Below are 144,179 nucleotides of genomic sequence, written 5' to 3' on the forward strand. Positions count from 1 at the left end.
CGCCGTATGATTAGGTCACGTATTGACCTCTGACCTCTGACAAACTTCATACAGAATTGAAGATATTTTCTCTCTGTATGTTTATATAATAGAGAGATACCACAAATGTATATATTTTTGGTTATGAATGATACAGGTGAAAACATTTTAAACTTTAGACACCTCTACCTGACACAGTTAATGAGTTATAGGAATTCATTTGAATAAATTTTGGCCGAGAAGTTGACTACATTTCGACATTTTTTTTCTATATGTACCATGATTAAATTCGTTATGTGTGAGAGAGGCAGGGTAACACATATAGTGAAGGTCCCTGCTCTTACAAGTATATCAACCACCCATTGCTGACATTTTTATTATTTGATCCGCCTACGAATTTCAATTAGGATTCCCGTCTCTTTTATGTCCTTGAAGACCGTCTATGTAAGAGACTGCATATATTAAATATGACATTATAGGGCCCCTACCTGTGTGTGTTACCTGAGTTATATACCTGTGTTACCTGTGTGACGTGTGTAAATCTATACCCCGACTCCCAGGTGTTTAAAGTGTCTGTACAAATATGATAAAAGATCTCCGGGTAAATTTACAGTTAGTCTTAACGAGTCTACAATATTAGAAAATGAGGATTGATTAGTATAACTGGTCGCGGGGGGGGGGGGGGTGTTATTTATCTGACAATAATTCAACGTAGAAGTCTGAAATCATACACGATAATGATTCCAGAAATGTAAAGCTTGCTTCTATTTTTTTTATTATTATTATTATCTTTTAATTAAAATCAGAAGAAATTTTTTTTAAACAAAATATAAATTATATAGGTCATTTCCGAATTCAACTGGTGAAATCAAACAGATCTAAAACAGTCCACAGCTAGATCCAAATTATATATTTGTTTCCAACAAAAATTGGATAGTGTGTTCCATTTAGACCAGGTGCTGTATAAGGGGAGGCGAGGATAGGAGGCTTGTCAATGTAAAACGTTCCTCCTTTTATCTATCACTTTTATAAAACTTACTTCAAAAGAATTATCTGAAATGTTAAGTACCGTTTTTATTCATATCAATTTTTAATTGATTTTAAAATTTAAAATGTGGAACTTTTGAAATTGTGTCCCATTTAAAGAAACGACCACAGGTAATATTACACTCAATTAAATTCCCCTCAGACACGAGAATTCTGTTCGAGGCTGTTTACAGCGCATCGTGCATTTTATCTGATAACAAGAAATCGATTTGGAATATTCATTCATAACAATTATCTGGGGACTCAAAGGGGTCCGTGTACAGGCTAGATTAAAAAATATTATATTTCCTCATTTATTTTATCTTTATTCCAAAATGAGATATCATATTTTCCGGTTTCCTATTTTTTATTCATAAATAAGAAAAAATATAAAAATATATTTTATGTTTTTTAGAAATTGGCTTTTAAATATTACCTGTAAGACATTGGGACTTTTTGTAGATTTACCTGTGACAAACCCCTACACTAGATATGATAATCTTGTCTCGATTTCAATTCATAGGCGCCTATTTCAAATTTAATTCAACTATTGCGTAATAAAAAACATGTTCCTTCATCACTTCCTTAAGTCTTAACCCCATTCAAACTTTTAAAAAATCTGCATTCAACGAAATATTAAAACGTATATATTATCTATCTCGTCTAGATTTGGCACCCTTTTAAGAATACGATATATATATACACCTACAGGTGTAAATTACCTACCTAGAGTATATACATACACTCACCTGTAGAGGATCCTAGCTAGACAAACTTCCCAATTAAGGCTTCAGGTATCAACATTTCACGGTGGATGGCATTAAAAAAAACCTCTTACGTCAAACAGGTGCTTTTTAATTCCATATTGCACAAAAATATAATGGTAAATTCTCCATGTGTAGATGTATCTCAAGCACCTATTGCAAAGTTAGAATTACACAGAGAGAAATAGGTGTAGATCGAAACAGGGGCATCATCAAATTGAGTTAAAATGTCTAACTGATTTTGTAAATTTAAAAATACTTATAAATTAAAAACTTTTTTCTCTCAATTTAAAAACTCGGTAAATGTCATTGCTCGGCCTTAGATATTAGTGATCGGAGGTCTATTTTTAGACACGTCAATCAAACCTAAGGTAGAAATAAAATATTGAGGTAATTTTTGAAACGGCGATAAGGCATTTAAAACGGGGGAAATCAGGGAGGAAAGAAACGAAGTTAAATGATCATGATAAATTTGCTGTTACACTACATATACATGTATAGTACTGATTTAGATAAGATAGACAGAATGAATGAATCAAGATCACGGCTGATTTGTATACATGTATATAGGCAAGGTAATTGGGACCTTTTTTATTCTCTTGCACAGATGAAAAATAATGTAACTTATCTTTTTCGACATTTTTTATTTATTCTAAATGAGTTAATTCTTATTACTTATTTTTTTTGAGTTTGTATTAGTTAAGTTTATATTGCAATAATTGCCAAAAAGTGAAATGTAATAAACTATAAAACTAAAAAGAATTCTATTAATAAATAAAGAAAGCAACTTTGTAATTAAGCATAGGCGTCAGAACCGCGGGGGGGGGGGGGGGTTAGGGGGGACTTTTTTGCAAAGATAGACATTCTCTATGAATTGAAAATTGGGGTTTACCTTTTTTGTTGGTTTAGCCCCCCTCCCCCACTGTCATTTGCCCCCCCCCCCTTTCAATTTGCTTCCGACGCCTATGATAAGTGAATAATTTTTTAAGCGTTTAAAATGTTATATTGGTGTTGCTGATTTATTTATGACACTTTATTTATAATATCAAGTGATTTTTTTTACTTCATGATGATTTATAAAACTTTCGTTAAACTCCCTCACAAAACAGCACCCGGTTTCAAGACCATACTGTGAGAATAGTCAAAATTTCAAATCACTATGATTCTTTAAATTATATTCATAGTCTAACAATTATACAAATTTGCAAAATGTTCACGTACTTTATTAGAATTAAAGATATTCAAAATCAAAATAATTTTACTGAAGTCTGTTTTCATGTTATGGTCTTCAGGCTTTAACACGTGTTGCTTATATTGACAAAACGGTATAAAGTGGGAGGTCAAAGTTCACTTGACCAATCCGTTTCTCCCACTTCAAGTACTCGAGAACTTTTCAGATGAATTTGTGACTTTTTTGTAGAAGCTGATAAATCTAAATGGAGCGATTAAAGTTGTTTGCATTAAAGGAAAATAAAACCTTTTAAGATGCATGGCCAAATAAGAATAACATTTGCTGAAAGGGAAACACGATTACGGTGCTATTTAGTTTTTAGTTCAAAATATCTTACGTTTTTTCCGGGTTTTGACGATTTTGAAGTTTTACCTGCCAGGAAAAAAGTAAATTATCAAAAACGTAGAAAAAAAACTGGAAAAGTAAGGTAGTTTGCATACAAAACTATAATAACGAAAAAGTACGGACTTTTTTTTTTGTTAATTTGCATGTTTTTTTTACTAAAGAAGATACTAATGGAGAAAAAAAAAACAAAGCATATTTGTGTATAAAACAAGTAAAGCTAATTGTTATACCTTTACAAATTAGTTCCTATACAAATCTATACGAAAAAAAAGCCCAACATTTTTAATGTTTTGCTGAGCGGGCATAAAAAAATCGATGTTGGACCGCTGAGTGAGATGTTGGACCGCTCGGAGAGATGTTGGACCGCTTACGTCACAGAATGGGCGGAGCTTAATCTTATTTTCATTCGTTGGTGTTAAACAGTGACAGATCTGATGTTGCAACACGGAATGCAGCACATAATACATGTATTTCAAAAAAATTAAAATAAAATGAAAGGTATAACAAAACATTTATTGACAGAGTTCTCGGGCAAAATGCGAAAAAAAATTAAGTTATTGTGAGTTTATTTTATTTCATTAAAACTGTTTGCTTGCGCTCACGTTTTTTCCTTTATAAAGGTACATAGTAACTAAATAGATTTTGAAATATTAGTTTGAAATGATCCTACGAATATATATATATATTTTTAAAATTTTTATTATTAAGATTTATTTTTTATTATGAACCCATTGCAAAGTTGAAAGGAACGAATGACAACTCTAGATGGGATATAGCGTTATGGTTTTATATATTAATTGAACATAACCCTACAGATCCCATGTAAAAAAAAGTTCAATTTAATGCGCAATTGATTTTGCTCATTTTTGGGGAGAATTTCTCCATTTTTAAGCATTGGTCAATCAAGTACCCTTCACTCCCTAATTCCAGGCACATTATTTAACTAATTTTTGTATTTATCCATCTTCCAACCCTTTATAGTCGTCTCTACAAGTGATAAATTCGCTTGATTAAAATTATTTGTAGAATTGCTGAAAATGCACTTCAAGCGAGTTTATTGCTTGTAAAGCCGACTATAAATGGTTGCGAGGTGGATAAAATATATACATATTGGCTACAGAATGTGTCTAGAATTAGGGAGTGAAAGGTAGACGATTCAAACTATCATTCAAAATACTGCATGGGAAAAGATCTCTTAAAGACCTACAACACACTGGGGGAGATTACTCTTGCGATTTCAATCGAACATTTTATGTAACGTCAAATTTAACGTCAAAAATACGAGTAAAGCGTCAAAATGACGAGTAAAACTATCCCAGTGTATAAAAATCATAAAAGAAAAATGGGATAGGGCCTATGGGGCTTAGCTGTGATTATGATTAGCATACTAAATCCATAAGTATTTTTTTTTAATTAACCCGATCAAACGCCGTAAAAAACAAGACATAAAATACCATCTCTTAATGTTTATTTCATTTCATATACAATAAATTGTATTCTTGATCAAAGCGCAGCAATTTTTTTTATTCTGAAAATTTTATTTTACATTGCCGAAATTCTCATTATGTAGAATTGGCTATATAAGTCTTTATTATAATTTGTGCATTTACGATATGAATATTTTTTTCTTCTTTAAATGTACAAGACCCTTACTGATCAAAGAGGGACAACTCTGAAAATGTAGAATATGTTTTCTCCCTTTATTCACGGTTTTCCGCATACACTTTCACAGAATCAGATACATTTACAGCAAGACCTGATAAATCCGAGAATTGAATACTGTAGACTTTATACACACAATGTAAGTTTAGAATTGAAAAGAATTGTTTACATTTACTGAAATAATCTGAATTTATGAATATTTTATTGCAGCATTGCAAATCGTCAAGACTTTCTGTCTCTGTCAACAATGTCGGTTCGCATTTCCTCGAGACGAATCAAGACAAAACGTAGCCTATAAGATTTTTAAAAACATCAATGTGCCATTTGATATAAATTGAAATACATGAAGAATTTAATGTTTGATATTTTGAAGTTAAAGTGGACGAATACGGAATTTTCATTTTACCTTTAGAAGCAACGACATTGAAAAAATGCGTACAATATCGTGAGGGGTGCGCCAGTGTTTTATGTACGACTTACTTAATAACTACGAGAAACTCTTTTTTTATAAGATCATTTTTGCATATTATTGTTTTATGTTTTTGGAGCCAAAGCTTGTTGTATAAACTCTCATCCTGTTTAACAGTTTTCCTTTATTATTGGCGTGGTGGCAGCGACAGGATTACACTCGAACCAAACATTCAAGGTAAAGGAATTCCCGGCAAACAACGCATAACAGGGACAGTTTCCACGATAGCTGTTTATAGTTTATGAGTTTACACTAACGGTCAAACACATTATGGCCGGTGTAAAGATGAATAATGACCCCCATCGAATAATGACCGGGGGGTCATTTTTCAACGACAAAAAATGACCCCCACCCGTAGAAAAAAATCATTTTTTGTAGAAAAAGGGTCCTAGGGGGTCATTATTATATATGTTAGTCCTATAAAATAATGACCCCCATAGAAAAATGACCCCCTTTTAAGTGATACAAAATAAACACTCTTCGATATCTCTTTTACAGCGAAACTAATTTTTACACTTTCTGTAACCAGCAAAATACAAAAAGTCGTATGAAATAATTAAGATATTCACGTAGTCTTTCAATGCTAAAATTGTGTTTGAAAAGAGATTCTTTAATTGTCAAGTAAATAAAATTTCTTTTTAATATTCCTCCTTATTATGTTTGCTTAAAGAATGATATTCCACTTGTTTTTAGAAATGAAACCATGCAAAAATCAGGTTTAAATACTCTTTAATAGGAAAAATTAAATTTTCCATCATTTCAACTTTTAGTTTGATTAAGTTTGGCAAATCCTATTTGACAATGAAAGAGGAGGAAATTCCCCCCCCCCCAAAAAAAAAATATAAATAAAATTCTATACCTTTCAATAATTCTGAGAGAGGCTCTAGATAAAATATTGAAATGATATTGAGCCTTCACACAAGTACTATCATATCATAATTTACTTCACCATGATTAAAGCATGCTTTAAATGTTGGTGGATATATACTTGAAAGTATTGTGGCAAAGTAACAATTAAAAATTAGTAGAATAGTAGATTATTTTTAGTTTATTTTTGATTCCTTCTAATAGAAAAATAAAGGTAGGGTGTTTTTTTTTGGTTTTGTTCAATATCGACTTCCTCCTAAATAAGAAAGGGGGTGGGGTAAGTATAAGACCTAAAAATATGCTCTGTAAAGCTATGGGCTAGTGTAAAATACACAGTCATTCTAATGCAAAAACTATACATGTAGACATAAACTTTTGATTTAGCACACAGTATCCATTACATTTCTTTTAACGTAGAACATACTTCGTATGACATCATAACTGGTAAATGTGTTAAACCTGTGCTCACCGATTAAGACGTCATAATTAATTCAATGCCACTTTTTCCCGTACTTGACAGCTTCAATAAAAATGGTAGAAAATACTGCATTTTGAAATTCAATACCATGCCAACATAATCTTAATTCAATTCATATATTTTTTTGGTTTATAATGCTTAATGGCAATATATTTCTGGAATAAGAGACAATATGTAGGCACCTTTTATTTACTAGATCTAGACCTTAAGTTGACAAATCCAAGACTATCTAGTGTAATGAAATTACAATGTACAAACAACTTTCGTAATAATTTAAATGGTATGTAACCATTTTGAAGGAATGCATAAATCGTAAGAAATCTTTAGTTGCCAGCTATATAGTGTTATATCTTGATGAAATGTGTCTAAGTCAAAGATGTACGTGTTGTAGATCGTTTGATCGTGTGTACATTTTTGTGATATCTATAATGAAATGATGTGCATTCCTTTTAACAATTATTTGTTATCTATTCATATTCTTAGTGTTTGATTACATTTTTTCTATTAAATATGATCTTTTTAAAGTAAAAGTACAATTTCTGATAAATATTTAATCTGAAAGTAACCCCAAAAAGTCATTTAATTATTGAACCCCGTGTAAGTGCAAAGAGGTCAAGAATATGAGTATCGGTATATAGCCTATCTTTCATTAGTTAGAGGGGAAAGGTATAGATTTTAATCATTTTTTGTAATCATTTGTCAATGTACTTCATTATATTGAAGATTTAAAACATTGTGACAAAGACTTCTAAAAAATATACTGAAAGGAAAAAGAAACGCAGGGTAAACGTTTGCGGTGAATTAAATTTGTTTTTCTTAAATTATGTTTTAGTTTTCCTATCTAACTTTTAAAATCATTTTTTCAAAAAGATATAACCAAATTCCCATTTGATTTTGTCTGATAATTCTTGAGTTATTGAAGCTCAAATGGCGATACCCCCCAAAAGTGAAAATCGAAAACTCTCATTATCTTCAATGTCTCTCCCGTGCATCTGTCACAGCCTTATGTCTCCTTTGCATTAAATTTCCTCAGAGTGTATATCTTTCAAACCCTAGCTATGTTTGGCATGGGAAACCACGCAAAAAATATGTCATTCGGCGCGCGCATGCGCCAGTGAGAGGAATACAACAGTAAGTTGACTGGCTCAAAAAACCAAATTGCGGAATTGTTTTCTTTCAAATTTCGTATGAATGTAATGATTATAATCGTCTTCTGTATAAATTGCTGTTTTTGTGGTAGTAAGTTTGCGATTTAAGAGATGGCAGGACGAATAACCCGCTCGTAACATGGCTCTGTTTCGGGTTAACGTCATCGTCACGGTTGGTTAAAATCCATTCCAGACGCTCTCTGACAACGGGTAACAAGTTTTATGGGGGAAAATTTACAAGAAACTGCTTAGTAAACCGTTGTTGTCTTTTTCATTAATGAGGCAATTCGAAAACAAGACCCCATTGAACTTCCGTAAACTGTGCCAAGATCGCGAAAAATTCATAATGTCTCTTAATATTGAAAAACGATGTGCATACCTTATATGCATTAAATAATGCAACAAGATTTGATGACAAACTCGTCGTTATCAAATTGCACGTGTTTTGGGCTTTTTAGCATTTTCCCTACGTGACGTCATAAATTTCACGGTTGAGTAATTCTGAATACTGATTTTGGTGCACAGTGACTAAATTTATCTTCTGACCAATTTTCGTAGTTTTCGGTCATGTTGTCAAAATTCTTTCGAACATTATGCTACCCTGCGTTTCTTTTTCCTTTCAGTATATTTACAAATATAGGGTGAATAATTGACTAAAAATAATAGAGTTCATTTGACTTTTTTTTTTAAATGGTGCACCTATCTTTTATGTTAATTGAATAAAAAAAATTATTCTTGATAAAATATCGTTTAATATTATTCAGTTAGAAAAGTTCAAAACTGACGATGTTTGAAGAAGTATTTTTGTGATTATTTATATTCCCTTTATGAAAAGTACCCCTAAAAATATTTGAAAATGTGAAATCGCAGTATGTAAATACCATACCAAGTTTCACAGCCTGTTCTAGATTAAAAAAAAAACAAGGAAACATGTCATGATATCTTAACTGATTGATAAGCAAGTACTAATTTATCATTTTGAAAAGTTTGAAATTCTTGTGACATAATCTTTTCCGACATAGGTTCTACCTTAATTCTTGTTTTACTCCACCCTTTTACTCAGTTCTGAGTATATTTTCAGAGAATTTAATATGAAAATCAGAACCAACATTTTCATTGTTGTAACGTCTTCTCTATAATGTATATTAATATGAAAAGTTAATTGAAGACCATTTCTTTTTATGTCCCCGTAATTGAAGATTCGGGGGTATATAGTTGTATCGTGTTCGTCTGTATGTCCGTCTGTCTATCTGGCGGTTTGTTTGTCCGCAAAAACCTTAACCTTTACCATAACGTTTTATTTATTGGAGCTATGACTTTCATATTTAATATGTATATTCCTTGTGACAAGACCTTACTTTGGGTACCACCAAATTTGACCTTTTGACCTTTACCTTGGAGTTTGTCCAATTTTACACAAAAATGCAAAAAAAAAATGTCTTTGGCCACAACTTTTAAACGGTAGATACTAGTACTCTCATACTTCAAATATGAAGTTTTTTGGCATTACCTTTCATTGGATACTAAAAACCTTGACCTTTTTACCTTGACCTTGGAGTTTTCCTTACTTATGATTTTTTTTACCTTGACCATAACTTTTGAACGGTAAGGACTAGGGTACACATACTTCACATATGTAATCCTTGTTACATTAAACATTTTCTTAAGAAATCATCAACTTTGACTTTTGAGTTTGACCTACCTTTCAAAAACGTATCCTCAGCCATTACTTTCGAACAAGTGGTGCTAGGGCTTTCCTATTTTGCAGTTGTATTTCTTGTGAGAAGACCCTACTTTGGGTAACAATATATTTAAATTGTATTTAAGAAAAGTTTAATCTTCGCTATGTTGCCATAGAGGGGCATAGCTGTTTCAAAAACAAATCTTTTTATATATGAGGATTTGCAGATAAGAGAGTGATACTTCAAAGCGTAACAGACGGAAGGACGGACATCCCGATCACTATATACCGGCCCGCTTTTCAAGCGGAGGATATAATAATATATAATACTGCTGATTTTTTCTGTCAGTTCGATGATTTCCACCATCAAAAAACAATGTTTACCTAACCCTTAGGGCTTGATATATCTTTTACTCCTTTAGATTCTGAATCATTGCATTTACCTTAAAATAGAGCTATAATTGTATAACGGTATGAGATCAACATATCATCAGTTTATTCCCAATCAGCTCAGGTGAGCATTTTGGCCAATATGCCTCTTTATCCAATTTTTTTTGCCCCCTAAAAATTTTAGCTTTAATCTACAGGGGGTCATTTTTCTACGGGGGTCATTTTTTTCACGTGGGTTCTGCAAATTTTTAGGGAAGTGACACTTTTTCTACGAGCAAAAGGGTCATTTTTCTACGTCGAATAATGACCGGGGGTCTTTTTTCGCTGTCGAAAAATGACCCCCGGTCATTATTTGATGGGGGTCATTATTTGTCTTTACACCGGCAATCGCGCTCCAAAACAATGGTCCTTGATCAAAAATGAAACTATTACAACATTTGAGGGGTGGAAGCAAAACCTACAGTATACACTCTCTCTCGATCCCAAATTTGCAATTTTCTTTGTGGACGGGGCAACATGGGCTAAGAAAACCCCAGCAAATCCTAGACGTGGCCTTGCCAACGACGGACAAAACGTTCCCGAAGAAGCAGGGCGGACAGCTGCACAAAGGTAGCCCACTTGGAACTCATGCTTGGACAAATTGCTAATTATTGCCCAATTATCTCAAGGAACACAATTGTCAAAAATTCTACATCTGTAAAGTCGATATGGCAAGCTATTCGAACACATTTTGGATTCCAATCTACAGGCGCACATTTTTTAGACTTTGACAACATTCGCCTGGAACCAGGGGAACGACCTGAGGACCTGTTCCAGAAGTTAACCAGTTTCATTGAAGACAATCTACTTCAACGTCAAGTCCTTCCTACTATACCGGCATTAAGCACAGTACCCAGTTCCGTGCCAGCCACTGAGACTTCACTACACGACACAGTTTTACACTCAGGTACTGTCAAAGTCAATCCTGACAATATCCTCACCCTTGAGGCTCTACAATTATTTTGCAAAGCCCTCCAGGAACATGATTCTCTGTTCGATCCCAAATTCAGTGGATACAATGGGAAATGCAAAGCAGCAAAGTTTGACGTGAAAATTAACATGGGTCCAACGCAACCCCCACAGAGGAAGGGCCGCCTCCCCCAGTATTCTAAGGAGAAGTTACAAATTCTGCAAGACAAGTGTAATGAACTAGAAGCCCTTGGAGTCTTGAGAAAACCAGAGGAGTTAAACATTACTGTAGAATACATTAACCCCTCTTTCTTTGTTTCTAAACCTAATGGAGGACACAGGCTAGTGACCGCCTTCGAGGATGTTGGACGCTACTCGAAACCTCAACCATCCTTAATGCCAGATATTGACTCCACTTTGTGCACCATAAGTTAGTGGAAATATCTAATAGTAACAGACCTAACTAGCGCCTTTTATCAGATCCCAGTAGCTAAAGAGTCGATGCGCTACTGTGGCATTGTCACCCCATATGAAGGCGTGCGTATTTATACCAGATGTGCTATGGGGATGCCAGGATCAGAGACTGCTCTAGAAGAGCTAATGTGCAGAATCCTAGGTGATCATCTACAAGCAAGATATGTGTCAAAATTAGCTGACGACCTGTATTGTGGCGGAAACACCCCTGAAGAACTTCTACAACACTGGGTCAACATAATGACAGCTCTTGATGCCTGCGGTCTGAAGTTATCAGCAACCAAGACAATAATCTGCCAACGTTCCACTACAATATTAGGATGGATCTGGACACAAGGCCGCCTCTCAGCAAGCCCTCATAAGGTCTTTGTTTTGGCTACATGCAAACTGCCAGATTCTGTCCATAGTCTCCGCTCATTTATTGGGGCCTACAAGATGTTATCCCGTGTCTTACCTGGTTGTGCACATGCCATCTCCCCACTGGAGAATGCTATCAGTGGTCTTCATTCAAAAGACAAAGTAAAGTGGTCTGAGGAGTCGATAGAACACTTCCGCACAGCCCAGACAAAACTTAAAGATTCCAAAGAAATCTACCTTCCAACCAGAGATGACCATTTATGGATCATTACAGATGGCTCTGTAAGCAAGCACGGAATTGGAGCAACACTATACTTGATGCGCAAAAATAAAATTCACCTAGCTGAATTCTTCAGTGCAAAGTTACGGAAGCACCACGTGACATGGCTTCCTTGCGAAATCGAAGCTCTGTGCATATCTGCGGCCATAAAACATTTCAGCCCTTACATCATCCAGTCAGCCCACAAAACATGCGTCCTTACAGACAGCAAACCATGTGTACAGGCTATACAAAAGCTTTGCCGCGGCAAGTTCTCTTCAAGCCCTCGAGTGACATCCTCCCTCTCTACAGTTAGCCGTTACCAGGTCGACCTTCAACACCTCGCAGGTTCCGCAAATATTCCATCTGACTTCGCCAGCAGAAATGCAGCAGAATGGGAAAATCCATCATGCCAAATATGCAATTTCATTATACAAATGGAGGACTCGGTTGTGCGTGTAGCTAAAGCCAAAGACCAAGGTACCGATAAAATGGAAACCTTGCCCTTACCTTTTACAACAAGGTCAGCATGGATCAATATTCAAGCAGTGTGCCTGGACCTAAGACGAACCAGACCCTCCAAAAAACTCACAAATATCCGAGACGTCAAGCGATATTTGAACATAGCTACCATTGCAAGAGATGGATTACTTGTGGCACGCAGGTCTGATCCTCCACAGCCACCAACTGAGCTCATCATAGTCCCACGCAGTGTCCTTGATGGCCTTGTAACTGCCCTTCACATTCGTTTGGATCATCCTACAAAACACCAAATGTTGTTGGTCATAAAGTGCAACTTCTATGCATTGGACTTGTCTCAATCAGTAGACCGTGTATGTGACTCTTGCCATACCTGCGCTTCACTCAAAAAATTGTGAAAATTAGCGACATCAATCAACCAAACTTGTAAGAGATTTATTAGGACCCGACACTCCAAACCACACTTTAAGTAGATATGTTTTTTGCATAGAGCTGATTAATATCTGATTTGAATTATGCAAGTAGTTGTAGAGTGTTTCGGCTATTAAGAAGCCTCATCAGGGGTCACGGACATAAATCATGGTGTTTGTTTTAGGTGAGACCGGATTATCTCGTCACCTATATTATTGTGTTTGCTGTAAGCAATGATTGGTTGAGAATTAAATAAAGTTTTGCATTCTGGATTTCTAAGAATGGTGTTCCAATATTTTAGAATTCGTTTTTTCAGTCCTTTGACGCAAGGGTTAAATTTAGTAACCAGTACTGTAGGGTTACGTAATGACTGTTCTTTAGTCTTTTTGGTAATGAGGTTTGATCGGTTTGTGTTGACCGTTTCCTTGATAATAGGATCAATTTCCGAAGTAGAGTAGCCTCGCTTTGATAAGTGCGTCTTGAAGTCATTAAGTGTTGCATGTAATATTTCAGGGTCAGTGGTGTTTCTTGCATGTCTAATGCATTCTCCTTTAATGAATCCTTTAAACACAGCTGGGCTATGAGCGCTCTGTCTGTGTAGATACTGAAAGTTATTTGTTGGTTTGATAAAGGACTTGATATCAAGTTTGTTAAAATTTTGAAATTCCTGTCCTTTATAAACTGTAGTATCAAGGAAGTTGACAGCAGATGGAGAAATTTCAAATGTAAATCTTAGATGCTTGTGACAGTGATTGCCGATATTAAAGAATTCTTCTATCTCTGGTTGCGTTCCATTGAATATTATGAAACCGTCATCACGGTATCTGCCGTGGAAGACAATTTTGCTGGCATGACGAAATTGTGCCGTTATATGCTTTGTGATTTGATACATTCTGATGTCGCAGATCTCTGGACTGGGGACTGCCCCCATACTTGCTCCTATTATTTGTTTGTAATATTTTCCATCGAATTCAAAGTAATTGTTTTCCAAGACGCATTTCAGTAAGAAGTTTAGATCCTCAGGGTCCGGATATGGAATGTCTAATTGCGTTTTGTTGGCCTGTGCGTAAGCCTCATTTACTGACGAGAGAAGTTCGTTGAATTCCATGTTTGTGTACATGCTCGTCACATCATAAGTAATTAATAATGCGTTTGTTGGCAATGTGAGGCCTTCGATTTTGGTGATAAAGTCCGTAGTGTCTTTGATATAAGTTGATTGTTTTTGTACAATGGGTACAAGAAAGTAATCGCAATATTGTCCTATTTTCCTCGTTGGCGTATTGCATTGCGAGATAATTGGTCTACCAGGTGGTAATTTCCTAATGCTGCACTGACCGTTTATTAAAGCATTGTAAATGTTTGCTGGTATTTTGTGGGTTTTCGGTAAAAGGTACAAATGCCCACATTTGAGTGAAGGTTTTTTGTCATTAAGAAATTTGTAAGTTTCTTTGTCCAATGACCCATTTGAATGCATTGCGGCAAGTTTATTTTGAATGTTTTCATGCAGTTTGAGCATGTTGGGTTCAGATACTTGCATATAGTGTTTAGATTGCAGTTGGCTTTGTGCTTCTAAGATATACTGGTCTTTGTTCATGATGACAATTGTGTTGCTTTTATCTGCTTTTTTAATAACAATGTTGTTGTTATTTTTAAGAGATAAAATAGCTTCTCTTTCAGCATTTGAGATGTTTGATCTCTTTTTTGCAATTTCCAAAGAGGAAAGTTCCAATTTTGTTTTATCTATATATTCCTCGAGTTCGCTGCATGTAAATGGCGGTTTGTAGCCAGATTTTGTGTTAAAGGGGTGAATGGCATTGTCGTCTCCGGTATCAAAGTGGAATTTGCATCTGAGTTTCCTTGCAAATTCTTCAAAATCTTTGAGCAGCAGGCTTTAAGCATTGTCTCTTTTAGGCGTTGGAATAAATTTTAAGCCTTTGCTTAGAACTGAGAGTTCATGTTGGGATAAGTTGTATCTTGATAGATTTAGAACAAACTTTCCCCCTGTGGCCGTAGTTTCCTTGCAGTGAGCTTTAACTCCCCGTAAATAATTACGAGTGCGTTTAGCATTTTTGCATTGTTTACTCCGTCTATTTATTCGTCGAGCCATTCAAATAGAGGAGCAGTAGGTGGTAAATATATTGTATATAGCGAGGCGCTATAGATCAACAATGAGTATTTCGATGAGATAATGAATCTGTCTAATTATCAATAAATGTTGATAGATTAGAGGATAAGAAGAGTATGTGGCTATAAGACACCGATAGTCAGATTCCGATGATTCGTTATGGTCACGTGCAAGGGGCGGTGTTTGTTTAAGAGCTGGTTCAATGGGTTGCTAATGCACACCAATTTTATAGTAATTAAATCCTGTGGATCTTAAGCCGTCTGATATACATAGTGTCATAAAATGAGGCTAAAATAAAGATCCGTCTTAGTATCATATGATGATAATAAGAGGATTAATATTTCACATGACTGTCCAAATCCTGAATGAATTCTTCCTGGTTTAAGCTGATCTGGTCCTTCAATATATCCTAGTATTCACAATCTGATATTCTCGTGGTTTTCTTGCATTGGTACAAGGTAATTGAATGAAGGGCACTATTGTATGTGTATACTTGAGCAAGCCGAAGTATTTGATTATAAGAGAAGCGTAAAAGACGATCTTTGAAGTAGCAGTTCAATCCTTTACAAACATGTGCTGATTTGGTAAAGGAAGTGCTGGTAATAAAATGTCTTAGAAGACAATAGAAGCAAAGAATGTGGCCGGATTGTTGGATGACCAAATAAACCACACAAGTCGATCGCTGTCCAAGGGAGGGCGATGCACGGGATCATGCCGGTGGGACATTGTCCCTAGTCAAAGTGTGAAAATTAGCGACATCAATCAACCAAACTTGTAAGAGATTTATTAGGACCCGACACTCCAAACCACACTTTAAGTAGATATGTTTTTTGCATAGAGCTGATTAATATCTGATTTGAATTATGCAAGTAGTTGTAGAGTGTTTCGGCTATTAAGAAGCCTCATCAGGGGTCACGGACATAAATCATGGTGTTTGTTTTAGGTGAGACCGGATTATCTCGTCACCTATATTATTGTGTTTGCTGTAAGCAATGATTGGTTGAGAATTAAATAAAGTTTTGCATTCTGGATTTCTAAGAATGGTGTTCCAATATTTTAGAATTCGTTTTTTCAGTCCTTTAACGCAAGGGTTAAATTTAGTAACCAGTACTGTAGGGTTGGGTCCTAATAAATCTCTTACAAGTTTGGTTGATTGATGTCGCTAATTTTCACCCAAATAGCTAAATTGAACAGTCATCAGAACCTCCCCCTGATGTCATTGGGATTAAATTTGCTGCCTGCTGACGTCATAAAGCAAAACCACCAACTAATCCTGGTCTTTAGAGAAACAGTAACCGCCTATACAGCCGCACGTCTAGTTGCCGATGAAAAGGCCCATACCTTGAAGGAGGCACTGCTCCTTCTATGCATGGATCTCCACCCACTCGATGGGCCAAGAACCATTATCCGTGTCGACCCTGCTCAGGGTTTTGTGGCCTTGCGTGAGGATGACCTCTTAGACCACTATCGCATCAACCTTGAGATCGGCCGAGTTAAAAACCCTAATAAGAACCCAGTAGCAGAAAAAGCTGTTGCAGAACTTGAGCACGAAATACTTCAGCAAGAGCCTGGAGGAGGCCCAGTTTCACAGCTCAGCCTTTCCGCTGCCGTAGCAAGACTCAATTCCCGTATCCGTAGTGAGGGCCTGTCAGCACGAGAAATGTATACCCAGCGCAATCAGTTCACACATGAACAACTTCCCATGGTCGACCGGGAGATTATCGCCCAGAAACAAGCTCAACGGGACTCGAACCACATCAGCAGTGCATGGTCCAAATCAAACTCAAAAGGGCCACGCCCTCTTTTCATCTCATCTGTCGGTGATCTAGTGTATTTGTATTTGGACAGAGACAAGACCAAAGCCCGTCCCAGATATATTGTAGTCTCGGTGATGAGTGGTGCTTTGTGAAAAAATTTTCCGGTCAACAATTACGATCTAATTCCTACAAGATAAAAGCAAGTGAGTGTTACCGTGTTCCGACAGAAGTAAACTCTAAGCCCCAACGACAACACATCCCTGACGACGAAGACCTGGAAGATATCCCTGAACTTGACACCACTGAGAAACTTCTCCCACCAAAACCTACAGGAACCGTCCCTTAACATAAAGTGTCCACCTATGATCCACCTCCGATCCCAGAAGTGCTATATACACCCCCACAGACAACTGTAGATCCACGCGAGGAAGTGAGGGATTCAGATACAGAAGATGACGTCCAAGGTTCCTCAAATCGCCCTCAGAGAGCAAGAAACCCTCCGTCTTCCTTAAAGGACTATGTTGTATCCCTGTAAACAGTTTTCTAAATTAGTAAGAACAATTTTTTTTAAGCATTTCTTAAAGTTTGACTTTTATTTGTACAATTTTTTCTCAACTAGTCTACATCTGCCACAGAGAGTGTGCATATAATTGATTTGCGTAACTTAAACAAAAAAGAGACAAAAATGAGAGAAGAGGTTGCGCCAGTGTTTTATGTACGACTTACTAAATAACTACTACTAAAGAACTCTTTTGTTTTAGGAGATCATTTTTGCATATTATTGTTTTATGTTTTTGGAGCCACTTGTTGTATAAATTCTCATCCTGTTTAACAGTTTTCCTTTATTATTGGCGGTGTATGTACATGTATGCAAAGGTCACATACTGTCTCGTTTGAAGTAATGACATGAAAGAAACTAGAATTATTCCATTTATATCACAGGAGAGTTGAACATACACCTTTTTTGATAAATAAAATTAAAGAAATAAAATTAAAATCTAATATTCAACATAACGTATAAGGCCAAGGTTTCATGTTATATGGAATGCGTAACGCATGTATATACATATATGGGCTAAACACTAAAATCCTTCTATAATTTTTTCCTGATACATATAAAACCAGAAGTCAATATTCATATAGATATTCTGCATTCATGAATTTAAAAACTAATGCATACCTCCAGATTCAAATGAAAAAATACTAGTGTATTTGTACTGTAAACGACATTTCGTGAAATGCTAATGGTCTGCGAGGTAAAAAAAAAGGAAGGGGTGGGGGTGGTAGGGGTATTCTAAAATTGCCTAAAAATCTACATTTTAATATGCTTTACATATGAGAACTTTTAAATATGTAAGTTAATATTTTTTTAAAGCAAAAGCAATATTCCAATATGATTTTTTAAAAAACGTGTATTTGTAGATTCATAGAAATGTGATCGACCCACGTCTGAAAGGCGCGCGGGAACGTGATTTATTGAAAAGGGGGGGGGGGTAATTTTCCCCTATTTCATCAAAACTGGTCGTACAAAAATCAAACAAAAATTATGAAGGTTATATTTACTACCAGCTACCTAAAGAAAGTTTTTTTTTCCAAAATTTAACGACAGGTTTTTTCACAAAAAAAATTTGAATTTGAAAAATACACAATTTTCAAGGCTTAGATAATTCACAGTTTTTCACTTTAAGATCTTTAAAAATTATTTTGATGATATGTATTTAAAAAAGATGGCTATGTTTTTTGTGTTAAATGGTTAAAGGAATAAGTCAATGAAATTCCTTAGTTACATCTAACCTGGCTTTTTTGAAAATAAAGGTTTAAGTAGTTCATTGATTTAAATTTTTCTCTCCTTGTAAACGACTAAAGGGGGGTTACTTTTGGAATTTCCTGTCAAAAAAATTACTCGAACGATTTTGTCCAAAATGTGCATACATGCAGTAGATATAGTCATGTACTAAATATACAAAAAATAACGAAAATTAAACGACAGGATTTTTTTGGTTTGGTGTGTTGTACATCCTTAAGAGAAGCCTAATCTAAGATGTATTGTACTGCAAGACATAAATATAAAATACATGGTTTCAGTCTTGAAATATAATCGATATTTTGGCGAGGGTAAGAAAACGTGATAGAGGGCGAGGCTTGCCGAGCCATCTTACGTTTTCGACCCGAGCCCAAATATCGATTACCTGGGTATATTTCAAGACAGTTATCATGTATTTTGTTTATCCTGCAACAGAATTTTACAATTGAGCGTCAGAACAAGCTAATGCCGACAGATTTAGGCACATCTCTGCAGTTGAAACCATGACGCCATGGCGTAAACATTGCAATATACATGACGTCACAATGCTTTTAGAACGTCGGAATACATGCAGGAGGCTTTATTAGGGCAGTGACCGGATAAAGCTTTCGTTTATTAGGTTACCTTTATTTGGTCAATACAAGGGGTAGTTGCAGGATAAACATAAAATATACTTAATAATTTCTTTTGTAAATATCGTAATCTTCATTACAGTGAAACCTGTCTTATTGGACATGCACAGGAAGAACAACTACAAAGTATGTGTTGACATGAACATGGTGTTTTATTAGTGTACAGCTCATGGACATAAGTAAAAATGAGTAAGGATATTAAATGGCGGAAATCACAGTAAAGAGTGTTGTATGTGTCGGTTCAAACAGGTTCCACTGTAATAGGTTTAACAATAAAGTAATCTTCATCCTAATTCTCCGTCCAGACTTCTTCATTTATGAATGTTTGTAAATAAGAACGAAATTTTTCTAATTTCAAATTTATTACAACACATATAATGTACATCTTTAAGTAAATACATTCAGTAGAAAAAAAATACCATTATTTATATCTTTACCTAAAATATATTTGTTTACATGTCTGTTAATTGATGTTAAATATTAAAAAAAAAGAACTAAGCGATAAAAAATAATTCAAAATCGTCTCTTGAGGGTTTCCATAATCCATGGATGATCTTTCTTCTGTTAAAAAAAAATAATTAATACTTCACAGATACATGTATGATAATTTTTTGTTCAATTAAGAAAAACTTTTATAATTGAAATTTTCACAGTAATACTAAAACGTGAAAAAGGTTATTAAGATTAAATGATGTTTACCTAGTGACGTCTGATCATCATTGAAGTCGCCTTCACTGATGTCCCATTCGTTACTGTTGGATACCATGGGTAGGACCAGGACCCCGGGGACCATGGACCGTTAAGGAAGGCTCGGTAACACCAGTTAAACCAAAAGCCTCCTCTGTAGCCAGACCAAGTAGCACAGTTACCACCAGTCCACCTGTCATTGTCTCTGTCTGGGGTGGTGAAGTACCTCCCAGACAGATCGTAGATAGAGTTATCTGTATGTAACATACTGTCACCTGTAGAAATACAGATGTTTTAAAATTATAAGAACTTGTATCCAATCTCTTTGTATAAATTATACAATAAAATATGTTCATAACAGAAGTACAGAGAATATATCACAGGGATAATGGAATCATATAAGATATTATCTCCAATCTAATCTTCAATGATAATACTGGGGTACATTTAATTAACACAGGCGGCTTTGTGTGCAGAAAAGAGCGATACTATTTATTAAAAAATACAATACCAAAAATGTATTCTATTATTCATTTAGTATCCTATTAATGCAACGATAACATTTGATTTGTTACACTTCTCAGCTATGTTAAGGGCCTATATGGAAAATGTGACCTTTGCACCGTTTTAATGTGTATTACTTCTTTTAAAAAATTGTAACAAATCAACTGAATACTTGTAGAAAATGTAATATAGGTATCAATAATGGATAGGACTGGACCGTAGTTATTACCAGTTATATCGCATGTATCAGCTGTTTGTCACGTGACTTGTATCAAAATAGAATAGTTAAGCTGAATGTAGAAAATGGGGATAGTGCAAGGGCATACACTTGTTTTTCAAGAAAAAAATTAATACATATTAAAAGAAGTTTATATCCTCTACCTAAAAAGTGCTGGGAGCTAGTCAATGCTGTTTGCGAAGTACTTAAAATTTTGCCGAAAATGCTTATAATAGCTAAAAACGTCTACTTCTCTTAAATTCTGTTATAAATAAAATTACTATTATGCAGACCAGGATCAGCTCCCAGCACTTTTCAAAATATACACTATATAAGCAATTAATATTCCAAATTTCAGCTCAAACAAAATAGTCTATGCCCTTGCACTTTTGATGTAAATCTTGCTAATCGTTTTAGCTATATTCTCTACATTCCTTATCCCAGTGTAGCTTCAATGCTACTAGATAAATTCATATTCTATACATATTGTATTTAATAAATTATTTTCTTTTAGTTTTAATGATTAAATTAAAAAATTAGCAATAATATCTAATTTATTTAAGCATTCTTGTAATTATTAAACCAGTGAATCTAGTCCTCTTGATCACCCGTGCTGCGTCATGTCAAGGCTGATGACGTCATATTTGACAAAATGCTTTCTTCTAGTACTCGACTGTATTGCTATTTAGTATTGCAATTTTACAAGATTTTATAAATAAACGATTAAATAAATACATTCTAGTTGTTAATTACGCATGATCATTTTGTTAATTAAATTTTGGGGCTTGTTAAATTTCAATGACGTCACAATTCAACTTTCAATACGATGTACAAGGAATGTGAACTCTGACCTTCCTTAACATAGCTGAGTTTAAAGATTGATTTAAAAAATGACTCTGTCAAAAAGAATCTTGTAGATATTGTGCCTTAATATGAAATATTAATAAAATGCAATATTCAGCAAAATAACAAAGTAAGAATTGGTGTTCGAAAAATGTTTGAAAATATTTGATTTTCATTTCACTTCAAATAATTTACTGAACCGTGATGCAACAGACACTCAATGTTTACATAAGAAACATGACGTTAACCTTTCATCGCAAGCACTTGATTGCGCGATAATTATTTCTATGACGAATCATTTAAAAGATTATAACTTTTCTTATTTTCTGAAATTTCAGCATATATATTAAATGGAAAGGAATCGTTATTAAAACGAAGATTGAATGTTTTTGATTGATTTTTGTTTTACGTCCAGTCGGCAATATTTCAGTCATAATTTCGGCGAATAAATATTCTTACAATGTTAAAGATAGCTACTGGATATGCTAGTTACAAATACTTCCAATTGTACAGCATAATCTCGTTTGTTTTTAGAATATATAACTTAAAATTTCAACAACTTAACAATGTCAAATTAAATTAAATGTCATCGGAAATTGTGAATGTACCTACAAATGACATCATGAAATATTGAAAATCAATTATTAACACGGAATCAGAAAATTTCTACAGAGTATTGCAACAAAATTATGTAGCATTGACTTTTTATGCAACAATTTAATCATCTTTCCTTGAAAAGAAGTATATGATGATATTCATGATTTCTATGCAGTTTTAAGAAATTAACTTGAATACAGTTACCTAAAGTCCCCGTGGCAGGTCCTGCAAGAAAGAGTTGATATTTTCCTGTTTCTTTGGAGACAGAGAATCGGTCGTACACTTCATAAAACGTTGTACCATTCTGGAGAGTGATAGACACATGGAGGGATGAAGTGTTTTCTTTTGTTAACTGATGGATGATGTCATTTCCTGTATCAAGATATTGAATCAAATAATTATTCTAATGCTACAATCACATTAACAGAAGAATTATGTGAGTAAAGTTTCCAAAAAAAAGTTTTTAAGTAAATTATTGAAACTGAAAAGAAATATATCAAATAAAACATACATTTTAAATATTTAAAACAAAATAGAGTCAGTTAAAACACTTTCTTTATTTCTTTATCACTACCTTTTTTATTCTTAGTGTTACTGATCTTTAAATCATTTCTTATTGACATAAACTAATTCAGCTTTATGAAAGTTCTTGCTTTTTTTAAGGAAATATATGAATTAAGTCACAGTTTATATATCCCTTTTAAATATATAAAATACACATCTTAGTTATCTTAATATCTTAGTTGTTTCAACAAGTGTTGAACTACAAAATTTTATTTAGGAATTCAACAACTCCCAGTCAACTCAACTGATATTATAATTGAGCTGTTCTTGCCTATCTACCTTAGACATGAGGAGGAATGTAACCTTTAATTCATTTTATATATATTTGTCTAGAATTCATACAATTCCTGACGCACCTTCCCTGGATGTTTTTTGTGGACTGTTTACCATAACTAGACAATAATCTTATAATATGTTTACAATTTTTCCACACCGCAATTGTAAAATTGGTTTAATCTTTTTGTAATGTTCATTAATGGAAAGTTAATATTAAATATTAAATAATATTAAAATAGTGTGTGTCCAAATTCGAAACGAGATCAAAAGAACACTATTTACCTATCCAGATTTCTGTTTCTGGTGAACCAAACCCATTTTTATATTCTGTCCAGTTCCTGTCAAAGGTCACGGATCCATCCATCCGTTTTTGAATTGCCTTGAAAAATTAACATAACAGTTAAATTGTTTTTAAAACTGAGATAAATCTGCATAAAAACTTGAAAAGTGAAGACATTTCATTTATCTTACCTCTCCCCTTAGTAAGAAATTCAAGTTCAAATTAATTTACAAAATATCCGTCCCCTGATAACTATAGATTCAATTAAATTTGCATATTTTTTATTTAGTCCTCCCGAATAGCAAATCGAATCACAATCAAATTACAGTTGTTTTCTATATACATACTCTCTCTCTCTCTCTCTCTCTCTCTCTCTCTCTCTCTCTCTCTCTCTCTCTCTCTCTCTCTCTCTCTCTCTCTCTCTCTGTACAACAAATCAAATCAGAATTGAATTAAAGGTTGATACTGAATTCCCAGATTAATAGATCGAATCTCAAACAAATCACAGGTTGATATTAAATACTCATCTCCTAGAGAACATCAAATCTCAATCATTGTATACACCATTTATAACGCTATATTAATAAACAACACACCGTCCATCCCCCGCCCATTGTAGTCATGTCACAGAACACCTTGACTGGGATAGAGGTGATTCCAAAAGGAAAGATGTCGTACACGCTGTCGTTATTGTGTCCTTTATCAAGAATATCCTGACAGTCTGTAGCAGGAACTAAAAAAAAACAATCAAACAAACAAAACAAAAAAAAAACAAACAAACAAATAATCGATGATTTTTTTTGTATTTATATTTTGTATATTCTGTACATCGCATTACAGGATAGAGCAAATGGAAATGCAGAAAAATATCGAAATCTCAAGAATGAAAAAAAAAATGTTATTCTAAGTTTAAATTAAAATTACTTTATTTGAATTGGTTGTGGACAATTATGAACAAAAAAAAGCTTGAATGAAATTTCTACTCTTGATTGTGCAACTTTTTTTTTTAAATTTCTAATTTGTTAATTTGCTATCTTGTTGTATTGATTATTCTTATCTATTTTAATTCAGATATTTCTGCAACAAACAGAATTGATTTTTATTGGAAATATATAAATGATTTCAGCATATTTATTATTTATTAAAAAATCTTCATCACATGAGCATGCTTTTTAGAAATAGAAACTAAGCGATTGCTAAGTCTTAAACACGTTTCTGTAAAAAATCTGTATTATATTTGAAAAGATTTTCTGAACAGTACTTAAACTAGATATACTGTGAGCACTGTAGTCACTAATGGGTTTTATTTATGAATGATATCGCCACCTCCCACAAGATTATAATGGTAAAGTCCATGTTTGCTATGGGAGATTCGCAAAAAATGTCAGATCAGAAAGTAAAATAAGAGGTCACAATGCCATTATGTAATAAAGAATCTGTAAAAGTAGCATAACATTTTTTTCAATAGTATTAGTGGAGTTACAGATAAGAGATGGGTACTCTTCAATATTTTAGAAAGAATGGCAGTGTCATTGTTTTGCAATAGGGAAGCCAAAATATGTGTCCGATCAAAAAGTAAATTAGAAGGCCACAAAAGCACTATGTAACGAAGATTTTTTGAAAGTTAAATTTGGTGTGTTCCTCGAATGGCTACTCGAAAAAAAAAACAATTCAGGGGACAAACCTTTAATTTAATTGCATTCAGCGATATGAAAAGAGTTGTGGATAAGAGATTGATGCCCCAAAGCAAATGAAACGAAGGACAAATGGACTTTAACTTTACCATAACTACAGTCTTAAAACCAATCATATGATTACCAGTGTTTGTCTGTCGTCACTACAGCCTTACAACCAATCAAATGGTTACCAGTGTTTGTCTGTCGTCACTACAGCCTTACAACCAATCAAATGGTTACCAGTGTTTGTCTGTCGTCACTACAGCCTTACAACCAATTAAATGGTTACCAGTGTTTGTCTGTCGTCACTACAGCCTTACAACCAATGCATTCTTACTTATTGTAATTTTTTTATTATTCTTAAAGTAATATATACTAACCTTTTGTGTTTTTTCAAAGTTAATAATCTCATTAAATTATATGATAAGGAAAAATTAAAAAACACAACCTGAAATATAGTCTAGATTGAGGAAACGCACTCAAAATCACCATTTATATTTTGTCTAGTTAAAATCATTCAACGGAAATATTTAAGAACAAAGATATGGGTATTAATTCGCAGAAAATTGCATGTGATTTGGGATAAATCTCGGCATTTGCTCTTAATTGTGCTTTAATTAAACATATTTATATAGATTATATTCAAAATATTATTATCCAATGCTCATGTCAACAAAACGCAAATCTATATATAGAACAAATTATATGCACCCCCCAAAAAATAAATATCATTCTCAATTAGATTAATAAAAAGGCAGATTTGATTTAATAAGGGTAATGCTTTTATCTGAGACTGAACAATGATACAGGATACTGTTTTCTTTTATACTTATGAGGAAATGGATTTAAGCAGAAACCACATCAGTCTATACAACTATAGCCGAGGTTCTCTCTCTAATACTTTCCAGGGTTTATTTAGGTCATTATTCATCATAGAATTTTTAACGGCTTCTCCGTTATTTCGTCAAGAAGCACACTGCGAATGTAACCAATTGTCAGGTATGCTCCTCCATGGTACCTGATACCACTTCTATTGATTTGGAGATACTTCTTTTGATCTATTTTTGTTTTGTATTGTTAGAAAGGAATTTCGATTATGAATACTGTTCCTTATCTTCATATACTTCATTTCCCCAAACAATATATATATAAAAGGTTATACATACAATCATTAAAGAACGATCTCCAGCCTTTCTCTTCTGATGTTGTCAACATGTTGAAATTCCTGTGGAGCCGGCATTTCTTCAATACCTCATTATACCCAAAGACCCCACAATCTCCCCTACATTTCTCAGCACAGTCTTTAAACGATTTAGCATATTCTCCTATAAGTTCGTGTTCTGACTTTTTATCGTCAAACTCCACGTTTCTGGCGTACCTCCGAGAAAACATGGAATCGAGAGGCACCGTATAGTAGGCAGCAATATAAATTACAGCCAAGAGATTGCTCATGTTGTTTTCCGTGTATTACACCTGTTGTACCGTTTCTGTGAGGAAATTGCGAACAAATCTACCATCTAGCAGGTATAAATATAAAAGCCTCAGTGCATTGCGTACCACTGATTGGCTGATTGTTACGTATTTTACTTTCTCTGGAAAATCGATTTTAGATCAAGAATGACTGGATCTTTAATTGGTCTAGAGATGATAAAAATGGATTTTATATTTTAAAGATATCCTTTGAATATCATCACGATGCCCGTCTTTCTGTACGTCCGTCTGTTAAGATTTGGGGAACCAATCTCTAATTCACAACAACTTTTATAACACTAAATGAAATGTCATGAAATTTCACAGAAGCTTGAAACATAGTACCGTTGTACACATCAAGTTTGTAGATCGAACAAGGATTGATTCAGAAGGTTGAAATTTTTTTTTATCCTGCCTCTGATAAAAATCGTGAAATTTCATTGGCCGAGAGCAATACTGCATGAAACGATGTTATGCTGTCTACCCACCTCACATTGCTAATGTGCCCCCTCCACGTGACCTACCCACCACACATCATCAATAAACTGCTTTCACGTGACCCGCACGGAGCTTCATATCTGACGTCACAATGCGTATGACGACAACGTACAAAGGATGTAGAACGTCTTGCTTTGACATTCAGTGAAAGCGGTTTATTGATACTATCAAAATATAATCTTTTAGAAAACCATCGGCAGGATAAATTCGTTATGTAGACACTTAGAGGGGTAATACGGAAATATGTGGGGTCCTTGAAAAAATGCGTATTGGGCTCGGCTTACGCCTCGCCCAATATGGATTTTTTCAAGGACCCCACATATTTCCGTATTACCCCTCTAAGTGTCTACATAACTAATAATATATAACGTTTATCAAGTTTTGCATCTATTTTTAGTTTATGTTACGTACCCTTAAATTGTAAAAGTGAAGAAAACTCATTAAGTGGTATACAAAATAAAAATTATGACCTCACATAAAAATGATATTCTTGTTTCATCAACTTGCTTGTCAATAATTTACCTCGTTTAAGACATGGTTCATAGGTAGAGCATGAGCTTGCGTATCGAATCAAATGAGATATATATAATCCGTATGCAGGTGATAAAGGTATATTGCTGCATGAGTAAGGGAAGTTGACGATAGAAAAGTTAAAGTCATCACGTTTATCATGAAGCTTGGTTTTTATAGTACCATTAATGCCTTTTTCAAGTAAAATATCCAAGTATGAAGCAGAAGTGTCGGACTCTGTGGTATCTTTTATCTCAAGCTCACCAGGATATATCGTGTCGACGTAGGAATGGAAATTATCATTATTAACTGACAATACGTCGTCGATATATCTAAATGTTGAGTTGAAGGCCACAGCAAGTGTTTTTTTTTCTTTTCTTGTATAAAATAACGCATAAATTCTGCTTCATATGAATATAAAAATAAGTCTGTTAATAACGGAGCGCAATTTGTTTCCATGGAAATTCCAATAGATTGTTGGAATACCTGGTCTCCAAAAACCACATAGATATTGTCAATCAGAAATTCAAGCATCTTCTTGATCTCAATTTCAAAGTACTTATGTGTGCAATCAGAATCTGTTTTAACAAAATAATTTTTCAAATGACCAATGACGAGGTAAGTAGATTTACGAGTTCCATTTTTTAAAGAATCAGCTGTCAATGATATCAAAAAGCCTGGATTTTAATTTGTCGTGGGGAATTGTTGTGTATAAAGTTGAAAAGTCTTATGTTTTTAAGCTGTTGAGATTTGTAAAGTCTTGTGATTTCAAATTGTCCAAAAGTTCTTTAGAATTTTGAAGTATCCACATCTGATTCACACCACTTCTTGAATATATAGTTGTACAGTACTCTTGAAGTTTTTCCTTCACTACTGTCAATATTTTAGTGAGAAGTAACGAAAGAGGCTTGGTTGAACACTTACTGGAACCTGCAATGTATCTTTGTGTGTAAGGATTCTTAGGTCAAATACAAATACGAGAGAGATAGAGAGAAGAGAGAAAAAGAGGGAGAGAAAGTAATTAATAGAAATGAATATGCTAGGTTTATTCACTGTTTAGTCGTTTGTATCTAATGGGTCTTATTTTTTTGTTCTCTTTATTTTATCTCTGTGTAGATCATACACATATATTTTAATGTGCCTTTGAAAAACAATTGCATTGTATTGCACAAGCTGTTAATCTCCTTTATTTAATAGGCAGTTATTTGCTAACTTAGCTAATACTATTTAATATCATGTCATGTATTTGTTCTATATGGTCTTATTTAAATATAACGCTGTAGTACTGATGAGGTAAATATTCTTGAGGAGGTTTGATACCTTTGCTTACTTAGATGTATAAATTACTTTTAGTGTGATGTTAATAAATATTTATTGAAATTCGCATGATGTAAACAAGTCATTTTCAATCTCAACACTTGGTTTAACACAAATTTTATAGACATTGATATTTGTTTGATCCCTGACTTTCAATTTCGCTAAATGGCCTATACTTATCTTATATTAATGCCGGTTAATAACTCATCACTACATGTGTTAGCCTTTAGGGAAATGGATCTGTTCACTAGAAGACATTATTTTTTCACCGTTAAATAATTCAGAAGTGAAAAAGAATAAGAAAGATTATGCAACCTCCATGTGCTTATTGCAATTGACAAAGCAATCGATATCATTATCTGTCTTTGTAATAATTTGAATTGTATTTGAGTGGACACAATGCTCTAGTCAGCAAATATAATTTATAATTACCTGGAAAGAAAAATCCTGACTGTTGTCCGCATAAGTAATTGTCAGGACATCATGATCATTTTTTCTTTGCTTTTTATCATAAGAAGGAGCAAACGGAGTGAGTGACTGTTCTGAAGGGAATGCTCACTTATTCCGCAGCACAATTTAGTTAGAAATGAAAATATCAGGGATTTTTTTTAAGATAAATAAATACATACTTTATTAGGATAGAGTATTCTTTTTAGGACTTCACTGATATCTAAAATATTATTTTATTTTGTAATATAAAAAATAACAATTATAATTGATTGATTTGAAAAATAATTTTCCCTCTTTCTTTAAAATATATTCGTTCACAAGTTTTCTTATTTGATGTCAAACATTAATTAAACAGATAAAGATTAATTCAGAATCTTTTTCTTTATTATAAATGATTTTTTTTTCTGATAAGATAATGCTTCACAGAAATAAGAGCATTTTTTTCTTTAAAAAAATCTCTTTTATCCATAGAAATTTTAAATGAAATAGAAAAAGAAAGAAAATGTTTAATGAGGTTAACCTAGTGCTGTCTGGTCATCATTATCGTACTCACAACCTCATTGTCAAAAGTTTAAGACAAATAAGTAGACTGAAAAAAGATTTAAAAATTCATCAACACTCAATCAACAAATTTCACGCGTTACATTAATCAATACGTATCAACTAGTCCTAAAACTTAGTCAATAATTCACAACTAATTTTAAACTATTTTCAAAATAGTTTTTACGCTAATTTGAAACGGGATCAACGACCATTTTCTAACAATGCAAACTTCCGCTTCCGGATATCCGAACCATTTCCATATTCAATTCAGTTCTGTCAAAGGTCACGGATCCATCTATCCGTTTGTGAATTACCTTGAAAAAATACATAACTTGTTTTGAGGATTTGAGTGTATCTGCATTAGAACTTTTAATTGAAAAAAAATAGTTTCTATTTTCTTACCTAGTCATATTATTTAATTTCTCTAAAATACTTGATTCTGATTAGTTAAAAAATTATTTTGATAACTGCATCAATAAAATCTAGAGTTCGCTTGCACTAAGCAGCCTGAACTAACTTTTTTGTCTCTGCATGTATATATTTCCCCACGCTTCCAGCTTAATTCTTTAAGACATTTAGATGTATCGACAATCGACGTATTGTCAATTAATAATGATGATTTCCATTCCTACATGCATGTTGATATGATATATCCTGGTGAGCTTGAGATAAAGGATACCACAGAGTCCGACACCTCTACCTCATTTTTGGATATTTCACTTGAAAAAGACACTAAAGGTTTTCTAACATCCAAGCTATATGATAAACGTGATGACTTTACTTTTTCTATCGTCAACTTCCCTTACTTATGCAGCAATATACCTTCATCACCTGCATACGGAGTATTTATATCTCAGTTGATTCGATACGCAAGAGCATGCTCTACCTATGAACAATTTCTTAAACGAGGTAAATTATTGACAAGCAAGTTGATGAAACAAGAATATCAACAGTCTCGTTTAAAGTCATCATTTCGTAAATTCTATGGTCCATACAATGACCTTGTCAGCAAATACAATTTATCATTGAAAGAAATGCTGACTGACGTTTTTCATACCAATTGTTAGTCCATTATAATTATTTATACACTGAATTGACACGGATTTGTTCCGTTATTTCCTGATAATGACAACGAGCACACGGCGGGTGGGACTGGTCGACAGGGGATGCTCACTCTTCCATGGCACCTGATCCCAACTCTGATGTTTCGGAGGTCCGTGTTTGCTCTGCTCTTATTTTGTATATTTGTTTAATGGACGTTGAGATTGAATACTGTTCGTTATTTCCATATCCTTCTTATGCAGCAATATACCTTCATCACCTGTATACAGAGTATATATATCTCAGTTGATTCGATATGCAAGATCATGCTCTACGTATGAACAATTTCTTAAACGAGGTAAATTATTGACAAACAATTTGATGAAACAAGAATATCAGCTGTCTCCTTTAAATTCGTATTTTTTTAAGTTCTATTGTGGATACAATGACTTTATCAGCAAATACAATTTATCATTGAGCCAAATGCTGACAGACGTTTTTCATACCAATTTTTATTCCATTATTGATACACTGAATTGACGACGGATTTTTTCCGTTATTTCCTGATCATGACAAGGAGCACACGGTGGGTGAGACCGGTCGGTAGGGAATGCTCACTTCTCCATGGCAACTGATCCCACCTCTGATGTTTCGAAGGTCTGTGTTTGCTCTGCTCTGATTTTGTATATTGTTTATTGGACTTTGATTTTGAATACTGTTCCTTATATTCATATCCTTGAAGGAATAAATAAATACTTTTACTTAAATAAATATTTATCTGAATTTCAAAACCTGTCCGTTACGTTCCTGACTTATTTTCTACTTTCGTTTCTTTTTTTAATTATCCCTCTTTGCTAAACAAATCAAATCGTCTGCATAACAGCAATACAGTTTTTGGAAAGAAAGAAAGATATCGACATACTTTTGATATTGTTTCGAAATTAAACTTTTCGTAAAGTTATATTACACCTAATCAAATTCTCCTCATAGACGAGATTTCTATTATACGCTTGTTTGAAATGTTAACAGTGCAAAGTGAATTTCATCTGATAAAAAGAAATCAATTTGGAATATTCATTCATAACAAATATCGGGGACTCAAGGGGGTCCTAGTAAATGCAAAGTTCACAAAAGTATCCCACTTCTTCATTTATTTAATCTTTATTCCAAAATGAGATATAATATTTTCTCGTTTCATATTTTTTTATTCATAAATGGGAAAAAATATAAAAAAAAATATATTCTATGGTTATAAGAAACCGGCTTTGAAATTTTACCTGAAAGATGTAAAACTTATTTAGTGCTACCTGTGACAGACCCCTACACTAGATATGATAATCTTGAATCGGTTGACAGTGCATTGTAAATTCCATGTGATGAAAAGAAATCTAATATGAATATTCATTTATAACAATTATCCGGGGACTTCAAGGGGAATGCAGCAATCGATATGGAATATTCATTCATAACAATTATCGGGGGATCAAGGGGATCCGCGTAAACGCTTAGTTCACAAAAGTATCCTATTTCTTTAATGTTTACTCCAAAATGAAATATTACATTACCCGTTGAATATTTTTATTCATAAATGAGAACTAATATTAAAATATGATTAATTTATGGTTATAAGACATGGGCTTTTAAATTTTACATGTAAGATGTGAAACTTATTTAGCGCTACCTGTGACAGACCTCTACACTAGATAATTATGATAATTTTGTCTCGATCTCAATTCATAGGCGCCTATTTCAAATTTATTTCAACTGATTTTATAAATCTAGAAATACTAAATTGTAAACCTTTTTCTCTCAATTTAAAAACTCGGTAAATGTCATTCCTCGGCCCTAGATAATAATGATCGGAGGTCAATTTTGAGACCTGTCAATCAAACCCGAGGTAGGAATAAAATACTGAGGTAATTTTTGAAGCAGTGATAAGGCATTGAAAACGGGGGAAATCAGGAAGAAAAGAAAAAAGGGAGGAAAGAAAAGAAGTCAAATTATCATAATCAAAATCCCATACTACCTGTTCATGTATAGTACTGGTTAGACAAAATGACGGAAACAAAAGAGCATGGTTGATTTGTACATTATACATACATATATGCAAGGTAATTGGGATCTTTTTTTATTCTCTTGCACGAATGAAAAATAATGTAACTTATCTTATTTTTTTCCTTCTAAATGAAATTTAATGTACTATCAAGAAGAATTTGACAAATAAATAAAGAAGCAACATTGTTATTAAGCATAGGCGTGGGAATAAAGGGGGGGGGGGTAGGGGGACTTTTTTGCAAGGATAGACATTTTCTATATATTGAAAATTGGGGTTTACCTTTTTTGTGGGTTTAATCCATCCCTCCCAACTTTCAATTAGCCCCTCCCCCTACTCTCAATTTGCTTCCTACGCCTATGAGAAGTTAATATTTTTAGCGTTTTAAATGTTCTATTGGTGTTGTTGATTAATTTATGACACTTAATTTATGATATTAAAATATTTTTTTATGTTTTTCCCTCCATAATGGCTTAAAAAACTTTCGTTAAACTATATCACAAAACAGCACCCGGCTTCAAGACTGTAACGTGTTCTGGGTCCGATGATTTAGATGAGTCCGCGTGATATTAAAAATGATCAGATCTACAGAAAATAATTACCAAAATGATTAAAATGAAAAGGAGTCAATATATACATATATTTTTTAGGATTATCTATCCCTTTATTATAAAAGCAAATCAAAAACAAAGAACAAAGATCGGGTTGTTGACGAGCTCTGTCCGGGGTATGTATCTCAGGGATCTGTCCCCAGCCGTGTCACTAGACGGCTGAATCCCTTTATACTTCACAGGCTTCAGCTAGGTATAAGAAGTAAATTAATATACACAGTTAATATTACTGTATATAATCAAGGAAACACAATACAACACTGGGCAGTTGTAGTAATCAATAATGAAACGTCTTTAAATCTCAGTCACCGTACCTGCTGCTTTGCCACCTTCTCTGCTGACAGCTGATCACAGAATTACCAACTACCTCAGATGCGCTCATATATATACTTGAGCGACACCCGACCTAACCTCGGCCTATACCATATGCCTAATAATAAAACCCGATTGCAACTGAATCTCGAGCCCGATCGTCACATGACCATAATATGAGAATAGTCAAAATTTCATTTCATTATGAATCTTTAAAAAAAATTGATAGTCTAACAATTATAATACAAATGTTCACGTACTTCATAAGAACTAAGGACATTCAAACTCAAAATGATTACTTAAGTCTGTTTTCATGTACTGGTCTTCAAGCTTAAAGAAGCTAGTGACAAAATGGAAGTTCAAAGTTCAATTGACCCATCCGTATCTCCCACTTCAAGAACTCCAGAATTTTTCGGATGACTTTTAAGCAAAGATAGACATGTTCTATGCATTGAAAATTGGGGTATACCTTCTTTGTTGGTTTAGCCCCCCTCCCCCAATTTCAATTGCCCCTCACCCTTTGAATTTGCTTCGGACGCCCATGATAAGTGAACAATTTATTAAGCCTTTAAAATGTTATATTGGTGTTGTTGATTATTTTATGACACTTTATTTATAATATTAATTTATTTTTTATATTTTTTTTTTTCATGATGATTTACAAAACTTTCGTTAAACTACCTCACAAAACAGCACCAGGCTTCAGGATCATAATATGAGAATAGTCAAAATTTCAAATCACTATGATTTTTTATAAAACCAATTTGATAGTCAAACAGTTATACAAAATGTTCAAGTACTTTATTAGAACTACGGATATTCAAAATCAAAATGATTACTTAAGTCTGTTTTCATGTTATGGTCTTCAGGCTTAAAGAGGTTTCGCTTTCCGACAAAACAAAAGTTCAAAGTTCAATTGACCAATCCGTTTCTCCCACTTCAAGTATTCATGAACTTTTTAGATGAATTTGTCACACTTTTGTAGAAACTGTTAGATTTGAATGGGGCGATTAAAGTTGTTCGCATTTAAAAAAAAAAAAAAACCTTTTAGGATGCATTGGTTAATAAGAATAACAATAGCTTATAGGGAAACATGACTATGGTGCTACTCAGTTTTTAGTCCAAAATATCTTCTTAAGTTTTTCCGGGTCTTTACGGTTTTGAAGTTTTACCTGCAAGATAAAAAGTAAAATAACAAAAACGTGGGAAAAAAATGGAAAATTAAGTTACTTTGCATACAAAACTATAACTACTAAAAAGAACGGCATATTTTGGTAATTTGCATTTTTTCCTTAAAAGTATACACGCTATAACTTGCGCCAGTTAAAATACGATTGGAAATTGATATAATTTGTTTATCAATAAAAGTTACGAAAATACTGTAAATTACACCATTAAAATTAAACGCGTTACAAAGTTATCAAATTATAATTATTTATTATCCTGCAAGGAAAGAAAAATAGCTATTTTTAAATAAATCCATCACGTGACGCCGTCGCCACTTTTAGATTGATAAACACACGTGGCGTAAAGAAAACAAGGTAGGTTGTTTGAGATACTACTCACTTTTGACGTGGATAGCAAGCGTCTTACTCTTAATGGTACTTATATTTTAATGTTTTCAGTATCAACCATCTTGTCTGTTATGAATTATATCGACCTTATATTAAAAATTGTTGTTAAAATGCAACATACCTCGTTGTCTGTGATTTCCCGTGGACACGTGTTTCTAAATATAGGCCTTCTGTTTGCGCACTTCCTTCATCAATATTCATGAAAAAACTGAATTCTTAATTCGTAGATATGTTTAATTGTTTTGTTATTACAACGACATCTATAGTACAATTTTGTGGAAAGTATTATTTTTCATTACACTTCATGTGTTTTAAATCATTAATCATTTTGTTTCATACTAAATTTGGTGTTCATATAGCGTATATGACTTTAACAAAGATACGGATGGAGAGAAAAACAAAGCAAGTTTTTGTATCAAACAAGTAAAGCAAAACACTTCATAAATTAAAAAGAAAATCAAGTCATTGTGAGCTTATTTTATTATATTAAAATTCTTTTCTTGCACTAATGTTTTTCCTTTAAAAAGTTAGAAAGGAAAAAAAATAGATTTTGAAATATTAGTTTGAAATGATCATACGAATATCCTTTTTTCTTTTTATTATTATTTTTTTTATTATGAACCCATTGCAAAGTTAGGAGGAAGGAACAACAACTTTGGGTGGGAGATCCGAGGGGGGGGGGGGCTCAGGTTGATAAATGCACGTAGAACCGGGGAGAGGGGGTTGGAGGGGTTGAATGGCTCTGTGGTAACTTCTAAACTTAATTTTTTATTGTTGAAAATATTTACTAAATGGTCTCCCTAATTTTTTAGTGCAGTTTGTAAAAGTATAGTCAAATCTGGGTACGCGTAATATAATACTGCATGTATGAAATTTGAAACAGAAAACAGTTCGATTCCTACCACCACCGACCCCCTGCAAAAAACGATTTTCGATGAAGTTCAGACCAGTTTCCGATTGGGGGGATTTTTTCTTATAAGTTTCGTTTCTCTGGCTGTATCAATCCCTTCATTTTGCTCATTCAAAAAACTGCATGGAAAAATATGGGGGCATCTCTTAGGAGAAGTTTATTCTTACATGTTTTGTGTTGCAAAACATGAACATTATCAGTACTATATCTAATAATTTTCTTTTTAAATATCTCAAAATCTATTATACAACGGAATCTGCATGTTTTATCCGACATGCACAGGAAGGCAAACTACAAATGTATGTGTTGGAATGAACAAGGCTAAGTTTTGCCTCGTGTAAAGATCATGAACATAAATAAAAGGAGAAATGAAATTAAATGGCGGACACCAAAGTAAAACGTATTGCAAATGTATCGGATTAACCAGGTTACACTGTAATAGGTTTAACAATAAACAAATTTACACCCTAATTCTCCGTCCAGAAATCTTCATTTATCCGTATAACAAAGAAACATTTCTTATTTCAAATTTATTACAACAAATATAAAGTACATCTTTTACTGAATACATTCAGTATCGCTTTACAGAATAGTTCAATCCAACTTCCTTTACCGAAAACATATTTGTTAACATGTTTTTTACTTGATGTTAAATATTTGAAAGGAAAGAGTCCAGCAATAAAGATTAATTTAAAATCGTCTCTTGAATCAAAGAGGATTTGTCTGATTGATGGATGATCTTTTGTCTGTTAAAATAAAGAGAATAATTTAATGTTTACAGATATAACAGCATATTTTTCAATTGAAAAACTTCTAAAAGTCATTTGTATTTTTGTTTCGGAAATATAAAATAAAAAAAACTTGTAATTAAGATGTAATTATGTTTAACTAGTTCCGTCTGACCATCATGGTGGTCCCCTTCACTGACGTTCCACTACTTACTATGGGGAACCATGGCCAGAACCACTCCCCCGGTGACCACTGTTATATTAAGATGTAATGATGTTTACCTAGTGACGTCTGACCATCATGGTGGTCCCCTTCACTGATGTCCCGTACTCTACTGTGGGATACCATGGCCAGGACCAGAACCCCGGGGACCATTGACCGTTAAGGAAGGCGTGGTGACAATCATTGAACCACCAGCCTCCTCTAGTGTCACTGTAAGCAGCACAGTTACCCCAACTCCGCCCGTCGTTATCTCTGTCCGGGGTGGAGAAGTCCATCCCAGACAGATGGTAGTAAGAATAACCTAACATAGCGTCTCCTGTAAAATAAAAAAAATTCATAGACTTAATCGATTCACATATATTTAATCTAATTGTCAATAATACAGTGGTGCATTTAAGACAGACGGCTTTGCGTGGCGTTCATAAATACACTACAAAATACATTGTGCATTTTATTTGCACCTTCTCTAAGGCAATAATGAACAATAGGTTGTTACACTTAAAAGATTGAAAAAAGGGTACTGTAAAATAAGTATGTTAAATATTTGTTCTTGCAGAGACTGTGACATTAAAATGTATAAAATGCAATATGCAAAATTTAGAAGATCATTCAGAATGATTAGAAGAAAAAAATTGTAAATGTATTTCAAATATTTAATTTTCATGTAACTCCTTACAATGTATAATTTAGTGAACCGTAATGCAACATACAAATATTGTTCACATTATAAACATGACATAACTCCTTTTTCTTAAAAAAAAAAACGTTTATACTTACGACATAATATTTCACATGAGATAAGATTATCTTTTCTCATTTTATGAAATTTTAGCAGACATAAAAAAGGAGATTTGCGTATTTTATTTTAAAGTTAGCTTCTAGATATGCTTGTTACAAATGATTCTTATTTTACAGCATACCCTTCTTGTAATTGGAAAATAAATAAATAAATAAAGTTTTAACTGCAAAGAAATGACTAATTCAATGTCCCCGAAATTTTCATCTACAACTGGTATCGTGAAATATTTAAAATCTTTCATCAAAACAGAAAAGTTAACAGAGTATTACCAAAAAAAATAACATTGACTCTTAATAAAACAGCGTAATGATCTTTGAATGAAAAGTTTTTATGATGATAGACGTGGTTTGTGTTCAATTTTAAGAACTTAACATTAATACACAGACCTAAGGTTCCCCTTGCAGGTCCTGCAAGAAAGAGTTGATATTTTCCTGCTTCGTCAGAGACAGAGAACCTGTCGTACATTTCATACAGCGTTGTACCATTCTGGAGAGTGACAGAGACATACAGGGAGGAGGTGTGTTCCTTTGTCAACTGGTGGATTACGTCATTTCCTGTATTAAGATTTATTGAAATCAATCATTATTCTAATCCTGCAATCACACAAACACAAGAATTACCTGAGTTAAATAAAAAAAAAACCTCATTAAGTAAATTATTTGAAAAGAAATTTATCAGCTATAATATACATATTAAATATTTAAAACAGAATAGAGTCAGTTAAAAAAACACACCTTCTTAATTTCTTTATCGCTAGCATGTTTCTCTTTGTCTTATTACACCTTCTTTAAATCATCTTTAAGTGACATGAACTAAATCTGCTTTAGAACATTTCTTGTTTTTTTTTTTAGGAAGTATATAAATTAAGTCATACTTTGTATTCCCCTTTTAAATATATTAAATGTACATATTAGTTATCTTAATATATTTAAGTTGTTAAACAATTATTGAACTACAAAATTTTGTTTAGATATTCACCAGCACTCAGTCCAAAAAATGTTACCCTGTACATAAATCAATATGTATTATCTTGTTTTAAAATTAATCCTTCAATCGCAGATATTTTTAAAGTATTATTAAAATAGTGTTTGTCCTCATTCGGAATAGGAACAAAGATCACTTTTTACCAATCCAGACTTCTGCTTCCGGTGAACCAAACCCATTTTTATATTCTGTCCAGTTCCTGTCAAAGGTCACAGATCCATTTATTCGTTTTTGAATTGCCTTGAAAAGATACATGATAGTTGAATTATTTTGAAAACTTTGAAATCTGCATCAGGACTTGGAATTGGAAAGAAGTTTCAATTCTCTTAACTATCCCCTTAGTAAGAAATTTCAAATTTTCAAATTAAATTACCAGATATCAGACCCCTGAAGAACTTAAATATTTATTTAATTAAATGTGCTTATTTTATACTAAATTCTCCTGAATAACAAATCAAATCTAAATCAAATTACAGGTGCATACTAAAAACATACTCTCGCTCTCTCATTAACAAATCAAAGAGCAAGAGCCATATTATGCATAAAATGGCCCTGTGCTTATATCAATTAATTAACTATCACCCTCTTTTCATTTTCATATATCAAAATAAAGTAGAAACTTGGTGCTTTCATGTTCTCTAATGAAAGTTTGATTTGAGAATCGAAATATTTGAAAATAAGCTTTGAGAAATGCAATGTTCCTGACATTTGCAGAAAATATGCGTATTTGACCACCTTCAACAAAGAATTAAAATATGAGCACAGCTCACGATCCAAAAAATAAAAAGTGTTTTCTGATCTTCAGAAATAGACCTTTCATTATGCATTGGTATATATTGGATCAGATGTTGTGCTCTATAAGAAATATTGAAAAAAAAATGCTTCAACTTTAGGCCATTTTCAAAGCAATTTACAGGATATGAGGAAAATGTCGCATTTTATGACGTCATAATGTATTGCCTAGATATGAAATTACGTCACAATGAAAAGATACGTGCTCAACAATAGTCAAAGTGATAAATACTGCATTTGCAAATTAAACTGAGTGGTTTTGAATTTTCAGAAATTCTCAAGGCCAAAAAAAGCCCAAAGTGGCTCTACCTCTTTGAGCCAAGATTCAAGCTTATACTAAATTCCAATCCCCAGATTATTAGATTGAATCTCAAACAAATTACAGGTTAATTAATACTAAATAACAATTTCCTAAGGAACATGTAATCTTTATCAAAGTACATGTCTATTGTATACACTATTATTTGAAGCTGTATAAATAAAAAAGCATACCGTCCATCCTCCTCCCATTGTATCCATGTCACAAAACACCTTGACTGGAATAGAACTGATCCCATAAGGGTAGATGTCGTACACACCGCTGTTATAATGACCTTTATCAAGAATATCCTGGCAGTCTGTGGCGAGAACTAAAGCAATAAAAAAACAATTGATGATTTTATTATGTTTATATATTCCGTAGATTTTGTATATCACATAACAAGGTAAAGAGACACAAACAGATATCAAGCTTAAACTAAAATGTATTTATTTAAATTTATTATATTCTTATCTGAAACAATAGCGCAGAAAAAAAACTATATATGACTTTGCGCTTTTTACATTAATAAAATAATAATTAAAATAATAAAAAAAAAAAAGAACTTGAATGAAAATTTTACTCTTGTAAGTGCACTCTATTTTTTAAAATTCCAATTTGTTATTTTGTTATATTGATTTTTCTTATCAGATATTTCAGCAACAAATAGACTGGATTTTTATTGGAGATATTTAAGAGCAGAGCAAACACGGACCTCTGAAACAGAGGTGGGATCAGGTGCCATGGAGGAGTGAGCATCCCCTGCCGACCGGTCACACTGTAGATATGTAACGATGATTCTGTGAAAGTTTCATTAAATTGCATTCAGCAATATAAACAAAGTTGTGGATAAGAGATGGATGCTCCAAAGCACAGGGAGGGACATACGGACCTTAACTTTACCATAACAACAGCCTAACAACCAATCAAATGGTCGTCAATGTCCGCTGTCGTAACTACAACCTAACAACCAATCAAGTGGTCGTTAGTCTTTTTTCTGATATAACTTATTTTAAAAAAGTAAAGTGAAGGTGCACATAAGCACTATGTAACAAAGATTCAGTGAAAGTTCCATTAAATTGCATCCAGCGATATTAAAAAAGTTGTGGATAAGACATGGTTGCCCCAAAGCGAATATAGGGAGGGACAAACGGACCTGAACCTTACCATAACTACGGTCTAACAACCAATCAAATTGATCGCCAGTGTTTGTCTGTCGTAATTACAGCCTAACAACCAATAAAATGGCGCCTGTATTCATCTGTCGTTGCTACAGTGTTACAACCAATCAAATGGTCGGTAGTGTTTTTTCTGATATAACTACTTTTTCACAGTCAATCAAATGACAGCCAATGTTTTTTTTTCCTGACATGAGTATTTAAAGCTGAACACGACTCGTAAATAGGCATACGCCATTTTTATAGCATTATCTACAATATATCAATACTAGGGTATACTCGTCGCTTTCGTTACACCTGACTGCTTTATTGCCACAGGTATCGGCGTGGAATGGCGACCCATGTTCGTGCTGGTTATCTTGCATTACCTTTTTGTATATATTTTATTGCAGTTAAGTTTATCTATGTTGTTTGTATACTTCTCTGACTTATACAGCTATAATTGTAAATTTATTTGGTATCTTACTTTCCTGCATTAGACGAAGTATTACACGATATTATTCTCGCTACCAGGTCCTGTATAGCATACGTCCGTCTACATCGGTATCGACTGATTAAACTGAACAGTCTCTAATTCTTGCCCTATTTATCTGGGTCTGCAGGATAACGAGTCTCGGGAACTAAAATGGCGGATACATATCTTTTACGAATCGTGTTCAGCTTTAATTCACGGAAGCAAAAGAGGTTCAGTTTATAAGCACACAAAACCTTATAAATATTAAGTACTACAAGAAAATTATGTTCCCGTATTAATTGAAAACTACTTTTTGTCAATTTTAAGATTTGATCCTGTATCTCTGAAATTCATTCAAATGAGAAAAAAAAAAGAAAATAATCAAAAACTATTTTTACTTTTTCATAATAATATTTTCTTACCTATTGAATTTCTTCAAAATTAATAATTTCATTAATTGATATGATAAGGAAACATTAGAAAGCTGAAAAATAATCTGCATTGAGGAAACGGAAACAAAATCACCATTTATGCATTGTCTAGTTAAAATCATCCAACAGAAATATTTAAAAAATATGTGAATCAACTTGCAGAAAATTGCATGTGCTTTAGGAGAAATCTCAGCATTTGCCCTTAATTGTGCTTTAATTACACATTTTTATATAGTTTATATTTAAAATATTATTATCCATACTCATGTGAACAACACGCAAATCCAAATTCATGAATAAAACACAAATCTACATATAAAAATAAAAAAACCCTCCCCACCACCAAAAAATATTAGCATTCTAAATAAGATTTATAAAAATGCAGATTTGAATAACTGGTAGTAGGGGTAATGATTTAATCTGATACCTGAACAATAATACTTGGTATTGTTTTTTTTTCAAACTTATGAGGAAATGGATTTCAGCAAAAACCGTTTCAGACTATCAACAATAGCCAAGGTTCTTTTTGTTATACTGTCAGGGATTTATTTAGGTCATTGTTCAACATAGAAGTTTTAACGGCTTCTCTGTCATTTAGTCAAAAGTCACATGACGAATGTGACAATTTCCCAGGTATGCTCCCCCATGGCACCTGATCCCACTTCTAATGGTTTAGAGATCATTTTTGGTCTATTTTGTATTGTTTGAATGGAATTTTGAGTATGAATACTGTTCGTTATTTTCTTATATTTCATTCCCAAAACACTATATATAAAAGTTAATACATACAATCATGAAAGAAATATTTCCAGCCTTCCTCCTCTGATGTTGTCGACAAGTTGAGATTTCTGTGAAGCCGGCACATTTTCAATCTTTCATTGTACCCTAACACCCTACAATCTCTCCTACATTTCTCTGCACAGTCTTTGAATGTTATAGCATACTCTCCTAGAAGTTCATGTTCTGACTTTTTATCGTCAAAGTCCAAGTCTCTGACGTATCTCCGGGAAAACATAGCAGCCAGGGGCACCGTAAAGTAGGCGGCTATTAAAAAGACAGCCCAGATGTTGCTCATTTTGTTCTCTGTTTAGTATGTTAACTATGGGGTTTCTGTGAAGAAACTGTGTTTTTATCTTCAAGTTAGCAAGTATAAATATTAAAGTTTAAATGCATTACGGAAACGTGATCATCTGGATGGTACGTAATCTATGCTTTACCATCCTGGTAGATCGAATTTGTGAAGGAAATCACTGGACATTCATCATTGAAATAATATCTAATGCTGAGATATTGAAATGATGTATTGACTATTTTTTGTATGTTATCTAATATAGATACAAATTTTGAATCCGTTTTAGGATAAGTTTCATTTGACATCTAATACTGACCTTATTGTAAATGATGTATCATTTATAATTTGTATTATATATAACGCCGAGCTAGATTTTAACTGCTAAATATATATTGAGCATGACGCAGCCAATATGAGTTATATTTATAATCAATAATTAAGATTAGACTCTTATATATCACTCTATTTCAAGTGAAAGTCTACACCTTGTTTTAGGATAAAATTCATTTGACATCAAATACTGACCTTAATGATAAATGATATATTATTTATATTTTGTATGATATATAACGCCGAGCTAAATGTTGACTGTTACATGTATATTGAGCATAACGCAGTTAATATGAGTTATATTTATAATCAATTATAAAGGTTAAACTCTTATATGTCACTCTATTTCAAGTAAAGTCTACTACTTGCATTTCTGAAAATATACACTGATTACGGCTTTCAAAGTTTTCTATAGGGAATGGGCCAAACCCCCATTCTCTATAAGAATTATAAAAGTAAATTTTAAGGATATTGAAATCTTTTTCTTAGTGATCGAATTGGCACAATGAAAACCGTCTTTCCTTTTGTCTTAAAAAATCAAAAAAATAAATAAATAAAAATTGTTTGCACGATCAGTATGTACTGGTTTCAGCTGAAAGAGCAGACTACAACATCGAAGAAATTTGTAAATTATTTCAATTACTAGTAGGGAATAATGGAAGTACCAGTGGAAAACATATTTATACGCATAGTTCCCTTTAAAATTCTTGATTTTTTATTCCGAACGATAAAATGAAAGTGAATTACCTTACGCTGTAATAAATAAATAATTTAATGATAAATTGCATTTGCTGACAAAGTCATTTAATCGACTATTTACAATTCTACTGAAATTCTTTTCTCATCAACTGGTTTGTCAATAAATTACCTTGATATAGGAATTGTTCATACGTATGAGATGGTTTTCTGTATCGAATCAAATTGGTGATACACACCCACCATTTGTAGGTGAATTTATATTGCTACATAAATAAGGGAAAAATGGAAATTAAGTCAACAGGTTTGTCATAAATCTTTGTTGTCTTACATTTTACGTGATTTCAAGTAAAATTTTAACTATAAGACTGATGCGTCTGATATTGAAATTGACATAAAAATACTTAAATGTTAAACAAAGAAAAAATAGGATTTCTTTTATATTCAGCCCCCTCTCCAAAGTTGTTCATATAAGTACCAGAGAAAGTATCGACTATGACACCCAATAAAAGAAAAGGTTTCCTGGTAACCTTACAACAAAGTTGCCTAGCAGCGAAAAAAACATGGCAACAGCATATTTTAAAAATCACTGAAATATTCATTTGAATTATATTAATTGTTGATCAGTTATAATCTGCATCAAAATTTTGGTTAAAAAAATACAACTGAAAATACAACTATATATGTTAATCTATAATGCATGTACCTTTCCTCAAATTCCACAGATAATGATACTTGTTAGGTATTACACCTTTAGTTCTATATAATATCTTCAAAACAAAATTATTTTCTACATTTATAAATATAACACTCAAAATTAGACTGTCTATACATTTGTCTGTAATAACACTGTGTCATAATTTGTAACTCTATTTGAGTGTTGAATCAATGCATATTAACAGGAATAGTATTAATTTGAAATAGAGTGATACATAAGAATTTAACCTTTATTATTGATTATAAATATAACTCATATTAATTGCGTCATGCTCAATATACATGTAACAGTCAACATTTAGCTCGGTGTTATATATCATACAAAATATAAATAATATATCATTTATCATTAAGTTCAGTATTAGATGTCAAATGAAATTTATCCTAAAACGGATTCAAAATTTGTATCTATATTAGATAACATATAAAATATAGTCAATACATCATTTCAATATTTCAGCATTAGATATTATTTCAATGATGAATGTCCAGTGATTTCGTTCAGAAATTCGATATACCACACTGGTAAACCATAGATTATGTAACATCCAGATGATCATGTTTCCGTAATCTATTTAAACTTTAATATTTATACTTTCTAACTGGAACATCTACAAACAACATATCAAATTAACCTTAAAAACCGAAAATTGCAAATGCCATCAATAAAAAATGCAATTTAACACATCTGACATTTACTCTAATGATTTGAATCTGCTCTTTGGTATTAATCAACCATTTTATGACAAAATTTGCAAAATTTTGAAATATATAGCCTTGGGTCAGTGGTTCCTTTGGGGTGAGGTGCACAACTGGTTATAAAGTGGAAGTGCATTTTCTCTATGTTACTCTGATCTACCTCTGGGTATTAAGTAAATAGAGTAAGCATACTAAGTTAATAATTATGATAAGCAATGTAAGCAATAATGCCTCTTTCAAAATTGTAAATTGTGAATTTCATGGACGCCGGTTTAAACACGAATTTATTTAATATAAAATTTAATTGTTTGAAAGTTGTTACACAATACTCAGGTGACCTATAAGGCCCGTGGGCCTCTTGTTGTAGATAATGTGGCATTTCCACATTATTTCCTCTTCTTTGAGGTATGCTATGCTGACACATGCCCAAATCCACGATCCACAATAAATATACCATTGTCATTCAGCCAAACCTTCATTCCTTCACTGTTAGTTTTCAGAATATGGTTTATGATTGAAGAGTCATTATTCTTTGCATAGTAAGGTCCCAAAATGGACAGAATGTATCCATCAGTTCCGACATTGACCATAGGTTTTTGTAGTGGTTGTGTTTGTTCATACTAAATGACATTCGTTGAAAGGTATAATCAGAGCTTTTTTGAATGTACATGTATGTGCCGTCCAAAACAATAATTGCAGCATCATAATTATTATTTGAAAACAGCCTTTTGGAAAGGGGTGTAGTATGTAGGGATAAAAAATCAGCATGGAAATATGATGAAATCCAATGTGCTGTAGGACAAACTCTTGCATCAAACAAGATTGGGCACTGTGAACATATCTCTGAATTTGAGCGGAGGAGAGACCAACTACGAATTTTTAACAGACTATATAAAATACAATCATTTAAATCAGTACCCAGGATTAATTAAAATGACCGAAATTATTTTTATTATCTTTTTATAGAAATACAAATTCAATTCTTTCCCTTTTATAAAACATTATCTCCTGACTAAACTCTTTATTTGTTCCAGTTCAGGGGGGGGGGTGATACATTGAAACCCTATCTTGTTCTTTCAAAGAAAGTTTTGATATAATTGAAATATTATTATTTAGTTCATATTTGACGCAATATAGCCACTTAGTCCGCCTCGTTTACCCATATTCTCTACTTGACAGACCACCATATAATGCTTTTCTTAAAAAAAAGATTTTGTGTTCTGTTTGGGTTAACACATATCAATCAATCGATAAGCATTGATTGACATTTACACGCTTTTTTTAACAGATGTAAGATGAACATGTAGACAGATACATTTCATATGATTAATTAATCGATTAATTAAATGAAGCGGAATGAAGACAAATGAGGGCAGCTTGACCCGAAACTTCCTGCTACGAAAGGCGATTAAAAGAGAAGGTAAAATTCATTGAAAAGTAGACACGACATCTGCCTTTATCACTGAGAGATCTGTTGTGTTTGGAGAGGATTACAATGTTACGATTCCTTGTTCTCTTCACTTTGCTCTCTTTGGTGAGTGTACCACGTCCCCTCTCTCTCTCTCTCTCTCTCTCTCTCTCTCTCTCTCTCTCTCTCTCTCTCTCTCTCTCTCTCATATCCTGCTTGAAATACATGTGTAACCCTTTATGCGTTTCATTTTATTTTAAGCTTTAAATTTTCATTTATGCAACGTTATGTTCACGTTATGGAAATATGGAGAACTTACCTTTTCCTCCCAAGCACTTTATAGCGCGGTACCATTTTTTCCCAAATTTGAGCTTCAAAAACGTGGTTACCATTATTTATAACATTTTGAATAATTTATGAAAAAAGGAAAATTTTCAAGTAAATAAAATTCCATAACCATGTATTGTGCATTGTTTTTTCAAATGCTTTACCTTTTCTCTGCAATTTTTTATACATGTACTTTCATTTTCAGTGTGATCAAACAAAGTAAATAAATTCAAGGATATGAATCTGAAATAACTACATTGTAATTGTGAAAGTCTGACTGTTTATAACAAATGGATATACAAACTTCACCAGCTGTTATCATGGATCTTTGTAATGTGATAATGCCAAATAATATAGATGTTCTATCACTATATATGTAAGGTTGATTAAAAAAAGCATTATTTCCTTTGCAACTTTAATTATTAATTATTAAGGACAGATGATACAAACAATTTTTTTCTTTGAAAAAGATTAAATATCTTGTCACAAGTTTAGAAAAGTGGATTGTTCTTAGAAATTTTTTTTTCGAAGAACTAGAAAATGAAATAGATTTGGAAAATATTAGTAATATTTCAATAAAAACGAATATAGAAAAATCCCATTCAGTAGAGGTTTACAGGTGAAAATCAATTTCAGAATATATTATCCTGGCGTTAAAAGTTTAATATAAACCTTAGAAAAATATACAAAGCCAGATGAATTTTAAGAGGATGATCGAAATTCCAAGAATTGGCAATATCACAAAGGCGAAATTTAAAGATTTAGCTTTTCCTAATAAAATTCACCTGGCTCGGTATATTTTTCTTAAGTTTATATTACACTTTTAGCGCCAAGATAACATATTCTGAAATTAATTTTCACCTGTAAACCTTTACTGAATGTGATTTGTCAATATTTGTACTTTCATTTATATATTACTAATATTTTCCAAGTCTTTTTCATATTCCAGTTCTTCGGAGAAAAAAAATCTAAGAACCATCCACTTTTCTAAACTTGTGACATGATATTTAATCTTTTTTTCAAAGAAAAAAATTGTTTGTATCATCTGTCCTTAAAAACAAATTCACTTCTTTGGAGTTCTTAACAATTTATTGCTTATTTTAAACACTGTAATTTAAATTGGAAACTCAATACCTTTTGTGTCTTTATTTGCACTTACCCATTTTTTGGGAACAGTTTAAGTTTAGATCAAGTTTGAAACAAAGAGATAAGCTCAATAAATTATTATGAAGTCATTTATTCATGCACATTTAATTAGAAATAAAAAAAAACAAATTGATGGATAATCAGAACCACGAAGACGACATATAAAGCGAATTTTAAAAATTTTGATTCCTGACTTTCATGTTTTTTTAAAATATTTCATCAAGGCAATGAAAAAATAACACATAAAATCCCTATGTGCACTCTAACACAACTACAAATAAAGCAGCTGATAAAAAAAGTTGGCCACTAAAAATCAAGACATATATTTTAGTTCGTTTATAATTAAATTCAATTATTGGATTTGAGTCAGTAAGAAATAAAAGGAAATTTGCATTGTAATTGGAAGTTAAATGGACTTCTGAAAGTGCGTTCAAAAATTGGTGATTGCTTGGAAAAAGTGTACGCCTTATCTTTGAAATAGAAAATTAAAAGGGATTTAGTACAGTCACATATCTTTTATTCGAGTGCAAGAAAAACATGAGAATAAGCTTTCAAAGGATCTTTCACCTGCGAATATTTCTATTAGTATATTCCTCTATCATGAGGAGGAGCACATGGCGGGTTTGACCGGCCAGCAGGGGATGCTCACTCCTCCTTTGCACCTGATCCCACTTCCGATGTTCTGAGGGTCCTTGATTGCTTTGCTCCTATTTTGCAAAGTTTTATGGACATTTGATCTTATATACATACATTTCAATTGTATCATCGCAAGCCAATTTTGTCTATTTATATAACCTTCTTGCAGTCCTAAAACTAATTAATAATTAATCTTAGATAGATTTTAACATTCTTGGAAATTCAAGTTTTCTCCAATAAAAATATGTTCCTTTATTTCATTTACCGAGTAGCTTATTTCCCAAAGCAGGTTATAACAGATTTTCCAAATGTTAACAAATTATGTTTCGTTGACGTCAGTAATAGTAACATCACTATGTACATGTATCGGTCGGATTTTATGTGCATTAGTCACGTCAGTCTTCATTTTCGTCAGTCCTGTTAATTTGCAAAATGAATAATAAAGACATTACTAATCAACACATCATCTCTTATTTCCTGTATAAAAAATCCGCAAAAATTGATATTTTTTATCCATTCGCAGGTTTTGTCACAGAGAATTAACCAGAGCTACTCAACTGTCAGGGACCGACGGTTCCTGCAGGTATGACACTTATATGGATGAGACATTCTTACATGTGAAAAATTTTATTGGCAAGAAAAGAATACTCTTGAAAAGAGTGTCCTTATAACGTAGGTTTATGATTGATAAAATCGATCTTTTTAAAGCGGGAGTTCCTGAAATTGAGTTCGGTATCCTGTGGTAATACTCAGAAGGAGTACCCCGTATACGGAACAAGTGTCCGTGTACAAACCTCGTATATATAAGGGTAATAAATATTCATAGAGATACGATTACTCAAAACAGGACCACTCGCTTTAATATGGCAATTATGACTCTATCAAAATACCTGTAAAACGGTTTCGTTAAGGCAATCAGTGCGTGTTCGAACAATGCAGCTTTCAATTCTATTCACATCAATGTTCGCTTGAGGTTTTCCGATAGGGATAAAGTTATCAGAATTGCGCATCCATACCTCGTCGGGTACTATCGGATGCTGAAAGTTGGCAGGCTATTGGACAGGTAAGAACTGGATTGTTGTGTAGGCGGGTTTGTGATTACTTTTGTGTTAGTTACGCTGTTATTTTGAGTCTAGTACAGCGCTGGAGAATAACTGGGGATGGGGATGAAGCTATAAGATCTGAAGGATCCCAGTGGACCACAGAAAGGGAAGGTAGACTTCTGAAATGGCTTGCTAAAGGGAAACCTTTTGACATTGCAAACACGCTGAGAAGCAAGTGGAACATCCATGCTCGAATCAGCAGAAGCACAGTTAACAGGAGGCTAAACTAAACAAAGAACGGATTCGATCATGTCGGCCAATAAAACGTCCACTCTTATCCTAAAGACACAAAGAAGCAAGATTACAACGGCCAAGACATTCATCATTTATTTCCTCTATAAAGAGATTTTAGTTAGAACATAATAGAGCATTAAATTATGTACATATCATATTACGTTTATACAAATAAGAAAATATAAAGCGTCAAAGAAAATGTCAACTACATGTACAATATTCGTCACAATTGTCCATGCAACAAACTTACATGTGCGAGTACACCGCACATAATCTTTGATACTGCGCGCAAGCACAAACTAATAATTTCAGATTTACTTTTTAAGGTCATTCTCTTGAAGTTCCGTTAAAAGCGTTTCAGGTTTCCGTCCGAGGACAATGAGAAAGAGGTCATTCTCACAGAGACTACAAAGTTCTGCTCCAAGTCTGATGTCAAATGAGTTAACGATTGAGTTCCACCATTCGTTGTGACAAGCAGATAGGGCACCACAGGTAAGCGTTGCATGACAGAAAATGTCGTCAAATAGAGAAAGGCACAAGTTGCACGTCGAAGCACTTGCACATTTTGTGGATACAATAAGTTTGCAAGCAAGTTGTATTTCCTGAGAATATCAAAAATATCAGAGATAAAACCTCTCGGATCTGAAACCAGATGTGACAGGAAGGAGAAGAGTCTTGCGTTAAAGATCTGTTTGGTGAGACACTTGGAGTCCATATTACACAGCCTTCCTAAAAATAATAACTTTCTGGCATCTATTTCAGCATGTATAGAAAGTATATCCATAAGTTGTTCGCACATATCCGATCGAGTGAACTTTGGTAGATTAAGAATAATTTTGTAAACTCCATGTTGGAACGTGTTTAGACGCTTGTAGTCCTCTTGTGTCAAATTGCTCCACAATTCACATCCGTAGAGCACAGAGGCAAGAACGATCGTTTTATACAAGACGCGGTCCTTTGGTTTTGCCTTGTTGTTTATGATGATACCCAGATGATTGTATTTTTGATCGAATGGGATTGCTGAGTTCCCAAGAAGTATTGGTTTTTCCGCTGTACTGTTGTGTTTGGCACGGAATTTCAGAATGCATGATTTTATTACGTTGAAATTAAAACGCCATTTACATGCATATGCGTAAGCTATATCCATCATGGCTTGAAGATTTGCAAGAGATATCGTCAGCTAGTGCAGGACTCACGTATTTGGGATCCAGAACACATCGTAGCGATGTTGAATTACAGAGTTCTAATTCGTCCAAAAGCTCGTTAACAAAAACAAGGTACAAAAATGTTGACAAGACGCCACCTTGCCTGACCCCTTGATCAACATTAAACCATCTGGTTTGTTTTTGGTTTAAAATGACGGCACTTACAGTATTGCAATGCGATCATCGATGACTTGCCATAATTTGCCTTTGATACCTAGGTTGTGGAGTTTATACATTAATCCTTGTCTCCATACTGTATCAAATGCTTTACTTGTGTCCAAGAAGCTGATATATGTATTGCTGCCTTGTTTCAGATTATGGTTCAATGTTTCATGGAGGTTGAATGAAGCAGTTAAACATCCTAGTTGTTTTTGGAAACCTTGTTGTTGTACATTGGGGAATGTATTTGTTTCTAAGGAGGATCGTGATATTCTGTTAGACAGAATTTTCTCAAAAAGTTTGTATATACAAGGCAGAAGAGCGACAGGTCTATAACTATTGGGTTTGTTACCGCCTTTGAAGATGGGAACATTCAGTCCTTGTTTCCATGTAGAGGGAACAGATCCTAACGTCATTATCGCATTGTACAGCTTGCAGAGACATCTTGTGATAAGATCGCTACCAAATTTGATATGTTCATTTGTTACACCATCAATGCCTGGGGCTTTGCGCGTTTTGAGTGCTGAGATTGCACTTATAACATCATTTTGTGTTATATGATCTTCATTGGAAGACTCAGAAGCAATTGTTTTGATGCGTGCATAATGACCCTCGATGACATGTTGAAAGTGTTCGTCAAAATGATCGTCTTCCAGTGGACGATAAATCTCCTCGTAAAAATCTGCAAAAGCATTTGCTACGCCGTCAGGATCGGTGTGGATCTTACTATTGGCGTCGCAAATTTCTGGATATATTCTAGAAGAGCGTGGTCGCCTTTGTTTGACAAGTCGCCAAAATAGACGTATGTCTATTTCCGCTGCTTCATCCAAATCTCGGTAAACGGATTTTAAATAATTTTCATACTCTACGTTGTGGGCATTTCGAAAGTTGCGTTTGGCACGTTTGTAGTCACTGTATGATTGAAAACCCATACCTCTGGGCCTGCCCTCGGAAACCCATACACGGTGCAATAACCTTTCTTTTGCATGGAGCTCCTTTACGTTTTTAGTCCAACCAGGTTTCGTGAATGGGTTCATTTGGGACTTTGGGATGAAGCAGTTTGCAGAAGTAGTTAGGATACCTACAATTGATTTATAGTAGTTTTCAATGTTTTCACTTGTACATATTTGAACATTAGGTATCTTGTGCAACTCCTGTTCAGTGTGTTGCCTATAGTTAGTGATGGCTTCAGGACTGGCCTTATGCCATGCCGTGAGTTTACAGTGAGAGTTTTCCAGGAAATGTAGTTTTGCCTTGAGATTGAAAGATACAAAAACCGGTAAGTGGTCGGATGTAATTGAAATTGATCCTTCCTTAAAGACTGAGTAGAGATTTAGATTACTTGCAATCTTCCAGTCAAATAGAACGTAATCGATCATTGTTTCTTTTGGTGTGAAGGTAAATTGCTCTCCTTCAACGCAGAAGTCTATCATAGGAGTGCATAAAGCACATCGTTCAACAAAGTTGCGTAAGATTTCGGATTTTGCATTGTTAACGTGGAACTCGCGTAGGAGACTAGCATTGAAGTCACCAGCAAATAAGACTTCGCCGTACTGACAATATTGTTCATATAAACCTTGCATAATGTCAATGTTAGCCTTAAAGTCGTCAAGTACATTATCAGATGGTAGATATACACCAAAACTGAAAAGAGGCACAGTATCAGATAATGTTACTTGAATGCCAACAATGTTGTTGGTAGCGTCACAAGGAATTTCCCTTACAGAGAATTGTAGATTTTTGTTGATGAGGATAGCGACGCCACCTTTACCACAGTGCCGCAAAACGGGACAATCCTCTGAATCACTCTCAATCTTCAAAATGCTGTAGTATTTAGAGTGTATGCTATTAAGGTAGTTTCTAGAATTTTTACCAAGTTTGTGTTCCGACAGTATGGCAATGTCGCATTTTGATTTTTCCAATAACGAACACACAGACAATGTTGATGAAATAATGTCTCGAACGTTCCACGATAGAAGTCGTAACATAATTGTGAAGTGAAGAGGGGGCTTTGAACTAGAAGGCTTTTGTATGGTTTGTAATGCTTAGTCTTTTTTGTTAGATGAAACAAGTTCAGACTCCCAGTCTTCATGGGTGTTACTTTGCTCCCACATTTTATCCCATTCTCTTTCACTGTACCATTTGCGACAAATCACTCCCTCGGGCCAAAAATGCGGAGATTCAACCAACTGGGAACATTTTGGAGACACGTTGACCTTAGCTGTTCTTACCATATATCGCCCTCTTGGTTTGAATAACCTAAGATGTGTAACGTGGACTCCTTTGCTTTCTAGGTAGTTTTTTATACCAATGTGAGTGGAATTATTTTTTATTCCAGATATGTAATATCGGGACGCTTTTTTGTATGTGACCCCTAAGAATACGTCTTTACTATTTTTCCCTTTCGGCTCGTCAGACAGATTATTTGTGTTATTTGCCATTTTGCGGGGATATGAATCATTTTGTTTCAATGAAGGCGATTTGTCCTCCACTCCGTTTGTTAGACCGTCCTGGTCAACGGTCAAGGTAGGGCTTTGTTGTCTGTCAATCAGGACGACCTCGGGTGTAGTGACGCGTGTAAAGTAACCGGTCGGTATACTGTCAGGTAGATTGTGTGCTTGGTCAGTCACCTGTGAAGGACCGTTAACACCCTTACATTGTGTTGTGCAATTCTTTTGTGGGAGGTTTGAGACTTTTTGTCATTGTCATTTTCGTTTTCCAAATGCACTTTTTTCTTATTTCCTTTTAGGGTTGGTTTCTCTGGTAGATTTTGCACAACATTTGTAGGTGCCATGGCTAAAGAAGAGTCAAAATGTGACGGGTTATGAACCTGATCGTCAAGGTGTGATGTACCGTTATCGCCTGTATGCGTGCTGCGTGAGGTGTTAGAGGAACTTGTAGAGGAAACTACCGTTGCAAATGGTTTGGTCATTTTCGTTTCAGACACCTGTTTTTGCAGACCTGAACAAAGCTTTGACAGCCTAGAAACATCGGCATTCAGCTTATTATTTTTTACTTGATATTCTGTAAAGTCTAAGCCATCGAGGCATTTTAGTTGCGAATTGGTAGTTTTTCTAAATGTCTCGCAGCCAGAGGCATGTGTGTCAAAGTTGTTTTTCAATTTTTCAAGCTCAGAAATAAGAGATGCATTTTTTGATTTTAAGGTAGACACAGTTTTGCTGAGATTTTGCATATTTTTAGTGTCGTCTATGTGTGTCTCTTCGAGCTTGTTAACTCTTTGGAGGAGGCTCTGTACGAGAGAGCGTAATTCAATCAATGATGTTTTGGGAAATTCGGACTGTCCGTGTTTTGATTTGTCAAATACATCGGATAGATAGGAACTATCACCGCTGCAGAACATATGCAATGCAAAGCAATCTTTTGCGTATTTGGCCACACTAGAATTGAGTTTGGTTGATTTTCTCGTCGTAAGGTTGCCCGTTGGACATCCTTCCATAGTTTTTGCTCTTAAACACAGAGATGATCTATAGTCTATAATAATGTGTTCTTTACTAGATGTCAATTCTAATAACTTTTGCACATAAAGATCTTTCGGTAGATTTTGAAGCTTTGTGTCCAGATATCGAAAATCGGAACTGAAGATAGAGTTAGAGTCAAACGTCTGAGACCCATGTGTGTGTGTGTAGTTGTATGGTCTCCACTACCGTGAATATCGCTCATGATACCCTCGCCAGTTAGTGCATTAATCAAATCAGTATTTTGAGGAGTATAAGCACATTCAAAGTCACAATCGGCGTTGTATTGATTTGTAGAGTCGATTACACATTCAGATTGAGTACTTACAAAGTCGGTATTGGTATTGGGATTCTGCAATTCGACATACACTTTCTTAGGCGATGCGACGTGACCAGTCGTGACGAGCGCCAGCAAGATTACAACGGCCAAGACAGCATAGGAAATGGAATATTCGGTCATGGCAGAGAATACATTGGTCAGATGAAAGTCGATTATTGTTTCACTCGGTACACAGCAGGGTTCGGATATTGAAAGATCTAAATTTTGCATACAAACAACAGCATATATTGGGAACGAAGGCGGTGTTACAGTATGGGGGTGCTTCTTTATGCAATGTTAACTGGAGCTGTACATTCTTGATGGCATCTTAACTGCTCAAAAGTACACGGAAAACAAACTAAGCCTATTAGTTGTGCCTCATTTCGATGATAATTTATTAGCAAGTCGACCTGTGCTAATGGATGACAACACCATACCGTATTCACTCCATTACTTTTATACAAACATAAACAACAACATTCTATGCATGACAGCCAGCCGTGCGTGCGCTGGACGCCGTATTGTATTGACAGTTTCCACTAAACAGTACATTAATATACATATATTATATATATATCACAGAACATTGTGAATGAAAAATCAAAATTCTCCCAAACTGCTGCATCTATTATAATATTCTACAATATACTTTGTGAAAAACATGAAAAAGCATCAGGGCCGGCCAGGAAAAACTAGAGATAAAAATAATTTTTAAAAAACTCTAGAAACCTGTGTCCGTTGCCAAGTGCCGCTGGATGCAAAAATAGTTGCGACGGACCTCACAACCTACCTATCAACCCTAAGAAAAAAAATTGAAAAAATATATTTATTTATACCCTTATCTATAAATTAAAAAATTAAGCTGTTGCACGCTTAAGTCGGCAGCTAGAAGTGACCAACCTTTAAAAACCAGTTCTCTACTACACCTCAAAATCAATTTCTATCAGTCACTCTCTCACCAATCCACACAACATGCGTATAAACACCATGTCATTAATACAACATTTTCCCGCTATACTAGCGAAACGCGGGAAAATATCAGTATTCACTCCATTACTTTTATACAAACATATACAACAACATTCTATGTATGACAGCCGGTCGTGCGTGCGCTAGAAATCACAAAGTATGTGCAAAAAGAAAAAAACGACTGTGATCACAAACCAAGAGATTTTGAAACTAACAAACGCTTCTCAACTGAGTCAACAATATATCCGTCTTTTAAACTATCTGTTTTCCACCTACCATGTCTTTTAAGACATCTATTATCAACATCAGAATTTGCAGCCACAGTCGCTTCCCCCGACCTTAAAGAATGAAGCCCTATATCTACTTCCCCAACAACAGATTTAATAAGTGGTATTATGTTATTTCTTGCAGCAGAATTACTCATCTTTTTATTTTTATAAATCAGTTTACAATTATCTTTCGACCTAAAAATAGGTCTGAATACAAAAAATTGTTTATCATCCACATCTCCAACAAGTTCCAAATAGCGCTGGTACATGCTCACCGGACAAGCAGGCGTATCCCCTTTTGATATAAGTACATCGTTCCCTCGCCGATATTGATCCCTCTTGCTTTTTCTGATGCATATCACTAAATAATCATCACGAATCAGTACATCGTTTAAACAGAGAGAGCTTAACTCATCAAATCGCAAGAAACCAGCAAAACTAAACAACATCATTGTGAGGTTTCTAACAATTAACAAATCTTTTGAATCCTGGAACTTAACACACAACTCTATTAATACTGCTTTGGTAATCGGCTTCTTTTTGTTCATAGATTTAGAAACTTTTCTCCTCGCTGCTTCCTGTTTAGATAGAACAAATGAATTTTTTGTAGGATCTGTAAAACCCAAACAGTCATGCGCCCACTTGATCCCGTACACAGCCGAATTAATTGGATGTTGCGTTGCGCCATTTTCTAAAAGGTGTGTCAAATACCATGCCACGTGAATGGGGTTTGCCGGAAGTGCACTATGTCCATGCGATTTGATGAAAGTCTCCCATCTTTTGAAAGCGTTGAAATAGTTTTTGTTCGTGTTGTCACTTTTACTTGATAATACCAAACACTCATGTGGGGACAAAGATCGCCCAAATAACTGCCAGGTTTCACTCCACTGTCCAGCGCTACCTCCCGAACTCTATCTGCAAACCTATTCCTGAAAAATAAAAATTCAATTCTTAAGAACATCATATTAAACACAAATCCTTCTTTACCAAATATACCGTTCTTTCCCCTGCCTCTACACACAACATCAACATTTTTAAGTTTAGCTATATTTCTTACATACCAAATGAAATGACCATCCTTACAGACCAACATTGGCCAGAAGGGTGCAGATTTCCACTCTGGTATTACCAGAGTACACTTACACTTCTCAAACTCAATTTTTCTTACACATCTTTGTATCAAACAAGGTGGTACACCCATGTTAACAGAATCTGACCATACCTGTTCAAAAGCATCGACTCCGCTTGATTCAGCGCACCAATATTTGGAATTAAAGCAAATCTGTCATATGTATGCTTACCGCATAGTTCATCAAAAATTTCAAACACTCCCTGTTTAATTGCCCAATCATCACAATCATTCATCCTGCTTAACGTATCTGCTATCTTATTAGCAGCTCTAGGCAACCATTTGCAATTCAACTGAATATCCTCCTTCTTACGCAGCCCATGCACAGACATAGCAATGTTCTGTAAACCTTTATTTCTACTTCCTACCTTAAGTATGTGTGGCACATTTTTGTTATCTGAATTTACTTCAACTGAATTGCTCTTGACCAAATCCACAGAATTATCTAAAATTCTCTTCACAGTTTCAAGTTCCCTCCAAGTGGAACTCTGTCTACTTTCACACTCATTCCAAATACCATACCATTCGTATTCCTTCTGTTCATCCTTTGAACTTAGAGTCAAATGACCTCCACGCAGGGGGAATAAGGAAGCATACAAAATATTCTACCTTGGCTAAATCAGTGCTGCATTATGACGTCATAGTAGGCAAGATGACGTCAATTTTAGAAATCAGGTTTTTTGTAATATTGGTGTTTAGCGATGTAATTTAACTTTAGAAAATGATTAGAAACGTGTAAACATTAACAAAAATAAAATGTTTTTATTTTGTTATATTGTAACAGTCATTATGATTGAAATCTATCACCGATGACGTCATATGTGTACAGCAAGTAACTTGGAAATTGATCATGTCGTGTAAGAGAATTTGGCTAAGACGGCATGTTCGAAGATACGTAAAATGGAGTATAAAAGGAAATATCGGGAAAATTGTGTTAAATTCATATGGAGTTTAATTAAGTAAACAGATATGGTAATTATTTTCATCGATTATATTCTCTTTCGAAGACATTCAGCTATATTACGTATCCCGGTCGGCCTATCGTCCGTCATTCTTGATCAAAAAATGCAACAGAACAACAATAAACTGGATATTTCAAAACATACGATTTGTACAGACTGAAAATTTGCGTTTTGACAAACTTCGAGAGTGCTGCTAGAATCCTGAGTTAAGCATTGTTGTACGAAAAATATCGATTCATATGTATAAAATTCAGAACAAAGGGCAAGGTTTCGTGCGAATGTGTGGAACAAATATTTGACGGACAAGATAGTGGGATTCTAGCAGCACTTTTTAGACAAAATAGATGTTTTTCAGCTACTGTAAATCACTTTTTATTCGCGAGAACTTTATTTTCGCGTAATTACGCGAGACAGTGTACTCGCGAAAATTAAATTCTCGCGTATAATAGTATTCCTTAAGATTATATAGAGCAATGATCAGAATTCGTGAAAATTTTGTCTCGCTTATCAAGGGTCAATGACAATCTCGCGAAAATAAGGTGTCGCGAAAATTTAGTGATCTACAGTATATTACATACTCAAAAGAAATTATCAAACTCCGGGGTATTGTTGTTCTGTAAGCCTTTTTATTAAGGAAACTTTTGCTATTAATAGAAGTCAAATGATGCTGTGGCGGTGATGCACGTCTTTGCGTTAGACAAGTTTTTATCTGCATGCAATAGTAAATAACAGTTTACGTTTATCAGTCGTTTTGGTAATTTATTAAACTAAATTTTCTTCAAAAAGTCTACATTTCCCGAGAAATTACTTATATGCTTACTTAAAATACCCGTGCATATCCAGAATCTGAAGCATCACAGAATACTTCAATTTGTCTGACATCTATGTCCCTTACCTTACTCAACGGAGCGCCCTTCTCATTCATGCTTTCCACATTTTGTAACCAAAACTGAAATTCCTCCACAGCTTCCTTTCTCAACATAATATAAGAATTCCAACTGGATATTATTAAAATGCAATAATACATATACCTGGTTCGTAGCCTAACTGCATCTCCAAACACAGTTTGTGCTGAAATGATCTGACCGACAACTGATGCAATGAATCTCACTTAAAACCATTCGTATCCGGCTTTGATGTCTTCCAAAATATTTTGAACATTTCCTTTAAGTTTATTTATCCTAGAATTTGAGACTGATATTCTATCACATTTTGTGTTCCAAACAAAACCTAGCCAAATTATTTCTTGACTGATTCCCACTGACACTTTTCATCAGCCACTAAAAACCTAATGCATTTAAATCGGCTTGAATTTTTTCACTAACAATTCTAGCGTGATCTAAAGTTTCAGCGCCACTTATGCCGTCATCTAAATTCATAACGATTCTATAGCCCCTCGACCTCCAAAATTTAACTACTTCTCGCAAAACCTTTGTGAAAATATATCCAGCAGTGCTAATGCCAAATGGGAAGACGTTAAACACATAGAATTTGTTTTCCCATTTAAAACCTAAATACTCTCTGTCTAACTCATTTATCATAATATGATGATATGCACTTTTCAAATCAAATGAAAAAATGTAATTACCCTCTTGAAAAAGTTCACGTGATGTACTTGCGTCATCATACTTGTGTTTATATTTAAATAAATGTGGATTGACATGCCTAGCATCTAAAACCAACCTTTGTTTTTGTTTATTATCTGCTACAGTCAATGGATTCACTACTTTAGGTTTGTCCATAACCTGTCGAACACAGCCCTTTTTTACCAGCTTTTTTATTTAATTTGTTACAAAATTGGCATTTTCCAATGCAGATTTGTTATTCTTAAGTTCTATAGAACTCGGAATTGTAACCAAATTCAATTACTCTTAAGACATACCTGTTCCCTTCAATCGAACGCCATTGACATAAATTTTCTCTCAGTCTACCTGCCTGTGTTAGTCTCGCATGACTGCTTTGTGTCAAAACATTCAAATACAAAACTTCTTATTTTTTCATCTATTTTTTATGTACAATTCTTTCTCCAGTGTCCCTTCTTATGTCACCTGTAGCACTGGCCCGATCTCCACACATCGGCCTTAGTAGAGATTGAAGTACTGCCTTCTGTAGCGTTGATAGAAGGGTAAGGCCTCTACTTCTCTCGCATATCCCTTCGGCGTTTTATACGTTCGTCCTTGAGTTTTCCTTCTGCTCTCGTTTGTGCCTTGGAAATTCTTTTTTTCATCATCTGAGTCCGAAGATTTTGGGTTCTTTACATATTCATCTACCGCTCTCCAACCGGCCGATGACAAATTTGCTAACTTAACTAGTTTTTGTCTCTGTTTAATCAAGTCATAACCTTCTGTTATCTTTTGTCTCACTCCTTGAATTCAGTTCTCTTCCAGTTCGTCGTTTGCCTCCTTCAGGTTTGCCATAAGTTTAACATTGTGCTTATACTGTTCTTCATTACCGCGCTTTTTGAATTTATAATTATCTGTGAAAACTTGCTCGAACTTCGCTTCTTGCCGCTCGGCGATTTTTTTTTTTTATTTTCATTTATACTTTTCTGAACTATCGAAAGTCTACTGTCCAAAATACTCGAAAACTGACTCAATATCTCATTGTTGGCCTGTTGAATTGACTTATTTATTTGCTGTTGAACTTTCCCGGCGTCCATAATTAAGCTGTTGCGCGCTTAAGTCGGCAGCTAGAAGTGACAAACCTTTAAATACCAGTTCTCTACTACACCACAAAATCAATTTCTATTGGTCACTCTCTCATCAATCCACACAACATGCGTATAAACATCATGTCATTAATACAACATTTTCCTGCTATACTAGCGAAACGCGGGAAAATATCATTATCGAGGCCGAATAGTTCAAGACTATACTCCAAGAAGCTATTGAAACCAGGCCTTGGCCAGCCATGTTCCCACATATGATTCCAATTGAACATGTGAGGGATTATCTTGGTTGTAGACCCGAAAATGTGAAAACATACAGTAATTAAAAAAATTTAGGAAAGGAGACAGTTCCCCGAAACTGCCTACGACGACTTGTCCACAATATGAGAACTGTACAGAAGTCGTGGTAGATACACATTATTTAAAATCCATGCTTATAAAATGTTGAAAATTGATTACTCTTTAAATGTCTGTAAAGTTAAACATGCTTATTTCTAGCATCATTTGTCGACAACAGATTAAAGTGAAACTTTAAATTCTACATTTTTACACGTATTCCTTTCTATGGGAAATTATCAATTGTATAAAACAGATAAGTTATCAGATGAAACCGAAACAAGCATTGACTAAGGAAAGTAAAGATCTACTTGAATATGAACTGAAAATATAAATATTTTTTGTATAGGTCTGAGTTAATGAAATATTTAAAGAATTTTCATAAAATAGTGATGGTCCCTAATTTTTGAGTAAGTTTATATTTAAACAAGTGGAATATGATGATGTCCACGAGCTATTCACTGGTAAACGTGGGATTGTTACGATTTACGGAGAAGGTATTTATAGGCATGTTGTGTCTGTTGCCAAACATCTAGAATCTGAATACATAGGTATAGGTAGATAATTTCTATAGATGCGTTTTTTTTCAGAGTAAACATTTCTGTGTGCACTTTGTCCCGTTAGGCAAATGGGAAGATGTATAGACAACCCTGTGTGTAAAAACATGCTGTACAATTAATGAAAGAAACGGCACACAGTATTCATCTTCTGAAAATAAATATGTTTACATTATAAATCAGAAACTTCGGGGTATTTTTAATGAAAACTGTGGATAAAAATATGTGTCATATCAAAAAGTAAAATACTAGTAGGAGGTGCACAATGGCAATATGTAATAAAGATTCTGTTAAAGTTTCATCATTTTTTTATTCAGTAGTATGGGGGAGTTGTAGATAAGAGATGGGTACCCAAAAGCGTAACAGACAGGAGGACTGACGTACAGACATACCGATTACTATATATCCTCCCGCTTTTCGAGCGGGGGGTATAAAAATTTAGTAATGATTGAAGCGCAAATGTCCATTTTCTCCTACATTGGCACCTGATCCCGCCTTTGATGTTTTGGAGGTCCGTGTTTCCTCTGCTCCTGTTTTTTTATTCTTTTATTGACCTTTTATCTTGAATACTCTCCAGTCTCTCCATACGTTTCACTCTGAGAGAACCAATGTGACGGTCATAAATTAATGTGAGCACGTAGCTTACTATATAATTCTCCCGTGCCCCATATGATTATAAATACAAAGTCCATGTTTTGCCCTTAGAGACCAGAAATAAGCGTCAGATCAAAAATCAAAATAGGGGGTACACAATAGCTTTATATAATAAAGAATTTGTAAAAATATTATAAAATTGTATTCAATGGTATAGGAGTAGTTGCGGAGTTCAACGCCCTTCAACATTATACAACAAATGGCACTGTCAATCTTTTGCTGTGGAAAACCCGAATTCTTTTCTTTTCGATTAAACGTCAAAAAGAAGGTCTCAATGGCACTGCGTAACGATAATTTGAAATTCCATTCAGGAGAAATTGCGAAAAAGAGAATGGGTGCTATAAAGCATAAGGGGCGGACTGACAGTGAGACAAACGGAGATATTGATCAATACATACATGTACCCTTCCGCTTTTTTAACGATGGGTACAAGAATATATCATTAGGACGACTTATCATTTTTAGCAGGAATATTATATATTATCTTATTGAAGATTTTAGCACATCTAATACACAAATACCCGAATCCATTAGATATAAATATATTTGATCAGATATATAGTAATTATGTGTACCATTTGTAATTGCAGGTACCTTCCATCTTATCTCAATCTGCCGTTACAAGAAACGATTTCCGTTTTGACAAGGTAAACAAAGGTCTCTTCAATTTTTCCTACCCAACAAAATCTATATTCTAAATGGTTAATAAAGATAATGATTAAACTCGCGTTGGATTAAAAAAAAATATTGGGCTATCTTAAAAACATTTGTTTGGTTGTCCTCTCCTGACAAACTGAATAAAAAATTGCAGCGCCCAAAAATTTATTTTCAGACGTTCCAGGACACAATGTTTTTTTTCTTTTTATTCCTCTTATCCGATAACAAATACGAAGTTTTCTGAAAAAAAAATCCCACCTAAATACTGACCCCATAATTTTACCGTGAGTTGGGAGAGGGATAAGCAAATATTATTTTTAAAATGGACAATCAAAGATTTAGCTCCTTTATTCTATGCTAAAGATGCTATCATTTTACTACACCCTTTATCATCAAAATTCGAGTACGTTGAAAGCTAAGCAGACTTTCAGAAAGTATTTCGTTTTTTAGTAAATGAATTTCTATAAAACATAGGTTTTTATAAGATAAATAAGAATATATATATATATATTGATCGATTTACACATATAAGAAAATATAGCTAATTGCCTTTTTATTTATACTCGCTGTGCCACTGTGAGACCTGGTTAACGGTCCTTTGGATGAGACCGTAAAATCCTAGGTCACAGTCGGTGATGGAACGACAATAAAAAAAGACAATACAAGATTTCAAGAATAACTTGTTTTCTTGGAAGTTCTCTTCAGTATTTAAAAGATTTTTTTAGCTTATAGGAACATCTCCAACAAAAAATTTACATAAACATATATTTTAGAAATATTATATATGAATTGGTGGCAAGGGATGCTCACCCCTCCGTGGCACCCGATCCTTTATACGATGTTTTGGAGGTCTTCATTTGCTCTGCTCCTTTTTAATGGATATTTAAGCCCGAATATTGATTTTTTATCTTTATTTTTTTTTTATCATTTGTCTAGGTCGGAGAATGCCCTAGAAGTGCTCTAAAAAGACCGTGTTTCAATGAATTGTGGTTTACGTTTTGTTTCAGTGACTATGACTGCCTTGGACGTACGTTCTTATCAACATATCTATATAAAATTTTGAAAACGTATGAAATCCATTAAAAATCAACTTTATGAATAAAATATGAAAAACATAAAGAAAAGATGCATTCCATGGAAGTAAATATATTGTGTATTGTGTTTTTTATAATTTAACAACGGAAAACAAAATTCTTATGTATACAGTATAATATCTTTTAATGTATACTAAAACTTTAATTCTGAATCATTTTGCGGCGAATGCCCAACCCAAAAACCAAAACTTTAACTTAAATGTATTGAGCAGCCCTCTTCTACGGACTGCAAGTAATTGAAAATCAAAATAAGAGTCTATATCATTGAATGTAAATCTGAATTATTTTTTTAATGTAATAACAAATATCCTTAAAACTTGTTAGATCAGAAGTGTTGTATGTATGGCTGCGGACGTGAAAGACGATGTATGGAGGCCATTAACGTACCACACGGTAATACATTTATTTATTATGTGATTTAATATTTTCTGTCTCTCTGATTGGCTGACGTCCAACAATGTGGAAAAATACTAAGTGATGCTCAAGGTGAATATTAGGATTTATTTCCTCTGCATTGTTGTAAAAATTGATTAATTACCAAATTGAGACAATAGCTTTGGAAAACCATTTCACTCAAAACCAACTTAATCATCGTTGCTAAATCGTTTTATTTACCTTAAAACAGTAATAATTGCATAATGTGTTCCAGTATAGTCCAAATATATATTTAAACAATCTATTTGGTAATTAAAGCGTTTATAATCACAAATTATTCAAAACAACGCTGGCTTAAGTAAAAGAGAGCTCTGTCATTATAAAGTATACGAGGGGTGTTAGAAAAGTTCGCGGACAAGTTCTATTGTGAGCGCGCCATTTCCACGAAACTGGTCAAACTTTCCAAATAAAATCTTCGCCTTTTTCCCAATAAATATACAAGAATTTTGTGCTCTCCGGTGATTATTGAAAAATGTACAGCTTTTTTATTTTGATAAAACTTGCTTCACAGAGCATGCTACATTTTGGCACGTTTACATCACAAAGACTTTTTATCAAAATTAAAAATTGCACAATTGTAGCGCAAAGAGATTTATGATATTTTACCTGCCGCTAAAGTATTCATGAAACGTCACTGGGAGAAATTTTGAACTAAATTGGAGGGTATTTGACTGTTTTATAGCCGTTTAAGAATGATAAACCCGTAAAATCACAGCCAAAAATCGTCATTGACGTCATTGAGCGTCATGGAGCACTGCACTACATATAAATTATGTATGCAGACCGGAAAATGTCTAAAAAGAGATTAAAATGTTCAAAATGCTGCCGGGAATTTCCTACACCTACAAAGGACAAGTTTTCAAATGATTGTAGCTTCAAAAGAATGGAAAGATTTACATTTTGAATTATTAACTCCATCGATACTTCAATACCCCCATATCGCATGGACGTTGTGTTGCGCCCATATGGTTTTGCATAGTTTCCATACCTGTTCGATTAACTGCATACACATTTTTAAAGATCTCAATAATATCCAAATCAGTACAAAATACATTATAGAAGAAATATAACATGTATTGATATAAATATTCAATTTTAAAGTAGAAAAAAGATCAGAAAAATCTGGATAAATGAAAAATTTATTGAACGGCGGCAAAGCTTAACGGGTTGAAATCTGGTTGTCATGTCGCCTTACGTCAAGTGATTGCTCCGTGAATCCCATGATCTCATAGTAAAAATCGTTGCAAATTTTCAGGATTTTATTATATGGACCTGATTTTTTACATACCAATAAACAAAATGTAGAAATTTATTCTGACATAGGTCATACTTCACAGTACACAACAGATTTTCCGTAATTCAATGTGTCCGCGAACTTTTCCAACGACCCTCGTAAATTTGAATCCATTTATCTGTATAATCAACAAAAATGAATTTCAATCATTTCCAAAAAAAGGAAAAAAATTGTAAGTATACCCTGATCCAAAGGAAATTTAAGGTAGGGATAAAATAGTGTTTGACTCTTGACTTGATTGTCCTTGTTTATAATCACCCAATCGGATCAACTCTGACAATTATAAAAGGAATCATCACCCAAACAGCTCAACTGTTTTAAATTAACTTAAGTCACAGTTCTTAGAGGAACTATGCATCAAAGATGGTTTTTTATGCATCTGTCCCTGATAATTTTCCGTCGTTGATGCATACGATTGAAATTTAAGCAAACTTTTTCTTTCACTATGTCATATGGTGGGAAGTTTTTTTTTATGCAAATTCGATATCAACATGAAAGCGGAAATTTTATTGGAGTGTTATAATACAAGTGAACAGAAAAACATGAGAGGAAACCTTTTTTAGCGTGCAAGTGAGGAGAATTTTCTTTTTTATTCGTGATTAACGCTTTCCTAAAGTCATAAAATGAATTTTAATGCAAATTTAGATTAGTTAATTTTATCTTTTACATTACAATAATTTAGCAACGCTCATCTGTCAATGTTTAGATACATGTTAATCAAACATGTGCGACACATTTCTTTGAATAAGTATTTCATCATTTGCGTCATACATTGCAATAGTGTTTTATTAATGGTCTAATCATGTTTGAAGATTATAAAGAAAGATAATCATCGAGGAGGGGAGAGTTAAAGCTTCACATAATCTTTCAATTTTATAATAACCTAGGATATAGTCGGACTTGATTTTAATTCAGTAACTGTCTGAGTTTTTAATCTTCTTGTGATATATACTGAAAGGAAAAGAGAAACGCTGGGTAAACTTTTGAGGTGATTTTTTTTTCAGTATTTCTTTCTAACTTTAAAAATTTTCTTCAAAGACATAACTAAAATCCCACTTGGTATTGACTTATTATTCATGAATTATTGGAACCCATATGACAATACCCCCCCCCCCAAAAAAAAAGTGAAAAACGAAAACTCTCATTATCCTCCATGTTTAACCCGCGCATCTGTCACAGCCTTCATTCCCCTTTGCACGGAATTCCTCATCGTGTTTATCTTTAAAAAATCTGGCTATATTGGGCATGGATAACCTCGACAAAAATTAGTCAAAAGACGTGTGCATGCGCCAATGAGAGTAACATAAAAGTAAATTGACAGCTGAAAAACAAATTGCGCATTGTTTTATTCCAGTTTTCTTGTGAATGTAATGGTAACAATAGTCTACGTTATTGATAGCGGTTTTTGTGGTAGTATAGTGGCGATTAAAGAGGTGGCAGGACAAATAATCCCCTTCCCATCAATTTGCACGTGTTTTGGGACTTTTATTGTTTTCCTTATGTGACGTCATACATTTTATGGTTGAGTAACTCTGAACACTGATTTTTGTGCAAAGCTAACTAAAATTCTCATCTGACCAATTTTCGTAATTTTCGTTCATGCAGTAAAAAAAATCGAATATTATGCTACCCTACGTTTCTTTTTTCCTTTCAGTATATTTCTAATTGAATTTTCTCTTTTTGAAGCCTCTTTTTACTTACAGATAGAATAGAATGTATTTAATTTCTATTTTAAACCACGTTGTATGGAATGTAATTTTCTACAGGTTGTAAATATAATGGAATAAAATACGAAGAGACATCTGTTTTTCCCTCAAAGGACGGTTGTAATGAATGTGTGTGTGATCGGGGGCAAGTCCAGTGTACCCAGAGGAAATGTTGTAAGTATAAAGAACTCAAAACGAGGCTAGGACAAGGAGCAAGTCCAGTTTACAAATAGAAAATATTGTGGGTATATTACGTAAACAGGGGAAGTTCCAGTTTATCAAAAACAAAATCTAAAATGATATTTAACATGAGATGACTGTTTCTGGTTAAGTCAAATGTACCTTGATCACGTGTAAAAGCTACGAGCATTTTTTAGGTGCATAGGTGAATGAGACTACTATAAGATGTCACTTCACTGTCAATAAAATATATGAACTATAAATTGGTTAATTAAGTACTTTTTTCAATGTCTTGTCCATTTAGTGGCATCTGATACACTCATCTTTGTTCCTTATTGCACTCGTGTCTAGACAATGGTATCTGATACATTTCATTCTATTCCTCATTAAGTGTCGTGTCTAGACAATGGTATCTGATACATTTCATTCTATTTCTCATTAAGTGTCGTGTCTATACAATGGTAATTGATACATTTCTCTCTATTCATATTGCAGTGTCCTGTCTATACAATTGTATCTGATACATTTCACTCTATTCCACATTGCAGTATGGTGTCTATACAATGGTATCTGATACATTTCTCTCTATTCATATTGCAGTGTCGTGGCTATACAATGGTATCTGATAAATTTCTCTCTTTTCATATTGCAGTGTCGTGTCTATACAATTGTATCTGATACATTTCACTCTATTCCTCATTGCAGTATGGTGTCTATACATTGGTATCTGATACATTTCTCTTTACTCATATTGCAGTGTCGTGTCCATACAATGGTATCTGATACATTTATCTCTATTCATATTGCAGTGTGGTGTCTATACAATGATGTTTGATACATTTCTCTCTATTCATATTGCAGTGTGGTGTCTATACAATGGTATCTGATACATTTCACTCTATTCCTCATTGCAGTGCCGTGTCTATGCAATGGTATTTGATACATTTCACTCTATTACTCATTGCAGTGTCGTGTCTATACAATGGTATCTGATACATTTCACTCTATTCCTCATTGCAGTGTCGTGTCTGTACGATGGTATCTGGTACATTTTACTGTATTCCTTATTGCAGTGTCGTGTCTGTACAATGGTATCTGATACATTTTGTTCTATTCCTCATTGCAGTACCGTGTCTATATAATGATATCTGATACATTTTGCTCTATTCCTCATTACAGTGTCGTGTCTATACAATGGTATCTGGTATACACCCCAGTATAACTTTAGAGCTGCTGATGACTGTAACATTTGTAGATGTCTACCTACAGGAAAAGTTGAATGTACGCAGGAAACCTGCAAAAGAAAGGGTAAGCGAAAAGATTGATATTTCTTTATACAGAAGTTTCGTTCTGCGCACGAAAAATTATGGTCCACTGTTCAAAGGCAGTTCTTTGAGAGTTCTGGCCTAGAGACAATCAACTGAGGACAAATTTAAGGACAGATGATACAAGCAAACGTTTGTCATTTTTAAAAAATAACAATAAGGGTTATGTTTTAATGAATGAAATGAATAATTTTCAAAAATGGAGATTGAAGGGGAAAAATGTATAGGATAATAAAGGTGGCTTCAGAAGGGTAGAATTTAAAACGTTACAGAAGCTGTACAATTTCTTTATATTTTGGAAATTTATTATTTGCATCATTTGCAATGAAATTAGCTCAAAAAATATATACAAATACCAGGCATCCATGTTTTTGTTCGTATTATCTGTCATCAAGTCAAATAATCAAATCAATATAACTTTTAAAAATACTTTTGATAAGACACACTTTTCACCATATTTTTTAAATGAGGTATTATAGAACCATACAAATTCGTGGTAGCCTAATGTCTTATAAATAACAAGCGATCAAAGTCAAATTTTTTTTTACTAAAGTCTGTTCTCTGTTTAAGGTATCCAGGCCTTGTCTGAATTGCAACCCTCCACGGTGTTGTCGTTTATTAAGTGTTATATACTGAAAGGGAGTTTCTAGTTCACAAGCAACAGACAAAACTTATTGTGACACAATCTCTTGAGGAACCACAAGTATCAATGAAAAGTACTAACCTCAATATAAGTGTATTTGGCAGCCTAATTTCAATGCATTTTTAATTATTTTTTTCAAGAAGGATATGGAGATAACGAACAGTATTCAGTCTCAAAGTCAATAAAACAATACAAAATAAGAGCAGAGCAATCACGGACCCCCGAAACATCAGAGGTGAGATCAAATGCCATGGAGGAGTTAGCATCCCCTGCCGACCCGTCACATGGGCCGTGTGCCTAATAAAGATTAAAAAACACGGAAATTTATTTTCCAAAGAGAAAAGGAATTTTAATCGGTAAGGTGTATTAAATATCGAACATAAGCAATATTCCAAAAATCACAAATGAATCTTAAGGAGCTTGCGTGTAATAATAAATTGTGCTTATCAAAAGCATATGAACTTTTGTATTTATTCACAAAACTTTATAGACTGTGCATACAATGGACAGCGCTATATCGTGGGACAAACATTTCCCAAGGGGGACAACTGTAATACGTGCTTTTGTCACAACAAAGGAATAAGGTGCTCCGAGATATCCTGCGATCGTGAGTATTGTTTGTTCGTTTGTTTTTCTGTGTTGAACTTCCCTCTCGAAATTTTTTTTAAACTCATTTGGAGATGCCATCATTTGCCGGTAGATAGCTGAATATTTCGACCTATACTAGACCCTAATGTCCACAATTAACAGTGAGGGATCTTTTTCGTGCCAACACCTACAGCAACATGGGACATTGATTAAACAGTTTCATACTAAACCGGTCCCCATGTCTCACAGTGGAATTTAGACCCGCGACATGAGGATCAACTTTCTAACCACTGCGTCAGGTGATTGAAAGTAAATAGAAAACTTAATTGGATGCAATTATATGGAAGATGTAAAGGCGTACATATTTTTCTATAAAATCATTGTTTTATCGTATACTAAATTAAGATAGAGCTATATTAACCGTTTTATTTAATCGGAGGAATTCATAAAAGTGACAAAAACTCTGTTACCAGGATAAGATTAAATCTCCTTTATATCAAGTTGGAAAAGGAGGTAGTACATCTTTGCCTGTAAGGATTTTGAATTTTATTTTATAAACATGACTCTGCTGTTCTTCTATAAATAAGACTTCCCTCTCTCTTTCCTTTTACTTTTTGTCATGTCTGTTTTGCATCTGTCTGTCTTAATTGATTTCTAGATTAATTCTTTTTCCGATGACTTTTTTTGAGATATTAATTTTTTTAACCATGTTTACTGATTCAATATTTCTTTTAAATTCTAGATATTCGCTATGAACGAAATTTTCGCTAGCTAAATGTAGAGAAAATAATCTTGAATAGTTATTCATAGTCAGACATTACATGCCAGTACTGAATTTATTTTCACTTACTTTTTTACTTGTTCTCTCTTTAGGAAAACGTTGTGACCTTCCTCTAGAACGAGGCTCATGCCGTGCCAGGCTGCCGAGGTGGTATTATAATGTTAAGCTGGGCAAATGTGAAATGTTTGAATACTCTGGATGTGAGGGAAACAACAATAATTTCTTGACTCTGAAGGATTGTGTGGAACAGTGTGAATTTTAAAGTCATTTCTGGCAGGTAAAACATGAATGTCCGACCGTTATATTGGTTTATCCATTCTAGGGACGAAAAAACCTAAATGACTTGTTGAATTATTTGAAAAGAATTATTTTTTGCACACTTCCCTGTATCCTTTTATATTGACACTATTTAGCGCCCCCCCCCCCCCCCACAATTATCTATAACTGAATTTTTGGGAACTTAAAGGATTTTCAAAAAAAAAAAAAAACAACTTCAGAAAATTCCCCTGAAACGTTATACAATTACCAATCTGTAAAGTGATTTATGGAACTAAAGTATGAAGTAAAAGTTAAGATAAAAATACAGAAAAAAAACAGTTACTTTCTTGAGACATTAACAGAAGATTAAACCATTTTTTTTTCAGATTAATGGATTTTATTTACAATAAAGACTGTAAAGACTACTCCTTCTTTTAATTCAAAAGATGTAAAAAAAAAAAAAGGAAACGGAAGTCATAAAACTTCATCTACTGTTATCTGACAAAATAAACGGTTTGTTTAAAAGTCTGTTTGTTGTTTGTCGTTGTCGTATTTTTTTTGCAATAAGTAAAAAGAAAACTGAATATTAAATGGAAATCAATGAATTCAATTTCAATAAATGATCAGCCAAGGATAGGATAATTACTTGTTTTGCTTTCCTGTGTACTATCAATGCAATCGTTTATGTGCTGTTTATCTGTTTAAAAATCCTCCATTTAATAACATTTTATGTAGATCTGTCACTACAGATATTTGTATCTGAATCGATTTTTTTTTTCAAGCAATGTACCGTTTTATAAAAATTAATTACAAAGAGCTATTTGTTTTAAGTGGAAATTTTGGATTTTTCTGACGCCACCCTAAAAACGAAGACCAAATCCTGCTCAGTAAAATTTATGAGAGTAGAACTTTACCACTTCACTGAAGATGAATTAACTCCTGCATTGTTTCTTGTTTTTATCCATACATTGTTTATATATCCTTTTAAAAAAATTAATGATTCTGACAATGATTGTATAGTATTGGTGATAATCTCTATTAGTTCAAGTCCCAACATCAATAACTGAGAATAGTCTTAAGTTAAAATTGCAATTCAATATAAATTTTAAAATAAAGAACTCGGTTCACTTTATGCATAAAACGGCCCTGAAGAAATACCAATTTATTAACTAACACTTTGTGTTCCAGTTTAAACATCAAAATAAATTAGACTTAGTACTTTCATTTCCTATTGAACAAAATTCCTATAACTCCGGGTCTTCTTACAAACAGGCTTTATTGATTTGTAATGTTCTTGAATTTTGTTGTCAAATTGTACATTTGAGTACGTTCAGAGAAGAAAAATAATACGAGCACACCCTTTGATCTAAAAAAAATGTCTTGTAATCTTCAGAAACAGTTTTGCCATTAACTTGTTGCTCAATTTAGATCAGAGGTTGCTCTCTATGTAAAATATATGAAAACAGCTTTAAAAATTTGCTGGTTTTGAATATGAGGAAATTTACGCATTTTGTGACGTCATATTATGACGTCATTTTGTTCTCTCACCATTCATAGTATTAAATTACATCAACAAAATCACTTTTTCGGCGCAAGGGCATATCTTTGAAAACAAATCTAATTTAAAATAAATAATGTATAACATTAAGGAGAATATTCTTAAAATTAATAAAATTGCTGCACAAATCCTATGCACTTTCTCGAATAATTTTCATTGATAAAAATTTTAGAAAACTTACACTTTTGGACTGTGAATTTTTACCCTGTTTAAACTTTTAAAACTGCAGGAATAGTAAAAACTAAACAATTCCAGTGCCGGCATTTGTGCAGCAAAAATATCGTAAATCCTTGGAATATCCTGCGTCTTTTTATACCTTGTTTTTGTAAAACAAAAAAAAGGTATGCCCTTATTTCCATGGAAACAGCGATTTTGTTGATGTTTCTTATAAACTTCTGTAGTACAGGTATGACGTCATAATATGACGTCATAATGTGTATTGGCTATATGTCGTGGGTACTAAGAGTGTATTATAAAACAAGTCATAGCATTTTCTGTGCGGAAGGTAGAGTAATTATGGAATTTAATTAGATATTTTGCATAGAAACCACTATATATAGCCTTAACTCACATGCGTGCTGTTTATCTCTTTAAAAATGCTCCATTTAAAATCATTATATGTAGATCTGACACAACAGATCTTCGATATCTGAATCGATTTTTTCCAAGCAATGTACCGTTTCTAAAAGTTAATTACAGAGAGTTGATATTTCTTTAAAGAGAGCCTTTTGTTCTGCGTGGAAATTGTGGATTTTTCTGAGGCTACCCTAAAAACGAAGACCAAATCCTTATCAGTTAAATTTATGAGGGCAGAACTTTACCACTTAACTGAAGATAAATGAATTCCTACATTTTTTTTTTCTTGTTTTCATCTATATATTGTTTAATGGAACATAACCCTGTCTCGGCAAGCATTCTAAATCAATTACTGATTATGACATTTATTTGAATGATTGTATAATATTGGTGATAATCTCTATGATCATGATCATGAACTGAGAATAGTCTTAAATTAAAATTTCAAATCAATATACATTTTAAAATAAAAAGTTCGGCTCACTTTATTCATAAAACGACCTTGAAGATATACCGATTTATTACATTGATTTAGTGCATTGACTAGCCAGAAAACTACGTCATTTTCAATAGATATGCAATCCCCAAAGGTCTGAATGATATTTAATGCATTGTTAACTAAAATCAAGCAGTTTTAGTTTTTCAGAAATTCACAGGGCCAAAAAAGGCCAGAAGTGAATTTTGTTCTTTGATAACAAAGTTAAAATTTTAACTTAAGTTTTCTCTCAGTTTAGGGTCTCCAGGCCTGGTGTGGTGGAATTTCAGACATATATCTTCCAAGATACCTTTTTATCCTCTTCTTGGTAAAAACTAGACTCTTGATATAACATTACTGATTTGTTTTTATGTTTTATGCTTATGATTCAAAGGGCTCTATACATATCTGTAAAATAATAGTACCAAAAAAAATAATCATGTTAGTAAACAAAACAGTTCTCTGTTGTTGTTTTTTAATCTTATTAATAAAAAATCTTTTTTCTTTGTCTTTTGCACAGAACAGTTGCAATTAATTTTTTTTGTCAAAAAGCTGTTTTATATCCGCATGCAATTCATTTTAAGCAGGCAAAAGGTATTTTTATAAAGGAACACTTCTAGTATACCGGTCCCTATAAATATGGCGCTAAAATAGGTGCCGCCGTTCTACTATACCGGTCCCAATAAATATGGCGCTAAAATAGGTGCCGCCGAAGGCGTTGTACAATATATAGAGGATCGCGTGAGCGATGGACAAAATCAAAAAATAAGCCACAAAATGTAAAATTGACCTCAAATTCGTATTCCTTGTGAAAAATTGGGGTTAAAAAACTGGTTTTTAAACAGTTTTTAAAATTAGAATTAAAAGATTTCGTAAAATAACGTACTTGTTTAGGTTGTAAAACTCCATCTTGCTTTGTTTAGGAATGTGATCACATGATCAATTTTTGACGTAATCTCATAAATATTCATGAGATGCCTCACTTGTGTTTTGACGTAATGAAGAAATGTCTGATAGGATTCAAAGTGCAATGTTATCGAAATTGCGAGATTTTTGTGAAAAATACATGGATTAAACAAATGTTAGCTAATTACTAGTCATTGATGGATCAAATTGTGCATCATCATCGATTTGAAAGGAAAAATATATTCTGAATTTTGATATTACTTTCATGAGGTCAGGATGTCGAGATGCAGTAAACGGTAAGTCGCTTTTACAATAACTTGCCTAAACTTAGCACTCAAAGTCGGTCATGTTTGGACATTAGACCTAGATTGATTCATCCGAAATTTCGTTCATAAAAATTCCTGTTCTTTGTAAGCAAAAAAATTTCATGACCTAGGCCTAACCCAAAGGCAAAGTGATGGAGATCGATGTATACCTATATTGGTACAATTCGACATTAGGCCGATTCAGTTTTTGGTCACAAAACGCAAAAATTATACGAAGAACCTCAAAGTCAGAAAGATTTCAGCGTGAATTTATTTAACAACCCCAATTTTAAAAACTTTATAACCTAACCTTAATCACTTGATCGGATGCGTTTTGTTGAAGCGAGTGGGAAATTGCGGTTTGTTTACATTCTGCATAGCAATGGCAAGGGAAATAACTGCTCATGCGCAATTGCGTGATTCTGGGAACCGGCATACTAGAAACTTCCCAAAATAAATCATTACCTAAAGTGCTGTTTGAAAAATAAAAACTCATGTTAAAAATCAGTAAAAATTTTATTCAAAGTTAATACCATGGAACCAGTATCAACAGAATGCATGGAATATTCTCAACAAATAGAAATAAAACGAAAAATTTAAAACCATCAAGTACAATTGATTTTCCACCACGCGCTTCAAAACTTTATCAGTACTCTCAGTACGTTGATTCTTTATCGTCTACATTTAACTTTCCCTCCTTTGCGACATCTACATCGTTGGCCTTTATCATTCCTAAATCTTTGATTAATCTTATAAATCTTTCCTAAATATACACATTGCTTACTGTTTTTCTTCTGCTTCAAGTTTTTATTTGAGGCCGTATTTTTTGCATTTGTCGGTGGCTTTTTGTTGTTTAGATTTCTCTGTCTTGCTTGAGTTTGAGATTGATGTACGTTATTGTTGCGATTGTTTCTTATCACGTTTGCTCTGTTTGATCTGCTTTGTACAACATTCCCATTCCCTCCCATTCTCATATTAACTCTTTGTTGAGAAGGTCGTGTCTCTGTTGCTGGTGAGTTGTTTTGTGTTCTCTCTTTCTTGGCTGGACTTGGGGTGGTAATGCTAGCTCTGGCCGCGGTGGGTTTAGGTCGAGGCCGAACCTTCACAGTGTAAAACTCAGCAACATTTTTAGCAGCCATCGGACTGGAGTTGTTTTTCGGAAGCATGTTTATTAAGTGTAACATATTGGTTTGACTTCCATGGTCCATAAGAGCTTTTAAGGGATCCTCTCGTGCCTCTTTCTGACGCCTCATGAACACTATCTTTTGATAGAACGTTGCATTCTCAGGTAACACATTTGGAACAAATGTATCAGAAGTCCTTATTTGTGGATGATGTTTTTCTTGAGCTTTATGAGATTGAGATGCCATTGATGCAATGTTTTGAGCATTAGAATTACTTGTATAAACAATGGGTGTTTCTTGGTACAGTTGCTGACTTGTTGTACTGTCTATTAAATTCGACATCGTAGTAGAAGGATTGTTTATCGGAATGTCCCTAGACTGATCAACAACATCCATTCTCTGTGTTGCGGTGTCTGTAAACTGAAAATGAGAGAAGTGAGAATTCGTCGTCCCTTGACTTTTCTGACCCGGACTTTCAGACATCGGTTTTTCTATCATCGTTGTAACTGGGAGGGTAGTCGATTCGGTCATAATATGTATGCGCGGCTCTTTTGGTTCAGACCTTGTTGAGTTGTCTTTGGATTCGTTAAGTTGTTCATGGAGATTATTAATGAAGGAAAATGTCGTGGTAGGAATTGTGGATGTAGAAGTTCTAGATGTTTTAGGTCTCGGACTCATGTAGACGACGTACGTCTGACGTGTATCTGGGGTGGCATTTTGTATCGGTACAACTTTAATTCGAATAGTGGTTTGTTTGTCTATTTCAGCTAAAATAGATTTCAATGTACGGGACTTGGCAGAATTATTATATCTTGGTGAAGTTTCTTTAATCTCTGTTACCTTATCAATCGAAGTCGGAATACTCTTCGAAGAAGTTTTGGTAACCTCCTTTGCCTTTATGATGGTCGTTGGAATAATTTTTTGGGTAGAATTAATAGAGGAAACGGTTGTGATGCCAGGATTAGAAGGGGAAGCAGTCGTTGTCTCCATTGTTTTTGTTGTTGGTGGTGTTGAGGTTTCAGCTGTTCTTGTCGACGACGACGTTTTCTTCAATACCGATTTTTGGAGCTCTTTTGTACCGTACATTGGATTTGCCGGTGGCTGGACTTCTTTCTTACTCTTTACCATTTCTTTATTGTACACACTCTCTGCTGGAGAAGCTTTTGTTTTACTTTTCACCATCTCTCGCTGTTCTATAACCTCTTTGAGGAACTGTATGAAACTCTTGGTTGATGTTGAAGGGGGTAACGTGGTCTCGATAATGATTTCCTCCAACGCTGTCGGAGAATCAGTTCTGATTTTTATTTTATCCGTTTCTGGGAAAATTGTTGTCGGTCCCTCCGTTTGTGGACTAAATTGATGTCCTCCAGGACTTTTAATAGATTTTTCGACTTTAACCGATTCTGCTTTTAAAGAAAATGGAGTTACGCGGGATTGCTGTCGGTTGAATAATCTCAAGTCGGTCTCACTATGCATGCTGTCAAAGCTGATTGTTTTGTAAGTATTGATAGGTTGACCGTTATTGTAATTGAATTTTTTCGCCCTGTCTTCATTTCCAGTGTTTGCTTGTAAACTGAAACTTTTTAAGTTTAAGTTATTTTTCGAATCTAAAGTATCAAAACCCCGGTTTGTGTTTTCTTGATTAAGTAGTAAATTATCAGCATTGAAGGCTGCATTATCTCCATATTGACTCTGTGTGTTTTTTAGCTGAGTGTGTTTGTTCTGCTCCTTTTGATGACCACCCTGTATTAGATATGGTTTCTGATTCTGCACCTGGATCACGTTGCTTCTTCGCTCTGAAGGATTCTCGGCGATGCTTGTTTGTGGGTAATTGCCTTGATTCATGGGAATTTTTGGTTGGTAATTTTGGTTTATATTACTTGTCTGATCAATGGGGTTGTTTCCGTTAAGATTGCTATTAATAAAACTGCTATGTTGATTATTAAACGTTTGAGGAGGAATACCGAGATTTGGATCATTATTATTGTTTGCTACTTGCATTCCGGTAATTTACTGTTCGTTGCTTTGTTGTGAAATTCTAGAATTATCGTAATGATGCCCATTTATTGGATTGGCTCGTGGTTGTATTCCAAAATTATTATTTTTGTTTTGATCTATTGGATTACCATTTATTGGATTTACTTGTGGTTGTGTTCCAAAATTGTTGTTTTTATTTTGATCTATTGGATGCGCTTGTTGTGGGATCCAAGAATTATGGTTGTTAAATCCCTCTGGGTTTATTTGTCCAGAGTTGTCAAAGATAGGATAGTTTTGATTATGCCTCTGATTTGACTGCTGTTGAATACTAAGGTTAGGATTAGCGTTATGATACATTTGTTCAGTATTTTTCTTTCTCTCATTGGTAATCGGAGCAAAGGAACCAAAAGAAGCTTGTGAATTTACTTTTTGAGAACTTTTAAGTTGGTTTATACTCTTTATTTGCTTGTTTAGGTTTTGTCCATTATTAAAATGTTGGTAAGATTCCTGGTTTCCGCTTTGTTGATACGAAGACTGTACTGGAGCTACTGGTGGCATGCCTATCTGTTGCTGAAATTCCGGATTACGCGGCTGGAACTGGTTCTGGTTATTTTTTTGTCTTTGATGGTTCCCATTTACAAAATCAGCATTTGCCATGAATGCGGAGTTAGGATTAGCCTGATTGAATGAATTTATCTGGTCTGAATAAAGGGCCGAGCTGCGATCAACTATATCAGCATATCCTGTGTTTTGCATTGAACTTTGTATGGAGTTTTCTTGTTGTGAGATAAATCCAGCATTGCGCTCTAGTACACCGAATTCCAAGCTCTCTATAACATTTTTACTGACGCCCGTGTTTTTTAGCCATGATGCTGTTGTTGAGGTGTAACCCTGATTGCTTTTGGTTACTCCCTGAATGTTTTGCCGCATTCCAATCAGGCCAGAATCCTTTACAATACTTATCTCTGTAGTAATTGGTCCATGTAGAATGTTTCCTTCATTCTTGGAAGGTAGACCAAAGTTTACATTCCCATTCAAGTATGGTTCGTACAACCCGAATTGACTCCTCGTCTCGGTTTTTAGAGAGCCAGAATGTGAAGAGGCTGACTTATCAAAAGTGGGATAATTTTTATCATACAGCATCTGCTGCCTATTACCTGGATCATTCACGTTCTGTTCGGTGATAACACTTTGAGACTGTGCTTCTTTTACGTGGCTTTTTTGAAAGAATGCCGGAGTCGCTGCCCCAGGCATTTCTCCGAGGTTGTGGTAGCGGTTCATTGCAGGATTCAGTCCATATTGCGATTGTCCTGGGATATTATTCATATCCTGTATAAAGACTTGAACAGGTTGTGATGTTGGGGGTTTCCACTGGTAACCCGGAGTTGTAAAACCTCCTAGTGCCTGCTGGCCGCTTTTGGCCATATGAAAATTGGACTGCATTGAGTTTGATTGTCCTGTAAGAAAATATTGAAATTTAATTTAACTCTGAATCGTACAAAATTCCTGTTTTTAGCAATATCTCATTATGATTTGCGATCACCTGTAATTTTGTCTTGTTTATTGTAAGGTATAGAATTATTGATTTTGTAAGTACATTAATTCAGAAGGTGCATGCATATCCCAGGTAAACGTACTAGTAACATAGGAAATGTATGGTACGAATATTCTCTTCAATGCTTTAATGAGAATAAGAGAAAAAAGTAATCAACTTATTGCCATTTCGGTCAACATTTCTCTCTCTCTCTCTTTCTCTCTCTCTCTCTCTCTCTCTCTCTCTCTCCCCCCTCTCTCTCTCTATTTCTCTCCTTCTCTGTGCTTGTGTGCATGTGGAGGTGTAATTAACGCTTTAATTTCTGATAATTATAGCATTTTTCCTTGCATATTTTCATGGTGGTAAAAAAAAACAATTAATAGAATTAAAACATAGAAGTATTCATTCTAATAAGAGAAGCTGTTATATATTAACCATATATACGTTAAAGATTTATATCCTATATACTAAGCATTCACACTTTACCTTGATTATTAACGTTCATGTTGTTGTTTCCCCCAGCGTTGGGGCGTGTACATGAGATCCGCTCCCTGTTGATACAGGTACAGTGCGCCCCGTCTCTGCTGACCAACTGTTGTCCGGGGTTGTACCATTGACCGTTATAGTAACACCGGTCAGCGGCTGTAGTGGTCTCCTGGACAAAGGACACGTGGAGCTTCTGCTTGCTTCTTCCTGTAGAATAAAATATAAATGACAATGAGCACATGACAGAAATATATGGATATTACGAACAGTTTTCAAGCTCAACGGCGAAAAGTTCTCAAATGGATGTAAAAAAAAAAAACAATCAATCAAGCTCAAAAATTGAATGCAAACAATACGAGTCAGAGGCAGAGCAAAACCAGACCCCTGAAATATCAGGGGTAGGATCAGATGCCATAGAGGATCGAAGTAGTTTCTCCTGCAAACTAATCACAAACGCGGTAAGCGATTTAATCTTTGTGAAAAATATTACTTATGGGGATTTAATGAAACGTAAAGTCATAACATACAACTAATTAGAATAAAAGGAAATACGAGTCATTACATATCAAGACACTTCCAGTGAAAATCCTTTTCTTATCCCGAAAGGCAACTTTAATGTTCTGACATAACATTTTTTTAAGACCTTAATTCATTTTTTAAGCAAGGACTGCCTATGTTACTCTTCTTCAGATCCGAAAATGTATTCATAATATTCTGGTATGATATATTTTTTTAAAACTTGGTTTAATGGGGTTGTTTTTCAGAGGACAAACACACTGACCTAATTTGTCATTTCTCCCTGTATACCTTTACTGTCTGGCAAACAGACATATAGTTTCACTTTCTGCATTTGCCATCCTTATATTATTTGGAAAGTATCATAAAATATAATCCCATTTTAATTTTGAGAAAAAACACATTTTATTCCTAGTGTTAAAAACTAATTTTAGAGGAAACGAAAACTAAATTATGTGTATTCTTTTTTAAGATTTTGAGGAATGGAGTAAATGGATAAATATGAAGACATGTGAATAAGACTACCTGTTCAGAATAAATTTATATCATAAAATTTAGATTTATGACAGTGTTTAATTAATGATAGTGCATTGTGTAAAACTAATATAATTTTATGCAATATATTGTTATTGTACATTTTATATAAATACTGCATGTAAATGAGGGTAATGTAATATTGAGTTTTTACCCCCAGAAAAAATCATTGAATCCGAGGCAGAGCAATGGTATATATATTTATGTACATGTATAAGAATCCAAACTCCGATGGTGAAGCCAAAGTCTGAGGGTCTTGCCAAATCCTGATGATTTGTTGTCGAACAATAGTCGCGCGAAGGTCTGATGGCTCGTTTCCTATGAGACTAAATTGCGATGGTCTGATACACCAAAATTCTCTGCTGCAGAGAAACATTAAACATTTATGACTTCACAATAACCCGACATGAATCCTTAAAGCCGTTGTTCTGTATTCAAAAGCCATCATTTCTTAACCTGTACTGGCATACACTTTTATTGATTCTGCTTATAGCTTGCACCTTCCAGAGATATTAGGATTAGTCCTCGCACACCACTCGACTGTTTAGAGGATTAGTCCTCGCACACCACTCGACTGATTAGAGGATTAGTCCTCGCACACCACTCGACTGATTAGAGGATTAGTCCTCGCACACCACTCGACTGATTAGGGTTTGTCCTTGCTTTGCACCCCCCGGAGATATATAGGGATATTCCTCGCACACTATTTATAGTTGAGTGATTAGGATTAGTCTCGCACCCAGCCACGATATGTAGGTTATAGTTGTTACGCATTTTTCGGGCCATCAGATTTAGTCTCGCAACTATTCGAGAGATAAGGGTTAGTTTTTGAATAATTATAATCATTTATACTAATTTAGAACCTCGGCATGGCGTGGCCTGCATTGCAGTTTGGTGAAGTAGCTCGTTGACGACGTAAACGCAACTCAAGTGTTTTTCGCATCATCGGACTTTGGCGTGTCAGACCATCGGAGTTTGGTGCATACCATCAGACGTTAGTTCGACCATCGGACTTTAGAGTCCGGTCCCAATTTGGAGTCCTACATACATCATAACTGAATCCTTAGACAAAAAATATAACATTTAACATAAATTCTGCGCAAGCATTATTACTATTTGGAATATCATTCGTCGTCAGGGCGAGACAATATTGATTGTTGCCACGATGGAGGCGTGGTATCATCATTTCCAGGAAAATAGTCCTTTGTTAACAAAAGTTTCTCAACGAATCAGATTTAACTTATTTACATATAGGAATATACTCATGCTCTATAAAACCTATTTGTAGTTTACTTATTGAGCAACATTGAGTTACTCGGTTCAGAAGTAATAAGCGTCATACTATATTCGACAGTACAATCTATATAACATGCATAATTTGGAATTAATCAGTAATTAGATATTCTAAAACTAATTTTAACCTGTAGTTTATCAATATAAGAATTCTACTTACGTTCTTCAGAACTTATCGGTGGCATGCACATTTGTCTTCATTTTAACCTGTAGTTTATCAGTATAAGAATTCTACTTACGTTCCTCAGAACTGATTGGTGGCATGCACATTTGTCTTCATTTTAACCTGTAGTTTATCAATATAAGAATTCTACTTACGTTCCTCAGAACTGATTGGTGGCATGCACATTTGTCTTCATTTTAACCTGTAGTTTATCAATATAAGAATTCTACTTACGTTCTTCAGAACTGATTGGTGGCATGCACATTTGTCTTCATTTTAACCTGTAGTTTATCAATATAAGAATTCTACTTACGTTCTTCAGAACTTATCGGTGGCATGCACATTTGTCTTCATTTTAACCTGTAGTTTATCAGTATAAGAATTCTACTTACGTTCTTCAGAAGTTATCGGTGGCATGCACATTTGTCTTCATTTTAACCTGTAGTTTATCAGTATAAGAATTCTACTTACGTTCTTCAGAACTTATCGGTGGCATGCACATGTGTCTTCATTTTAACCTGTAGTTTATCAATATAAGAATTCTACTTACGTTCTTCAGAACTGATTGGTGGCATGCACATTTGTCTTCATTTTAACCTGTAGTTTATCAATATAAGAATTCTACTTACGTTCTTCAGAACTTATTGGTGGCATGCACATTTGTCTTCATTTTAACCTGTAGTTTATCAGTATATGAATTCTACTTACGTTCTTCAGAACTGATTGGTGGCATGCACATTTGTCTTCATTTTAACCTATAGTTTATCAATATAAGAATTCTACTTACGTTCCTCAGAACTGATTGGTGGCATGCACATTTGTCTTCATTTTAACCTGTAGTTTATCAGTATATGAATTCTACTTACGTTCTTCAGAACTGATTGGTGGCATGCACATTTGTCTTCATTTTAACCTATAGTTTATCAGTATAAGAATTCTACTTACGTTCTTCAGAACTGATTGGTGGCATGCACATTTGTCTTCATTTTAACCTGTAGTTTATCAGTATAAGAATTCTACTTACGTTCTTCAGAACTGATTGGTGGCATGCACATTTGTCTTCATTTTAACCTGTAGTTTATCAGTATATGAATTCTACTTACGTTCTTCAGAACTTATTGGTGGCATGCACATTTGTCTTCATTTTAACCTGTAGTTTATCGGCCTATGAATACTACTTACGTTCTTCAGAACTGATTGGTGGCATGCACATTTGTCTTCATTTTAACCTGTAGTTTATCAATATAAGAATTCTACTTACGTTCTTCAGAACTGATTGGTGGCATGCACATTTGTCTTCATTTTAACCTGTAGTTTATCAGTATATGAATTCTACTTACGTTCTTCAGAACTGATTGGTGGCATGCACATTTGTCTTCATTTTAACCTGTAGTTTATCAGTATATAAGAATTCTACTTACGTTCTTCAGAACTGATTGGTGGCATGCACATTTGTCTTCATTTTAACCTGTAGTTTATCAGTATATGAATTCTACTTACGTTCTTCAGAACTGATTGGTGGCATGCACATTTGTCTTCATTTTAACCTGTAGTTTATCAGTATAAGAATTCTACTTACGTTCTTCAGAACTGATTGGTGGCATGCACATTTGTCTTCATTTTAACCTGTAGTTTATCAGTATATGAATTCTACTTACGTTCTTCAGAACTGATTGGTGGCATGCACATTTGTCTTCATTTTAACCTGTAGTTTATCAGTATATGAATTCTACTTACGTTCTTCAGAACTGATTGGTGGCATGCACATTTGTCTTCATTTTAACCTATAGTTTATCAGTATAAGAATTCTACTTACGTTCTTCAGAACTTATTGGTGGCATGCACATTTGTCTTCATTTTAACCTATAGTTTATCAGTATAAGAATTCTACTTACGTTCTTCAGAACTGATTGGTGGCATGCACATTTGTCTTCATTTTAACTAGTAGTTTATCAATATAAGAATTCTACTTACGTTCTTCAGAACTTATTGGTGGCATGCACATTTGTCTTCATTTTAACCTGTAGTTTATCAATATTAGAATTCTACTTACGTTCTTCAGAACTTATTGGTGGCATGCACATTTGTCTTCATTTTAACCTGTAGTTTATCAGTATATGAATTCTACTTACGTTCTTCAGAACTGATTGGTGGCATGCACATTTGTCTTCATTTTAACTAGTAGTTTATCAATATAAGAATTCTACTTACGTTCTTCAGAACTTATCGGTGGCATGCACATTTGTCTTCATTTTAACCTGTAGTTTATCAGTATATGAATTCTACTTACGTTCTTCAGAACTTATCGGTGGCATGCACATTTGTCTTCATTTTAACCTGTAGTTTATCAATATAAGAATTCTACTTACGTTCTTCAGAACTTATCGGTGGCATGCACATTTGTCTTCATTTTAACCTGTAGTTTATCAGTATATGAATTCTACTTACGTTCTTCAGAACTTATCGGTGGCATGCACATTTGTCTTCATTTTAACCTGTAGTTTATCAATATAAGAATTCTACTTACGTTCTTCAGAACTTATTGGTGGCATGCACATTTGTCTTCATTTTAACCTGTAGTTTATCAGTATATGAATTCTACTTACGTTCTTCAGAACTTATTGGTGGCATGCACATTTGTCTTCATTTTAACCTGTAGTTTATCAGTATATGAATTCTACGTACGTTCCTCAGAACTTATTGGTGGCATGCACATTTGTCTTCATTTTAACCTGTAGTTTATCAATATAAGAATTCTACTTACGTTCTTCAGAACTTATCGGTGGCATGCACATTTGTCTTCATTTTAACCTGTAGTTTATCAATATAAGAATTCTACTTACGTTCCTCAGAACTTATCGGTGGCATGCACATTTGTCTTCATTTTAACCTGTAGTTTATCAATATAAGAATTCTACTTACGTTCTTCAGAACTTATCGGTGGCATGCACATTTGTCTTCATTTTAACCTGTAGTTTATCAATATAAGAATTCTACTTACGTTCTTCAGAACTGATTGGTGGCATGCTCTACTTACGTTCTTCAGAACTGATTGGTGGCATGCACATTTGTCTTCCACACTGGTTTGGACAGCATTTCATTTCTGTCGCGGGAAAAAAAAATAAAAACAGAAATAAAATGGAACCAAAGCAAGATGGTAATTTTTCTAAGGTACCATTCAGGATATTATTCAGATGGTTATGCATAAATTCCCATCAATCAAGGATCTTTCGGAGATTTTTTTTTTTTTTTTTTTTTTTTTTTTTTTTTGCAGTAAAAGAATACATGAATATACTAAATTCAAATTCTGTGAAAAAAAAATGATTTTAAAATGTAGTTATTTAATGTGAAGTTATACCCCAACATCTTCCTTTAAAATTTTAACCTCTTATGTAAGATTCTATTGTGCAATGTCTGAAATATAATAGCCCTAAGGGGTGTTCGGAAACGTGAAACAGAAAAAATAATTCTTGTTCAAATATAGAATCTCTCAGATTTATTTTTTGTCTAATTTTCAAAATATTAAGGAATAGACAAGAACAGGGAATCAGAGCAAGCTGTCAAAACATAGTTTTATAATTAATATCATTAATATGAATGGGAGTTAAGGGTCATATAAATATGTATAGGTCAGTAGGTAATTAAGGTTTTCAAGTACATATTTACGTCTACGTGGTCGCAGTTGTACTAAAAACCTTGGTAAAAAAGGAGTTACTGGGACAGGAACATGTTAAATTTCTTCTCTATATTAATAAATCGTTATATCCGTATTATGAATTTGTACTCTTTCAGTTTGGGAGTAAATAAAATACGCTATTTCTGGGATTTCAGAATATCCACCAGAATCGAAAAAAATATTAGATTAAAAAAAAGGAACATGAGGTATGTAGCGCATTTGACCAACAAGATCGTACTAAACGACTTTTACTCAAACTTCTTTTTTGTTCTTACAACGTATGTAATATAAGCTTGCTAAAACATCTCGAAATATTGTTTATGTAACAGGTATATTTCGCAAAAGATTTACTACGTTAGTCTTGACGCAATAACCTTAGTCATTTGAATAAACCGTTCTTAAAGTTGTAAAGACAGGAGCTTCTAGTCTTGTTTGGATAAGCTTGCCCCATTGTAAAGGTAATGGACTGTATTTGATAAATAAGGAAGAATCATACCTCTTCTATTTTTCTTTTTTGTTTAAGAAAAAATAAAAAACCAAACCAAACAGTTCAGTAAAAAAATAATATACAATTTTTCCTTACTTATTTATCTTCTTCCTCCAACTCTAACGATGATAGTGTAATGTTATAATACACAACCTAGTAACTTGTTTGTACATTTGGGCATCTAGGAATATGTAACTATCTTACCAAAAGCTTACTTTTAAATTATGTGTTAGATTGATTGATTGATTGTATATTGTTTAACGTCCCTCCCGAGAATGTTTTACACATATGGAGACGTCACCGAATGCCGGTGAAGGGCTTCAATTCTGAAATTTACTCGGCATTTACTCAGCAATCAGGGCCATTGAGCAGTGAGGGATTTTTATCGTGCCTACGCCTGACGTGACACAGGACCTCGGTTTTAAGGTCTCATCCAAAGGACCCGCAAATTTCACTTCAAGGTGCCGAGCGCATGGCAAAGAAACAGTTGCTATCGACTTAGGTCAGTCGCAGCCGAGATTCGAACTCACGACCTCCCGATCACGGAGCAAGCGTTCTACCGACTGAACTACCGTGAACAAATTATGTGTTAGAAAAAGAAACATAAGTACCCAGTCGCATAAAAACAAAATATACTCACCCCTGGGGCAGGTGAAGTCGCTCTGACACCCGTTATCAAAGACAGAGACACAAATGTTAGGGGGACAGGAGCCGGACTTGACAGCGTGACGCAGTTGTCCTGATAGTTGACCATGTACCTGTAAATAGATACATAAAATATATGGAGAAAAAGAACAATATTCAAACACAACCTTCCAATGAAACAAAACAAATCAAGAACAGAGCAAAAATAGACCTATAAAACATCAGAAGTGGGATTAGGTGCCATGAGAGAGTAAGCAACCCCTGAATTAGATAAACATTACAATGACAACCAAATCACGTCGCGACGGATCGACAACATTTCTGCATTCCTTCATGTAACCTGATTCCAACTCTGATATGTATAGGTACATTTTTCCTCTATTTATGATCTGTGTCTTTGAGTGAATTGTGATTGAATACTATTCATTAACAATATAAAAACTAACTTAATCAAGTACTACAGATGACCCTGAGAATAGTCCTGCTACTGGTAGCTGGAAAATGCATTAATAAGTTGACTCTTGAAGTTAACTTCTGTCTGTCTGTGGATTTGAACAACAGGATTAACACCTATGAACATGAATTTGATTAATTTGCACTTGATAAGAAGACTCTGCTACTACGCAGGTTATTCTTGACTGCGAACATGTTGTCAAAACTAGAGATTACTATACATTACACTATATAAAATCTAACAACTGAAGAAGTAAACTTTTTGTAACTTAAAGCTTAAACATAAGGCTGTTTAAGTGCAACAAATATAACAAATAGAATATTTTTGTTAGCAATATGCCTCCATGAATCGACAATTCTCGAAACTTTTTCCTTCATACCAATCAACTGGAGGACCTGGGGTAAATTCTATTATTTTTTCTAGTTAAGAAACCAGTAACAAGAGGCCCAAGGGCCTTATAGGTCACCTGAGCATTATGCAACAACTTTCCAGTGATTGAACTTGATTCATGTTTTAAGCCAGATGCTATGGCATTCAAAATTTTGAAAGAGGCACCACTGATCATCATAACTATACACTTAGCAGTTGCTTAGTTTGGTTACTTAATACCCATAGGCAGGGTAGAGGAACAAAATATATTTCAACACATGAACCCTGACCCTTAATCCTTTCACACATTGCACAATTCTTGAAAAGGCATCCCCGCTTTTCAAAAATATTTGATTAATACCAAGGAGCAGATTTCAAGCAAATCATTCATTTTCAGTATATAAGTACAGCCCCCCTCCCTCTATGGTACCCCTGACCCTGGGGCCTTGAAATTCACAATTATGGAAGATTAGGAACCTTGCTCATCATAACTATATAGGTAGTTCATCTGCTTAATACCCAGGAGCAGAGAAGAAAATTTTCAAAGATTTAATGTATTTTCACTAAATGAACAATAGAGCCCAGCCCTAACACCAGAACCCCTGACCCTGGGGCCATAAAATTCACAAATTTGGAACAGGCATTCTTGCTTATCATAACTATGTACTTAGTTTACTTAATACCTAGGAGCAGAGAAAAAATTTTTCAAAGAATTCATGTTTTTCACTAGAAAATAATCAACAGAGCCCCGCCCTAACACCAGAACCCCTGACCCTAGGGCCATAAAATTCACAATTTTGGTAGAGGCTCTCTTGCTCATCATCACTATGCACCTAGATAGTTTATTTAATACCTAGGAGCAGAGAAAAAGATTTTCAAAGAATTCATGTATTTTCACTATATATTCAATATAGAGCCCCACCTAACACCATAACCCCTGACCCTGGGGCCATAAAATTCACAATTTTGGTAGAGGCACTCTTGCTCATTATAACTATGTACATAGTTGGTTTATTTCATACCCAGAAGCAGAGAAGAAGATTTTCAAAGAAATAATGCATTTTCACTACATACTTATCTAGCCCCGCCCTAACACCAGAACCCCTGACCCCAGGGCCATAAATTTCACAATTCTGGTAGAGGCACCCTTGCTGATTACAATCATGCAAACAGTTTGCCTGCTTGATGTCCAGGAGTAAAGAAGATGATTTTTAAAGATTACATTAATTTTAGTGGTTTTGGCCCCACCCCTCAGGCCCCAGGGGGCAGGGATCACGAAATTCACAATTTTTGTTCCCCATCACCCATAAATGCTTTATCCCAAATTTGGTTGAAAATGGTGCAGCGGCTTCAGAGAAGAAGCTGAAAATGTTCAAATGTTAACACACGACGCACGACAAACAACACACGACGCACGACGACGGATAAAAACGGATAGCAATAGGTCACCTGAGTAACTCAGGTGACCTAAAAATGTAACAAGTTCAGAGTCAAATATTTTAGACGCAACTGAATTTATCATTTAAATGAACTTGAAACCTTTCGACGTTGCAAATGTTTACGATATTGATTTGTTAGGACAGCATGTAAGAAGTATGTAGACAAAGTAAATGTTTTTTTTTATTATTAATCCTTAAACATTTATGAGTTCCTTGAGTTTATCATTATGATAAACGGTTTGCGAAAACAAGGAAAAGGAAAGGCGGGAAAGATTGGAAAGAACGAATTTAAATAATGAATACGATTATGCGAAGACAATAGTGAAGCAGGTAAAGGTTCAGGATGTTACCTGACAAATTAAACAGAGAACTCAGCCGTATATATATGATTCATCCAACGCCCAAATTAACAAAAAAAATATTACATTTGCATTTAAAACAGAGTCCGGCCCTTACATTCAGCGGCAGCTCACGTCCTGAATAGAAACATCCCTATTCGTTGATTAACTGTCCAAAACTGAACTGGAGATTCTTTTTAAATATTTAAAAATGTATTGTTCTTTTCCCACGTATGCATCATGATTTCTTTTTGTTTTCAATTGTATCTACTTCCTTTGATAAACCACATACATTATATCTTAAGTTATAGCCAAAAATAATCCGCATATAATTCCAATCTTAACTTTATTTATTGATTCCCTGTGTTTTGATTAGACGACAGCAACTTCAAGAAAAAGTTTACACATCGATAGATTTTTCAATTAGAACTACTTTCTTGACCAAGCTCTAGGCTATTGTAAAAACAATGAAAACAGTTAATTCTAGTCAGTTTTAGCTAAATTATGATAACAAGAAACTTGAAATTAAATAAAACAAACTGTCGAAAAGAGGACCGAAAGACAATATTATTATGTTTATGTCACTGTCGGATCACGAGTGTAAATAAAAATCGATCGACGTTCGATCTAATACGAAGCAAATGAAAAAGTACCTCAGTCTCTTGCCTTATAAGCATCAAATTCATATTTTTACATCCTAGACCTATATTATTCCCCAATCTTTGAACAAATCAGAGCGAATCTAGGGCGTGTTCGGTCTGCAACTTTCGTTATGAGCGTTGTCGTTAATGTCAACATGGCCATTGTCAAGGACGATTTATTCTGGAGTATACTCTTATTTACGATATCTGTAGACTTAAACAACATTCGATGGGTCTTATAAGTTTTACTGACTGTTTTGACAGTTTTAGTTGAATTTTATCGATATTCACCACGGTAACTTATGTTTCTTAACGTCATGAGTATTCCTACGCGGTTCATAAATAACGGATGGTATGGAGGACTCAAAATGAATAATCTTAACAATTTTAAAAATTCGTAATTGGAAGTATAGGAATTAAACTTCTTTTTTCAGTTTACACATCGATAAATTCTGAAAAAAGAACGCGTAATCCTATAATATTCACTATTATTTGACTGTCGATTCCTAATTTCCGTTAAAAGTCACATTCACCTTTGAATGAGACCAATGAAATGATCAAAGAGTACAATGTAGAAGGTAAAAGTTGAATAGGACAAACTAAAATCGCCATAAAAATACCAGCTAAAAAGGATCAGGTCGTAAAAAAGAAAGTAAATAACCTTATATGCTGATCTCACGCGATGTTAGTCCTCTGTGTTGATCACGTAGAAGGAGTAATTCTTGGTAAAAGAGTTAGGGCATTAATTAGCTTATTTATATGAAACTTGTCAATCAAAATGCGTTTAAAATATTAGCTGATTTCAGACACCTTTATTTTACTTACTATAGAATGAGAGATTAAACGCCATTGTTGAAATTACTTTCATTTATTTAACCTGCAACCAGTTGTGCTATTTAGATGGCTCTTGGCAATTTTATGCAATTCTTTCCTGATTCTGGCGTTTCCTCTCTGGTTATGACAAATGCGCTTGACAAAATAAATTCCTTGATCTACGTTTTCTCTTTATCTCTCATTTTAACAAATTACATGTTTTTGTCACGCACTTATGTTTTACATGTACGTTCCCTGTATATAGTCAAACTTAACAGTCTATTGTTAGATTTCAACTGTCTTCAAGTTATTTTCCCTACATTTCATTTTGATTGTCTTCTTCTATTATCACATGCTTCTAAACTGAAATCAAATGTTTTGTTTCTTTTATGTTTCTTAAATTAAACTATTGAAGAATTAAGTGAATGTTATAGTATGTGCAAGTTCTTCAGTACATCGTATTACTTCAATATTACTTCAGTTAAGCTTATGTGCTATTTAAGTAAGAATATTATAAATGAATGCTTGGTGCATTTTTCGTCTCTTTTTATTACAACAGAATTACTCAAGTTGACAATGATAAATTAATAAAGCACCTCAGACTTATGTATTTTATGTAATCCAAACTAGAAAAATCTGAAAATATCCATTACATTATGTTCAGAATGGCTATGTAAACTTAATACCTACGCTTCTTTGTTTCCTTACGAATATAGAGAATCCGGTATGTACTCCTTCATGTCAGTCTGTGACATCTTTATATATTGCACTTCTATTTTGATTTTTTAATTACTTATAGCACAGCCTAGGAAAAATGTATTCTAAGATGCATTATTCTTCAAGTTGAAAATTAATTTAAATCACGATTGCTTAAGTCTTATATTTATGTTAAATCTTAAGTCTTATATTTATCTTAAATCTTAAGTCTTATATTTATGTTAAATCTTAAGTCTTATATTTATGTTAAATCTTAAGTCTTATATTTTTTTATGTTAAATCTTAAGTCTTATATTTATGTTGAATCTTTGGAGTGAACTGTCGACAGAGAATTCATTCCTCCTCGAATGAATGTATGGTCCCAACTCTTATTACAGAATCTGTACATAATCTGTTGCGCATTATTGAATTTTGATCATTCATTTTTCTTAATTGATGACTCATTTTCTTTCAAAAACTATTATCTATTTTAATGTTTATTTCCTATTTTAGTCATTTTCAAAAAAACTATACATTTCTTTTAATCATAAGTCCATTTCAAAATGAGAAAAGAACTGAGGCCCCTAGGTTCTTCAAATCAAAAATTTTGTTTATTATTTTGTACCTAATATGTGATCCATTTTAGCAAATATTAAAAAAGAATTTAAACCTTTTACATCGTTGTCAGTGAGACTACCGTTGATTTTAATTATACGCAAAGAATTAATTATCAAGAACATCAATCACGAAATGAAATTACTCGCTTTAATTTTCATGGTGCTGAATTCCATGTAATTTCTCTTGATCAACCGTCCATTCGGGAAATATTATGCAATTTGACGTTAAAAAGCCATCTTGCGATAAAAAGAGCTCGCGTAAAATAAGGAATCTACAGTATAATTAATAATATCAATATATCAATATCAATATATTTTGTTTAAAGAAAGTTGCTTTAAGATTGCAACTTTTTATAATCAAATGCTTTAAAAGTATCGCCCATAATTTTAATGAAACATATGGAGATAACAAACCATATTCAAGATCAAAACTGCTTGAAATGAAATAGGACCGTAAAAACATAGCATCCCCTGCTGACCGGTCACACCCGATATGAAACAAATGTGTCATTCTCTTTTATCAAAAGCTCTCCGGGATATATCGTTTCGACTTAACAATGTTGATGTTTATGAACAGTACGTCGTCGATCTATCTAAATAGGTCTGCTGATTTGGGGCGCAATAGGTGCCCATGAAAATTTTAATAGATTGTTGGAAAACCTGGTCTCCAAAAACCACATAGTTATTGTCAATCAAAAACTCAGGAAAATTCAATTTATTATTAGGTCTAATGCTGACTGACTCCTTCAATATAAATTATTGGTTTATTATTTACACACTAAATTTCAAAGGGATTTATCCGCTATTTCCCGATTATGACAAGGAACATTCGGCGGGTGTGACCAGTCGATGTTTTTTTAGGTTCTCGTTGGTCTTCTGCAACAAAATTTGCATTCTTTTTTGTATATTATGTCATGATCGGGAAATAACGAACAAAAAATGCCGAAATTCAGTGTGCAGAACAATATGAAATACTTGAGTCAGCATAAAACCAAATGATAGTAGATGACAAGGTTTTTTTTTTATCTATTTTTTAACTTGGCGAAATGATTTTAAAGAAGACTGCCGATTATAATTTTTCTGTAATATGTATGGAATGATCATCGATAAGTAGCGAGACATATAACGATTAGATGCGATAATCAGCGGAAAACTTTATATTATATTTTTTTATGACGGCACGTTTCATTCTTTCCTAAGATTTCGACGCTGTGCTTTAAAAGAATGTAATATTAAGTTTTAATTTACTAAAGTCATTTGTATATAAATTATATATCATTGAGATTGGAAAATTTTTAGCTATTTGAAATACTTCTAACTTAACAATTTTGAAGCGCAGCATCTTTAGCCAGTACCGTCAATTGTTTGTAGTCTGTCAAAGTTGTTTTAAGGATTTTGTGTATATATTACACATTTAACGTTTGAAAAATTTTAAATCACAAGATTTTTACAAAAATAAACATTTTAAAAACTTACAATTTTTCAACTTTATACACAAACATTTCCAACCATAAATTAAAGTACATGGTTTCTGAAATAATTGATTTTTTTAAATTTATTTTTTAAACAAAAAATTCCTCTTCCTCGATTGTATTCAATGTTTTGAATAGGAAACACTTCTTGACTCGGCGACTTTTCAACTTATCCCGTATGTTTGAAATGACAGCATACTTCATCAGATGCATTAGGGTTAATATCTCGCTGCTGATTTGATACACGAGAGCATTCTTAACGTGTTAACAATTACTCAAAATGAAGAGAGTTTTTGACAAACAAATTGATGAGACATGGATATCAATAGTCTCGTTTAAAGTCATCATTTTGTTAGTTATGTTGTGGATACAGTTTTTTTTTCAACTTCGAGAAAACCCCTTCGAAACTTTTTGAGGATAATTTTGAGTTCTATTCCAACTGATGACGCATTAATTGATGCCATGGCACTGTTGAAGTTGACATGGCGAAAGGCAATACAGTATAAGCAGAATTTCTATCGAGGATTTTACTTTGGCATTATAAGCGAGGGTTCTAAAATCGCTAAAATTGAATATCACTAACAATTCATTGGTTTTAAGTTGAAATTCCTCGTAAGATAGCTTTTTAATATCGCTAAAATTACTTGTCGCTAAAATAAATATTAAATTCATGGTTACTGTCTTGAAATATAAGCGATATTTGGGCGAGGGTGAGAAGACGTCATAGAAGGCGAGGCTTCCCGAGTCCTCCATCACGTTTTCGTCCCGAGCCCGAATATCGCTATATTGCAAGACAGTAGGCATGCATGTATTGTATTTATCCTTCAAAATATATCTACATCTGACCTCCAAAAGGAACTATTTACAACCCAATTTAGACACGTTTCTGCAGTGCAAACTAAGACGCCATAGCGTAATCACTGCAATGTACCTGACGTCACAATGCTTTTAGAACGTCTGAATGCATGCACGAGGTTTTATTCGCACATTGACTGAATAAAGCTTTAGTTTATAAGGTTACCTTTATATCATGTGAAAAATATAAGATCTTTGCTATTTTCTTCTGTTAAAATATGTGTGACAATTGCAGTAGTGTAAGATGAATGGCATCCTACTAGCTTGGCCTAGTGGGTTAACCCTTTAGCTCAATCAGTAGAGCACTGGACTGGCAAGCCAGAGGTCCCGGGTTCGATCCCCAGCAGAGGCAATAAAATGTCTCTGTTACATTTGGCGCACATGTTGGGACCCGGGTGTTCTCTGGCGGGTGAGAGTGATTGCCCCTAGAATTTCGCCCCACAGGTGTCGGCACTCCGAAAGAGATGAAGACATCTCATTTTCTGGAGGGGGACAATTTTATTGAAATTTGTAAAGGACTCAGGAATCATGATTTTAATTCTGATGTCATTCTTTGAATGGTGGAAGTCCCAACGCTGGGCTACAGAACATTGTAGAATCAGATCGATGGTAAGTTACTCCTAATGTAAGAAAGCAATTTTGTAAGTGTCGAAGAAAAACTTTCGGGGTGGCTGGATTTGAATTAACATCCGATTTTTACAGTAACCGATATTGATATTTTGTTAAAATTTGACATTTATTTGAAGTAAACGGGTTTTTTTCCTTCTTTTATCCAAATTCTTGCCCCCATATTCTAGTCAATAAGGCTTTTTACAAGTATAATCAAAGTTTTGATAACTTTGAATCTTGAAGAGATGCAGAGGGGTCGTGTCAAAACCGGAAGTGTTATTGATAAAGCACCTACCTGCGGATAAAGCATAGGTGGTATCATCAATACGTATAAGATAAAAAAAAATATATTAATAATTTTCATTTTGCGAGCATAAAAAGGTATTATTGTATATTATTTTAGGATTTTTTTTCAGCTTATATGATGCAATTGTTCATAACAATAAATTAAAGTTTCTGTGAGGCCGATAAATTACATTTTAACAGTAAATATCATGTGATCAAAAACTCACCGATGCAACGAAAATGGCACTGAGAAGGATATATTCCATGTTTCTACATAGACGCACTTGTCTCTTAGCAGTCTTTCATTTTTGTCCTCGTTAAAAAAGATTTATGCGCGACTTTCTGGTTAGAGTTCATAAATAATTTTTTTTTAAATCTTTAACTTAAACCAAGACCAATTTATGTCACATATTTATGTATATGTAAACAGTAAGTATCACATTATGGATAGAATTAGTCCAGGTATAACCAATTATCGACGAAAGATGTGAAGTTGGAATTTATTAAACTTCGTATTTACAACTAGGTAAGATGGTAACGATTTGTCAAATTAGAAGAAAATATTTGCATCACTAATGAAATAAACAATTAACTAGATGTGTAAACACCAATACATGACTTTGTGGTTTTTAATGTTCATTAATATGAAGGTTAACACGTGACCACACAATAGACAATCATTGCTTCAAAAATGAAAGGTTTATTGTTATACAAGTATACTAGTATATAGATTTATAATATTACGTTCAAAATTATAAGACACGTTGATATTTTAATGCATTGCACCTTGATGTAAACATATTGTACACATATATATAAACCATTAAATTATTATGTTGCATTCAGCTGTATGTCAGTCTTAACTCTATATACTTGTTTATTCCATGTATACCTTCTGTTTTCTTCCTCAGAATTATTTGATAAATACATATACATGTGAAAGTATGCTTTTTGTTCAGAGATGCACGTGTGTTTGTATGCAGACTCAAAGATGCATGTTGTATTTATACGGAATGACTCAACCTGTCTAATAAAGATTGGTAGCAATCTATATTCGGACGTATTTATCAAGAAAGAAGTTTTCAAATAAAACTTAAAAGCCAAATGAATCCGTCGTCAATTGCCTGACTTATAAGAATATATATGTTTCATCTGTATTTCATATTTCTATCAAAAAACATCAATTTGTCCAAAGTTTTCACAGGAGAAAAACGTTATTGATAATCGCCAAATATGAAAGGAGCTTACTATGAGATCTGAACTATTATACTCTCGTCAATAACTATGATTTTCTTGCTCAATTAAAGAAAATATATCTTTTATACTTCACGGCGGGTGTAATCAGCCTGCAGTTAATGCTCACCCCTCAATTTCACCTGATTCACAACTAATGTTTTGGAGGTCCGCGTTAGAACCGTTCCTAATTTGTATCATATGATATACTTTTGAGCTTAAATACTGTTTGATATCTCCACATATGTTATGTTTCTATTTTAAACTGCCCATTATGTCCAAAAATTTCAAATCAATTAAAACATCTGGATTTTTGCATTATATTTTGAAAAAACCTATTACAATTGTATGTGATCTGAACTGTTTTATTCTCATCAATCACAAGGATTTTCTGCTTAATTAGAGAAGCGAACACCTGACAGCTAAAGGTCAAGGTATGATGTCTACATTGTCAGGTAACAAGTGTAATCAGACAGCTGTCCTAGTCTATATATAGTAACATCATTTATTACCAGGGAGTATGGTCATTTGCATATTCACGTAATACATACAAAAAAAAAAGAAAAAAAATAATAATGTAAGATGAAACATATGCCTCTGTGTTGTTAGAAAATGTAGAGATAAGGAAATTTCATTGTAAGATAATCTTATCAAAAGATTTTATTTTTTTTTAATTGAAAAGCCATATATGACATTTAAATGAAAATAAAACATTATATACTATTAGACATTTTGCTAACACAGAGGAAAGAAAATAATGCTTTATCATCAGTCTTTGACATAAAAAGAATTATAGTTATTCAGACACATTTTTAAAATTAATTTATTAGTAAATGAGTAAATTGACCTGCAATTAAAAAAAAACAATCAAGATTTGTATTTAAACATTACTATTAAATAAGGATAATAAAGGGACGGATCCCAAGATCTCTGCTTCTGATATTTCAATTCAAAACTTCTAATTTATGATTTAATTAAGCTTGATAAAACACATTTTATCAGTGGTGAATTTATATCCATGACAAATTTAATGCATATAAAATTATTTGGTAGAGAAGACACACGTCACATTTCTGAAATGAAGACATTTATAACAAGGGCATGATATGTGCATTTATATACTTTCTAAAAGGAAATAGCTGGCGGTTTTCATATAAAATGAAAAATTATAAATAACTTTCATGAATATTGAAACGTAATATTATCATCAATAAAGAAATTTATAGAAATAATCCAATAATATACATGTTTAATCAGCCGAAGAATTTTTTTAAATGACGTTTATTCATTTTCATTATGAAGGAAATTTGAAAAATTATAAATACCTTACATGAATAATGAAATGTAATATTATCATCAATGAAGGAATTTATAGAAATTCCTATTAACTGTTAAATTCAATCTAAAAAATTTTATCTTTTAAATTTTTATACCAACTCAGTGATAATATGAACAAATACTAAAATTCCCACTTCACCTTAGTACTTTGTACTTTTTCTTACCTGTATTTCACAGTTAAGGCGAAATGGGAACACACCAAATATCCCACAATATACATGATTGATCAGCATGAGGACTGAGGACTTTTATTATTTTTTTATTCTGAAGGATAATTTGAAAAACCATTAACAACGCTGACCTTTGAAACCTCACCATAAATGAGAACAAAATGTGTGAGGTTTGTTTTGAAATCTAGTTTGAACACTCTGGCTTTTACAATTATTAATTAGACAATGCAAAGGAGCATCGGCAAAAACTAACTCCTATCGAAGAAACATGATTAAATGGAAATAACAATAAAAATTAGAATACTTCTCAGAAATAAAGCCTTCTGATTAAATATAATAGGAAATTATTTTTGTAAGAAACAATTTGGTTATCAAAGTGTGAATTTGAGTAAGTTTAATTTTAATATCCAGCAAAAGTCTACTTGAATACGGAAGTTAATTACTGTTGTGTGTAATTAACAAAACATTTAAATTGGTCACGAGTTCCAACCTCAATATTTAAATGTAGATAAGGATAGTGAAAGACAAACTAAGTTATAGTCATCACTTTGTATTAAAGATTAAACAACTAACATTACAGTGTATCGCCGTAATTATATTTTTTTTCCAAAATATTAAAGGAGTTGAAGGTGAAATGTCGGTCGTGCTGATACATGACACCTTTACTAACGATGACAAATATCTTTTTCACTACCTCCTTAATTTATGAATATTGTTCGTTATCTCCATATCCTTCATGATTCAACATTGGGCAGATCATAATTGTTCAGCATTGTTCATCAATATTCATCTTTAAACAACTTTTTATCTCTCAAAATTCAAATTAACATTTGGAAGCATGGAATTCCTTACTTTTGCATATATATATTTAGACAATGATACTATCAGCTATGTTTATCAATATTCCTCGATATTAAACGATATTAAGCGATATTTTTTCCCCTTTCAAGTATCGAAAACGTATTGAATGCAATGAAACTTTGAGAAGCATATGAACTTCGATTATATTTTTTTCTTAATTTATAATTTTATATTTGTTTTAAATAATCATTCATTATCTATTTCATAAATTGTTTAGAAATTGAAAGTTCTTATTTTTTAGCAGAACTTTAAGTAACTGATACCTTCAACATTGCACATCAATATTCAACGATATCAAAACTCATTTTCCTCCTAACATGTAAAAATCATCTAAAAATAATAATGAAAAGTTTTGGAAGCATGAAATTTACTGATACTTTTTAATAATATTACATATTTTTTTGGATTTGAGAGAATATGTGTTTAAGATAATATTCAATCCCAAATCATATAGAGTCATGAAAAACGAGATTATTAATTTTTTACTTAACTTTACAGTACCTAGTACTCAAATATTGTTTGAAAATATTAACATGCATTCATAATTAAATTATACAAGAAATGTTTATCACTAATGTAAAATACAATACCTTTATGATAAAGAAACAGGCAAGAAGCAAGCCAAGTAATCCCAATGAAGGCATATTTTTAACAAAACGAAATAATCCTTTTCGAAAAGAAGGTAAAGTCGACGTTTTTGGTTTTTGTTTTGTTTTTTTGTTTTTTTTGTTTTTTTTTCACAAGCAAGAATTACTCACAATAACATTTCCTCTTGAAACACGTCCTGCCTGGTTAAAATATTTAGGCAGGATCTACTTAATGAAAATGAAAAACCCAAAAAACTGAAGAAGAGACTGCTCAGCACTGAAATTAATTACTGTCACGGCGTGTCATATAATTGTATGGTAATCCCGCACATATTAAAACTAATAAACGCCAAGCGATACATGTAAAATTAACGCATTTTAAATGCAGAAAATGACTGCAGGTTTTAATTATGAGTTTTACTGTTTTCTCAATCAGAAGCAATTTAAGGACTAATAATTGCTGATTAAAATTCACAGGAACATTATTGTAAGAAAATTTAGTGTTCATGTGAAATTAAAAAAAAATAATATAAGTAATAAAAATTTTATTCATTTTTTAAAATGAACAGTTCCCATAACAATTTAATTAATTGATTAAAACTGTACAGTAACCCTTTCTTTTAAGAAAAAAATGTGTTTTTTTCGGGGAAACTTTGTAGCATTTAGGAAGTATCTTTAATTTAACATTACGTAGCAATTTGTTCATTTATTATTATTTTTACAATTGAAATTAACTCAAATAATAAAACGCCTTTCATTTTATTATAAGTACCGATATTAAAAAAAGAAAAAAAAAACAGCTTTTTCCAATAGCTGCTGCGGTACTTCCCTTTTAGAGACAATATATCTTAGTTAACTGGTCATAGTCGTCGTTGGCCCCTATATTGATCTAGTAGACGCATTCTTTCGTCTTTAGGCCTCTGTTGTTCTACTTTTTTTGATTCCTGAAAGTTATGTCTTGCTAGTGAATCCATCCAGGGGTAGTGACGGTGGAGTCCGATAGAAGGCGTTTAATCCTCCCAGGCACCTGATTCTACCTGCTCATATTGTCAGGTGATTATTCAAAGTGAACGTTAAACAAGTAAATCTGTTACTTTTATATTTTTGTAAATTCTACCACACTTAAGACAAGTTAACAGTTTTGAGTAGCACAAATGAGAACCTTCTTGATTTACATGGACAGGAGCATTTATATATATATATAATTTACCTGGTTTGTTCAATTACACGCACCACTGAACACAAGCAACAGTGTCATTTTCATTCTAACATCTGTGTATTACAATAAGCTGGACAATCTTTTATATATTTTAAGATGTGTTTGGGAATAATTTTCATTTAGAAGGTGTCTGGATGTAGTGTAAAATATTATATTTTTGTGGGGTGAAATTTTCGTGGTTAGAGTAAAAACTCCTGGTTCGTGGATATTTGAATTCGTGAATGAAGAATTATTGAGAAGATATGCATGTAACGTTTTACATTTCATGTTGGACATGAATTCGTGGGTTTTTTCATACATCGAAAACATATACTTAAAAGTTTGTTTTTTTTTTTTCATGACGTGATCTTTGAAAAAGACACTTAATACAAGTAATTGAATTAAAATTACCCCCAAAAAATTTCCAACGATAAGTCAAAATATTACCAAAAAAGCTAGCTATTAACTTTGGTTTGTATAAATTCAATTACGCCACACTAGCAAATTTTATTTTTAAAATCTTCCGTTGTACAGTCAAACAACTCAATTCACAGTCCTCTTTTGTGATTAACCGGGAAAAAAAATTATTTGCGGTAAACAGTTAAACAGCTGAATTCACAGTCTTCTTTGGTCAGGAAATTATTTCTGTTCCCACAACATCCTCCGAAGCGGAAAATCTCACATTGTCTGGACGCCATATTATACCACCAGCGAGGAATGGCCGCTATACAGGGACCCGGAATTCTGGGTAATTGACAGATCGAGTGTAGAGGTGGAGGATCTTTAAACATTAAATAAATAAAAACAAATTAGTGTTGCATTGAAATTTTTAAAAAATCTATTCCATTTACTAAACAAAACTTTCATAATTGTTCATAATTGTTTGTGGGCAAAACAATCTATTATTTTTTTTATTACAAATTTATTACCCTGAAAACAGGAATACTATTAATAAAGCCATCAAAATAAAATGAGCTTTTAAAATGCTTTATTTGACATTGATTACCCTCTCTCTCATCTATCTATTCTCTAATCTATATATCCTATCTATATACTTACATATCACGAAACCGTTAAAGTCTGGTTTTATACACATTGTTCTGCAACCGCAACCAAAGGTACAACATTTTTCTCCTGATAATATAAAAATTCTTGTTTTTCTAACATTGAAAAAAAAGATGTTCTTTTATTTTATTTTATTTTTTTTTTAAATTTTATATAAGATTTTAAATGCTTCAATGACACATCTGGAAATAACGAACAGTATTCAAGATCAGAAGTCAATATAACAATACAAAATAGGAGCAGAGCAGACACAGACCTCAAAAACATAAGAGGGGGGATAAGGTGGCATGGAGGAGTGAGTATCCCCTGCTGTCCGGACTCACCCGCCTATCAAACCTATCAAAGCAATATGCTGAAGTCAAATACCATCATAGAATTGTTATTGTAAAAAGAAAGCCACTGACTCCCTGGACAGTCCGAGTCTTTTCTGCACCATACGTTTTCTTTCTTACAGTCACATGATGTCCACAACGGAAGCCACGGGCATGCTCCAGATTTAGGAGGGAAGATATCCGGACAAAACGATCCGGAATGTATCTCAGTTTTTGATGTACAAAGCTAAAGTGAAAAAATAGTTTGGATATAAGTAAATGCAATAAGTGGATAAATAAAAATGATTATAATACGTAGATGGGGTGCTTACGATTTAACTGCAGTGAAAAAAGAATAGTGATGAAAAAAAAATTTGATTTTTTTTTTTTTTGGGGGGGGGGGGGCTGGAGTTCCTGGAGTTTCAACATTAATGTAGTCTTCGGAGACCAAGTTGGAATTCCGATAAGCTTTTATTTTGTGACTTTTTTAGCTGATCCTTTTTTTTATATTTCTATGACGCTAAATTTATAAATCTATTAAATACACACATATGAGGCACTTGATGTGGGCATAGACTAGATATTCGGATTTATCATTAATAATTTATCAATGAATGATAGTAATTTACATTATCATTTCGACTCCAATTATTCAAGTTATCTTGAAAAAGATATAGTGAAGTAAATTTATTCAAAAAATAATTTTCAGGTAGCCTTTGAAAGCAAAAACAAGAATTCTGTTAGCCAATGCTCAATAGTCATATACCCCTCTGATGTACTAATACATGCACGTATCAGCATATAGTGTTTGATGTTAATTTCTCGAATGGTTTATTACAGTTGAGCTGGATACTTATTTAAGAAATGAGTGATGAAGGTCAAAATACTGTTGGTATTTCCTTAAAACTTTAGCCAAATGTTAATGTTTATAAAGCGAGATCAGTGAAAAAAAAGTAAAGGTAAAAAATACTGATGCAGTTGAAAAACTAACATCAGTTTGTATCAGCATATGAAGTTTGATTACACAGTCAGGAATGGTTTATTGAAAAGACTTCTTGTTGTTGTTTTTGCTTTGAAAAGCTACATGTACCTGGAAATTATTTTTGAAAAAAATTACTTCACTATGTCTTTTTCAAGATAACTGGAATAAATTGTGACGAAATGTGAATTACTATTATTCATTGATAAATTATCAATGATAAATGTGAATATCTAGTCGAAGCCAACATCTGTCTTCTATAGGCGTTTTAAATAAATTTATGTCTCTTACTATTGTAAGAAAATCCAGAAGAAGGTCAAAGGTAAGAACAAGATCAAAGGGTGTTTAGGCAGTTGAATAGTGCCTATAACTATCTATTGGCATATTAAGTTTGATAACACTTTTTGAGTAGATCCTTTACAACTGAGATTTAAACAGAGCTAAACACTAATTTAAGAAGATCCATGTTAGAGTCAAAGAAATACTCAAGATAAAAAAATAGTGAATAGCTTTTATCAGTATTTATCATTATATGATGTTTGAAAAATAATTAAATATAGTGTTGAAACCAAGTTTTGAACTTAAGCTAAAACCAAAGTTTGACGGAAAAAGAGACGGAAGGACAGAAGACGATCAGAACAAACAATATCTGCTCCGGCTAAATTTCTGGCGGGCGTAAACATGAACATCTGCTGATTTCTTTCAGATTCATAAAGAATGAAAAAAAAAATTTTCACAGATTTTTTGAAAACACACCAGCATTGCTGGGCTATAACTCTAATCAACATCATCATTAGGTCACCTGAGTCACTCAGGTGACCTATTGCCATCCGTGTTTGTCCGTCGGCGTCCGTCGTCCGTCGTTCGTCGTATGTTAACATTTGAACATTTTCAGCTTCTTCTCTGAAACCGCTAAACCAATTTCAACCAAATTTGGCAAGAAGCATCTATGGGTGAAGGGGAACAAAAATTGTGAATTTCATGATCCCTGCCCCCCTGGGGCCTGAGGGGTGGGGCCAAAACCACTAAAATTAATGCAATCTTTAAAAATCTTCTTCTTTACTCCTGGACATCAAGCAGTCAAACTGTTTGTATGATTGTAATCAGCAATGAGTCCTCTACCAAAATTGTGAAATTCATGGCCCTGGGGTCAGGGGTTCTAGTGCTAGGGCGGGGCTAAATAAGTAGGTAGTGAAAATGCATTATTTCTTTGAAAATCTTCTTCTCTGCTCCTGGGTATTAAATAAACCAACTAAGTACATAGTTATGATAAGCAAGAGTGCTTCTACCAAAATTGTGAATTTTATGGCCCCAGGGTCAGGGGTTCTGGTGTTAGGGCGGGGCTCTATTGATTATATAGTGAAAATACATGAATTCTATTAAAAAATTCAACACTGCTCAAATCAATTAAAAAATCTTACTAAGTACATAGTTATGATAAGCAAGAGTGCCTCTACCAAAATTGTGAATTTTATGGCCCCAGGGTCAGGGGTTCTTGTTTTAGGGTGGGGCTCTAATGATTATATAGTGAAATGCATGAATTCTTTGAACATCTTATCCTTTGCTTCTGATTAATATACTAATGATCTAATTACATATTTAAGACCAGGATTTATTTTATTTTCTGTTTTACAAACCCTCCGCTCAAGGTTTTGAATTTTCAGAAAAAAATAAAAAAAATTTTCTTTCCGATGTCAAATTTGAGTCGGGATCGAGATTTCAAATTTACGAACTCGCACTTCCGGTTTTAAGATAAAACGGCGGGTAAATAAAGCTAGATCTGAGAAGATAACTTGGTTTAGTGTAAAATTCATCGATACTAGTGCCATTCAAAACGTTTCACCCGTTCAAAGGACAAATAAAATGCTGATGACTTTGTTGCACATTGACATGCTGGTGAGATAATTATGTATTCGTTTCAAAAATATCTGTCTGTAAATTATTTTCCTCCCCCAGGTTTTAAACTGCCCGTGGTAGCTATTGCATATTGTCAGCGACATTGTTTAGGTCTCTGTTATAGCTTACAGTCTAAGCATCATTCTTCAGAAAAGGGTTGCTTATGCATCAGATGTAATGAATAAAACTATGGGAGAAGTTAAGTCCATTTGAGGAAGAAATAAACAATAACCTGAAGAAATAAAAAAAAATTCAACTATTAAAAGGCAAGATGTTCACTCTACTCCCCAATACTCCCGGTCTGTTTTATGATAGGAATTATAATTTTAGGCATCAAGTAAATTTTAGAACAATGTTTACACATTCACCTAACACATATTTAAAAAAATGAAAATATATTGAAAGACTTTTAAAGAATTGATTTTTTAAAATATATTTTGACCAACATCACAAAATTTATATAAATGGCCCAAACTGGCAGATGATGAAATAAGCAATTAAATGCTCTACTTTCCTATTTGTAAGCATTATGTGTCTAGTAGTAAGGAGCCTATTAGACATGTTAAAATAGCATAAAAGAAGAATGTACAAATGTTAATAATTGATTTATCAAAAAAAAAAAAATTAATTCCTTCTCCTTCGGGACTTTTTTATTCTCATGTTCATAACTAAACCTAAACATAAAAAAAATGCTGGCCTTATAATGAAGAAAGGGGCCTCTTGCAAATAGATAATTTCAGGGCCGCTGGGTCAGAGGTACCAGGGGGATACTTTGACTAAAAATAAAATAATGCTTTGAAATCTGCCCTTTGATAAGCAATGGTGCCTCCTTCAAAATTTGTGAATTTCATGGCTTTTGGATTAAAACACGAACCCATTACAATCGCTAGAAAGTTGTTACATGATACTCAGGTGACCTATAAGGCCCGTGAGCCTCTTCATTTGGATTAAAAAAGTTAATATTCTTCATCTTGAATTAAATTTTGAAAGGGTTTTAAAAAGTTTTCCTTAATGTGTAGAGTAGAAGAGAACTAATATGGCGTTGTAACATGGCGGAATTGTACCTAAATATGCTACCACATTATATAAATTACTCGATTGCAAAAACAAAGCTCATAATTGAAGTTTGAATTTACGTGGGATATCTTTTACAGCTTGAGAAGACCATCCATTTTCACGGGTTAGAATATGTGTTTAAATAAAAATGGAAAAAATATATAAATCACTTGATTTCATACAATTCATCTTTTTTTTTCTTTAAAGAAGATGGGGGAATATGGGAGCACAATGCCTATAGCTTTAGATATGAAGAACTCATATCAAATATGTGAACTGAGTGTTTAAATGAAGTTATCATTATTAAATATTGTGAAATTATGAGAAACAAACCTTTTCTGAAAGAAAAAATTCTCGGAAAAAATTATCTTTGATAAAAAATGAAAAAATGGAGTTCGTTTGATTTGAAATCTAAACAATGCAATCCGGATTATCACACTACTTTGAGACTTACGTGCTTACTATTACGCTCCATTGCCAGTGATTACTTCGGGCATTTAAATCATGTTTGCGATATGACCATTTACTTCATGAACTTGAAGTATATATCAGAAAAATGCAAATGTTTTGTCATAAAAATTTAATTCTAAGGTATATTGGGTCTTTACCCTATGTTTTTGTAAAACCAAAAAATGTATATTTGATTGCAAACTTTTAGAATTTTCTTTAAAGAAATGGAGCGAAGACCGACTCATATTGAAAAAAAAAGTTAAAAGTATGAGAAAGTGATCTTTATCGTTCTTTTTAGTTCGTGTGTGCTTTTTACATAGAAGGATATGGAGATTACGAACAGTATTCAATATCAAAGTCCAAAAACAATACAAAATATAAGTAGAGCAAACATGGACCTCCGAAACATCAAAGATGGGATCAGGTGCCATGGAGAAATAATTTCAGTCTTCGTGTTTTTTTTTTTTTTTTTTTTTTTTTTGTAGATTGTAGATATTTTATATTAAGTACCCTTTAATTTGAGAAGAAAAAATTCAAATAAAATTTGGATATAATTTGAAATTTAAATTTTCAGTTCCTGTCTGTCGCACTTATAATTAAGGCACTTCGTCCGCATAATCCCCCCTCCCTCCCCCCAATCCTCTTTCATAAAAATAAAAATAAGTCTGAGGTTATAAGATGTGTAAAAAATGTAAAAATTTAACTTGACATTACATATCAAAATATATTATGAATAAATAAATGTTATTTTTATGAATAATTGAAAAAAATAAAATATTACCGATTTGGAAAAGGATTGCTTTATGTACATTTTAGCAATTAGTTTCAAGTCTAATCTTGCTTCTTACCTCTAACACAAGTCCCAACAAACAAAGACAGATTTTCCACATCATTTCTACGAAAAGGATCCATACAAAATTAAGTTCTAATAAATTGAGAGGTTTTTTAAGCCATAAGGAAATATGGGCTTTTAAATTCAATTAAGAAGAGCAAATCTGTTTTAAGGTTTTCTATTAAGTCATAAATTATTTTCAAAGAAACTTAGCGTGTATGCTTTCTGCTCCAGGAAGCTTGTTAAATTACTTTAAAATTAAACGGACAAGTGTCATAATGAAAAAAAAAATCTCATGCATAACAGTGCATTAATCAAAATCTTATGTGAAAAAGTCTTCTATGAAGTTAAATACATTTGAAAAGTTTTACAAATATCTAGTTCCTCATTAATGCATGCATTATATGCAACCGAACATTCGAATAGTGTTGTAACTTAATACATCTAGTCATTTAATTCTTAAGCTGTTTGAATTTAATAACATACATGTATATCTAATAATATTGTTTAAAAGCAAAAACGCATATTTGGTGATTATATTATTTACAAAATTCATATATTGTTGTATTAAATTAAAGATGGTCTTCATACCTAATATACTGAAAGGAAAAAGAAACGCATATTTTACTTTTAAATTAAATTAAAACTATTATTTCGAAAATGTTTTCCAGTATTGTTATCAAACATTTTAATTCATCTTTAATCTACAAGTTAACAAAATCTTGTGTGACTTTGACTGATAATTCCTGAGTTATTGAAATTGATATGTCGATACCCCCCAAAGTTAAAATAAAAATTCTCATCATCTCCCTTGCACATTGGTAACAGCCTTGATTTTCCTGTGCATTGAGTTCACTAGAGCATTTATCTTTCTCATTTGATTATTATTCAAAGCTTCCGACAATAGTCTTAATGGTTGATAGAAGCTGTATCATTCCAAAGCCAACAAATCCCCCGCCAAATGAGTGCCACGAATTTTCATTTTAGGATAGAATTTACAGAATCCAGCTTGTTTGGTACACGTGAATGTTTGTGAGAAAGTCTCGACAAACACTGGCTACATTTTCCGAGTGTGAACATGCTAAAAACATTACGCACACGACGCGTACGTGCCCGCGTGAGAGTAAAATCGACGTAAAAGTTGCCAAGCTCGCGGACCAAATTAGAGCAGAGAATTTCTGTCAATTTTAGGGTGAAAATATTGGTATGATAGTTTGCTGTATAAATTTCGGTTTCAGTGATAACACCTTGACAACAACCGAGGTGACATGATGAAAAGCACTGTCTTGATGTGACGTTGTTACGCGTCAACGTCACCGCCATCGATGGTTGGAAACCTTTTAATTTACTCTCTGACAACTGAAAAACCTTTTTTTGTTGAAAAGTTTAAAACAAACTGCACAGCAACATCTTGTTGCCTTTTTATTCACTTACGCAATTCAATTACTGGAACCAGTGTAACTTCCGTCAGCCATACCATGATTGCACGAAATTTATACTGATTTCAAATGCGGAAAACGATGTCTATAACTCCAATGCACCGATTAGCACTACAAAATGTGATCATAAAATTGTCATCATCAACATGCACGTGTTTTTGGCTTTTTATCATTTCCCCTACGTGACCCCATACATTTCATGGTTGAGTAATTTTGACCAGCAATTTTAGTGCATAGTAATCAAAATACACATTTGACAAATTTTCATAATTTTCGGCCATATAGTTAAATGTATTTCGATATTATGCTATTATGCGTTTCTTTTTCCTTTCAGTATATATAAAGAAAGTGAAAGGTGTTTAATTCTTAACCCAACCAACCACCCCCGGCCACCCAGGGATTTTTTATATTCATTTCGAGACGGAATTCCAGGTTCATAAAGCTAAAGATTCTCTTCTGATTAAACACGGCAATAAGAAATATGGAGGACGGACGGTCATGTCCCGTGGTTGCATTCGAACACGCAACATCATGATCAACTCATTATTCCGCAGTTCCAAAAACTCCTGCCTCTCTGCCATGCCGCTGACTGCCAAAGCGTAATTATATGAATTAAAATTCTGGTTTTTAACAGCCTTTTTGGTTTTCTTACAAGACAGTCACGGCGCAATACATTGGATGTTTTAATTCTCTTTTGATAATATATAATATGTTTGGTCTTTGCAGCTGTTGTTTGATCAAATACAGGTTTGTTTGCTTCTTAATTCTTTGTTCATTGCCTCGTTATTTTATAACAGATGACAAGCCCTAAATTTTGCTAGGTATAGCAAAGTTTCACATATACCTCCCAAGATTTGGAGAGATTGACAGTTTTCGTCTCAGCAATGAATTGTTTCTTCCACTCTTTAGGGATTTCCTCTGCTTCTCATATTTTATTTAATTGACTGTACCTATATTCCCTTATTTCTTGTCTTTAAGTACATAGTGAGTCCGGTAATACAGATTCGCTTTGTTAATTTTTAAAGTTTAAAGATTTACTCTAGCTATTTTTACTTTGTGCGTGCATCCTCACGCGACCTGTAAAATGTTATATATTAGATGATTGTTGTTTTGTACTTTTTGAAGACTGTATAATCTCTAGCTTTTCCGATTTTATTTGACTGGTTATGATTTTCTATCGATTATCTCTTGCGCACACGCTTTTATTTTCTTCATGTCTAAAAAAGTGTGTATTATTCCTAACATCTATTATATGATTAAAAATTGTTTCAATTGTAATTGGGATGTAATTTTAAATAATCATTTCTCTGACAGAACAAGATCTTTTCTAGAACACTTTTCGCTCAGTAAATATCTTATACAGATATTGGAAAGATAAACAATTTAGAAGGAATTGTTAACATATCCCCCCTTCTTTACGACACATGTATATACATGTATTACTTTTCAGTGTGTTCTTATGCTTATTACATAACTCTAAAGAAACATAGACAAGATCATTTACATACTAGTATTCTAAATGCTGATATAGAGAAAATCGACGTAAATGAACGACTGGTAATGACTTCTTATCATGTCGAAAACATTAGCTTGTACATGCATTTAACTCTAGTTTACTTATAATTGCATTGAGGAATTTTTTGGTTTTATTATTCTCAAATAATGATGACATAATCTAAATGAGATTTCTTCCATCAACTCTTTTAGAATTTCGTCAATCTGTAAAAAAAAAAAGCAGAGAAATATTAAATGCTGGTTTATAAAAACAAGAGGCCCAAGGGCCTTAACTCTCACACTGTAAATGATCCAGAGAAGTATTAAGCAAATTTTACTGATAGACGAAGCCAAAATCCGCCGAAATTTAAAACATCTGGTAAAATACCATTACTTATTGTAATGTGCGAGGCTCGAATAATCTCCTTGGGATCATTCTTGGTTTCCAAAGTCTTACAGGGATGAAAATCAATGCGATATATACAAATACAATAGACACTTGCCTCCTGTGTAAAGTATTCAATGTATATGTTTTCGTCAATTGCCTAGTGCAACAATTCAGTACACACAGACTTGGGAATACAACGTGGCTATTTGCCACTTGTCACTATCGGTATCTACAATAAGTCGTCCCGGCTCTCTTTGGTTCTTTTTCACTTTATAGAGAATAAAACAATTATATTGACTTTTCTACCATTGGCAATTTTTTAGATCACCTCAATATAATCATATACTATGTACAAATACAACTTTTGCTGAGTATATAAATAATCTTTATGTCAATCTTTATTACTGATTTTCCAATTTAGAAACATTTAGCAAAGAGAGTCACCCTCATTTGCTTCACTTATCACAATATTGTGTACTCTGTTTGCCTGTTAGATACCTGAAAGTAAAGAAATGATACCTTTATTAATAATTATATCTAATTAATCTATTTGCATTGATATTATTTCTCTTGTTTGCTTAGTACAAAGGGGCAGAGGATTAGACTTTCCAAGCATTAATGCAGTTTTTCTAATCTTAATCAATCAAACCAATCCAAGCGCAAGAATCCCTAATCCAGGGGCCATGATTGTTTTCTTTTTTATTTTGGAATAGGCATCCTTTCTTATTCATAACTATTTATTTATTTTGTTAAATTTATACCAAGGAGCAGATGAGAAAAATTTAAAAGCATAATTTACTTTCAGTATTTAATAAATAAGCATCCCCACACCAACCCCTAAATAGTACCCATAACCCAGGGGCCTTGAAACTCATAATTTTTGAAGAACAACTCTTCCTCCGCATAACTATTTACTAAGTTCATCAGGAGCAGAGGAGAGGATTTTCAAAGTCTTAATGCATTTTCACTATATAATCATTAACGTATTACCATAACAATGGAACCCCTGATCCAGGGGCCCAAAAATTCACAGTTTTGGAATAGGCACTTTTCCTCATCATAACTATCTTCTTAGTTCATAGACTAAACATCCAATAGCAAAGTAGAAGATTTTCGAAGGATTGATGCATTTTCACTTCATAATTATTACAGAACCATTTGAAATACTGGTAGAGGCCATTTAGTTTACATATATATTGGCAACTCATGTTATATTACACTTACTCGTTAATACATGTATCAATGTATAGATTATAATGCATCTTTCATTTCGTTCATACAAAACTCTACTGATATCAATTAATCGCTATATTGGAGATTCACAAGCCTGATTTTCTTCATTATTCAACCAATTTCAACTTGTCATATGGTTCAATTATGTGAGGATAATATATTTCTTCTAACGAATTTTTGATAACACAAACGTCCTTGAATTCGCAATTTTAATATTCAAAGATTTTGGTTCTTATATTGCCTCCATAAACGTCTAAAATTGGTAGGTCAAAGAGTAAAATTCGCCTAATATGGCGGCCAACAGTAAAAAACTCGTTTAATTCAGGCCTATCAAAACTATATTTTGACCAAAGAAATCTTCCAATAGTCTTATGTCTATAGCTTTTGGCAAATGGGAAAATAGTTTTATCTATTGACTGAACAGAAATTAAATAGTATTAAGTATTCTATTACCTATTATTCTACCCTATAAGTATATTTATGACCTATGAAAAACTCCAACAAAGTAAATGTTTTTTAAATCTGTCTAACATTTTTAGTCAATATGTAAATACAGTAAACTCGGTTATAACGAAGTCACGGGGACCAATAAAATTACTTCGCTATATCCGTAATTCGTTATATCCGTATAAGGAATTCGTTAAATTAACATAGCTGGGGATCTAAAATAACTTCGCTATATCCGTGATTTCGCTATATCAGTGTGCGCACTAAAAGAGCTTTGCTGTAATTCTTTAAATTTAAAAAAAATCATAGAGCTTCAAGAGCGGTCGTATGCTATTTTGAAATATTGCGTCTACCATGGCCAGCATTAAAGACCACTCATGTGTTTATGTAGTCTATGAGCTAGGTTTCATTTTTTCATTTACTTTCACAGTGTCGAGATATCTATGTGGTTCTGTAGTAGAGGTACTTTTATTTAAAATAATAAAAGTTGTAGTGATTTTAAATGAAATAAAATGAATATTAAATATAAATTAAATAAACTAAATAAACTATTAAATAAGTTATAAATTTTAGTTTTCCGTTAAAGCTTTATTCTTTTCCTTTTTTACTAACTTGGTTATTTAGTGCTATAGTTATACACCCCTTTGGATCCACACCTGTACATATGCTTTTACATGACCACACACACATCTATTGGTCAAGGTTTGAAATACTTAGTTTTCATTGGTGGAATGTTTTGTCTTTGTGGGGCAGTGAGTTTTATTCAGAGTTAGATCTAGAATTCTTATGGAGAAGACGTAGTTTACTTTGCTGTTGAAATAAGTTATTTCCAAAGACTTGAGACCTTGGACAATTCCTGAAATGTAAGTTTTTACTTGTTTCATGCTACAAGATGTTTTCTATAATATTATGTTAAAAATGTGGAAAAAAGATATTATACTTTTAATTGTTAACATATTGAGTTATCTGTCTATCTATTCAGATATTGATAAATCTAATGAAATTTTCCTTAAGATCAATTTGTATATAAACCTGGAAATATTTTGAAGTGAAGATTTTGGTCATCAAGATAATGTAAATAATTATTTATTTTGAGAAAGGTATTTGTAAAGGACAAATCCTGATTTTATTATTCATTGTACATAGGTATCTCCATTAGTAAAGAAAGTATTTATTTGCATTGGAGAAAAGTTCAACTCCATAAATTGGTATGTCTATCTGTATATATATTTTTATGATTTGTAAAGAAATATCAAAGAAAGATAACTCTTCACAAGATTGTAAAGTGTAATAGTGTTATAAGAGTTAACTCCCTTATGTGATGTGTAAAGTATATTTATCTTGTTATCATAGTGTATGATAATAATTAATTGTAAAAGGAAAACAGATAATTTGTTATATTTTATAATCGGAATGTTTAATTGAAATACTATTTTTTTTGTACATATTTTTATGACGCAATTTGTATATTGCAGGACTTCCATATATATATCCATTGTTTCCATTATTCCAAATATTGTCCGTATTAATCACCTAAGATGTCATCATAATAAACGTTAAAACTACAACTGAGTGTTTTCCATCATATGCCGGGAATACCCGCTACAGTTCCAACTTACTTCTCCCTCGTCCACAGCGCTGATAGCATTCCTGAAACGATTGAAAATTGTTCTCATTTCCAGCACATCCGCCATAGATGAAGAATTCACATTGATTGGTCAAACTGTTGAACCACCATCTCGGAACAATAGCATAGCATCCCCCAAAATCTCTTGGAAGAGAGCAAACATTAGCTTAAAGAAACAATGCATTGTCATTTTTATGAGATAGGAAAGGTTTTTGGTGAAATAAACACGAAAATGTTTAAACAAATTAATCTATCGATCGATTTTATGTCTTCTCCCTAGTCTTTTAATAATCTCAAAAGTTTTCAATGTATTAAAACTTAATTTCTAGTTTCTTCCGGTGAAGGTACAAAAATAAGCAGAATAGTTGAGCCACGGAGACAATGTCTTCATCTGATTTGTAGTCTTTATTGATATAAGGAGATAACGAACAGTATTTAGGATCAAAGTTCACTGAAAAAATGTTAACCGATCTCTAAAAACATCCGAGTTGGGACAAGGGTGCCATAAAAGTGTAAGCATCTGTTGTCGACAGGTGACACCCGCGGTATGCCCCTTGCCATCGTCAGGCAAACAAAAATTCAATAGATAATTCTGTATTTTGATAATGTCCTAGTAATTGGTTTAAAAACATACTTCAACATTTGGTTTAATAATAGATTGTTTATGCTGACAGAGTCATTTATGTTTCAGTATCGAACAAATTAAATTATAAAATCAAAAGAGAAATCTAAAAGTAATTGTATGGACCATAGATATTGCGAAATGATGACTTCAATCGAGATTGTTGATATCCTTATTACTTCAACGTGTTGTCAATTGTATTTTTTTTAAATTACATGTTCTTTTGTTTTGAATCAAGCTGGAGATATGAACCCCATATGCGAGTGACGTCATTATTTTTCTACAAAAGTATGGAAAGTTAACAATAGAAAACGAACACGTTACGCGTATCATAAAACATATTATTATGTTTCTTTGTTGTTTCACATGATCAAGAATAAAGAGTGTTAAAGGCTGGATGTTTTTATTTTAAAAATTTATAAACCTGTTTCTAAAATAAGAATCCTTCTTCTGTGAGGCATCAATAGTGCTGACGTCACAATAGTCTATATATAAACTGGATGTTTCTAAAAACAGATACTGCAGGTGGCCATTCATTACTGTGACGTCAAAATGTAAATGACATAACAATGCCTTATATGAGAACGTACAAGGTATAAGAAAAGAAGGATTTCAAAATATTCATTATTAACAAATGAAAAAAAAATAAAACAATTGTAGCCTTTTGATTCAGTTCAATCCCTATATATATAGACCTGATGGAAAAAATATCGACCTCGCACTTCCTCCTCGGTTGATATGCTTCCTTTAAGGTCTATATATCTAGGAATTTGTTTAAAATCATTTGTTTCTCTAGTTTAATATCCAAATATTAAACAACGTCACCATTACCGGTGAAGGGCTGCAAATTTAGGCCTATGCTCGGCACTTACGGCATTTGAGCAGGGAGGGATCTTTATCGTGCCACACCTGCTGTGACACGGGGCCTCGGTTTATATTGTCTCATCCGAAGGACCGCCCCATTTAGTCGCCTTTTACGACAAGCAAGGGGGTACTGAGGACCTATTCTAACCCGGATCCCCACGGGGCCAAATGTACAGGAAGCAGAATTAGTACAATTTCGATAGATTGGTCTCCATAACAACATAGCTATTATCCAACAGAAACTCAATCATATTTTTAATATCATCTTCAGATTACTTGGGTGTACAATTAGAATGTTTTTTTTCTAACAAAATAGTTTTGCAAATGAATGCGCTCCATTCTACTAATGACTTAAGGTAGGTCGCGGGTTTACTGCATAAAAATTCTTACGAGAAAACACATCCTGAAAATTTGATAAAATGTTCCTTAGTATTCACAGCGTATTATCTGCAATTTTTATTAAATTTGCCTACGTATTTTTAATGCTATATTACTGTAAACGCGGTATTGTTGTTAGTACTTCTTTTACGCTTTACTATTGAAATGTATGGAAAAATGACGTTTTTAAGCCAATTTTGTGAAAATAGTTTCTGTTAAAAAGATTGGAAAACTTTTTAAAGGCGTAGACGAATTAGTCAGGAATTTCAAAATGTGAAGATGAGGTAAAATCAAAACTATTAATATAAAAAAATCAATATGTCTTCTCGCTAGATTTTTTGCTAAATAATTTCAAAGTTATTCTTTTATATTGCTACAATGTTGCGTTTACGGCGTTATTTATATCTACAACGTCATTTTGTTGAACGTAGTCAGGTTTACAGTACGAATATAAATATCTTGACCTTTGGAATATGCAAGATTTAAAAGGAGACATACATGTAGATACAGAAATTAATTTTATTCATCATTTAATTTATTGCGGAGACATATTAGGATGACCAGAAACTTATTTTCACTAGTATTGTGAAATTCATATTCTGATCACAAAGTCCGAATGAACGGTATAAACATCGTGCATGAGAATTAACATACAGCGAAAACAACGCGAGTGATAAAATATTAGAACCTGTGTTTTTAGGAAATTTATGGTAGATAGGATTTCAGGCATTACACAAAAACCTGATCACTTTATTCGAAAACGGTAAGAAAAACATCCCGATACTGAGAAAATAAGCGGCCGGGGGGGGGGGGGGGGGGGGCTGTTACCTATCCACAATGTTCTTTCTATATTAGTCGCAAGCTAAAGTATATGGTCCTAAATCTCAGACATTTGTTAATTTCAAATTCTTTGCATCAAATTTCAATACGCAAAATGTAAAACATTTGCATTCAGCTTTTACACGTTGAGCTTTTGTTACTTTTGTTATTACAAAAATATATAGAAAAAAAGATACTTGTAAATTGTTTAGAGTGTCTTATAGGTCTTACAGTCCAGGATTTTGAATAAATTTGATTTTTAAATGCATTTCACGATCTATTAGCCAGCACAACAAGGCGAATACACGACATTCAAATGCAGAACAACCAAACAATAATGATAATGATGATGATAATTTTGAAAAACCCCGGAAAATACATGTAATTAAATTAAACCCGATTTTAGTGATAATGATTGATTCCATCCTGAAAAGTATACGTACATTTTCGTCCCGGGTTTGATTGGAAGTCATGATGCAATACGCATGTTCCCCTGAGTTTCGAATATTATAACATGCGCACATACAACCCCTCAAGTTTTCCGTTAAGCAATTTTTATTCATGATAACTTTTTTTCTGCATACCATAACTTTCACGTTGATTTATTCTGATTGACTTTTAACAGTTTAGTGTTATACTTACAATATACAGTATTCCTTTCAATTTGTAAAGTATTTAATTAGTCCTATGACATTACATATAATCACACCAGAATTCAGACTGAAATTTAATTATAAAACATGTACGAGGTTACCTACAATAGCATGTACTTTGTATTATTAATCTACTTGATTCGTACAGACTTGAAGTCATTTGCAGAGAATTAAACGGGAAACAACGTAACGTTGCCTTTGTGACGTAACCGACGTCATAATCAAATGTGCACAAAACAACCGCTCGAATCGTCGAATTTGTGTACCAAAACTGATGACAAAAGCAAACCCGCGACCTACCTTAATGCTGTATAATAGTTATTATTTTAAACTTATGCTTGATAATCGTTATCTCTCATTTCACTATACGGTGTCAATACCTTATCACCGCCGATTAGATAGTCACAACAATATAAGGCCGTCTTTAATATACTGTTTGGTTGTCCTCTCCCGACCGACTGGCCGAAAAAAGGTAGGATTTAAAAAAATCAACCTTTAGGAATAAAGATATATTTTCTCCTGAATGTTTCATTCCCGCAATACATATATGTGGAAATTTTCTGAAGAAAAAAAGATTTTCAGACTTACCTAAAGACCCAATTTTTACCCTGAGTCGAGAGAGGACAGGCAAACATTATTTAAAAGATAAACCAATCAATGCAAAATAATTTGGCCAGAATACTCACAACAAGCAATCAATGTGCAAAACACCTGTCCACTCTCATTGCAGCCACAAGTGTTGTATCCGTCACCGGCAGGAAAGCTTTGTCCAATAGCATAGTACCGTCCATTGTAAAAGCAGCCTCCTTTCAAATAGAAAAGAAATTTAATTTTAGTTTTTAAAAAGTTTCCAATAACATTTAATATATTCCATTTCAATAAATACAAAATAAAGTACATTTTAATTTTCCTTAACAAGTCTTTAAATGCAATTTTAAACTTATTTAAATTATAAAATCTTCATTTTCCGTCGTTCATATCAAATTTTAAATCCAAGATATCTTAAGGTTAGCATGCGATTAAACTACATGTATTTTTTTTTTACTTTTCATATCCAATTCTAATTCAAGTTCCTAATAAACCTAATAAATAAGGAAGGGACTATACTGATAGGAATCTCATTATGAATTTAAAGAATCAACGTTATATATATATATATATATTTCTCTCAAGGGAGGTAAATCCACTTTGTTCTTTATACCTGGCTGTGGACCTACTCCGTATAATGGCCGTACACAGGAAGTCTCACAACCACAGTCAACTGGGCAACACTTTGAATCTAAAACATATAAATTGGAGTCGTAGAAAACATTATGGATTTATTTTTTTTATGCATTTAATCCCTGATAGCAACAAAATAATGAAATAGTATGCATAACAGATGTGTTGGTGTTGAATACCATGTATATTTAGGTACATAAATCCAATTTATTACTATTAGCATAAAGTGTGGGATGTGTCCTAATTTTTGACATTGAATTTTGGTAGGGGTTATCTCCTTCTATTTTTTATAATTAAAAAAAAAATTAACCTGGCAAGAAATTATTTTAAAATGTCATTCTATTTCTAATGTTTCATTGCATCTTTCTCTCAGGAATTTTTTTTCAGTTTCAAAGCGCATTAATTTAATTTCAGAATATTATATACTTGATGGACATCTAAGGTTAAAAATAAGGTTCTGTTAGAAATGGAAGTCCTTAGTTGAATTAATTATTTCTTTATTGATGAATGATGAAATGAATTGCTGTTTCTTGATTGATTATTTGATTAACAAGTCGGTTAAATTAATAATTAATTAACATGTATGCATGATAATTTTAAACTTATTTGAAATACTTTTTAAATTATGAGTAAGTGCATGTACAGTCATCATAATAAAGAAAGAAATAAAGGACTGTGCGAAGTTTGGATTAAACCCTGAGAGAGGTGATCGATTTATTTCATTTAAGGCATATTCGAGAAAAGTCCTCTCATATAGATACGTCACCACATGAAGGGTGAAGGGCTCCAAATTCAGATCTTTACCATTAAGCAGTGATGGATCTTTATCTTGCCAAAGCCTCTTTCGGTTTTTAAGGTCTTACCCGAAGGACTCGTAACAGCTGCTACTTATTTTGTCAACTTATTTCAGTCGAAGCGTGATTCGAACACGCCGTCCGACTGAACTACCATTACGGTGATCTTATAAGTAGCGAGAAAAAAGACAAAAGGTTTCAATGCTGCAATAACAGAGTGACACTTTAAGGGTTTATATTATCGAAGTGAAACGTTTTCATATTTCAATTAAAGGCAAGACGTGTATTTTGAACCTTATCAAGAGAACAGAGAAAGTGGATAATTTCAATACCTCCAAATCAAGAATTAGTTGCCAGTATATGTTTTAAAAGCACAAAGATATTCCACAGAATGTGTTTGACATACGGACCTGTATGTTTGAAAGAATGTTCATGACCTTACATGAGACGCAAAATTACGTTTGTTTTCTCTAATGCATTATTCTTAGGAATTTATCATTACATCTCTGAAACTGAGACTGCTATTTTTTAATTTTTAAAGCTTTTCTTACATTACATAAAATTGCGCTAGATGCACCGACTTGTGTCATACCAATTATAAGAACGTTGTCAACTGAATTTTCCGTTTACTAAATCAGTAGATAGGGCTCACTATCGGTCAACAGAAGACTTACTCCTCTAAGGCCCCTGATCCTATCGATTTCCAGGGGTGTGTATTTATGTCCTTGTCACACATTTGTATTGTTTGAAGTTTGAAAGATATCAATAACTGTAGGTTAGTTCACACTTTTTCATGTTTCCTAAAAATACCACTGTTTGAACTTTTGCCGAGTTTTTTGCAGTCTTTTCTATGATAATTACTTGGTTGCATTTCAACATAAATGGAACATTCCTGAAGAAACGTTAAGCAAACAATAAATGGAAACCAATAAATCAAAGAAAAAAAGTTCACTAGATCTCACGGTATAAGCAATCCCTGTCACGTGTACATTCTCCTCCAATATAAGGACAATCAAATCTACTTCTGCAGTAAATCGGGGGGCATCGTCCGGGTTTTTCAGCCGGGAATCTCTGACATATACCAAGGGAGACAACAATCACAAGTACCTGTAGGTATTATGTTTGTAGCTTTTAATGATATTTATAAGAATCGTACGAATGAAATATTATCAATAATGATAATAATGATAAAGATGCTTATGTCTACGAAAAAAAAATTACGGAAGCCGGGGGGTCCAAGGAAGATCTATTTTATCTAGCGGCCTAATTTGTTCCTTATTAATAATCCTGTTTATGAGAAAAAAAATACATAATGGACATGGTATACATTGGAGCAGAATACTGTCTGGGTGCTTGTGAAGTTCCTTGAAATTTGCATTACGAATGTGATAAGGCTAAGGATATTTGTTTCCATGAACTAACAAAAACGCATAAGAGATATATTTATTATTCAGAGAAAGTTTTGATTTATTTTCGTATACATATTTAGTTCCCAAGATATGGTGTTCTCACTTCAGATTTTGACGTCATGCAAACTATGACGTCATTGTTCTTGACCACTTAACGAAATACCATTTTACCATACTTTAATTAAACGGTTTAGGCGCAAGGAATTTTTCCTATTTAATTTTACATATAAATTGTATTATTAATATATACAATTTTACTTATAATTCTAACATTGTGAACATTTCAAAGAAAATAAAAAAAAAATCTGAGCGGTTAAACCCCAGGCACTTGTTTCGGTTATACATTTAACCAAAAGTATAATAACTCCTGGTATCAAACTCTAAATTACATGGGGTACCCCTTCCCCCAGAATCGAACCAATTTACTCTTTTTGAGGAATTTTACTGGTAAGCTGTTTAAACCTATGTTTTTCTTAAATCATCTACGCAACGATACATGACATTATTGTCTTTATAGTCTTCTATCTCCGTAAATAGCGTCTATACTCTCCTAGGTGAGTTGAAATGTCAAATTCAACTATGATATGGTATGTGCAAATCCTGGCCAAAGAACAGACTTAAAAAATGAGTGGGTTTGAAATTTCAATTCCATTGTTTAAATATTGCAGTGAATAAATTGAATTTGTTTACATATGATTTTCCCTGAAAACATTACGATGTTAATTCGATGTAATTTTAGAAGAAAAAAATATCCATTCAAACTTTCTGCTTTGATAATTAATCTTCAATTATTTTTCTTCATAAGATTAAGTCCCTTTGCTTTCATTTCTCTTATCCCATTTCAGAAAAAAAACCTCCAGTTTAAGAAATTACGAGCAGTTTGGGTGGTCTTTTGTATGTTGTATTTTTATAGGGCTATTCTTTATATTCCAAACTTAGCTTAGAAAAAAAGGCGAAATTATTTGTGAACCCTTTATTACGGAAGCGTATTAGTGCCACATAGACATTTTATTTTTCTTTTATTTCTACAATTTAAAGTGTAAAATTTACACTTTTTAAGTGTAAAGAACTTTAATCTGTAGAATTTACACTTCAATCTGTACATCTTACACATTAATCTGCAAATCTCATACATCAATCTGTAAAATTAACACTTAAATTTGTAAAATGTACATTTTAAAGTGTAAAAATACAGTTTAAAGTGTAAAAGTTACATTTTAAAGTATAAAATTTACAGATTAAAGTGTAAAATTACAGATTAAAGTGTAGAAATAAAAAGAAAAATAAAGTGTCCAAATAGTAATAATACGCTTCCGTACTTTATAGCTTAATTCGTAGACCACGGGACATGTAAGCCAGAAGCCTGAGGTTTAATCTCATGCAGAGGCACATAAATGCCCAATAGGATAGTGAGTTAATCACGGATTCCTACTAGCTTGGGCTAGTGGGTAACCTTTTATCTCAATCAGTAAAGTACTGGACTGACAAGTCCGAGGCCCCGAATTCATAAAAGTCTTTGTTACATAAAATTAAATTTTAAACGCCGTTCAAGAAAATGTGGTCTAAATAAGCTTATATAATTAAATTTACTTTTCCACAGTTATTACTTTCTTTTGGAATATGCAAAGACAAATCGTACTTGTCGAATAGAACACAGTGTATTAGATGGAATGGTACTCAGTCAGAAAAATTAGACATAACTATAGGCGTTCCTCAAGGATCAATACATGGGCCATTGTTTTTCATCCTTTATGTCAATGACTACCCAGACTGCAGCTCACATGTATGCTGATGATACAACTCAGGATGTCTCAGATAAGAGTATCAATGTTATTGAAAATAAATTACATAGCGATCTTATCAATACGCTAGATTGGATGGAGAAAAACAAGTTAACAATCAATCTTAAAAAAAACACAATGCATGTTAATTGGTACGGAACAAAGATTAAGAACTGTAGGAATTTATGTATTAAAGTGGGTATTATTGTGATTGAAAATGTATCTTGTGCAAAACTACTTGGTGTTTACATCGATAGGTGTCTTACATGGTCTGAACACGTTGAAATTTTAACGAAAAAACTTGCTTCCAAAATAGGTGTTTTGTCTAGATTAAGATAACTCATGTCCTCAGAGTTATTGTTGAAAATTTTTAATACAATTGTTTTTCCCCATTTTAATTATTGTTGTACTGTTTGGGGCAATATGAAAAACAAAGAAGGTCTTAGCAAACTATGTAAACTCCAAAAGCGAGCTGCTAGAGTGATTTTAATGACTACATTTTATACACCTACATCGGAAATGTTTCAACAACTGAGATGGATGCCAATTGATGATTATTTTACGTATAGAACTGTCCTCCTTTTTTTAAAATCTTAAACGGATTAACTCCAGATTATTTAGATGTTTTTATGTTTGTACATAAAATAAACAACAGATCAACAAGATTGAGTCAAAGCAATACATTGTATATTCCGAGGGCAAAAACAGAATATTTTAGAAGATCTTTTACAATTTACGGTTCCCAGCTATGGAATAAATTGCCAGAGTTTTTTAAAGAATTGTCCATCATTGCAAAGTTTTAAATCAGCATATATAAGAAATTATTTCCAATCTACAAACTAAACTGTCAATCACTTAGATTACACGTCTGATGTTATTTAGACGCAGCTTCGACAAACCATGTGTAAATATTGATTTTCATATTCTACTCCCTCTATATTTATATGTTTCTGTACATAATCTTCTGTCTGCATAAATGTTTTCAGGACCACAATGTGAATTAATTGTTAACTAATAGTGCCATCCTGTATAAATAAAGGATATTACTATTATTATTACAGTCAAATTTCCTGTTGTATATAATAGGCTTAAGGCTCTTTACTCCCTTGTAAACCGCCCTAGCTGTTTAATAAGCTTACCTCAAGTAATTATAGCAGATATTTGCGTATCATAGCAAACTTTAAACTGCATAAAGTGATTAATGTTAACGGTTATAGAATACTGCATAAGTCGAATAAAAATGACGTCAAAGTAAATTTATACTATGATTGCAAAGACTAAACAATAAAATTATGAATACGCCACGAAACGTATTTATACTCAAATTCAAAATTCCCCAGTTAGTTTATTTTATTTAAGAAAGACAGTTGCAAATTTAAATATGCGTATATTTTTCTTGACAAAATTCAAAATACCACTTTACTTACCAAGAAGTACAGATGTCCTTGTATTTTATTCTTGATAATAAATGTTTTAGGATATTGCAAGGTTGCTATTATATAGAATTTGAGACTTATTTGCATAAAATATTTAATTCATATCATGATTGAAATCATTAATCAGTTTCCTTTGGTTCCTTCCAGTCCTTTGAAAATAAGAAAAATGTATCATTTATTTCTGTTCATAATAATATGCAACTGCGAACTTATATAATACATGACCATGTTTGTTATTCAGTATGCTATTGGAACGTCTGACACGAACGACCTGCCTAAAATTTCGAATAGTGCGACTTACATATTTTTTATTGGCATCCAAAATGATATTTTATGCATAAAAATAAATCATTTAATAAATGAATAAATAATGACAATTGTATTTCTTTATCTTGATCTGTAAAAATATTACGTAACAATTTGTGTTTGATGTTTTAAAATCAACAAACATTACAGATTTGCAAACAGGAAAAACAGGCGGACCTAAGGAAATACCATCATGAGAGATCATGTTTTCCCAAAGTTCAATTAATCGAATTGTGATTGGAGCAATTTTTCGTATTTTTTGAACATTTTCTTTTAATTGCATTTTTTGTTTTTTTTTTTTTTTTGGATTTTTATTTAATTATATTTTTAATGTATAAATTGTAGTGATTAAATACATTGTTTCAATATTTTTCATTCTTAATTTTGTTCTTAATGGTAACAAGCCGTTGAAGATATTTCATTTACAATCATCACTGAATGAAATTGCCATTCTTTTAAGCCTGAGAAGATTGATATCCTTAGTAACAGTAAATGAATGAGAGCATTTTTATCGTTTGAAATGCGCAGGTTTATTCTATTTCTATTCTTGTAAATGTTCTTTTTACGTTTTGGATTCAAACGTAAAGACAGTATATCTCAAACTATAAAACAGCTTACTCAGTTGAAATTTACTTTTTAAAAATTTTCTATTCCACAGTGTAAGCAATGATACATCTTTAGGTATTAATTCCATTTTCTAACAAGAGACCTAGCATTATGCAACAAATTTTTAAATTTGACTTTTGTTTAAAGCCAGAGTCCATGACATTCAAAATTTTGAAAGAGACATTATTCGTTATCATTATTTTCCACTTAGCACGTTTATTATTGTTACCCAATGCCCATAAGCAAAGTAAGTGAACAAAATGCATTTCTTAAACCAATAATATTCAGCAATAATCAGAAGTGCCCTCAGAAACACCTGACTCTAGGTCCACGCCATTCACAATTCTGGAAAAAGTACCTTTGCTCATCATAAATGATTGATTATTACCACGGAGCAGTTTTTAAAGCATCCATTCATTTTCAGCATAATAATTAGAGCCCCCGCCCTCTATGTTCCGGGGGCCATGAAATTAACAATTCTAAAAGAAGGGCCCTAGCTAATCATAGCTATATAGTAGAATGATCCATGCTCAGCATAACTATGTATATAGTTAGTTTATTTGATAAAAATATGATATTGTCACCAAATACAATTTATCACTAAGTTAAATGCTGACTGGCATTTTTCATACAAATTGTTAGTCCATTATTTCAACACTGAATTGACCACGGATTTTTCCGTTGTTTCCAGTCATGACAATGAGCACATGCATGGCGGGTGTGACCGGTCTGCAGGGGATGCTTACTCCTCCATGGCACCTGATGTTTTAGTGGTCCATGTTTGCTCTGCTCCTCTTTTGTATTGTTATATTGAATTTGATATTGAATACTGTTCGTTATCTACATATCCTTCATCTGAATATCCTTATTATACCAAAAAACTATTCTCCGCGATAAATTAAAGTCCAGGCTTTTTGAAATCATTGACAACTGCTTTTTCAATAAAATAAAAACTCGTAAAGAAGATGAGGGATAAGGCGGGCAGAATGCTTATAGCGCCAGATATTAAGAAATCAAATTTGATATGTAAATTGAGCATTTTAATTCACTTCTTATTATTGAAATTTATGAAATTATGAGGAAAAAAAATTCTGAGAGAAAATATATCTCTATAAAAACTTATAAAAAATATTAGATAGTATACGTGGGATTCGAACCCCAGCACTAAAATACCGAAGTATCATACTGCTTTGAGACTACCGCGCTAACCACTAAGCTACATGGCTCATGATTAGGGGCATTTAAATCATGTTTATGATATTACCCTGACTAAATGGACTTGAAGTATTTCTCGGAAAGATGCGAATGCTTTGTCATGAAAGTGTACTTTTAAGGTATAGTGGGTCTCCGCTCCATTTTTTGCAAACAAAATATATTAATTTTGTCCCATACTTTTACGATTATTTTTCAAAAAATGAAGCGTAGATCAACTCATATTGTATTTTTTTTTAAGTATGAAAAAATTATCGTTTTTGTCCATTTAAGTGTGTGTATGCTTTTTCATAGGCAAATATTTTCAGTCTTTGGGAGATTTTTGTAAATTATAGAGATTTTACATTAAGTATACTTTTATATTAGATGAAATATGAAATAAAACTTGTATATGATTGAGATCGAAATTTTCACTTCTTATCTGTCGCGCTATAAGCATTTTTTCCGCCTTATCCCCCATCTTCTTTGGTTACCTGGTCACTGGCCATTTTCAAAATTATTTTGTGAAAAACATTCTGTGTAGTTTTTGGAGACCAGGCATTCCAACAATCTATTGGAATTTCCATGGGAACCACCTGCGTTTCGTTATTAGCAGACCTATTTAATAATCATATGAAGCAGCATTCGTGCAAAATCTTATACGAGAAAAGAAGAAAACACTTGCTGTGGCCTTCAATTTGACATTCAGATATATCGACGACGTATTGTCAATTAATAATCGTCATTTCCATTCATAAGTCGATACGATATATCCTGGTGAGATTGAGATAAAAGATACCACAGAGTCTGACACAACTGTTACATATTTGGATACATTACTTAAAAAAGACGTTGATGACAATCTTACGACAAAGCTCTGTGATACAGGTGATGACTTTAACTTTTCTATCGTCAACTTCTCTTACTTATGCAGCAACATACATTTATCACCTGCATACACAGTTTATGTATCTCAGTTGATTCGATAAGGAATAGTAATGACAATGTCTATATTGTTGGAAATCCGTGCAGTCCACAGAGTAACAATGTAAATATGATTGGACTTTTTAAACATATACAGGGAGGTAAGCGTTGTCATGGGCATCGGTCTTACAATATTTTTTTAATAATCTTTTGATTCATTACTACCTTATGTAAATCAACAGTTAGGTCTTCATCATATTTACGCCAAAGTTTACTCTTTCCTTTTAAAAATTTTAAATATTCATCTAGAAAAAATCAATGAAAACCCATTGTTCGATCACCCTTAATCACAAAAGGGTTCAGTCTTATATTCCACCATATTTCAAGAAAAAAACTACATATTGCATTCCCTACAAATATACATCGACCATTGCTTTAAAACATTTTATTTACAAAAAACTTTACATAGCCTAGAAATCGAGTATTTGAAACAGGATCCTCCTTCCTGTTAAAAGGCATGATCTTCTTCACCCTATAACTATAGTCCCGCTGGACATCTTCTTATAGGTGACTTAAATATAGTTAATAATGAGGTTTGATCACTTATTTTAAAAGGGCCTAAATATAGGGAACCAGTATTCTTCAACTGGCGTCGAAATTTCAAAAAAAATATTGATACTGTTGAAGATTACGCCAGGCGATAGGCCAGATATAAAAACAAGACGTTGACATTTTTGTCAGAATGAATTAAATGTATCAGATCCATGAAAAAATCGCTAATTAAAAGATTGAGGGGCAATGTGAAATATATCTACTCTCTATATTCAATAATCCAAAAGTAAAAAAAAGAAATAGATACTCGGTAGATCACATGATCAGAACGTACTGGTCCCAGCTGACAAAGCAGGTAACAGCATTGTCTCTGTTTGTCAGGCTCACTATATAAATTGCATTTTATAAAAACATGGATTTACCTGTAATTGACAAATTGGTAAGTTTTAATCCAACTTATACTCATAGTTCCATTTCTAAGGAGGAAATTCTTCAAAACTATATGTCAGTTTTAAACATCTTAATATCCCAAAGAACCAAAATGATGTTGAAAAACCATATAAATATTGGATTATGTATATGTAACTCTATAAGAATCCTTAAAAACACAGATACAAGGCGGGTTCCAGTAAATGATCAACCAAGGAGAAACTTCAAGAGTACTGTGCATATATTTTATATATAAAAGAATACTTGTAAATCAGAAGTGGATACTTTAAAATTCCAAAAAAATTTTGGAAAATTTTAAACCACAAGATTTCACCAAAATCAACAGCTTTAAAACGTACGACTTTTCAACTTTATACACAACCATTCCCCACGAGAAAATAATGTCTTGGCTTCTCGATGTCATTGACAACTGTTTTTTTTTTAATAAAAATGGAGCTCGTAAATTTACTGAACTTGTCATGGGTCATTTACAACATTGTTTTGTTAAAATAAACATTCATTCTGATTGTACACAGAAAAATACTCTGAAGTAGAAATTAAAAAGACCTTAAGTTCCCGATTCAAATTTCTATGTTTTTTTGGGGGGACGCCAAGTCCTACAACTATCTTTTGGAATTCCCATGAGAACCGATTGCGACCCGTATTTAGCAGACCTATTTCTGTATACATATGAAGCAGAATTCTTGCAAAATCGTTTGCGTAAAAAGATGAAAACACTTGCAGTGTTAATGTTTGATGATTATTAACATTACATCAAGTTGTAATTGTTTATTATTTTGTCGTGGTGCATACAGGACTTTAAATATACACTGACTGTAACTTTTTCATTAATTGTTTTGTTGTTTATGCCCCAGGATCGAAATATCCCTGCAGTATATTATTTTACCTTGTCTGTTTGTCTGTTTTTTTCTGTCTGCCTGTAGTTAACATTAGCCTTGCCCATGCCTATTGACTGGGTGGGGCTATGGCTTTAATATTTCTTGGTTGCATTCCTTGTGGCACGACCTTTGTTTGGGAACCACCAAATCTGACACCTTGACCTTCGGAGTTTGACGTACTTTTACAAAAAATATCACTTATTAACCTAAGTTGTTATTAATGGAGCTTGACCTAACATACTTTACATGTGTATTTATTTTGACAATACCTTTCTGGTGGTATAAGTATTTTTGACTCTTTGTCCTTAACCTAAGGATTTGACCCACATTTTTAAACTTTTAACTTTGTCATAACTTTTGAATAGTCAGGGTTTTTATATTTCACATGTGTATTCCTAATAACAAGAACTTCCATTCGGAACCAGCGATTTTAACCTTTTGACTTTGACCTTTGTAGTTTGACATGTATTTGAGAGAATTCAATCCTCTCCATAGGCTGCCATACTGGGACATCAGTGTTTCAAAAGCACGTCTTGTTTTTTTTTTTTTTATTTTTTTTTTCTTGTGCTTTTTCAGGTCAGTCAACAAACAGTTTATCATGTAACGTGTTTTACATAAAAATAAGCAACAATTTGAAATGGCTTAGATTTCATTAGCATAACTTGTAGTTAAGGATGTATAAGGATCTTTTGAAGATGCCTTAATAGTGGCTTAAAAGTTTGGACAAGCAGATGAAAGCTAGAAATTAAAGATGGCTTAAACAAACCTTTTTCTATCCATTTTCAACGGTTTCAAAAGAATGCTTAAAGATGGTTTCGTTTTGTGTTTTAGATCTCATGAATTTATAGTTCTTGTGATGTAACTTAATTTTTATTGTACTTCAATTTAGTTATTTAATCTACAAATATTCCTTCCTTCAATCAACTGGTATATTCACCTCACCAATCTGCAAAAGAAAAGAAAATGAAATGATATTAGTCGTCGGTTGACACTGACCCTCAGAAGCAGTTATTAATTTTACAAATAGATTACGAAAGGACAACTGAATTTGAAAAACGCATAAGGCACATCGACGACGTATTGTCAATTAGCAATGACATTCCAATTCCTACGTCGATACGATATATCCTGGTGAACTTGAGATAAAAGATACCAAAGCGTCTGACACATCTTTTTCATACTTGGATATTCTACTTGAAAAAGACGTAAATGGTAATCTAACAACCAAACTAAATGATAAACGTGATGACTTTAACTTTTCTATCGTCAACTTCCCTTACCAATGCAGCAATATACCTTCATCACCTGCATACGGAGTCTATAATACATCCATTGATTCGATACGCAAGAGCATTCTCTACGTATGAACAATTTCTATAACGAAGTAAATTATTGACAAGCAAGTTGATGAAACAAGAATATCAACAGTCTCGTTTAAAGTCATCATTTCGTAACAATGACCTTGTCAGCAAATACAATTTATCATTGAGACAAATGCTGACTGACGCTTTTCATACCAATTGTTAGTACATTATTTATACAATGAATGGCGAGACTAATTTTTACGTTATTTCCCGATCATGACAAGGAGAATACGCCGGGTGTGACCGGTCAGCAGGGGATGCTCACTCCTCCATGGCACCTGATCCTACCTCTGATGTTTCGGAGCTCTGTGTTGCTCTGCTCCTATTTTGTATTGTTAAATGGATTTTGATATTGAATGATGTTCGTTTTCTTTTTATCCTTCTTCTGCAAAAGCCAACTTTTTTTCCTTACAATAACGATATTAGTTTGGCGGAAATAAACCTTGAATTATATTTTAAACATAAATATTTATGAAAAAACTCACCATTATAGTTTTACAAAGATAAGCGGACTAAGATATTTAAATTTTATAAGGTATAACCTACTATGAAATGAAATATTATTCAGTAAACTCTATCCCGCTGCGGTGAGCCGAGGAAATCATGGACATTTAAAATATGAATATATCATACACATTATTCTTGCAGATCACACGCCAACGACGTTGATCTTCGTCATTGTCAGTCGTTAAATCATCTCCTCTTATGCAGCACCAGAATAATTTTTTTTGTTGTAGTTATACTTTAACTAGTCTCTACCGCAAACCATTTAAAATGCTTTTTTATTTCTTTTTTTTTGGGGGGGGGGGTCTAATTTAGACTTTGTTCAATCACCTTTCTTAGTGCACTTGTGTAAAGTTTATTGTCTCATGTACCTTGTACAGTCCGTGTCATCGAAAGTTTCTAAATACGAGTAGTTAATTGACCTACAACTCTTGAAAGACATAATCTAGTCAACTAACTTCTGACCGGTCGCAATACCTTGTTCTCTGACATTTGCTCCATTATTGGTTAGTATTTAATGCATTTGATTATGATCAGTATTCGTTTTATTAATGTTCCTTTTCGTAGGTACAATTTTGACTGACATGATTCATACCAATTGCATTGCTAAGCCTTTGTTTTTAAACTTAATTGACTACTGATAATTTTGTCTCCCGGATTAATACATAGGGAACACGACAAGTGTGGCTATTCTGCAGATGCTGACTCCTCCATGGCACCTGATCCCACCTCTGGAATTCCTAAGGAGTGAGTGTTTTATACATATATAGATATCGCTCTTAATTATTTTTTTGTCATCGATTACTGTTTGTTACCTTTTTAATTTACATTATAGCGATTTTTTGTATCTATCCTATGTATTGTAATGTATTGTACTATATTGTGCATCGATTTACTCACCTCGCCTTCCACAGCTCCGGTAACATTCGTCTATTGTTCTAAAGTTGTTAAAGTTACCGCCACAGCCTCCATAGATGAACATTTCACACCGATTGGTTAAACTGTTGTACCACCATCTTGGAAAATAAGCGTAGCATGTTCCTAGTAATTTTGGCAATGAGCAAACACCACCTGAAATAAATTTCAATACATTCATTTCGTGTATTACCAGAATGTAATGGAACAAACATCATCTTGAATTAATATCAAAACATTAATTTCATGTATTACTTGAATAGAGTGGTGCCTTTTGGAAACACGAAAAGTGTCAAAATTTATATGGTGTTCTCCTATTTTTTCTGCTTTCAATTTCTCTTTCTTTTTTATCATCTTGAAATATGAAATACCTTTCTATTTTTTAGATTTCTTTAATAGGTATCTGTTCAAATGAAAAAAAAGAAAGATATCAATTTAATTGTTTATAATAGGAATAGTGATACAGTATTCTAGCCACTTTTTTATATCTTTTATATTTAAGAGCCATTCTATTGAATGAGTTACAATTTTATACAGGAGCTGTGGTACACATAGTCTAAGAATTTCATCAAACTCACTATGATAAAAGTCTTTGATACCTTAATCAGACAAAAATTGGTTTCTTTGTGTTACGCTTACCTTGGCATCATGTCAAGGTGTAGATAACTTCATTTTTTAAAATATTTAGAGCTGTATTGTTAGCATTTAGACTTAGAATTTAAGAAATATTACTTTGATAATACCTACGACAACCTATATATGTACACCAGACTTCACCATTCTCTGAGCACCCACATGTATTGCACCCGTCGTCAGCGGGAAATCTTCCAATCGCAACAAATCGGCCATTATACATGCAGCCTCCTTTAATTCAAACAACAATGGCTATTAGGAACAATTGCATTGCAAATACATGTAACTTACTTTTTATTTTTTAAGGTTGAAGGGACGATTGTTAACAGATATATTTTATATATTTCATTACATCATTTAATTTTTAGGTAGAAATTTTAAGAAAAATGGGTATAGTAAGGATATTGAAAAAAGAAACTTTTAAAATGGGGCATTTGGACAGGAGATTCTACTGATGAATCTGACACTGTATGATTTATCTCTTTTTTACCAGATGTTCAGTCCACCTTAAGATTCATTACTGTACGGTTTATCTATTTTCATCGCATGGGCCGCCCAACTCAAGGATAATCAAAGTAGGAGTTATCTTTTTTCTATCGAATGGTCAAGTCGCCCGCGTGGCGCAGTGGTTAGAGCGTCTGCTCTAGAGTCGCGAAGAAAGAAGTCAATCCTTACGTCGCGGGTTCGAATCCCACTGTGGGACGTGGAGACCGGTCCTTCGGATGAGACTGTATAAACCGAAGCCCCGCCCTGAGTGCCGAGCATAGGACAAAATTTGTAGCCCTCCACCGTCAAGTGGTGGCGTCTCCATATGAGTGAAAAATTCTCGAGAGGGACGTTAAACAACATACAATCAATCAATCAATCAATCGAATGGTCAGAAGACCTTAAGGATAATCAATGGTCGATTTATCTCGTTTTTATCGATTGGGCAGCCCACCTTAAGGATAATACCTGGTTGTGATCCGGGCCCGTACACGGGTCGTACACAGGAAGTTCTACAACCACAGCCAAAGGAACAACACTTCAAATCTGAAATCAAACAAGTACAAACTTTTCCAAAAAATCTTCAATCATCTTATACAGGAAATATACATATATCAGTTCATTTTATTCCTAATCACCACAGTCTATGTTCTGTACATATACTTTACATATTCCAACAATTTTTATAGGCACTAGCCCTATCATTCAAAAATACGAGAAAACAAGATGTGTTTGTGAAGCACTGATGGTTTTGTATGACAAAAATGTGAAGATTAAAATTTTTTAACATGCAAATTTTATATATCGGTAATCAAGGCAGGGTCTCCTAACTTGAAATACAAATGTTGAATATGAAAACCCTATCAGCTTCTGTTATCAAGTATAACCTATACCTATCTCTTACCGTTCAAAAGTTATTGCCAAGATTAATGTTTTCTCATAAGTCCAGAAATTCATGGTTAAGGTCAAAAGGTCAAGTTTATAGGTATGTAGTAAACGGCCTTGCCACAAAGAATAAATATGTGATGTATGGAAGCCTTAGCCCTGATTGTTCAAAAGTTAGGGCCTAGGTTAAAAAAATTAAAGTAGGTCAAACTCCAAGGTCAAGGTTAAAAGGTCATATTTGATGGTATCCAAAGAAAAGTCTTGTCAGTTGAAATACACATGTGAAATATTGAAAGTCATAGCTCCACTAAATCAAAAGTTATAGGCAAGATTAAAGTTTTTGCGGACAAACAGACAAACAGAGGGACAGCAAAGACGGACACTACAAAAACTATATACCTCAGGTACTTCGTTTACGGTAGCATAAGAAATAGACTAAAAATAGCAATTTTTTTGCAGCGAAATGAATATTCTGTAATTAATAAGAATATTTATTTCGGTTTCTTTTGTTCGTTTAAAAATGTCCATTGTTTTGAAATAAAACATCTTGAAAAAATATTCAGTCATGCGAAAAATGTGACATCTTACCTTGCCAACAGTCACTGTCACGTGTACATTGGGTTTGACCAGGTGGACAGTCACATGTTGTTATGACGTCATTCCGAGGGCACCGTCCTGGCTTCTCCCCTGGGAATCTCTGGCACGTGACAAGGGCAATAACAAAAACCTGTGTAAAGGATAAACGTTTAATATATCTAATAGTTTTGAAAAAAAAAACAACTTGTTGTACATGTAATTAGAGTTGCAAATCCATACGAAGCAGTGAATCTAGACAAAAATTTAAAACTAAAATAAATAATTGCAAATAGTCATTTTCTCTATCATATAAAAGGTAAAGATTACAAACATGTTCATTTCGAGAAATCTATAAAACAAACAATTATGTGAAAAGCACATAAATCACAGACTTCTGGAAATCTAAGAGGAGGAGTCAGATGCCAGGGAGAAAAAAGTATCCCCTGTTGACCGGTCAAACCCTTCGTAAGCCCTATTTATTGATCAGTTGAACAGAAATTCCATTTTCAAATCAAGTCTAAATGCATAACAACAATTGTGCAGTTTATTCAAAATTTGTTTAAACAAATATGTCTTATCTTTCGTGATAACAGTTAAAATATACATTAACTTACAAAAAAGAAGTTAAAATGTCCCTTCAACTGTAGCATATTGACGAGTGCCTGGGATATTACAGAGCTCCTCTTTTATAGACTTTGCGACTTATCTGCATAGAATATTTAATTCATACTATGTCGTCCAAAATCATTCATCAGTTTCCGTAGGGTTTTACCTGATCCTAAAGGATAAAGGAGTTTGTATCATTTCTTTCTGTGAATAATAAGATGCAACTACGAACTTATATAATACTTGACCGAGATTGTCAATCATCTGGCTATTTTTTGATATATATTGACATGTTACAAATTTTAATAGCGCCAGCAAAAAAGAATTTACGAATGAAAATATGGAGATAACGAGTGGTATTTAAGCGCAAAATTCTATAAAACACTACAGAATTGGAGCAGTATAAATAAGGATGTCCAAAACTCCAAGGTGTTTTGAATTTTTAGCAGGCCCTTAATTTTTTTATAACTGTTTTAATTTTGCACTTTAATGGCATGCTTCTGTTGAAGGAGATTCACCTCTTAGCTAATGAGCAATATAGGTCTGGAAAATTCTCCATCATTTTTAAGTTTTAACATCAATTCTGGATTCAATAAATCAAATTAAACTATATCCAATGAAATTTCCGCGATTTAATTTATTTTGAAAAGAAGCATTGAAGCGAAAACGTTGAAGATGTGATTTATTATTTAGACACATGCAATACGGTTATATGAAATCTTTAAATATAAGTATCCAACCATGTTAACTTGTGCTTTCTCAAGAGGACATGTTTAGCATATCAGAAAATAAAATGCAAACATAAATTATATGTTATGCTGAAATTTAGTGCTATTTTTACCTTTTCGTACTTCAACCTTGATTTTGGTACTTTAAAAAAGTCTATGTTTAATTTAAGAATATATTGTTATCTTGTCTTGATATTTGTTTCACGAAGACTACTGTCCCTAATGTTTCAATAATATTTTTTGAAGTACAGAGCTAGACTGTACTTGTAATGAGCTTTAACAGTTGATGACTCACTTTTACACTAAGACAATGTACGAAAGCTCTTTAAAGATATGAATATTTAACCAAATATTTTATAAACGAAAATAACCAACATCTCAAAGTATAAAAAAGATTCCCTTGAGAACAACAACAATTCTACTATCAGCTATGACATTCACATGTAGGTGTCCTTCACAGAAATATAAATGACCAATAGAAACGATTTCGAATCACTAGATGTCACCAAAATCAACAGCTAAAAACCTCATTTTAAAACTTTACACAACCATTGTAAATGATAAATTAAAGTACAGGTTTTTTTATATTATTGACAGTTGTTTTTTTTTTAATAAAAATGGAACTTGTAAATAACATGTCATTGATTATTTGCAAAAGTATTTTCTTTAAAAAAAAAATACTGATTGTGCACACAAGTACTCTGAAGTTGACATCGAATAGATGGTTGAGTTTCTGATTTACAATATCTATGTAGTTTTTGGAGGCCAGGTCTCACAATAATCTAGGGGAATTTCCATGGGTACCAATCACACCCTTTTATTAGCAGACCTATTTTTGTATTCATATTTAGCAGAATTTGTGCAAAATAGTATGCGTCAAAAGAAGGATTGTTGGTGTAGGGTGGGAGAAGTTATTCAGAATTAAAGGTTTTCTAAACATTTAAAAGATTGTTAATCAGAATGTTCTTTCCCATCATAAATTTCGAGATACGTAATATATTTACTTCCATAGAGTGAATCTATATTTTTCATTTTAAATATATGAAGTTGCTAATCATTTGCAATCGAAAAAAGACAGGTCCTTTTTTTTTTAGAAAATCGAATTTTACTTACAGCATAAAATGTACTCTACACAGTAAGTATTTTATATTCTTAAAGTGAAACATATTTATGAATATAAGTAATGCATGCATCTGGTTTCAATTCATATTTTATGCAGCAAACATTTACTTTAGGAGTTAATAAAGTTTTAAAGGATATTGTTTTTGTTCGATTTTTATCCGACAATAAGTTTTCAAAATATTCTCGTCTATCGTCTCCATTATCTAGACGCATGCCAATTTCATACATTTCGAAGAGGTTTGATGATCAAGATGACACATTTCCGTTATTTTTTTTTTTTATTTCTCGGGCGACACAATTGATGTTTACATCAATGTTTTCTTGTTTTGGATAATATTAAGGGACCGAAGTAAGTAAGTCTTGGCGTATGACGTTGTTGATATGCCTAGCAGGGCTAATCATTGATGAAACATTTCATACATGAACACAACGTTAATTCAAGCATGGTGTCTAAATATAACATAATTACAAGCATCCCGAGCCCAATCATAATACACCAACAGGCGTGAACAAACAATATCATAAAATAATTACAAGTACTACAGTATGGTAAATATTTTGTTTATTTAATTTTATATACATAGAGTTTTCTATCCACATATTTGAAGAGTAAGCAATCAAATTGATATATTCATATTGGCACTTTTTATATTTCCTTCAGTTTATATATTTGATAATTATAAAAATACAGGGGAAGAGGTGTCTATTCCCAAATCTGAGCATACTCTTTTTAGGGTACACTTAATATCTGAATTATCTTGTCTGCTAAAACTTATTTGGGTAGTTCGCTGTTTGCTTTTCTATATCAATTTTGGTACTGATGAAGACCTTTTGAGCGGTTGCTTTGTGCATACTTATTCATAGTCCGAAATATCTTGTTTTATAGGAGTTTATGCCATTTTAATAATTTTTTTGCCACGAAAACGTCTGAACCGGTTTGTGTGTGTCATCTTTTCTTTCAATTTTATAAAAAAAATAAAAGTTCTTTTGTCACACAAAGAACTTGATCAAAGATTTCTCTTTTTTAAACTTATTTTAACACTTAGTATTGATAAATGGCTATAACAAAAAAATGTTTTTCTCTTATATCTTATTGTAATGTTTTAAATTGTTCCAAAATTATGTTATATTTTAAGTTGTTTTGAATTCGATTCATGCAAACGAGAAATATGAAGGAAATACATTGTCTTACCCATTTAAAAAGATTAACAAGAACACCGAGCGTTTTTATAATCACAGCAGCATTCGAAATCGATACCAATAGAAATTAAATCACTTCGATTCGCACATAATAAATGTACTCACCCTCGCGATTGTGTTTGGGATATTGACATAAGAATTAACAATACGTGATTACTATTTTCCATCTCTCTTTTTATTCTGTTTGACTCAAGTTCATTATTTATAAAAGTAAAATTATTTTAGTTCATGAATAACAACTTAATGCTCGAGTATAGTTTGAAGACACAGAAACTGTAATCATTATTTAACGTGTTCGAGTATAGTTTGAAGACACGGGAACTGTGTTTCATAATTTAACGTGTTCGAGTAAAGTGTGAAGGCACAATAACTGTTATTCATTATTTAACGTGTTCGAGTATAGCGTGAAGGCATAATAACTGTTATTCATTATTTAACGTGTTCGAGTACTAGTATAGTGTCCTAGTTTGCACAAACATGCGTGAAAAGAAGAAAACACTTGATGTGGCCTTCAGCTAGACATTTAGATATATCGACGACTTTTTGTCAATTAACAATGGTAATTTCCATTCTTACACTGATACAATATATCCTGGTGAGCTTGAGATAAAAGATACCACAGAGTCTGACATATATGTTTCATACTTGGATATTTTACTTGAAAGACGTTAATTGTTATCTCACAACCTAGCCATATGATAAAGGCGAGGATTTAAACTTTTCTATCGTCAACTTCCCTAACATATCCCTGAAACACCTACATACGGAGTGTATATATCTCAGTTGATTCGATACACAAGAGAATGCTCTACGTATGAACGATTTCAAAAACGAGGTAAAATATTGACAAGCAAGTTAATGAAGCAAGAATATCAGCAGTCTCGTTTAAAGCCATCATATCGAAACAATGACCTTGTCAGCAAATAGAATTTATCATTCAGTCAAATGCTGACTGACATTTTTTTCATACTAATTGTTACTCTAATATTAATACACTGAATCGACGAAGGATGTTTCCGTTATTTGCCAATCATGAAACTTGGTGCCATGCACATCTCTTCTTTAAAATGACTCTTCGATGTAAAGTGCTTAAATAACTTAATACTGTGCCTTTTTATTTCGATGAATGGTGGTTCCTCAAAAAAAATATCTGAAAAAAAAAATTAAATGGAATTTCTCCAAAGGTATTTGTCTTACTGTAATAAGTCTTACCACGAAAAGCATAAATGAAATGATGTTTTTTTTTTATTATTGCTATGTTTAAGTTACAAGTTTAAAAGATTCTTTTCTGTTCCAAAGCCATAGGTTTAAATATGAAGAAAAACAGTTTCTTTATAGAATATTACTTAAATCTACAAAAGCGTACCATAAATGGAGAAGATTCAAGTACTAAATTTGAAGGTTGAGTACTATTCGTTATTTACATATCCTTCTTACATTAATTTTAGTTAAAATATATATAAACTACATTTGTTGAGAAAAAAATTCGGTTTATTCTCATATACTGTATAATATCAATTTTTGTCAATTTATTAGCTTTACAGTCTGTATAAAGTTGACAGCATGATTGTTATATTTTAGTTTATATTTTAGGGTAAGGTTCAGAAATATATAATTTCTAATTAAACTCATTGCCGAATTAGACATTTATAATATATATTAACATATAGATAAATTTTAAAAAAAAATAAAATATTTTAATATCACATATGTTCAGGGATAAAATTTTTGTGTTTTTTTGGAAAAACTCTTCGATATAATATGATATGACATGATTTGATTTCGTAAAAAAAGTTTTAAATGTAATATTTTAATTTTCGTGATTGACGTTAATTTGAGAGGCTCTTCATACCCAACAATTTGATCATCCTCAAAATTCTGTGAATTCACAGTACGAACATTTCATGCAGCTATCAATTTTATAAAAACAAATAAATATGGTAAAAATCTTAAATATAAATGTGCAAGACATGTTAGGAAGAGAAGCTTGCAATACTCACTGGTATAAGTATAAAAGCAAATTATGAACAGTCAGATTATGACATTCCCTAATTGACACGTCACACGTGATGGTTATAATTGATTTTGGTTTACATATCTACATGACACGGCAAGGAGGTTCAATTGCTTCAGTACTTCTGGCCTTATTATCAATTCTATTTCCATCTACAAAAAAATTAATGACACAACCAAACCACTTGAAGTGATAAGTATGTTCTCCTTTGTTTCCCAGTATAAGTGATTTGTGTTATGAACCATTAAGTACTTTCAAGTATTCTGTTTTTACGTTCCGCAATTTTAAAAAATCCCGAGATATCTCTTTATACTCCGTATGACGTCATCTAATTGAGGAAATCCCCAAACGCCTCTATATATACCCCATGAAATGTCTGGTTTAAACACGACATTGATATCCTCTGGTAAGTTCGCGTAAAAATTGGAAGAATGATGTCTTCAATTCTGGTACTGCTTTTCATGTCAATATCACAAGCCAGGGCGGGTTCCTTATTAACCGGTACCTATGATCCGAATTCTACAGCTTTGACCAACGACAGACGTGAAATAAAGGAAATTGATGTTCTGCGACAGATCATCAACCAGGAGACTATAATCCGTTTAAGCGTGGTTAAAGACGTCAAGGCAGCTGTGGATGACGTGAACTCCGTGAAGCGAAGCATGGCGTCCACAGAAATCATTATCTCGTCCCTACAGCAGACGGTAAATGGATTGAAAAATCAGGTCGATTCTCTAGCCCAAGATAAGAGATTAGCGGAGAAATCAGAAACATTACAAGGGAAGTTAATACTCTTAGCAGACAGAACCGGATTTTGACACAGAAGATAGAAAACTTGGAAAAACAGGTTGAAGTAAACAAGACAAACTTTTTACAGCAGATGGTAGACGCATTACAAAGACAGGTTACTTCTATGAGTCAGGATCAGAGAAGAGAAAACAAGAAAATTGCAAAGAATTGCGAGAACAAGATTCAAGAAATCGAGCAGAAGTTTAATAGAAACATCACTGAGATTTACGAACTTCTAAACAACAGAACATTGCAAACCGTCACAAAAGGTATTCACTCTCTCTCTTTCTCTCTCTCTCTCTCCATGTATCTCTCTATCTTAGTGTGTATTTTTTTATATCAATTATATGTTGTTCTTTTTAAGATTCCAAAATAATTACGGACTGTAAGGATCACTTTCTACACGGCCATAAACAAATTGGTGTATACAGTATAAATCCTTTCGGTAACGAGACTCGGGTACAGGTGTACTGTGATATGGAGACAGAAGGCGGAGGGTGGACAGTAAGATTTATCTCCCTTTCTTTTGAGTTTTTGAAAAAAAAAATAAAATAAAAACAGATTTTTCTTTATTTTGTCTTAAAGATATTTATTTTCTGTTGTTAACTTGTAGGCAATCCAGAAGCGAGTGAGTGGATCTGTAAGTTTCGACAGAACGTGGGTGGAGTACAAGGATGGGTTTGGTACCCCTAATGACTCTTACTGGATAGGTAAATAATTATATTAATTACTTTATTACTTTATCAGCAATGTTTATTTTTTTGCATCTGTGTATGTTTCAGGGAAAACAATTTTTTTTAAAAATGCATTTATTTGCAATTCATATCTTTTCAATACTTTATGAATTGATATAGCAATTTTATGTATATTGATAAAACTTAATACACCCGTACATTTAACTATTGAAGGAAATGACGTCATTCATCAGCTTACTAAGGGAAGAAACTCCTCCCTCTACGTCTCCATAACGTTACAAAATGGAACAATTTTATATGAACTATATCAACAGTTCTCTGTGTCTGATGGAACGGACAAGTACAAACTTTTTCTTGGAGGTCCAGCTACCGGAACTTTAGGTAAGTGATAAGTAAAGTGTGTGTTACAACGCACTTTCAAAAATTACGCACTTTGGAAAAAAAATTCAAAGTGCGTTAAATTTGGAACCAAATTAACGCACTTTGAAAAAATAAAATTTCTTTTCAAAGTGCGTTTATATCAACCATATTTACGCACTTTGAAAAAAAATGTATGGTTCGGTCAATATTCTTGAAAATCTTGGGAATGATAAATAATTTAACATGTTTGTTAAGTCTTCGGTGGTTAGGTCACTCCAGGATGTAAAAGTGAGCGATTTTGATTTTTCCATGCTTTGAGAATTCTTTATTATCAAATGTTTTACTGTCAGTAATTTTTTTCCAGTTTGCATGCTTGTTATATAAACTAAAATTTATTCAGTAATTCAAAAAGATATATATGTGGGTGTAACATAGGTGTATTTACCGGAAGGGGGGCTTAGACACACATTTTTTTTTTGCAAAGATATACATATCATAGGTATTGAAAATTGTTTAAGAAAAAAGAGCTGAGCTGAGAGACCTTCTACTTCTCCTTGTTCTCAATATGGTTAAATGAGTACATGTAAATTAAGTTTTTCGAAAGATATAATTAATATCATAAATAGTAAAATCTAATTCTAGAATTTTTGTTTTATGCATAATTTTTTCAAAGTGCGTAAAATGTCATCGTGGTGATAAATGCATTTTTTATTTCAAAGCTGCATAATTTTTTCAAAGTGCGTTGCCACAAGTGTGTGACTTTTCCTTGATCCGGCACTGATAAAAAAAAACTGAGAGAAATAATGAGAGAGTGAGAGAAGAAAGGAAATGA

At 33.2% G+C, this 144,179-nt stretch overlaps 9 protein-coding genes across 10 annotated transcripts in view; 3 read left to right on the forward strand and 6 right to left on the reverse strand.

Moving 5' to 3' along the window:
- The first annotated feature begins 11,489 nt into the window (after nucleotides 1-11,489).
- On the forward strand, nucleotides 11,490-12,956 carry LOC134278595 (uncharacterized). The gene has a single exon (XM_062760897.1). It carries the CDS (start codon nucleotides 11,490-11,492, stop codon nucleotides 12,954-12,956), a length of 1,467 nt encoding a protein of 488 aa, XP_062616881.1.
- Nucleotides 12,957-22,259: 9,303 nt separating this feature from the next.
- Nucleotides 22,260-26,383, reverse strand: LOC134278596 (ryncolin-4-like). The gene is made up of 4 exons (XM_062760898.1): nucleotides 26,098-26,383; nucleotides 23,852-23,988; nucleotides 23,258-23,354; nucleotides 22,260-22,507 (listed from the first exon to the last, which is right to left on the reverse strand). The coding sequence occupies exons 1-4, from the start codon at nucleotides 26,381-26,383 to the stop codon at nucleotides 22,260-22,262; spliced, it is 768 nt and encodes a 255-aa protein (XP_062616882.1).
- An 11,280-nt stretch (nucleotides 26,384-37,663) lies between these two features.
- On the reverse strand, nucleotides 37,664-43,212 carry LOC134278598 (angiopoietin-4-like). Its single transcript, XM_062760899.1, has 5 exons — nucleotides 42,897-43,212; nucleotides 40,239-40,375; nucleotides 39,098-39,194; nucleotides 38,357-38,524; nucleotides 37,664-37,668 (listed from the first exon to the last, which is right to left on the reverse strand). The coding sequence occupies exons 1-5, from the start codon at nucleotides 43,180-43,182 to the stop codon at nucleotides 37,664-37,666; spliced, it is 693 nt and encodes a 230-aa protein (XP_062616883.1). The 5' UTR covers nucleotides 43,183-43,212.
- A 3,846-nt stretch (nucleotides 43,213-47,058) lies between these two features.
- Nucleotides 47,059-72,667, forward strand: LOC134278588 (WAP four-disulfide core domain protein 8-like). The gene is made up of 10 exons (XM_062760891.1): nucleotides 47,059-47,155; nucleotides 49,662-49,721; nucleotides 63,769-63,825; nucleotides 64,772-64,862; nucleotides 65,254-65,322; nucleotides 68,425-68,538; nucleotides 69,724-69,852; nucleotides 71,003-71,119; nucleotides 71,974-72,158; nucleotides 72,526-72,667. Exons 1-9 carry the CDS (start codon nucleotides 47,117-47,119, stop codon nucleotides 72,141-72,143), a joined length of 846 nt encoding a protein of 281 aa, XP_062616875.1. The 5' UTR covers nucleotides 47,059-47,116; the 3' UTR covers nucleotides 72,144-72,158; nucleotides 72,526-72,667.
- A 3,789-nt stretch (nucleotides 72,668-76,456) lies between these two features.
- On the reverse strand, nucleotides 76,457-101,286 carry LOC134278599 (uncharacterized membrane protein DDB_G0293934-like). The gene is given in 5 exon segments (XM_062760900.1): nucleotides 76,457-80,517; nucleotides 81,081-81,287; nucleotides 86,624-86,689; nucleotides 88,390-88,507; nucleotides 101,175-101,286. Coding segments are annotated over 5 exon segments (4,332 nt in total). The 5' UTR covers nucleotides 101,229-101,286; the 3' UTR covers nucleotides 76,457-76,630.
- A 1,543-nt stretch (nucleotides 101,287-102,829) lies between these two features.
- LOC134278589 (eppin-like) lies at nucleotides 102,830-109,105 on the reverse strand. The gene is made up of 4 exons (XM_062760892.1): nucleotides 108,975-109,105; nucleotides 103,839-103,992; nucleotides 103,429-103,503; nucleotides 102,830-103,150 (listed from the first exon to the last, which is right to left on the reverse strand). Exons 1-4 carry the CDS (start codon nucleotides 109,017-109,019, stop codon nucleotides 102,954-102,956), a joined length of 471 nt encoding a protein of 156 aa, XP_062616876.1. The 5' UTR covers nucleotides 109,020-109,105; the 3' UTR covers nucleotides 102,830-102,953.
- A 5,567-nt stretch (nucleotides 109,106-114,672) lies between these two features.
- On the reverse strand, nucleotides 114,673-130,535 carry LOC134278600 (uncharacterized). Its single transcript, XM_062760901.1, has 7 exons — nucleotides 130,479-130,535; nucleotides 125,555-125,584; nucleotides 121,900-122,044; nucleotides 120,124-120,201; nucleotides 119,609-119,728; nucleotides 115,579-115,752; nucleotides 114,673-114,815 (listed from the first exon to the last, which is right to left on the reverse strand). Exons 1-7 carry the CDS (start codon nucleotides 130,533-130,535, stop codon nucleotides 114,673-114,675), a joined length of 747 nt encoding a protein of 248 aa, XP_062616885.1.
- A 792-nt stretch (nucleotides 130,536-131,327) lies between these two features.
- On the reverse strand, nucleotides 131,328-136,552 carry LOC134278591 (eppin-like). Its single transcript, XM_062760893.1, has 6 exons — nucleotides 136,448-136,552; nucleotides 135,846-135,984; nucleotides 134,841-134,918; nucleotides 134,001-134,117; nucleotides 133,239-133,409; nucleotides 131,328-131,416 (listed from the first exon to the last, which is right to left on the reverse strand). Exons 1-6 carry the CDS (start codon nucleotides 136,481-136,483, stop codon nucleotides 131,409-131,411), a joined length of 549 nt encoding a protein of 182 aa, XP_062616877.1. The 5' UTR covers nucleotides 136,484-136,552; the 3' UTR covers nucleotides 131,328-131,408.
- A 5,817-nt stretch (nucleotides 136,553-142,369) lies between these two features.
- LOC134278601 (fibroleukin-like) overlaps nucleotides 142,370-144,179 on the forward strand; it is a 15,741-nt gene continuing 13,931 nt past the window's right edge. For both annotated transcript variants that reach the window (XM_062760902.1, XM_062760903.1), the window contains exons 1-4: nucleotides 142,370-142,561; nucleotides 142,657-142,796; nucleotides 142,906-143,002; nucleotides 143,201-143,368. In XM_062760902.1, the coding sequence (XP_062616886.1) occupies nucleotides 142,384-142,561; nucleotides 142,657-142,796; nucleotides 142,906-143,002; nucleotides 143,201-143,368 (583 nt within the window). In that variant the 5' untranslated portion in view covers nucleotides 142,370-142,383. The remainder of the gene's footprint in view (nucleotides 142,562-142,656; nucleotides 142,797-142,905; nucleotides 143,003-143,200; nucleotides 143,369-144,179) is intronic.

Source organism: Saccostrea cucullata, unplaced genomic scaffold (genome assembly GCF_032062105.1).
Source record: "Saccostrea cucullata isolate Sc308-1 unplaced genomic scaffold, CSIRO_AGI_Scuc_v1 ctg2787, whole genome shotgun sequence".
Classification (NCBI taxonomy): domain Eukaryota; kingdom Metazoa; phylum Mollusca; class Bivalvia; order Ostreida; family Ostreidae; genus Saccostrea; species Saccostrea cuccullata.

Coding starts and splice junctions, on each gene's coding strand:
- LOC134278595 (XM_062760897.1), top strand. CDS start 11,490: ATGCGCTACTGTGGCATTGTCACCCCATATGAAGGCGTGCGTATTTAT.
- LOC134278596 (XM_062760898.1), bottom strand. CDS start 26,383: ATGAGCAATCTCTTGGCTGTAATTTATATTGCTGCCTACTATACGGTG. Junction 23,989..26,097: donor GAGATCGTTCTTTAATGATT/GTATGTATAACC, acceptor GTTTTTTTTTAG/TTCCTGCTACAGACTGTCAG. Junction 23,355..23,851: donor CAATGGGCGGGGGATGGACG/GTGTGTTGTTTA, acceptor TAATTTTTCAAG/GCAATTCAAAAACGGATGGA.
- LOC134278598 (XM_062760899.1), bottom strand. CDS start 43,182: ATGAGCAACATCTGGGCTGTCTTTTTAATAGCCGCCTACTTTACGGTG. Junction 40,376..42,896: donor GAAATATTTCTTTCATGATT/GTATGTATTAAC, acceptor TTATTGCTTTAG/TTCTCGCCACAGACTGCCAG. Junction 38,525..39,097: donor GGAAGCAGAAGTCTGGATTG/GTAAAAAGTGAT, acceptor ATCTTAATACAG/GAAATGACGTAATCCACCAG.
- LOC134278588 (XM_062760891.1), top strand. CDS start 47,117: ATGTTACGATTCCTTGTTCTCTTCACTTTGCTCTCTTTG. Junction 47,156..49,661: donor TCTTCACTTTGCTCTCTTTG/GTGAGTGTACCA, acceptor ATCCATTCGCAG/GTTTTGTCACAGAGAATTAA. Junction 49,722..63,768: donor GGGACCGACGGTTCCTGCAG/GTATGACACTTA, acceptor TTGTAATTGCAG/GTACCTTCCATCTTATCTCA.
- LOC134278589 (XM_062760892.1), bottom strand. CDS start 109,019: ATGATGTGGAAAATCTGTCTTTGTTTGTTGGGACTTGTGTTAGAG. Junction 103,993..108,974: donor TGTTGGGACTTGTGTTAGAG/GTAAGAAGCAAG, acceptor TTTTCACTTTAG/CTTTGTACATCAAAAACTGA. Junction 103,504..103,838: donor AGACTCGGACTGTCCAGGGA/GTCAGTGGCTTT, acceptor TTATATTATCAG/GAGAAAAATGTTGTACCTTT.
- LOC134278600 (XM_062760901.1), bottom strand. CDS start 130,535: ATGGGCAAGGCTAATGTTAACTACAGGCAGACAGAAAAAAACAGACAA. Junction 125,585..130,478: donor AAAACAGACAAACAGACAAG/GTAAAATAATAT, acceptor TTTATTATCAAG/AATAAAATACAAGGACATCT. Junction 115,753..119,608: donor TTGCACATTGATTGCTTGTT/GTGAGTATTCTG, acceptor TGTTTCTTTAAG/CTAATGTTTGCTCTCTTCCA.
- LOC134278591 (XM_062760893.1), bottom strand. CDS start 136,483: ATGCTACAGTTGAAGGGACATTTTAACTTCTTTTTT. Junction 135,985..136,447: donor GACATTTTAACTTCTTTTTT/GTAAGTTAATGT, acceptor TCCTTTACACAG/GTTTTTGTTATTGCCCTTGT. Junction 134,118..134,840: donor CGGGCCCGGATCACAACCAG/GTATTATCCTTA, acceptor TTTGAATTAAAG/GAGGCTGCATGTATAATGGC.